Here is a 144,179-nt window from a genome sequence, read left to right on the forward strand (position 1 = left end):
CACAAAAAAAAACATTTGACTGAATTCAACATCCATTCATGGTAAAAAAAAAAAAAAAACTGTTGTCACAATTTGGGTACAGAGGGAACACATCTAAACATAATAAAGGCCATTTCTGACAAACTCGAAGCTAACATCACACTCAACAGTGAAAACCCGAAAGCCTTCCCTGTAAAGGCATGAGCACAAGGATGCCTCCTCTCACCACTTGACTTGAACACAGAGCTGAAAGTCCTGGCCATAGCCATCAATGAAAAGAAACAAAAGCAACCAAACTGGAAGGGAAGAGGAAAAACTCACTATTTGCAGATGACGTGACACTTTGTTCAGAAAACTAAAGCCTCCACCAAAAAACCATTAGAACTAATAAATGAATTCAGCAAAGTTGCAGGGTAAAAAGTTAATATACAGAAATCTGTTTCATTTCTATACACTAATAGTTTAAGGCCAGAAAGAGAAAAAAAGCAATCCTGTTTAAAATTGCATCCAATAGAATAAAATACCTATGAGTAAATTTAACCAAGAAAGTGAAAGACATCCCCTGTGACAACAGTAAATTAAAGCACTGAAGATAATTGATGGTGATATAAAGAAATGGTAACATATCCTATGCCCTTGAATTAGAAGAATTAATGTTGTTAAAATGACCATACTGCACAAAGCAATCTACAGATTTAATGCAATCCCTATAAATATACTGAGGACATTTTTCACGGAACTATAACTAATAATCCTAAAATGTATCTGGAAACAAAAAAGATCACAGAAATAAACCCATGCAACTGTATTCAATTAAGCTGTGATAAAGGAGACAAAAATATACAATGGAGAAAAGACAGTCTCTTCAGTAAGTGGTTCTGGGAAACTGGACAGCTATGTGTAAAATAATAAAACTAGAATATTACCTCACATCGTATACAAAAAGTAAACTTAAAATGGATTAAAGACCTAAATATAAGGCTGGAAACCATAGAACTCCTAGTAGAAAACATAGGCAGAACACTGACAGAAATTGTAGCAATATTTTTTTTCAGATCTGTCTCCTAAGGCAAGAGAAATAAAAGTAAAAATAAACAACAGGAACTTAATTAAATTTTAAATCTTTTGCACACCTGTGGAAACCAAAACTATCAACAAAACTGAAAGACAACCTACTGAATGTGAGAAAATATTTGCAAACAATATGATCTATAAGGGATTAATATCTAAAATATGTCCACAGCTCATACTAAATGTTGAAAAGCAATCAACCCTATCAAAAAGTGAGCAGAAGACCTGAATAGGCACTTTCCCGAAGAAGACATACAGATGGCTGAAAGGCATATGGGAAGATGGGCAACACTGCTCATTGTTAGAGAAATGCAAATTAAAACAACAAGTAGATATCACTGCACACCTGTCAGCATGGCTATCATCAAAAATCTACAAATAACATGTTAGTGGAGAACAGGGAACCCTGCACACTGGTGGGGGGAATGTCAATTTCCACTATGAAAACAATATGGAGCTGCCTCAAAAAACTAAAAATAGAATTACCATATGATCCAGCAAGTCCACCCTTGGGTATATATCTGGAAAAAAATAAAAACACTAATTGGAAAAGATACATGCACCCAGTGTTCTTAGCAGCCCTGTTTTCAATAGCCAAGTTGTGGAAGCAACACAAATGCTCATTAACAGGTGAACAGATAAAGAAATGGAAGATATAGATGTGTATATATACAATGAAATATTTGTTAGTCATTAAAAAGAATGAAATTCTGCCATTTGCAGCAATGTGGATGGGCCTAGAGGATATTATGCTTAGTGAATAAGTCAGAGAAAGACAAATACTGCATAATACCACTTACATGTGGAATCTAAAAAAAAAAAAAAATGAAGAAATGTATATGCAAAACAGGAACAGACTCACAGATACAGAAAACAAAGTTATGGTTACCAAAGAGGAGAGGGAAGGGAAGAGGGCTAATCAGTGGTATGGGACTAAGAGAGACACACTACTATGGATAAAATGAATAAGCAACAAGGATGTACTGTATAACACGTTACTATGTATAGCCATTTTCTTATAATAACTTTTATTGAAGTATAATCTGTATAAATACTGAATCAATATACTATCTACCTGGAATTAATATAATACTGTAAATCAACTCTCCTTCAATAAGAAAGAACATACGAATGAATACATGTGGAAATTAAATGAATGAGTGAATCAATGCAATGATAAATTTCATAGAATGATAGAGCTGATGAGACTTGAGAAAACTATTATAGCCAAAACAAATCCTCAGATCTTCTAAGACATTTAGCTCTTTGGTGGTAAAATGGATAAATCAAAACCATCCTATTCTTATTTGGGTAGAGCTGGTCACTTATCTGAATAATAATTTATTACAGCTTTGTAGGGCTGAATGGTCTGCAATGTAACCTACTAACTTAGACATCTTTGGAGTCTATAACAACTTCTGTGATGGTCGTTACCTGTATTGTAAAGATGAAGAAAGTGGAGCCAATTAGCTGTCTCCATGCTTGATTTTTTGAGCATTAACAAATGAATGAATAAAGCTCAGAGAAACTAAGTTACTTGCCCTACATTATAGAACTATTAAAAGGTATAAATTTGAATTCAGGTTTTCTGCCTCCAGCTTGTGTTTGTTTTGTAACACCATCAGCACAATTATTACATTCTCAGATTCTTTCAGGTGAACATTTTATGGCAGTGGTAAGGTTTCTGTTGAATATTTTCTCTTTAATCTCATCACTTTAATATAAGACCTAAATCTGACTTTACCTTCGGCAGCACTGAATAATTAATTAATAGTTTGAATTCAGCTAGAACTTTTTTGGTTAATTTCTTTTAATATGTGAATTTATTAGAAGATGAATAATGCTTCTCTGTACCAAGATAAGTAGCTAGCAGTAATTCTTTTGCCAGTAAGTTATGATATATTTTAATGATAAGGAACGTGAGGAGTATTTAACCCCCATTTTACAAATGAGGAAGCTGAGACTCCTGGCTTTGTTATGATGGCTAATAATTTGTACAAAAGTGCTTATCACATGATCAGGCACATGATGGAGCTTGGCTACTATTAGTAACATGTACTTTAAGTGGATGTTCTCATGATAGGATTCATGATAGAGCAGAAATTGTATCTATTTTAATCAACATTCTTAGGCTATTGTTCACCAAAGGCAAAGGCCAAAATTCTTAATTTTCATGTTTGAAACCTTGAAAATGTAGTTGGTTTATAAAAATCTATACTCAGATAATTAAATTCACTAATAAATATATGAAAGAGAAGTAGGAAAAAACAAAATGAGAACAGAGTAAGTTATACTAACCAATGCATTTTATTTTGTTTCAAACAGTCTGAAAAATGTGTTGTATAAAATTTTTAGAAAAATGAGAACAAATATTTTCAACAGCAACAAATTTGAAATTTTTGCAATTTGGAAATAATAATACAAAACTCTCCCCAAATCTACCATTTAAGCTAAGAAAGACTATAAAATAATTAAAAACTGAAAACAAGTAATGCCAAAAAAGAACATGTGTTCTACAATTTTTCATGAATTTCTACTTGAAATTCTCACATTACATGAGTCTTATGGGTAAGATTATTCATAAGATACATCATATGCTGCTTTGTAGACAGAATTTGGTTTTTAATTTTTGTAATAGGTGTCGACTGAAATAAACACACAGCCTAAAAGTTAAGAGTTACTTTTTATTTGGCGGGAGGACTCGAGCCGGGGTGACAGCCTCTCAGATTGCTCTGAGGAACTGCTCCAAAGAGGTGGGGGAGGAGCCAGGATATATAGGAGCTTTACAACAAAGACCAGGTAGTTGGAACAATAAAAGATTGCTTGTTATCTAAAGACAACCAGGCATCTCAAGTTAAAGAATTAAGTGATTTTCTATGTATGAGAGGAAGCAAACATTTGGGCTCACTGAACTCATTCCTTTGACAAGCACCTGAATATCTAGGGCCAGTATCCTGTACTTTCTTATTCTGAGTCTGCTCAGAGTGCACCATTGTGAGTGGCTGCAGGCCTGTCCTCACTGGGGGGTGGCAGCAGCCGCTGATGACTTGGTTTCAGCATTCTTTGTCTACTGATATGGTTGCAGTATCTTCATTCACATCATAGTATTTTCATTCACATAGGTAAGAAAAGTAAGACCTAGACTGTTCTCCATCCCCAGTTCCCCTCAGGGTGTACCAGAGGTGGAAGCTGCAATGGCTGATGGCTTGATGGAGGGAAACATTCTTTGTTTACTGGAAAGGCAGGTAACAGTTTTTGTCTGCAGAGATAAAACATATTTAGAATTTGGTCCTAGTGATGCAGGAAAAACAGATGTGGGGCATGAGAAGGGCTGTGTCCCAGGCTTTGGTTGAGCCCCTGGGATGTGCCCTGCCAAGTGTGGGTCCTTGGCTTCGCACAGGAAAGAATTCAAGTTGAGTAAAGGTATATTTATTCAGAGGTATACATTGAAAGGCAAGAGACAGGCCACGAGGTGTGGGGGTTGGGTGCTCAGATTAAAAGCAAGTACACACTCCATAGACAGAGTGCGGGCTGTCTCTGAACAGAAAGAGAGAGAGGCAGCAGATACAAGGCACCATGTTGCCATTTTTTTATGGGCTTTGGTAGCTTCATATGCTAATAATTGGAAGGACTGGTCTAAGTAGCCTGGGGAAGGGGCTGTGATTCCCAGGAAATTGGCCATTTCCCATTCTTTGACCTTTTGTGGCTAGCCTTGGGACTGCCATGGGCCTGTGGGCATGTTATTCACCATGTTAATATATTACAGTGAGCTGTATAATGAAGCTCAAGACCTGCTATAAGTCAAATCTCCCACCATCTTGAGCCTCAAGGCCTCCTGAGGGTTGAATCTTCACCATTTTGATGTTAATGGATGTACATTCCTTGAATGGCTGTGCCCTCCCCCTTCCTGTCTCACTGGTAGCTTGCAAGACATTCTATTCTTTTTTTTTCCCCCTCAGTCAGATAAATATAACCCAATTCACATCCTCAGAAACACATTACAGTTTATTCATTACCTTCTCTCAGTCTCTTCTGTGAATATTAGCAAAGTTCAGTTTCCAGTTACCTAATCACCATCGCCGTACCTGGTCCAAACAACAGATACTTTGCTAATGTGCTTTTCAAACAGCTTCTTGATAAGATGCAATTATAATTTACCATTTCATTTTTGTTACTTATCATGTGAAGTCTGAGGAAAATAAGTAAAAAGAAAGTCCATTTTTTTGAAAAACATTAACCTTGCAAACATTTGATGTGATAAAAAAGAGACTAAACAAAATGTATTTTCTTTCACTAATAGAAATGTGAAACATCACTATGTTTTTATATCATGATTGACCCAAACAGTGTTATTTTGATCAGAGACAAGGATTTGATCTTGGGTTTCTTATCTCATTTACAGTGTTATATTCAGACCCTAACAAAGTGTCTAAAATAAACTCTTTAGGGCCAAATGCCCAGCAAAACCTGCTACTTGATTACAGGGTTATTTCTGTTTATGTTATTTTCAAGGACTAGATAGGAGAGGACATAGATATATAGAATTTGACTCAAAATTTCACTGCCTTACAAACACAAACAGATGACCCCTTCTGAACTGAATTGCTTGAGCCTTAAGAATCAGAAGGCAATGAAGCCCCTTGTCCTGTAGGCTGTAACTCATCATTCACCCTTAAGACACTTAGGAACATGTTTAGTTTAATAGATTCTAAATATTTAATGCCCATCAATTGTGGTGCTCTTGGCAGCAAGGTTTATAAATTTTCCTCAAAAGTTTTAGAGTTAATATGCTTCATTAAGAAGCTAAATTGTTATCAAATAGGAAAATAATAGGGCCCACTAATTAGAAACTCATTTTGCTGCTAAACTATTCCTTTTAGAGATTACAATCTAATTTTCCCATTAAAGGCTCTTTGATATGCTTGAAAGAGGGTTTATTTGAAGTTTCCTTTCTGCTAAGGATGGAGAACTTTGCTCTTTGCAGTATTGTCTTTGTTATAGGGTTTTTGAAATGTAAAAGCAATTGCTTAAGCATTGATGGTTTGCATTGGTTGCATATGAATCACTGTACTTCAACTACTCCTATTTCAGGAGCAAAGAACCCTTTAACCACCAATGCTGTTGTCTTCTAACTTAGTAAAGAAAAATTTCAGAAGGTTGCAATCCAAGCAAGAAGTACTGCTCCAAATGGAGCATCAGAGTCCCAGTTAAGGAAAAAAAAAAAAAAAAAAAGAAAGAAAGAAAAGGAAAGAAAGACAGACAGACACATGCAGACAAGAACATTCTGAAGCCCCTTTTTTAAAATTTCTGGCCTATGTTGACAAAAAATTAATCAATCAAAGTAAGAAAGAAATGGAAAATTTTATTTGGGCCAAATGGACTATTGTTACCCAGAAACAGCATATCAGAAAACTCCAAGATCTGTTCTGCCAGTTAGAAGTCAAAGCATAGTTACATAGGTTGTTGAGACAGAGGGCTATACATTAAATGATGTGTTATTGACAGTTTACACAATCTGTCACAAAGCAGTGGGTCATGGATCACTGGGGTCCCTTACAAGATTAAGAAGGGATGTTATCTCTTAAGTAGATGTCTTATTGGTGATGGGAAAATGCTCCTCTTTATGTTTGAGCAGGTATTCTGCCCACGAGGAAGTTGTTCAGTGCGTCATGTAGGTACACAGTGCACAGCAGAGGGGAGGGAGGAGTCCAAGGTGCAGATAACATTTTTTATGTTTGAATTTTTCCTGTCTTGACATAAAATGTGATTGTATTTTATACCTGTTATGTAAAAATATTGAGGATGAATTATTGATTGAAAGAATAAGAAAAGTCAGGTCATATAGTCTCTAATTTTTGTAGGTCCATGAAACAATCCTGAAATAGAAGAATTGTTAGGGAAATTATAATGTTTAATCTAATCAGAGATGAACAGCATTTTACTTAAATGTTGAGGGACATGTAATGTCTGCTGGTTCATCCAGTTGTGTAATGAACTGGGAATTAATACCTGCTTTTGTGAACAAAGGTTGCAGGTTAAGATCTCAGAAGTGACTTCTGCCTGCCCTAGGTGATGCACTGACATACTGCAATATGCCACTTCCTTATGAAAGACACAAAGGTGAATAAGCTCCTGTGAGTAAAACTGGCCCAAATTTCACAAGCAGCTACAGAATGTTGAGAGTTGCAGTTGTTTACAGGCCAAAAGTCACATACCAAGAAGTCACATACCAAGAAAAGTCTCTTGTTTTATAGACATTACCAGTTGGATAGTAAATTTGGACAAATGCTAGAGACGTATTTTACTATCATTTATTATGCTAATGGTAGCTATCAATGAAAACTCAACTTATAATCAAATTAGCAGAGTATAATTAGAAGCTAATAGGTCATCTTTGGCTAGATCAAAGTTCTCGGTATACATTAGAAACACCTGGGGAGATTAAAAATACAAAATTTCCATTTCTGATAATTTTGAGTTAACCAGTGCTGAGCTAATCCTCTTGGCAAAAACAATTAGAAAGTCTAAATATAAAAACAAATGTCTGGAAGTACTTCCATGTGAGCAGAAGCAGGCCAAATGTGGAAGGGAGCCTAGGGAAGCATAACATTTAGGCTACCTTTCCCATTCTCAGTGTTCTGTTGTGTTCAGTGCTGCTAAAGTCTAGCCACACAGGGGGGAGCTGCTTTCGTAGTCACTACTGTTACTGAACCAAACTTGGATCCCCTCACCTACAGCATCGCAAAGCCAGTTTACTGAGATCAGGTTGTGGTGAAGGAAAAGTACAGCTTTTATTTGCAAGGTGCCCAGCAAGGAGTATGGGCAGCTCATGCTCAAGAGACCCAAACTCCCAGATGGCTTTCAGAGAGGTGCTTTTAAAGGTAGCATTTGGGGGTAGGAGCTGCAGGGTGCATGGCTTTCTTCTGATTGGTTGACGGTGAGGGAAGACAGTGATGTTTCAGGACTCTCAATCATTAATCTTCTGCTTCCAACCAGCCTAGGGTCTAGTGTTTGTGCTCAGCACATAATCACCATTCTCCACTGTGTGTGTATGCGTATGTTGGGGGTGGTGGTGTCTTTGTAGGGGGAGGATCTGAATTCCTGAAAAACAACTCAAAGACACCTGTCAGACTGTTCTGTGCATCCCTTGAGGAGGAACTAGGACTCTGTTTTATTGCTGAATTCTTGTTATTTTTTTTCTTGTTTGCTTTTCCTTTGTTGCTGCATTCCCTCACTTCCCTAATTAGTAACTGCCCAAGTCTGCTCTTTGGAACTCAGGAAAGTTCTAGAAGACTAAAGCCTTTTACTAGAAGAAAGAAATGGGGGGTGCATAGGAACTTTGGTACTTGGGAGGGCTCTGCAGGGTCCTGCTTATTGTCACACTGTCTACTATTTACCATAGTGGATGAGACAGCAGTTTATCCTGCTTGTCCCCTTAGCAAAAGCTTGTTGCATGAGATGAATTAAATACAAAGTTGTATATCTGCATCTATTTATCTATGTACATATATTATAGGTGGGTTTTAAACTGAAGTAGCTAAGAATTCTAAGGTTGAGTTAATTAAAAAACAAACAAACATGAATCTCTATTCTTCTTTGACACTCAGGTAAGACCTGCCTCCCACAGAAACAGTCTTCCTTGATAAAACTCAATCTTGAAGCATTGCCTAACATTAACATGACATATTTTAGATGCCAGTATAGTGCAGAGCAAGAAATGGAAGTAAACAGCACCTCAATTCACTTGAGTATTTCCTATTTCCTTGTTGACTTTAACTAATCAATCAATGGGAGAAAGGCTGCTATAAAATTAATTTAGGCACATAAATGCATTGTCTCATTATCCTACCCAGACTCCAGTAGGAGGCAGAGACATTTAACTCAGCCGGAGCAGTCTGCTGGAAGGAAAAGCCCACAAAGTGAACGTTTGATCCTAGATTCACGGTGTCTGGATCCAGAGCCCTTTGGCAGGCTGTTTTTGTGCAGCATCTCCTTCCTCTAGGGGGGGAGGCTTTTAATTTCATATTTAGAAACTACTAAAGAGAAGCCATTGAAGAGCATTTTCCTGCCCCTAATTAACACTCTGAGCATTCCCTCTGACTTCCTAGCAGTTTTCCAGCCTGGGAGAAAAAAAAAGTAACAGAGAGAGAAAAACCATGTCAGAGTGACATGCTGGGGTTCCGCTTGATTTTTGCCTCTCGGCAGGGAATCACACAGCTGCTCTGCCCTCACTCTCTTCACTCTCAGAGCTGTAGAAATGTGCAGTGTGATTGTCTTTTTGGTAACCTCTGCAGGTTTCCTGGACTCGGTAGTCAGGCATCATAATTTCTTCTCCATAAAACATAAATAATAAACCTCATTACATACAGGAAAAAAAACGTGGATTTAAAAATATACATAGTGCTTTTCTTCAAGTTTACTTATTGAAATAACAAATGTCTCAATTTTTTTTTGTAATTTCTATTATATCCTTAGTACATTTTTAAATACTTTTTTTTTCCTTGGAATCCTATATAATCCTCTTTATGTGGCCCACCTTAACATGATGTCTTGGTGTAGTATAATACAGGTTCATTTGTATGTGACAGTGATTCAAAATAATGCTAATTTCACAAGGAGAGAATATTTTTATGTCTTTTCTCTCAAAATCTACCCATGGGTCATTTGAAGAAAGAAAATGAATCTGGAAAGGTGTCTGGAAACTTTCCATTGGTACCTTTTGGTACAATGGTTCAAGTACCAGCATCAAAACTTGTAAAATGAGTGTCTGTGGCTTGGAGGAGCCTCCTGAGGATGGTGGTCAGGCATTCTTTTAAGAAAGGTCACCTCATTAATGTTCTTGATGGTACAGGTGGCAGGGCATAGGGAAGCTGAGTCAAGTGATTTCAAATAATCAGAGTGAATAAGTGGCAGTTTCAGAATATCTCGGCTAGCTTTGCATGTGTTTTTGTTGCCAAGAGTGATATATAATAACATTTTTATATAATCTAAAATATTTTAAATCAGTACAATTTTTAAAAAGTCAGATTAGGAAGTATTATAATTCAGTTGCCAGCATTTCTTATTTGTTAGTGCCACATAATGGCATCTTCCAATCAGTTTAGTCTTAGATTCAATAACATGTAGCACGTCTCCTGATCTTGGAGCTCATTTGAAATTGGGATACAATCTTTGCTCTCCCCATCCCCGATCTCAGTACACCAGCCCTCTCTGCCCTGCTGTCTACTCTGGAAGGCTCCTTTGCCCTCTGGCTTCCTGTTGTGTTTGACCAGTGGGACGCACACTCAGAAGGTCTTCGAGCGGGAGGTAAGGAGATCTGGAGACGGTTATTCCCGCATCTCCTTATAAACGTGGCTGCAGACCTGGCGAAGCGTGCATTTCTTTCTGGCCCTAAGGTTTATCTAGTGGTCCGTGGCCCTAGTTTTTACCAGACTCCGTTAAATTGGGATCCCACCTCCCTTGTCCCTTCAAGATTACATGTAATGTATTTCCTTGTATCTCTGTGAGATCACCTACCCCTTTGCCACTGTTGTTCATTCCCTAGGAGTTGCACTATCCGTATTAATCTCTTAACTCCGCTCAAACCTTTGTAAACAGTGCCTTCACTGAACTGTTTTCAATTAATCCATTTTAAGTGTATCCTCTCCTGGTACAACCCCTGCCGATACACAGCCCAGCTCTTTCAATTTTTTTTTTTTTTAATGTCAGCTGGAATGAATCCATTCATGTTAAATTTAGTTTGTGTGTGTGTGTGTGTGTGTGTGTGTGTGTGTGTATTTGTGTGTAAATACTCAGAGATAAGACTGGCTGGTAATTTTCATTTGGTACTTTGTGATGTTTAGGTTATGAGGGTTATGCTGCAGTTAAAAAGTTGAACATGCTCTTCCTTTTTCTGTGCTATGGAACAATTTAGTTATCATGTGATAACATTATTAGTATGTGTTGTGTTATGTTCAATTTCAAAAATAATGACTTGTGGAAACATGGGGCCCCGGAGTACTGACCAACTGGGCCTTAATATTCTGCTTAGTTTAACTAGACTTAGATAGGATCCTTCTGACTCTAGCCACCTGACCTCCCTTTTCTTAGACCACTTACTTTAGGAAGTTTGTAACTGCAAGTTCATACCCTGCTCCTTGAGCTATAACTCATTTAAAAGTCTGTTGCTGGTTTTAAAACCCAGGATTGTGATTCTTAAGGGCCGGGACCCATCCCAGTGAAACATCATCACCAAGGATGAAAGCAGCCTGTCTCGCAGTCCCTGTGGAAGTGTAAGGGCCTGATTCCAAGTTACAAAACTGCCTCCAATCACAAAGATTGGGGAATATTTACTTTTCCTGCCAAGACGCGGCTGACACACAGAGGCAGCCTAAAATCCTCTCCACTTCATCTCTTAACAGCAGAACTGAGTCTGGAACCCATTCTCTTCCTCATTTGAACAGCCTTGGACTAGGTCACTCTAGACGGTTCAACTATAGCCAGTGCAGTTTTCACATTGACAGAATCTTTTTCATATTTCTGTTTTTATACCACTGTTAGGTTATACTTTTTCAAGAATCTCTCCGTAGATGTATCAGAGTTCTCGTGTACTTTTATTTTTCATTGAAAAATTTCTATTTCTAATGAATTCTAATCTTTGTAACTTTTTAAATTTTTTTGTTCTGTATGTCATCAGATTGAATATCACCTTTATTATTTTCATTCTTTCCTTTTGTGAGTAATGATGAGTTTTAAGGTGGTTAATTTCCTCTCTGTACACTTGTCATATCTTGTAGATTTAATTATTTGGCAATTGAATTTTGATTACTTCTTTTATCAAGGTATTGCTTAGTTAATTGAGTAAACTGCCACATTGTTAGATTTTTTCATTTCTACCTTTGCAATTTCTTTATAGTTTTTAATGTGGTATAATTAGAGTGTAATTCTATACAATTTCTATATTTCAGTTTTACAATTTCTAAGACTTTCTATGAGGTACATACGAGTTCAGCGTTGGTTTTGATTTTGGGAGGACTCTTAATGAATAATGTTTGTTTTTCACCAATAAAAAAGCAAAGGGCAACCATCATTTGATAAGTTTGCCATGAAGCCAGTTTCTATCTGCCCGTTTGTATGGGTGCCAAAGCACAAAAAAATTAATTTTTGAAAGGATTTGATAAAGGACAATCTGGAATTACAATGGTGACTTTGAGGAACTTTTGACATAAACAAAATTTTTCACTTTGGAGACAATTTAGCACAAAAAGGAAGAGAGAGTCTAGATTCTTTGTCCGAAAGATAGAACATTTATGAAAGTTCACTTTATTTAAATGATTTATAAAAGCTCGTGTGCATGTGTCTCAGAAGACTTCTGCATCTAATATTTCTTTCCTTCATGCAGAAGGCCGATATATAGCTTTTGACAATAATAATTTCCCACATCGATGAAACTGGCTTCTTCAAATTCTCCTTTTTATTTTATTTTTTTCTCTTTTACTTTATCCCCTCTATTGGAAACTTTAGGAAATGAATTGATCAAGAAAATTATTATATGTTCACTATAAAAATATCTAGTCTAATACACAGCAATTGCCATCTATAAAAAGAAACTAAAGAAAAATTACTAAACTGAATTTATTTTGCTTAAGATATATGAGCTTATATATACAAAAAAGAAAAATAAAACCTGCAACTTGGGAAAGTAATTGAGTAATGGCCTTGCTCAACGTAAAAGGGAAAAGATGACCTTTAGTTCCACGAAATGAAGAAGAAAGCATAAATATGATTTAAGCAGTCTTTAAAATTCAGTTTTATAAACACATAAGCTTATAAATTGTGTTAAAATAAGAACACGTAGTAGTCCTATTAAGTATGTGAATAACACAAGTTAACAAATGCATATGTCTTCTTCCAAGTATTACTTTGTAAATTAATCCCAAGAAAATATTCTATGCAAGATTATTTCTAAGCATCTCATGATTTAAACTTTTAGAAATAAACATTGGTTTATGAGTCAAAGAAGCTATCACTGTTCCCACAAAAGTTTCAGATTTCAAATATATAAAATGGCACTTAAGTTAGTTTGTAATTATTAGGTTATCTCAAAATGTTAAAACCCATAAATTCTAATAATTCTAGGAATAATGAGGGATTAATATATTGACTTTAATTACAATTTCCAAGTTCCAAAGTAAATTTTAGACCTTAGACTAATATTAAAATGTGTTAATAAATAATCTTTGGTTTCCTGGGAATTTCAAAGCAAGCAAAAATAGAAGCTTTGATCATTAAACATAATTTTAATTTACCTTTTTTTTTTTCCATATAGAATGTGAAAATGCTTCTGTATGCTCTTATGTTTTGGTGCCTTTTTTTTGACAGTAGAATTTCTGAAGTTTATATGAAATATCTGCTCATAAAGATGAAGAGCTTATGGATCTGTGATTAGTTTTCACTGTGTCTGTGTTTGTAGGAAGCAAAAGTTAGTTACTTGGGTTAAGATGAAAGTTAACGTAAATGAGTGATGTTACATTATCTATAATAATAATAATATGAATGTGAACTTTGCTGGAATGACCCAGTTAACACAAATTGTATTCTATCTCCTTATAAAAAGAAAGATTAAAAATTGTTCATGTGAGGAATGAAGCTTGTATGAATTCTCCAAGTTGTAATCAACTCATAATTGTGAGAATTGTTTTCCAAACCTATACAGTTTCATTGTCGTTATTTATATGCATAAGTAGCCTTCTCATGTTAGGATTTATGCTGAAACCCAAAGACTAGGTACTATTTACCAATTAATTCTTGTTTGCAGATTTTAGTACACCTGCCAGTCCAGTATAATTCATGATATATCAATTTATAATACATGCCATATCATTTGATTGATTTATAGTATTAATCAAAAGCCTTGGAGATTTTTTACAATTCTCTTTGTGTATTTTTTCATTCAGGAATAATCATTTACATTCTTATAAATTAATTGAATGTCATTCCTAAAATGAGGATTCTACCTTCAGTTTCATAAAATTTGAAGATTCTTTTGATGGTGGGCACAACATAATGACACTCAAGATAGATGAAAGGCTGAGTGAGAGAAGGCCTTCACTGAGGGCCTTACAAAGGTCGACCTGGGGATAAGATAACAGCAAGTTGGAATTCAGGGGACAGCTTATATGTGCCAAGTAGGGTGACATTAGCTAGATTTCATGGGTTCCCTGGGGATTGGCTCATTAAATAATTTGGATGGCTCTTGGGCAAATTGACTATCATTCATTTTATGGTATTTAATCCAAGGAAAGTATACTGTGGCCTGAAGTATGAGAACCCAGTAAGGTGAATGGTTGGGGAATGTGAACTTAGTTAGAAAGGGAAACTGAGCCAGGACCTCAAAACTGGCCCATAGCAGTATTAAATAAACTCTCTTATACCTGCTTCCAGTGTGATCAAATCAGCCAACATAATTAATTGGCCCAAACTGTTCAGTTTTCCCCATAACAGAAATTTGGCTGCAATCTTAAATCAGTATTTGTTGGACAATTTTGCTCAAAATTCCTGAGGCTGTCTCTAGTACATGTCCTGTCTGCCAACCTCATAATTCTGGCAAATATCTATGAAAGTGGGACATAGGTGTTTGAACACCAGCAAATGGAATTTATGCATTTGTACCATTTAAATGAACAGGTACACATTCTTATTATTGTCTGTTTTTTGGATGGCTAGCAGCTTTGCTCAATGAAAAGATGATTATGTAAATGTAAACATAACTTAAAAGGTAAACTCACAACTTTAATACCGTGTGTCCAATTTGGGTTATCTAACTTAAATATCCAATACCAATGGGGAGTCCTAGCAGGACCTTGCAGGGCACCCTCCCAAACCTCTGCCTCTTGTTTGTAGAAAAGATGAAATTTCCCAGGCCTCTCTGAGTCATAAAAGAGCAGGCTCAAGCAGTTGATAATTAGGACAATAAAGTCACAGATTCATTATCAGATGCACATTCCTGAGATGTTTTACAGACACTATACTTGCTACCAGAGGAAAAAAGGTATACTGTGTGATGACCAGATCTCTTCCTTAGCCTCCCCTTCAGTAGTCTCTTGAATTTCTCTGTTAGAAATTCAAGGCTGTTGCCCCCAGGATCATACCTCTGTCCCTCCCTTGAATAGAAACCAATTACTCCTATCTAAGTCACAGGAGGAAGCTGCAAAGAGAAAAAACAAAAACTGGTGAGAACCAATTAGGCCCAAGATGGCAGAGGATTTGACTTCCAGTAGACTTTGAGCCTCATTGTAATTCATTAGCATACTAAATGACACACCCACCAGCACCAGGAGAGTTGCCAGTTGCCATGACAACAGCCAGAATATCCTGCATAAGGACTGGAAAAAGTGATTGACTCCAACACACCTGGAAGGAGGACATGAGGGCAGAAGTCTCCAGGAAAAGCCCCTGTGCCCCTACCTGGAGCTGTAGCTCTCATCCTGCCACCTGGGCTAACAGTTCCCCACTGGAGCACTTCTCTTCTCTTTTCCCCCACTCAAACACTTTCTTTCCCTTCTCTCTTTTGAGCAATAAAGGTGTCTTTGACTTTGTCTTTCTGCTTCTGCTGAGAATTCCTCCTCAACTGGTGGGCAATGACCCACACTTTTGGTGGGCTGTCTAATTTGGGAATCTCTCTATCTGCTAACAAAGGCATTCACTTTATGATTTTACATTTTATAAAAAGCTTTGCAAGACACTGGGAAAGTAGTCCTCCTTGGATTTTTCAGTGTTCCTGCAGGGTTCTGGCCTCCTGAACAATGGAAATTGACATGCTAAAAATAGACACTGTGTCCTTTTGTCCTCTGGAAGCATTTGCTCTTTCACGTTTTCAGTGCACTTTGCACAGAGGCGTGGGTTTGCCTTTCACAGCGGCTGGATCCCTGGGCTGTTCCTTTACATTCACATTCAAAATGGTTGTAAACTAGGGACCTCCTCCTTCTTGTCTCGGAGATTTGTTTTCATTAAGGAGGTACAGTTTCTCTCTCTCTCAAGTGGGAGAGGAGTGTAACTGTATATCAGTCACTTTGTAAACTCATAATTTCAGATTCCTCTCCTGTAGTATAAGAAAACCACTTTTTGTATGGGTGGCTAACCATCGGCCTCTCATTGCATCTTTCTGAGAGTGGGGTATGGAAAACTGATGTGGTCATTGCTGTAATTAATAATAGTCTGATTCTAATCTGGAACCCTTATGTTTGCTTTCAGAATAACATAAATAACTATAAGTGTCAATGCTTTATCCGATGCTGCTCACCATCTACAAACATCTTTGTCCTTATCATCCATCATCAGCAATGAAAACTGAGAGAACAAAGACACTTCAAAGCTTTCACAATCATCTAATGTATTATTATAAAGTCTTAAGTCACTGAAGCCAGATTTATTACTACCAAGTACAAAAAGTTTTTCTCAAGGATAAAGTATGGACTCCTTGTGTGACCTTTAGCTAAAAATTGGAAGTAACTGATTTAAGACTCCTTTTTTTTATCTTACTGGAAAGAGCCTCATCAGATCCTGTTAACACAAACTCTGCACTAAAAATCTGAGGAACTGACACTTAAGTTCATGTCTCTTGTTAAAAAGTATTGACTCCTGGGCCCATGAATCTTGGTTAAAAAGATATTATGTTTGTACTTCCAGAACTTCAGTGCTGGCAAGAGAACCTGATAACAAAGAATCTTGAATCAAGTAGCATAATGTTAAATATTCTAGGACCAGCACCATGCAAATGTCAGAAGCCAATGATTGCCACACCTTAAACAAACAAAAAACCCATTCTCTCTTTTTTTTTCCCATAATTCTGTTTTCCCTCTCTATTAATTTCAAATTCATTTTATCTTGAGTTGTTTACATGTTGCAACATTCAAACAGACAAAAGTGTATGACTTAATGGCCTTTTGTGAGTTTCACTCCTTCCATATTAGCAAATTCACCTTCAAACTAGAAAGTCTCTTCCATACTGTTTTTTGGGATCACATAAATATGTTAAGAAGTAACACTTTATTTTTTGTTTCTCCACATATTTCTAATATATTTTTTGCATGAGAACTTTAATTTCTATATTAGCTTCCTAAGAGCTACATATTAAATCTATCACAAGGGATTTCCATCCTCTCCATTTCTTTGGGCAGACAATATGTGTCTTGAACAGGAGATATGAAAAGAACAGAAAATTATGATTTTTAAAGAGTTTTGGTTATCTCAGTAACAGTGTATTAACTTGAAAACATGTGTAAGTTTAATCTTACTGCAGAGTGATTTAACAGGGGCATTATACTGATTAATATTTGCAGCAGAGAGTTTTATTTTTTTAATTTTTTTATTGTAGTATAGTCAGTTTACAGTGTTGTGTCAATTTCCAGTGTACAGCATAAAGCTTCAGTCATACATGAACATATATATTTTCATTTTCATATTTTTCAACATAAGTTACTATAATATATTGAATATCTTTCCCTGTGCTATACAGTAGGAACTTGTTGTTTATCTATTTTATGTGTATTAGTACCTGCAAATCTCAAACTCCCAATTTTTCCCTTCCCACCCCATTACCCCTCTGGTAACCATAAGTTTGTTTTCTATGTCTGTGAGTCTGTTTCTGTTTTGTGAATAAGTTTGTCTTTTTTTTTTTCTTTAAAGATCCCACGTGTAAGTGATATCATATGGTATTTTTCTTTCTCTTTCTGGCTTGTTTGTCTTAGAATGACAATCTCCAGGTCCATCCATGTTGCTGCAAATGGCATTATTTTATCATTTTTTATGGCTGAGTAGTATTCCATTGTATAAATATACCACAACTTCTTTATCCAGTCTTCTGATGAGGACATTTAGGTTGTTCGGAGATAGTTTTAAAAAATGCAATGTTCCCTGAAGACAGAAATTCTGTGCCAATGCATGAAACTCCAAAGAGATCTGTATATAAGCTGTGTTATAACACATTCCTTTATTTCATTTTCATCAATGGAAAATTAGAAAACATTGACAGAAAATGATTAATTCTTCCAGATTGTGCATTTGTTTGTTTGTTTTAGAGTTAGAATTTAAAGAAAATGCTGTTACTCTCAATCAATTTCTTAGTAGAGGATCAGAATTCATTAATAGTATAACTAATTAAGGTATCTAATTATTTTAACTGGTGGGTCCATGTTAATTTTGGAGCATAAAAATCATTATCAAAGTTCTATTGACATAAACTCTGACATTCTTTGTTAAATTTTGCCCTTATTTTAAATGGTAATTCCACATGGATGCAGATTTTTTAGACTGTGAATATATACAGCATTTATTCTACTCTTTTTAGAAAGTGTTATTTTTTATATCGTGAAAATCTGAAACAGTATGAACATGGTCAGTCTGATTTGATGATTCTTACATAAATAGGCCTCTACAATGTATATCAATTTTACTAAGAATAAATGTAAGCAGAATAATCAATAGTGTCTGTTAATTTATTATTCAAATAGCATTTATTAGATGCTTGTTATATATTAGATACAAAGAGTATTTTAAAATGAATAGCATTTGATTACTACCAATTATCTCATTCACAGAAGTGTCCAGTGAGGTTATAAAATAGGAAAATGGGTCAAGGATCAAATGATTAGTTTCTAAACTTTTACCTTTGGTTTATATTGATATATCTCAGCTATCTGTAACAAACCAGTTATGTATTGGATGTTTTCCTTAGAATCTGTGAGTAATATTGTTACTTTGGTTGAGAACTGACCTGTAAACTCCTCTATAGAGTTATAAATATTTTGTTATTTTGCAGGATGGACCTCCCCCCAACCCCAATCTGCATTCAGATGTTGAAGCTGATGACACATCACCCACCAAGAGAATCTGACAGAAGGTCCTCATACCAGGGACACCTGGGGAAATCAGTTTGTGCAAACAGGTAAGAGGTGGCTTGGGCAAAGCAGAGGGGATGGGTTTATAGCTATTAAAAGGTGTAACCAGGGGAATGTTCTGACACCCAGTCAGGAGGTGTGTGAGATTTAAATTTCCCACCTGCTCCAAAGGAGGTGTGTGCTGGCTCTTGCATCAGCTTGTCCAGAGTGGGGCCAAAGGGAAAAAAGACTAAGAGTTAAAAAGAAGTCAACAAACATCATAAATGTGGTCATCTGTAAAATGTATGTGATGAATCGTCTTTAGGCTAAATGATGTTTAGCCTATTTTTGGAAAGTACTATAGCATCTCAAAAAGAATGTAAGCTATAGGATAAAGCAGAACTAGGATTTGATTTCATTCTCTGCTTTAAAGTATCATGTGGTTTTCAATATCATTTTATACGTGTTGGATTCAGAATTTTGTTTTGTTTTGTTTTTCTTCTTTAAAGCTGAGTTAATTCTTAATCTGTATTGTGACTTTAACCCTCATGGTAAAGACAAGGTAGTACATGTCAAGCAGTTTGACAAATATTTTACTTTGTGTTTTATTTTCTTGAAATAATATGAGTAACTATGATTCTTGATACGTGTTTCCAAAGAAAACCCATTGTAGGAATTCAGTGAAGCTAAGTATTTCATGAGTTATACTATGTGGGTTTCCCGCTCTATACGTTAATGGGACTTCCTGAATGAAACCAATCTGTTTGGGTAGATGGTGCAGGAAGTTAACTTTGTCTTATTAGATATGTCTAGGTAGGGATAAAGAGAAAGGCTGGAAAATGCGAGGGCTGCAGAGGAAAATGTTAATACTGAATTCTTAGGCCCTAGAACTTCCACAAATAGGTTTTGAGAATAACCAGGAAATATTAGATTTTAGATGTTGCAAGATCAAACCTTTTTAATTATTAGTATAGGAATGTATCTTGAGTAAAGAGTTTTAATATATGAGTTTTTAATGAAATTTTTTTAAGGAGACATTTAATGTGCTTTTTGGTAAAAGTATATTACTTTCTCTTTATAAATTACAAAATGTTATTTAGCAGACACAATTGTCACTGTGAATATATTCAAGTAAAATGATAGAAAAATGAGGATTTTTCATTCCAAAATTTATTTAAATATTTTTCTCTTTTGTACGTTGTTCTAAAGGTTATTCCTAAAGTCATTTCAAAGACTTCTTTCTAATATCTGCCATGCACTAGGATATAAATAGTATTCAACAAAGCAGCACAGTTAAAACACAAATATTTAATATCAGGGAAACCAAAGTACAAAATACATGTTGTATTTCAGCACATATTCAGGGAACATCTTGTATTCAGATAATAAATTTCACATTTAAAATTATTTACTATGGAAATTAGAGGTATAGAGTAAATAGCTTTCTTCCCTTTAATTAATGGCTTAAGCATTTCTTGAAAATGTTATAGGCTTTTAAAAATTTAATGACTTTTTCCATTTTATATTAAAAAATAACTTCAATATTGCAAAGATGTTAGTGAGTCAAATATGCATGTAAATTATATAAAATTGGACAGCTAGTCTGTGTAAAGAAGTTAATGATTGCTAATATTTGAGCTATAAAGACTTCAAATGATCAGCACAGTTGCCGTATAATTAACTGAAATTACTTTAATAAAACCAGTAATTGATTTTGAAACTAGAGCAGTATATTTAAAAATCTACATGGTATTCAGTGTATGTACTATTATTTTATTAAAATCAAGACATTGTTGAAGAGGTCTTGATAGGGAAAAATCATGAAAAAAATATATGTATGTGACAAATAAAATACTCTTAATGGTCTACATATAAGGACAATTTGATATTCTCTCAGGATAGGAAACTCTTATTTTAAGATGTTGCCAATAGATGCAACTGGTGTTCCAGGTTCTTATCCCATCCCAGAAAGAATTCAGAGACAAGACTTAGAGGTTAAAAAAGGTAAAGTGAGGATTTATTAAAGGATGGATAGTACACTCTCAGGGGAGAGCGGGCAGGCTCAGGTGAGCGGCTGCCCCGAGTTTTTTAGCAAGTTACTTACATAGGGTGTAAAAATGAATGGGCGGAATATTCATAGGGGAGGAACGGGTTTGAGGGTAGTATTCCCTGATTATCATCCCAACTCCACCTTCCCATAGGGAGGAGGGATTTTTGTCCTTATTTAGTCTGGATTGAAAGTGTCATGGCAAGAGTGCATGATGGGTACTTCGGATCTGCAAGGCTAATTTTATTGAAATGAGGGCATAATGAGCAAAAGGTTACATTAGGACACTAGAAATTCTTTCCTTTTCTCACCTTTGTTCTTCTCCAGGCCACTTGTCATCCCAAAAGGCATGATCCCTTACCAGCCCCAAGGTTCCTGCTTTTCTTTCTCTGCCCAAGGACCCCTGCTGCTCACATGATGTGTGGTTTCCTGCATTTGGCCTGTGCCCCTCCTTTCTGCCCAATTCCTGCCATTTGGTCTGTGTCCCCCATTCTCTACTCATATCTAGCTATCTGCCTGCTCTAACAAAACTAATCATTGTGCACTTCCTTTCTGAGAAACTAAAATACCAAAGAGAAACGTAAATACTTTTTCTTGCAAGATTTAGTCAATGCAAGTGTCTTATTACCTATATTTACTCAGGCTTTGATTATGCAACACTCCTCACCTGTGTTCAGCTTAGGCCAGCATCTAAGCCTCTCTCTGTGCCAGCACTTTGTATCTGGCATCCCAGCTTGGGCTCAGGGAGGCAGGGAGGACACAGTAGCCAAGAGCATAGTTCTTACTGCAGGAAAGAGCAGACAGCTAAACTGATCACCCAAGGATCCTTCACCCCAATCCAGGCTCACACACTGTGTAAAACAAATTTCTGTATAAAATTATTTTAGGTGGGAAAAAAATATCTGGAAGAATTTTATTTCAAACTATTAAACTTAACTGTCTCGGGAAGTGAGGAGCTTGAAGGGGACTATTGATGAATTTTACTTTCTCCTTTATATAGGTTTTATGTTAAAAATTACAATGATTATAATATGTATTATTTTCATCCTTCAAAAACAAACAATAGAAACATAGTTTTGAAAGATCAGAATAATCCCAGTAGAATTGTATACAGGATGCCATCGTCTCTCACATAGAATTTCTGCACCATGTACATTACAGTTCCTGGGCTTTGATATGATGACAAGGCTGAGTACAAAGAAGTCTATGAAAGAGGCTGTTCTTGAAAAACTCACAGTATAAATTAGAGAATATACAAATATGATATTTTTCTTATACCTCCAAGTAATGAGATTGAGTATTCCAATTAAAACTCAAAGAAATATGAAGAGTAATTAAGATAGAAGAGGACAGAGTAAGAATGTGATAGAAGAATTATGACCCTGTGGATACAGACCACGTGAAGTGGCAGAATTACAGGGGGCTCGTAAAGTAGTTATTAGGTCAGAATGAACCAGAGGAGTAAAATGCATCTAGGAAAAAGTAGACTCAGAGAAAGCAATAACAATTCAGGTCTATTTTATTTAAAAGAAACAGAATTCAAGGTTTTCATAAATGTTGTCTTCTTTGGTTCTAAGAAAGAAATCGCATCTGTGGGTTTTGCATGTATATATTTGTACAGATTAAATATGTATCTATATCTCTTTCACTGTATCATGTTTATCATAATCAAATAGAATAGTGAATGTATAAATATATTAATGTGAAAACAACCAAGAGTTTTATATTTATAAACAGCATAAAGGTGTGTAATCCTGATTTATGGCCTCTCGTATTATGGTAAGGTCTTGAATTATGCAAGGATACTTTAGCACACTGATCTATGTAAGTATAATAAAAGAGTAAAATTTTAAAAGAAGCATGGATAAAGAAATCTGTCAGTTAATCATTTATAGAGAATACAAGTTGCTATGTCTCTATAAGTAACTCACTGTAAAAACTTCTAACCAGGCCAGTTTTGAGTTTAAGACATTGAGGAGAAAATTGAGCTGTTCAAAAAAGTTAAAATAATTTACTAAACTTTGTATGATAGACAAATGGAATCTGTGTCTTGGTTAAGTTTCAAATAGAAAGAACTCATACCGATCTTTCTCAAACTCTACCAACAGACTGAAGAAGAGGGAACTCTCCCAAACTCATTCTCTGAAGCCACCATTACTTGACACCAAAACCAAAGATACTGCCAAAAAAGAAAATTACAGGCCAACATAGTGATGAACATAGATGCAAAACTTCTCAACAAAATATTAGTAAACAAAATCCAACAACATGTGTAAAAGATCATACACGATGATTAAGTTGGATTCATCCCAGGGACACAAGGATGTTTCAACATATGCAAATCAATCAATGTGATACACCATATCCACCAAAGAAAGGGCAAAAGTCACATGATCAAATAAGTATGTATACTGGAAGCTGTCATTAAGATGAGAATATTGAAAAAATATTCCATTCGCTGTTAGCTAAAGATATGTTGATGTTCATATAGCCATTGTTAAAAATGTATAGCTTAGAAAATACACAGCATGTGGGTGCTCACTAAGCAGACATAAACTAGTTAGAAATTAAAATATGCACATTATTTAGCAAACACCATGTGTAGCGAGTAGTAAGCCTGATTTTCCGACTAAAACTTTAATATGGTTATTTTTAGGAATGCATCAGCTTTCGTAGTATCTGCATTCTGGTGGCAGTAGCAATTTATCCTGCTTGTGTCAGTTCTCTTGCTTTAGTAAAATGTACATTTACTGATTCTATTAATGTTTAATTATTACAAATGTTATGTTTTATCTCTTAATAACTAAATAGATCACTCAATCAACTATATTTATTTAGAACCTACCGTGCACAAATACTGTACACTTTACATAGCAGTGAATGAAATATAGATGGTACCTGCTCCTGCTGGCTTCCTATTTTAACTAAAATAGCTCCATTTAAAGTGGCATGCAATTGTATAATGTCAGGTTCATTGATTCTATGTTAGAATTTCACCATTTACACAAATTTGCAGCGTTGTAGAACATATAAAAATTGGAAGTGATGATAAAATTATTTAAAGTCTTAGATAATGATAACGTGGAGTGCCTCTGAGGTGTGCTGTATTACAACATACTGATCTCTGGGGTTCACAGATAAAGTTGTTCTATGGTCATATACGACTTCCAGGAAGCCAGCTTTAACTGATAAGATACCTTTTATATTTTTCCTAAACAGTAGGCAAAGGAGAGCAAGCATTTATTAATATCCTCTTTTTTCCTGGGTGAGATGATATAAAAGAATACTGAGTGCTTGCTAGGAGAGACAGCTGTGAGAAAGAGGAAGTATTTAAGTTGGGCAGAGTTTGATGAAAATAGTAATTTAAATTCATTGAGCATTACAGAGTGCCAAGAAACACTGTAAAAAACCTTTAATCTCTATCTGCATCTCTATGACTTGGGTATTATTAACATCTCTTTTTACAGATACGGACACTGAGGCACAGAGCAATTAACTTGTCCAAAATCACACAGACATCAATTCACAGCCAGGATTTAAACATCAGCAATATGGCCATCAAGTTTTCTTTTCATATAGTCTTATTATGGCCCTCAGATTGGAAACTGTTTCTTGGATCCCAGAAAGACGGCCAGAGAGAACATCCTTAGGGTATTTGCTTGCAGGCAAACAGTCAATAAATAGTAAATGATGCATCACATCATACAAGGACTAGATTTGCTGACCTCTAAAATTCCTTCCAATTGCAGCATTAGATGATTCCATAAAGGTTGAGTTCATGAATTTCACGTGACTGCTCAGCCCAGACCCAAGACACATTGAAAAGTTGCAATGTGGAAAGAGACCAGTAGTGCCTGCTCTACAGAGAACAAAACAGGTTTGAGGGAGTCCATTTCCAGCAGAAGAGTCCAAGGGCTGAGAAGCACACCCGCAGACACTTAGCTGTCAGTGGAACCCACGTAATAGATTACCTTCTACTGCTTGGTCTCTGTTCTCTGAATCCAGTTTTCCTGACCTGCTATCCTCATGAGTGGCCATGGCAACTTTTTTTTCATCTAATCAATTTAATATATTTTGCATGCTTTAGGTGACAAAGTCCCAGAGGAGCTGTTTGCATGATGTTGTGACCCACTGCTAAATCTAGGACAGGGATTAATTTGGTAACATTGTATTGGAAACCAATATTTAGGTAACAGGATGACATATAAATACTTCTAAGAGAATAGTTGTGTCATTGTGTATATATGCACACATATACATGTCTATAATATACACATATGTAAGTTATGTTTTCTTTAGTCGACATTTCTGAGGATTTATGCCTGGGCTGACAGCTTCTCAGAGCTTTCTGAGGGACTGCTCCAAAGTGGCAAGGGAGAAGCCAAGATATACGAGTTTTTGCAACAAAGACCAGGTAGTTGGAACATCGAAAGATGACTGTTAATTAACAAAAACCAGGTATCTCAAGTTAAGGAATTTAGTGCTTTTCTACGTACGGGAATGTGCAAAGCTCTGGGCTCACTGAAAGCATTCCTTTCATGTGCTCCTTAGCCATCTAGGGCCAGCATCCTGCTCTTTCCCATCCTGAGTTCCCTCGGGGGGGCACCGTTGCGGGTGGCGGCAGAGGCTGGGCTGCCCGCCTGTCTGCATCCTCAGTTCCTTCTGCTCACTGGGAGGGCGGGGGGAGGGCATGGAAGTAGCAGCTGATGACTTGATGGCCACAGCATTCTTTGTTTACTGATATGACTGGCAATATTTTTTGTTCACACTGGTGACTTCATCTTAGTATCACATTTCAGGACCTTCAAAAACATTTGCAACTATAAAAGGAATAGTATCAAAGCAGACAAATACCCACAAACCTTCCTGTTCAGCAGGCACTGATTAGCATCCAGTTGGGATGATTGGAAAAAAAAAAAAGCTAGCTTATATATGTTATCTCCAAAACTCACTGTGAACATGCCTCTCTTGCCTGCATCACATTACTCTACCCATCTCTGTTTTTAATCTGCTCATCTTGAACTGCTGTTGTGCAAATTTAAGCACCCTGCATCTTCCAGCAGGCTACCCTTGCAAAAACTGGCTGGATTTGGCCATAGGAGTTGCCTAGAAATACAGAGGTGAAGATGCCCCTGGGAGGCAGTCCTCAAACAATGGGTAACAGGGGCTTTGCATAAGAATTTCAGCGTCTCTAATTTTAAATGGACCATTCTGAGAGGTGTTCTGACTCTTCAAATGTCCAGAGGGAATTTAGAGTTAAAGCCTACAGCAATGAACTTGATAATGCACCCTTGTATGAGCTTTTACTCCTTCCTTCTTTTGCATGTCATGTTTTCTCACAACTGTACCTGAGTACTTGTTTCTGGGTCCATTTTAAGGGATTCCAAGCTAAGATACTCACTCTAGTTGTTCAATACAATAAAAACTAATCATTAAGTGGCAGTTTTAAGAATCAGTCCAGAGGCTATGTCTCAAAATCTTTGCAAATAAGTTCATCTCATCCCTGCTATGTATTTCACAATTTCATGAGCTCAACTTGCATGCGTACTGAAACAGAATTACAGCTGTTAGAAAAGGCCTGGCACTCCCTGCAAAATTAGGAACCAAACATTTAGATTCTTCAAAAAAAAAAAAATTGGTAGTATCACCTGCACCATGTGACTCTGTTTTCAATCAATTAATAAGGAATCTCTACTTCAGGTCATTAGCAAACATGTCAGTTTCAAAATTTTGTCGTAACTTAATCCTAAAAAATTTGACTAAGGCAATTGATGTAAGGAATATTAGTGCTGAAAGACATGTTAATCATTCGCAGTCCTACGTATCTGAATTTTATGTCAGATCCATTATTTATCCTGAATTCATTCTCCATTTACCTTGGGAATGGAAAACCAGAAAGTTCATGCCTCAGATACATTTTTGTAGAACTTAGAAATAGCTTCCATAAACCATGAGTTGACATGACTAACTTTATCTTTGTGATTCATACAAAAAATTAGAAAATAAATGTCTTCATCTTTTGTAAAATGGTTATGAAAGATTATCCTTCATATTATACAATAGTCCTTATAAAAACTTCTCCCAGATAAATTAGCTAAGAATTGAGTGTGAATAAAAATTTGAAGAACTGTCTTCATAAACTAATAAGCAACTTTTCATTCATGAATGAAATTTTAGTAGACTTTCTTTCTCTTTTTATATTTCCAGTTAGGCAGCCAGAAGTAAATTTTATTCTTAGTGGTAATTTTTTCAATATTAAGTGTTCAGTGTAAGTGCTTTCTACTCACAGTGCGGAAGTGTTTTCTTTACTTTAATGATGTATTTTTAATGTCACATTAAACAATTATTGGAATAATAGCTAGTTGGGATCAGAACAAAAATGTGTTCAGTTTTATTCCTCCATCACATCAGCAAAACAGAAGATTTGAAGAGTGTTTCTTTGCTTTCTTCCCCACATTTATATTTAGAAAACACAATTCTCCAAGGATATAATGAATTTGGACTTCCCCAGTTGAAATTTCATTTTTTATAAAAATCAACGAGTATGTTCCCTCCCTCCTCCCCATTTTGCACATTATTGTAATTTCACATCTAAATTTTAGATAGTCTCTTAAAAGCCCTTCGTTTAAATCCGTTGATAAAGTGATAGAGATTTACTGCTACCATTTTCTTTTTCTGCTACCCATTTAGTAATTTCTCCTATTCATCTTCTATTTTATTAGATTGTTAGGGAAAATATAAAATCTAAACAACATGGTCTGTCATACTTTCTTTTATCTACTGACCCTAGGTTCAGGTTCCTTGCATGCTTAGGGAATACAGAACGGCTGCCCATAGTGATAGAATCCATGATAACGATACTGAATGTTGCTTTTGATGTGCATTTGGGAGGAAGCTTGTAATTTTTAATGAAAATATCAATCCTACCTTGGCAAGACTGAAAAGCAAAAAACTCTAAGAAAGGAACAGTAATATCTTTGCTCATCTACAGAGTATGATCTCCAGGCAGGCAAATGCTATTCTTTTACTTTTATCCTGTTTTCACTCTTGGTGTTATAATGGATATAATATAGGAGTCAATTGACTTCCCTTTGTAGGAGAAAATTTTTATTACTGATTTAATCATGCCAAAATGCACTCATGTCATAAGCTCAGTTTTGTTTTTTTTTTTTTAAATGGGTGTTTGTTCTTTTGAAAGGAGATACACTGGAGGAGGAAAAAAACCTTTTTTAAATGTTTCTCACACTGCTTGAGTCAGGAAGTAAAACAAGACTACGATAATAGTTGGAAAAGCGTATTTTGGTTGTTTACCTTAGCTCTTCCGTAGAAATTCCATTTCTTCTCTGAATCATGGAGTCATTACAGAATTCCTCATCTACTGCAGATCATCTGATGGCTTTCTTATCTCCTTCTCTAACCTGCCAGAGGTGTATCTTTATCAGTTGTAGAGGCAAAAATTTAAAACCATGCTGTTGTCACAACTTACACCTGAGTACAATCGCTGCTCTTACCTGTACTGCTACTGAATGTCTTAGACCCATTTCTGAGACTACTGACACTGCCACCAAGTAGTCCCCAGGCATTACAGAGAAATAGCTTGTATTGTTCTTTCTAACTCTTATTTCATCCCTGTTTCTAAATACATCCCTAAGGATGAGGTCAGAGGTCTAAGGGAAATTGATAACCCTTTGCTCTGTCAGAATCATACTTCACTTCTAACACGTTGTTGAACCAAAATCTGTATGTGATTCCCCTTCCTCCATTAAATCTCCTTAAGATGCTTCTCTATTCATTGTGAAAATAAAATTACTTGTTAAATGTAGAAACTAAGTTCTCTGTGCTTGATCTTCTGATCATCTATCTAGATTAAAAATTTTGCATTGTTCAGTGAACAAAACTTTGGCTCAAAACGAGACTGCTTTCTCTTCTTTAATATCTTGTGACATGGAAGATTGAAATTTAAGCTCATAGTTCTTGACCTGAGGTGATCATAAAACTGAATCGAAGTTCCAGTAGAAAGAAGTCACTGAAGAGCTTTAAAGTCTTTGTTCTGCTCTCTCCGATTCTTACTCAGATTCCCCACAGGTGCTTTTCTACAGGGTTTTCTCTACAAAATTGTGAATTTAATGAGAATTTTCATGACAGATTCTTATTCACCACTGAATTTCCAAAAGCCTAGGACAGTGCTTGATCCATCTACATATGAAATAAATATGAGTTGAATAAATGTATAGCAGTGTTATAATGGGACCTCTGCTTTGTACTCATAATTATCAATAGCAAGATTTCTCAACCATGTCACAATTGTTTTGTGTTGTGAGGGGATGCTCTGTGATTTACAGAATATATAGTAGCCTTCCTGAACTCTACCTAATTGATAAACATCTCCCAGGATATAAAGTCACCCTAAGTTGAGAACCACTAATCTGTACATAGAGTTACATCAATGTCTCTATTTATCTACCATGTGCCTAGTCCATTTACACAGCCAAGAGTTTACAACTGTAATGACTATTACTGCTGTTAGTGTTATCTTTCTCTTGATAAAAGATTTATTGTCTTTCAGAAATTTTTGTTCGTTCTATTTGAAGACTTTTTGGAGATGATTGAAAACAAGTTGCATAGTGTTTCTTTGTAACAATCCATTTCATAAATTGCTGTATTTCAGAAACAACTCTCTTTGGAAAAAACAAAATTAGAATTATTCTCTTACTAAAAAAAACATTAACAGCAATTATAAAATAGTAATGTGAGCGAGAGCGAATATCATGTAGGGGATTAGTATACTCAATAATCAGATTATGTCCCTGTTAATCTTTAGACTAAATATTTAGTCTATATTGGACTCCCCCTCTGTCATTCTCTAAATAAAGACTGTTTATTTCAGTTAACAATACAAAAATCTTCCTTACAAACTTACAATTTTTAAGGGGCATGATTTTCTGTTTTGTGTAACTTCAAAGAATTGAGAACCAGATTATAGTTTTTGCTTCTTCACTGGTTTAAAATTTTGTCAATTGTTAAATTCCTAGGGCAGCCGATCTACTATCAGTGACATACAGTGATTAAATAATTTGCAGGCTACCTTTTATTTTGAACACTTAAATTACATGAGCTGTAGAGTTCCACTTCTGGAATTGGGCATGAAGATCTCTGTGGCCCACTCTCCAGCAAAACAAGTATAATGAGTGAGAAGTATTTTAAAAAGTAAAAAATTATTTGGAAATTGTCCCCAGGACATACAGCAAATGAAGAAGCGTTTACTCAGGAAAATCTACTACACCTCAGTATGAATTGCAAGAGACAGTAGCGTTTGAATTGCAAATTTCTCTCTCTCCCCCCAACTCTCCCCACCTTGCACACAGTGTGACAGAAAATCCAATCCAGACAGGAGCAGCCAAGAACACAGAGCTCCCTCTCCTCATAGTCAAGGGCTACAGTATCTCCCCAGGAGGGGCAGTCTGCCTGTACTTCTCATCTCTCCAGAGGAGGCTAAATTCCAGATGAGTATATCTGAGAGTTGGGGGACTCTGCTTGCAACCAGCCTCCAGTTACAGGACAGTTTTTATCTCAAGTGCATCATGCTGAGAATACTAGGGCCAATCACCCTTGCCACAGCTTGTTTATATGGAGGGAATTGGGTGTTGAGATCACATGGCAAAAACAGTTTTTTTCTCTAGTTTTTTTTTTTTTTAATTTTCTTCACCTTATTAAAAATGAGATTGGTCCTAAAACATTATTTTCAAATACTTCTCCTGCAAATCACTCCTTTAATTTCACTTTATTTTTTGAGTTGATCTCAAGCTCTTCACTTATACTTGTATTTGCATTCAGACAGACCATGCATGCTAACACAGAGATGGACAGCTGCATTCACAGTACCACAGCACAGTGCAGATCTGGTTGGTTTCTGCTAAAATAGCTTAATGTGTATAATCAATTCCACATATAGTTTCCTTTGCGATGACATCTGATTTAGATTCAAATGTAGATTTAAATGTGTTTTTTCTAATGTTATTTAAAAAACTGAAAGGTGACCATAAATAGATCATAAATTACAAATAACATTTTTTTGCAAGTAGGGAAAGCTGATGACTCCATGCCTGCAAAACAGTTGAGAAAGCAGGAAAATAATAAAGAATCTATTGATGGACTCTAAATTTTTCATGCAAGGAAACATCACTCTAGAGCACAATGAAAGAAAATTCAAAATTCTCTTATTTGAGTCCATAGGTCTTTTTTTTTTCTTTTTAAGTAAAAAGCAGAATGTATTCCTCAACAATTGAAAATTAGGAGATAGCTAAACAGATACATATTTAAGATGAAAGTCTATCACAATATTAGAACATGGAGATAAAATAGTTTTAATGAATCTGAAAAGCATTTTCAGTGTGAAAATTGTACAGCATCAGAAATTTGCTGAATATTAGGAAAGCAGTGTTTAGAAGGGATGGATTTCCAGTATAATCAACATTAAAGGAAACTAGCATTTTTAACCTATATCTGCCCCAATTTTGTTTTCTTTTTAATATAATTGCGTTTCTTGTCTCTCCCAGTTGCTTTTCACTTTCTTCCTCCACCTATTTTATTTCCATATGCACATTGAAGGGCCTGCATTTTTTTTTTCCTTCTTGGCTTAGTAATTTTAGCAACACATATAAAGGTTGTGTGATCATTTTGTGAATTTTACCTGTATAGAGTAGCTGCTTAATATATCTGGGGAGGCAGAGAGAAGGCCAAGTGAGGGAAAAGGGAGGGAAGGAGAAAGAGAGAGGTTTGTTTGACTAGAGCTCAGTGATTATATCATGGTGCTAAATCCTTATTTCAATACAGCTTTCTGTAATTGGAGTCAAAAATTCATCTGCTCTCAGCACCTTTACCACTAAGCATTTGTGGGTATTGTTTCTAGGATAACAGTGTTCTTTACAATGCTGGGTCCATATGAGGCAGAATTATGGGAGAATGTCTTCTGTGAAGGAGGCTTTCTGCACATATAAAGAGGAAGGCTTCAACTGGAGAGCACTTCCAAAAATACATGTCGTGGTTCAGCATCCTGTTTATTTTCTTTCCGACTAGCTTGCCCCCCTTCCCATGATCCACAAAACACGGACAAAATTCCTTTTGATATGGTGTTCCCTGGGAAGTTGTTTCTGCTGATTTTCATGAATGCTTGGGGACATGAACACTGAACATTTTTATTAAGTTCAGAAGTTTACTTGTCGTTATTATTGATACAGATATTTAAAATGTTTTTTTGAGAAGATCCAATTCAGCAAATGGTACAGAAACATATAAAATAGATTCCATGGGCCGATTAGCCTTTAATGAAGCCCAGCTAAGCCGAATAAGTTGTAACAACATTTCCCTGTAGCCATATTTTGAAGGGTGGGGAGAAGGAGCAGCGATCAACGCAAAACAACACAACAGATTCAGAGTCACAGTAACTGCCTTAGGAATATTTCTCCTGGGAAAAATACTCCTGGCCACTGCTAATTGCAACATTCCTTTTGATCTCTTTTCAATAGTGGTGTGATCAGGTTCACGAACTCTTGATTTTAAGTACAGTGTTGCACACCTCACTTGCAATTTATCATTCTCAGTATTTGCTATCATTTGTCTAATTTGGTCTCATCCAAATAATAATCCTGCTCATTCAGAGAATTCAAAGCAAATTATTCTCATTTGGATAAATTTCTCTTATTTAATTAAAAGATCATGTTTTTTTATTTTGAATTTTCACGTGGACTAAAAATTAAAATGAGCAGTAATGAAAACACTGACGTTATAAGCTCAATTCTGTACATAGTGAAAACACGGTCTGAGGTCACACAAGGTGTATAACAGGATGCAAAAAAGTGCAAGTATTAGGGTCAGACTTACCTGAAGATTAAATGTCCATTTTTATCTATATGGAGAACTGGAAAAAGTTACTTAACATCTTTCATATGTGAGTTTCTTAATTTAAATTGTGCTGAAGATATTTACACTACTGGCTTGTTGTGAGGATTTGTTTATTCAATACATATTTATTAAGAGTCTATTATATGCCTAGTACAGGTCTAGCTAGTGGGCATATAAAAGCAAATACACGTAAGTTCTCAAAGAGCTTACAGTCTAGAGCAGCGAGAAACACAAATGCAAACAAATCCATAGACTAACGTGAGAAGAGCAGCTGTGCTTGAAATACACACGGGGTTCAGTAGATTGATGAAGGAGGGTTCATTACGTCTAAAAGAGCTCTCAGAATAAATGACGTATCTTCCAGCAGACAAAGATTAAACGGGCCACAATTAGAAACATGCTGAATCTGAGTTGTACTTGAAAATGGCAGTTAGCGTTCATAGCGCACAACTTCAAAGCATGGCCAGGAGATGGAGTTGGGATAACTTACAGATTTTAGTGTCAGCAGTCAGCCCCCAGCATGGGATGGGGTGGCGCACGCAGCAAAGAGGACTTGACGCCAAGACTTGTGTGAGAACGATCAGGGACAAAGAAAACTTCAGAGACTTCCCATATCCCAAAGCAAAGGTGAGAAAGGAGGAGTATGCAAGTGAAGGGTTGATGATTAAGAACAAATACCAAGGTTCAGAGCATGGACCCCCACCCCCAACCCTGTGCCATGCACATGCCCTTGAAATACTACTAAAGTGGAAAGAGGGTAAGCATGTGGAGGGGCAGCAACCATGTACTTACGGAAAATTATTTCCACCATAAACCTCCCATAAGCAGGTGGCATCAGTCATGCCTCTGATAAAGATCCCAGATCCTTTTTTTTAATAAATGGAAACTTTGGACCGTCCTACAGTGAAATGTCATTATATTTCATATCATGCCCCTTTCAATTAAACAGGCCTTTTGGATTATCCCAGATCAGTTGGGAAGAGTGCAGAGAGACCGCCAGGACTTTTTTCATTTAGCATTTTTATGTATTATGCTAACAAGTCTGAATCATTTCCCCTGCTAAGAGAAGTAAACATCTCGTTTTTCAAATAACCTAGCAAAAGGATTTTTATGTAAATGAGTAATTATCTTTCCAAAGCCTGCGAGCAGAGTAAGAGAGGTCAATGAGAAAACCTGCTGTAATTTAGATTCCCACCTTGCTTTTCAGAAGCCACATGTGTAACTGATGATTCCTGTGGGAAAGGAGAGAAAGACCGAGTCCATAACTCAGCGTCCGGAGCCCAGACTTTGGAAATGACTGTTTAATTTGTTTCAGGCTTAAAAATAGTTTTGACATTTTGGATAAACTATCAAGCAAAAATTTTATAACATTTACCTTTTACTCTAATGTTAAACAAATAGATCTAAAGCAGTTTTAAGAAGTTTAAAGTCGCAGAATTACCTAGCAAATCTAAGTCATGTAAGTAGATTCTAATAAAAATAAGATTGAAGAGTTACAGATTAAACAAAGGGCAGATATAGGTATGCATGTATATATTTATATGTTACACATACACTTTTTTTTCACCCCGAAACAAGGCTGGGTTCACAGATATTCTGTGCTGGTGCAGGCAGTTCAGTCACCTCTTCACAGTGGACTGGTCGGTCATTGGCTCACATAAAACTGTAACACTTGAGCAAAAACTGGACATAGTTTTCCTCATTTAATCTCCAAATGTTTGTGTGTGTTGTCACTGCACTGGTGTGATATTAGCTCTTTTAGGTAGAAATGTAGGTGAGTTACACAGTGGCTGTTTCCCTTCAGATAATGTGATTTGGGGGGTATTTTTTTTTTCCTACTTTGATGGCTTATACATAGCATTTGGAATGAAGTGTTTTAGGAGCCATCTATCTGCGGTTTGATTTTCTTTTGTTTTTATTGTTAGGAGGTTTTAATGAAGCCCTCATACCTCATCCTTCCCCCACAAAACAACTTAGCTATAAATGGGATCTTTTGTTGATAACTCCATGCAGACCTTAGCTACATAATTCTTTTGTTGGATTACTTTGGACAAAATTAATGTTGTTATTTAACTTCATGCTGTAATTATGGTTATTTAAAAAATTTCTGCTTTTCTCTGACAGCACCAAAAGAGATGTAAAAATCATCAACCTGTGACTCCTTTATTGAGTTTTAGAAGCAATAAAGGCTTTAAATCTGGGAAGTAGTGGTAAAAGCTGCAATGATTCTGCTTTTATGAAGAAATTCTTCCCTTAGCCCTGCTAGTATAATAGAAAATAAATGACCTTCCTTCCTTCCTTTCTATTTTTTTTTCTTTTTTTTTTTTCTTTTTGTGAGTCTCTTCTCTTTAAAATCTTCTTTGAGGAATTCAGCCTCTATCATTAGTTTCTGGCTCTTAAATTACTTTGAGATACTCAAAAGATTTCCAGCATCAGCATCGACAAAACTGAAGTATTTTGAAGTTGGACCCTAGACATGACATGTGAAGGCTGAGAACTCTACTGAAGGGGAAAAGAATGAATGAAAATAAAGTTACTTTGTTTGCTTCATTTATATTTATATTTATATTTAAAATTAAACATTAGGGTCCCTTTTTCTTATACTTGGTGTAATGTTATATAGTTAAATTTGGCAATCAGTATAGGACTGCTAAAGACATGTGTCATCTGAAATCTCTGTCCTCTGAAAAGCTATGGTTTCTTTTCCAATAATGAAGCTTAGATTTTATCTATGTGAGAATAATCTTTTGATTTTAATGAATATTCTTTATGATAAAAGCATTCGATAAATAATAAATTAGCTAAAAAACTTAATGTAAGTTGTAATTTCAGTTGCTATCCTATTTTCATGCCAGTTTTATTCCCAATTAATTTGGACAGATAATTTTTTTCCCTTAAGAAATATAGAACATTAGGCTTCATGTTTCTTAGAAGACCCATGCTCCTTGGCCCAACAGCTTTGACTGCTCAGTGCTCTGTTCTTCCTATTTGACCTAAAACATCATCTTTAGCATAAATTATAATTATTGGTAGTTGAAGGTGGGTAGCCAGGGAAAAAAATTCTAGGTCCCAGGCCCACAATCAGCCCAGTCATAGTCACCAGGGATGGATGAGTGAGCAGAAATTCCTGCCCAAGGAGGCCAGTGCCTCTCTTCTTTCTGCTGGAACCTCCAGGTCTCAGAGCAAGGACGGTGGCTCTGTGGGACTGATAGTGCTGGAGCTATAAAAGGATATTTTCAGGCCTCCTTGGTTACAAAACACTCTTGAGCCTTGAATGAAATTATTTTTAGCTTGGCATAATCGTCCCAAAAGAACGTTGTGAATGTGGAGAGATGGTTTTGAAATGTCCTTAGTTTTGAGGACTCGTATACTTCTCAGCAAGTCTCACAGGATGCCCCAGTTATCTGAGGAACTCCATCGCTTTGCCCCATTGAAACCTCACTTCCTTTCAGAAGCGGTCATTTGGATTTGTTCCTCTCCCATGAGGACAGTCCTGACTGATGTCTAGCTGCATGGGACTCATGCTTGGTATTTCATATGGAGATTTCAGTGCAAAGAGATCAGGCTGGTAAGAGAAAATGAGAAGATATATTTGTTCAGTGAAACATTAGATGCCTTTCTTACTATTTGTGTTACTGTCTAGTGTGCCTCTTATTTCTGTCCATAGAATAAACCAAACACCATACTTGCACCAGTAAGAGTTGCACGCAATGAGAAAATAAGCCATCTTATGCCTCTATTGGTAATTGACTCCTCCACCATCCTCTTGTAGAACAACAAAAATTGCTGCTGCCAGCCTACCTTTTCACAGGTAGAGGGCTCCCTCCTGTGGGCAAGTAGCTGAAGCAGTATCCATGGCAACAGACAACTCCAAGCCCTGACATCAAACACTGGCTGAGAAACTCTCAAAATCGTGTTAGAAAAAAAATAGAAAATGGAAGAAAATCTAGGAATGAGAAAAGTGAACCTGGAAAAGAATGGTGATAAGGATTCAAAAAATCAATAGAATAACTGCTAGAAGCAAGGAGGAAACAGATAGGACCAGATACATGTATTGATGTACGTATATCATTTGTTGATCAATTAATAATTGATTTTATACATCAACTAGATAATGGAAAAGGAATGGAAGGGGAGGAGAAGAGAAGAGTGCGGTGACATGTTAGAATAATATATCATAAAATCTATAACCATGACACACTCAGTCATCCAAACACATGATGAAAAGGATTTTTAAAAAAGTGATGGTTAGTGCAGTGAATACATTAAATATTTAAATAACTGCCGGCATTTGTATAGTGCTCTCCGGGTTATGGACCACTGTCTCATGCTAACCACTCATATTCCTCACGTAAACTCAGAAATATTCTCACATTTAACAGTGGTGTTACAGTCATTGCACATATTTACTGACAAGACTGAGGCACTGAGAATAATTGCAGCTTCTATTTTAAAATGTCATAACAAGTGATAATTATTATGATCTTATCAGGAACTGTGTTCCAGATTTACTAGATTATCTATTTAAATCCTTTGGAAAAGTTAATAAATTATAGCAAATGGAAAGAGTCATAATGGAGGAGGATGTGCGGCATGTGTGATATCCAGCAAGGAGGTCTGTGACGAGGAGAGATTAGTTGTGTAGCGGGAAAATTAAGGTAGAGAAAAAACAAGGGCTTAAAACAAGGAGGGCATTATTGGCCATTGTAAATTCTTCCCTTCACTCTAAGCAACTGTAAAATCTTTGAAGGGTTATCTGAAGAGTAGTGACATGACATGACACACATGTGAAAAAGAATCTTTCCTCTGCTACATGAAACATAGATCATAGGTGTCAAGTCTAGACACCTGGGTACCACGTGGAAGGAAGGATACTGAAAAATCCCGGTGAATGGTAATGGCACCTCGGGCAGGAGCACCTGTGGTGTAGCAGAGAGGGGATCATTTTCTAGATGTGTTTTGAAGGTACAGACAGCAGGATTTGCTAATGGATTAGATGTAGAATATGAGAAGAAGAGAGAGGAAAAGGATTACTTAAAAATGGTGAGCTTGAAGCCCTTAAAACAGAGTTTCCATTTACTGAGACAGGGAAACAATGCAGGCAGTGGTTTTTAGGAAATCAATAGTTCCTCTTTTTCTTTTGGCATATTAAATAGTTCTTTATTACACATATGTCTTAGTGTGGGATACTCAAAAATCAGAGCCTGCAGCAGACTTTTGCCTGTGAACATGTTTTTAGGGGTATGATGATTGAGAAGCAAATATGAGGGGAAGAGAAAGACAGGAAGGAACAAGAGCAAGTATCAGGCGCACAGCTGAGTTGGCTGCTTACTGGATGGAGCACAAAAAATAGCTCAGTTGCACAGGATTTCCAACAGGTCATATAAAGTAAAGCACCAGAGACAGGAAGTCCAGGAGGAGGAAAGGAAAGGGGATTTATCAATCAGCTCCCCAGTTCTCATCAGATTCATCTTGAGGACAGTAACTGTTCCACATGTTCACATTTGGTGTTTATGCACACTGAGACCACGTTGGCTTATGCCTCAGTGGTAGTGTGGAGGTCCTTTAGATACACAAACTTGGGGAGACAGGGCTAGATATATAAATTCAAGTCAGAGTTCATAAATGAAAAAGCTGATAGATTTGACTACATACACCCAGTCATTTCTGTGGCTAACACAAAGGCAGAAAACCAAGAAAAGAGGTTGAGAAAAATATTTGCAGCACAAAATACCAAGTTTTAATTACCTTCATCTATAAAGAGTTCATGTGAATTAATTAAAAATTGAAAATGCCCCTCAATAGAAAAAAAGAAGAAAATAAAAAGTAAATACAAATTGAAAAATTAGTATATGAAAAAAGATTCTATTTGTACCCACCTGGGCATGTATCATGTCGTCAGCCTCAGCATTAGAACCAGATGTCATGGATTACTTAAATGTTAGATTTTGGATGAAGGAAATTATATGCTTTCATATTTTAAGTACTCGATAAAATATCACATAAAAATGAATTATGACAAATTACTGGGCATGTGGGAAGTTATTTTCTTAAAAATATCAAATAAAAAAACTTCATAGTTCTTTAATGTATTTTTAAATAACTGCATGTGTAGCCTTAATAATAGGGTATGTGTGTTTTGTTTTTCGTCACTGAATTCTCAGAAAGGCTTTTTAATTGTGACCTTCAGAGATTTGACTTTGAAAGACTGCTGGATAAGGCACTTTACATTGTGAATTCATTTTTCTCTTTGTTTCAAACTAAAATATATGTAACTTGGTCAAAACCCCATTTTAAAATTGTGAACGTAGTGCAATTAACTCAGTTTAGTTCAGTATTTATTGAGCACATGATGTTTTTGCTTTAAAATATTTTCGAAAGCATTGCTGCCAAGAATTCTGTTTTAACTTTGGCCTTTGCTACCAGCCCGGACACGAGCTAGTAAACCACTTCACTTTCTGTACTTCAGTTGCCTCACCCAAAAACTGGAAATAATAACACTACCTAACTCAGGACTTGGCATTTGGCACAGAATAAATACTATGAATTCTTATATCTTCAGAATATTTAATAATGTGCATACTCTAAGCCTAGCCCATAAAAGATGCTCATAAAAAGTAACTTACTCTGGTTTTCTGACTTGGAAATGGACCAAGTTGTAATTATAACTATTTCATTGGCACACAAAGTAGGGCTACCTGCAATTTCTGCCCTTGGACTAGTTTCAACATCTCAAATTTCTAAAACCCTGTATACATCCAGAAACAGAATTGATAAGGGTGATATCACACAGTGTCTGTGTTAAAACATACTCTAATATTTAACAGGCGTTTCTTATAGTGAAGTAAACTTCTTCCTTTCCTTCTCCCTCCAAGATGTATTCTTCTCATATTGGAAAGAATACTGTCTCTTATAATATATTTCCTAAAATTCGGCCATTGGCTTCAGGTAGACCAGTCCTGGCCCACTCATTTTATTTAGGCAGTGGGGAAGTAGAAAACAGTTGAGCACTTGATTCTGCAGAGCTGTGTACTCATTATAAATACTGACCCAGCAAGGGCTTGCCAGGACAAGTTCAGTGTATCGGATGATTCATCTTTGGACATTTTTCGTTTTTTGCTGCTTTGAGTTTCTTCAGGAGAAAGAGCTCTTCTTAAAGTAAAAGAGAGTCAAAGTGTCAGAAAATATGAGGGGATTAGTTTGAGTGCATCGTGGTATGTGATTTAAATATTCTCACTTTTCTCCTGATTTTCAGAGCCCAATTAAATAGAAATAATTTCAAAAATGGAGGGAGGATATCCTTGTACTGTGATATGCCAGTGGGAGGACATGGAAACCAAGAATTAGATGAGGATATAGGATTGTATGTGGGTTGCGTATGCAGGAAAAAGCCGACTATGTTCATATGGTCAGTATAAGGCACTGGAGATGATTTTAGATCTTGAACCATGCAGCCTGTTTTGCACTAATGAGAAATGTCAAAGCACCAATTTGAGAGAGTCTTCCATACTGGGAATAGGAAAAATAGCACAGAAGGGCACCTTGCAGGGATTTGTAAGGATTATTGTATAGAAATCTAGCAGAGAGATCGAGGTGGGAGGACTCCCCTTTCTATGACTTTCTAAAAGAGTCAAGATGGATTTCAGAGAAAATATTCTTTTTTTTTTTTTAACTGAAGTACAGTCAGTTACAAAGAGAGTGGGAAGGGATAAATTTGGGTGTTTTAGATTTGCAAATGTTAGACACTATATATAAAAATAGATTAAAAATCAAGTTTTTTCTATATAGCACAGGGAGCTATATTCAATATCTTAGTATAGCCTTTAATGAAAAATAATGTGAGAATGAATATGTTCTTATCACTTTGTGAGTAGGGCCAGTAAAGTACCATTTCTTACTGTTGCTACGTCTCTACTGAAATTGAAGTTTGGAGCTCCCCAGTAAGTGTGAATTACTTTAAAAAATTATGAATTCTCTCATCTTTAGGCATTTTACCTATTTTTATTTTTAAGTAGTAAGGTAGTATTCTTTCTGAACTATTAGACAGGAAAATAAAGCTGACTCTGGGGATGGAAAAAATGAGGGGTCTTCCTCTTATGGGTATATCAACCAAGAATCATTATTTTGGTCAAAAAAAAAAAAGTCACCAGACAAATTTTTAAATTTTGCTAAAAACGGTTCACCCTTTCCTTGGGTCGTAGAGGAGGGGAGAAAAACGTTGCATTGGAAATTCAAAGAGTTTAGAACTTAAATACCAGCTGGTTGTGGTCATCCTTTCCTCTTCAAAACATTCTCTTGTGAGTTAGAATGGTTAGCCAAGTGAATGGGTACCCAGGTTTGGGTTCCTGACCAACTGTAATGAGTCAAAAAGCAACGACCAGGTGCATAGACACATGCATACAACACAATGTCCAGTAACTCATTCTTCAAAGACATTTACTCAAAGGCTGCAGGGCCACTTTATCTCAGAAGAGCCCTTTAAGAAGTGCTCCTGCTTTCTCTTTCATGGTGAGAGAGAAGTTGTTTTCCAAACCACATGCATTTCAAAATACAATCGCTTTCTGAAATATTCATTGTTTAGTATCAGAAAGATCAGCTTTTATGAATGGTCACATTTAGAAGAGTATTTAATACATCATTATCCAATCCTGTTTCTACATTGGTGCCAAGAAGTGTATGATCTTGGGTTTCAGACAGATGCACAAAGTGACTTCAGTGGAAGGATGAATAGCATTTCTTTACATAGTACACTGAAAGGAGTTTTACATCTTAGGGACTTAAAGGGAAAGATAGATGTGTGAAATAGGAGGAATCCTGTGTGGCAGCCAGGGTTCTCTAGAGAAACAGAAGTGTGTGAGATAAATATAAAAATAAATATTAAGGAAATATTAAGGAGTTGGCTCATGTGATTATAAGGTCTAGTGGGTCCAAAATCTGCAGGGTAGGCTGACAGGCTGGAGACCCAGGAAGAAGCTGCAGTTTCAGTCCAGAGGCCATCTGCTGGCTGAATTCCCCCTTCCTCAGGGAGGTCAGTCTTTTTCTTAAGGTTCTTAAGGTCCACCCACATGATGGGAGGTTGACCTGATTTACTCAGAATCTGCTGATTTAAATGCTAATCTCATCTAAAACATATGTCCACAGCAGCATCCACACATGTTTGACCACGTGTCTGAGACTGTGGTGCAGCCAAGTTAGCACGTTAAATTAACTATCACCAGTGGCCTTTGTATGGAACATGAAGACTTCTGTTAATTAAGCTCACTCAGTGGACAGCAAGAAACATACTGACCATAGTTTTTTTTAATGGTATTTCTCTCCTGGGATGCAGAAATTTCAGAACAACTTCTTTTATGAAGATAATCCTGGAGGGTCAAGAATCATGACTCAGCAATATTTTTGGTCTAGCTGTGTCATCATTAAGTCAGAAGTGGATATTTGGCCAATCCTGACTTCATCAAATTTAATAAAATGCTGATTAGACACAAAAGTCAAAATATTGTGATTATAGCATTGGAGAAAACCACGTTGTAGTCTTTGGTGTTTATTTAAGCATTATAAACTATTTTAACATTCAGTTCCCCTACTAATTCTGTTGTTCCCTAGTCTTGGAGGTATATAGCAGGGTTCCTCACAGAGTATTCCATTTACCTCTACATTGAAAAGGTGTTAATAGGAATCAAGTGGAAAGAGGTTCTATAGTCAAATAATTTTGGGAAACACTGACTAAACACTATAACTCCTTTATTGCCTTATTCCTCTATGCAGTGTTAATGTGCATTGAGATTTTTCAAAGTTTTAATAAAAGGGAGTTACAGGAGCTGCTATCCCACGCTGGTTTGAGTGCTAAGCTTTATTGTGAAATAGATCAGTGAATTAGTGTAGCAAGAATATATTGTGAAAAATTCTTTCTACTTTAAAACTGCAGTCATCTTATTAAAAATTGCTTTGTGTATTCACAAGCTTTTGCATATTCAAATAGATTTTACAGTCATTTTTTGTTTCCTTCAGGAATGGCTGTTTATGTTTTGATTGAGATTACATGCAATTAATACAGAAATTCAACCTTTGAAGGCCAGAATTTGCACATTTTTGTGTCTAATTTATTTATTTATGTGTTAAAGTTTGTATCTATATATATATATTAATATGCATAGGTGTGTGTGTGTGCGTGTTTGTGTTTGTGTCTACATGGTAGCTAGAATCAAAAGGCCATCTCCTGCTAAGTTTCCTCTTACCCTGGCCTTCAAATGAATAGAAATAAATGAAATATATAATTTATACATGCTACCTGTAACTAGCTTTTTAATTTTTTCATTCTCCATTTGCTTGTGACCAGTATATAGAAGTACACTTGACTTTAGGTGTTGATTTTTTATCTTGCCACTTTGCTTAATTCCTTGGTAGTTTACTACCAGAATACTACTACTACTAATTAATACTACTAGAATTCAGATACTTTTTGTAGATCCCTTAGGATTTTATGCTAGACAATCAGATTGCCTTTGATTAGAAACAGTTTTACTTTCTCATTTTCTCCATACACACACACACACACACACAAGCACACACTAATACACACATGGGTAGATAGATGGCTAGATAGATAAATGGATGGATGGATAGATAGATTTATATGAATTATATAAATGATAGCCTTCTCCCCTGGCCTAGGTGAACCTTCCCTACTATTCGAGGACCTGAAGTGCTCAAATGGGTCTTTCTTGTTCAACCTGCTGAACCCTTATTTTCTGAGTGAGCACTTTATGAAGGCCTGAGGGAAAGTGATGATGGGTGAATGCAAACCCTTTTCAGCTTCAGATTCCTCTAGAATCTACACACTCATCTTAGTCTACTCTCAAATTTATATAATTGTGAAAACATTCAGCTGCTTTCTCCCAGTTCCTAAGGGTGGCAACTTCCTCCTTTCTACTCTTCTGCCAAGAAAAAAAGCAACCGTGGGTCTTTTTTCTAATACAAGAGGGTCATGCCTGGATTTTTAATTCATTTCAGTTTGCTTAGATTCTCAGAGCTCTTATAGATTTAAATAAGTCTATAATTTTAGGGGTTATCTGCCTGGTTCTTCTTACTAGGGTGTAAGAAAATTTCTTTTGCAACTTACTACATTCAAAGCAGAATTAAAAACATCCTTATTTGCAGGTAACAGTTTGGTCTGTCAAAGATATTTATAGGCAGGTTATGTTTGTACAATAAGTTCTTTGAGTCTCCTTAATATTTACCAGTGATTTTCTTTTTTGGTGCAATTATATATCATGATAAAATATATTTATATTATAAAGTAATAAATATTTCAGTGATAAGTGGGATGATATGTTTGATATTAAATTGTATTTGTTATTCCTCATTAATCTGTGATGTACTTCCAAAGTATCATCTTATTGATAAAAGAATTACTATATCAGCACAACTTAATAGAGGATTTAGAGATAGTGCCATCATCCACCAGAAATTAATACATTACAAAATTGTTCATTTAGGTTTTTAAGAAACTGTGTAGTGTTTAATTATTATGCTGCCCCCCAAAAAAGCCAAAACAAAAAACTGGAACCCTGAATGTGGGAGCCAAGCATAGAAGAAAAAGGACAAAGGAAGAGAAAACACTGTAAAAATTGACTAAATGGGGTAAGATGATAATTTTGTCTTTGCTTGAAATCTCATGAGTTTGTTCATATACTGAAATTATCCTAACTACATGAGAATAAGAGCTCTGGGACTGAAAATAAAGGTGTGAGGGTGACAGGGAGGGCAGACACCAGGGAAAGTCAATTTCACAGGCACCAAAATGGGATCTACATGTGTTAGAAAGCTTAGGAAACAGAACAAATATTTGGCAAATCCAGATTCTCGACAGGATTCTGTGGTCTCAGAATTTATTCTGTTTCCATCACCCTGTTCTGTTTGGCACTAATTGTGGAGTGGCTCCTGTAGATCTGTACCTGCCTGGGACAGTGACCGGGATCACCCGGAAGTTCTGAGGTGTGAAGATCACCTCTCATAAAGCTGCTTCTTTTCAGCTTCTTGGCGATCGCCTCCTTCTCCAAGAATTACATCCTCCCAGACTGAGGTCGTTAAGCTCTCATTTCTAAGTATACTTGGCTAGAGAAAAAGGAAGGGAATTTAATCACACTTCAATTCCTGCCATGTGGTAGCTCAAAAATTCAAAAAGGAGCATGTGTGTGTGTGTGTGTGTGTGTGTCTGTGTGTGATGGGAGGTGATAGTCTTTCCACAGTTAGGAATATTTAAAAAAAAAGAAAAGCTGTTTTTTCTTTGGCAGAACAAGGGGCCACAAAGGAATCTCTGTATAAATTCCCAGGGGGAACAGTCAAGGTTAAAAGAGAATGAGGCAGAAAGAGGGAGAGAAACTTTTAAAGAAATGAACAATTCTCATCTGTTCAGGTAAAGAGTACGTTAGAACAGGCTACTGTCGGGTGGGCAGAAGTGGATGTGTAGCGCTATTAATCACAAAGCAAGACAGCTCTGATCTGGAAACGTTTAACACTATTTAATCTGTGTCAAGCAGTTGCCTACTTGTATACTCTCCTCCAATAGAACATATTTTATTTCACCAAAAAATACTGTATTGCCGTAGATTTACTACTGATGAGAGGCGTGTGCGATTAGAAGCCTTCATTTGTGAAGTCCCAAGTCCGCTCCCCAAAACTCTAGGGCTTCCACTAAAGGTGAACTTAGCATGCACTTAATTTCATCTCCTTGTCGTTTCTGTTTGGTTTTATGTTGGTTGTCACTCACTCAGAAAAGAAGATGAAAAAGATCGCAGACGGAGGCTAGTGCTCATTCATCCTGACTTAAGATTCTGCTTCTCAGGACAGTTGAGGACAACTCAGTGTGCTTACATACGTTTGTGCTGAGTGTCCCAGAAATGTAAGCTACGCTTCGGCCATTGCACTTTCAATGCAATGCCTTCTTGACTTAAGTCAGTACTAAAAGACTCTAGTAGAAAAAATAGTTTCAATTAAAGTAACAAAAGAATTATTAAGACAGCATTTAGGTACTCATTGTGTTGATTTAAACCATATTATTTTGTTTTGAAATTTTAGCCCAAACAGGAGGCATTGTAATGAATAAATTTACATTTAGAATTCATACAAAATTTATAACTGGCAGCACTTGCCCACAGTGACACAATGTATGTGGAGACAAATCTTCCAGCAAAACAACTCTTTTGCAAGAGAAAGAAAACAATAGTCAAGCCAGGAAAACATTCAGAGTTAATGGTATAGAAACACAGTGAGCGTTTAAGGCAGCAGCAGTTTACAAGGTCGATGACTGGGCTTCGTTCATAAGCATGTAGCAGAATCAGGCTGAACAGATGGAGCCCCATCTGCAGGGTGTCTGTGTCTGTGTAGTGATATTCTATTATGTGCTGATACATAAAAATTATAAATAGAAAGTTCTGCAATTAAGTTCCCCTTTTACGCATTTTAACTAGTTGAAAATCTTAAAAACCTCAGCTAATTGGTAAAAGAAAAAGCGTGTCTATTCACTTCTATGGTCTTTTCTGAGAGCAATATCAACATTTTTACCATGATTTCTACCAAAGGTTAGTCTATGAAGTTAAGAAGAAAAAGAAAGGGAAGGGAAATGGAAAAAAAGTCAGATACTTCAAAGCACTTAGTGTCAACAAGGTCAGAGTGTCTTCTATTTGGAGGAAAAAATTCAGCTGCTATTTTTAGTTTATTTAGATGGCAAAATTATGTTGACTTTGGTTTTAAAAAATAAAATGTTTTCCACCAATTTATATCATTTGTATTAAAGTGGATTGAAATATCTATTTTCTCAGTGCATGAAGAATTTATCTTCGCACTGTAACAGAAATTCAATAATCAAAAATATTTTTTCTGTAAAAGATAGCTCCAATTTCATACAGAGGTAATCTTTAGTGATTGTAATTTTTTTTTCCCTACGGGAAGCAAAAGAAAATGGCTAAGACATTATAGAAAATTTTACAATGAAAAAGTTTTCTTTTATCTTCTGTAATTATAAATATTACTATGTGTATCTGCACACAGGCTGTGTGACCTTGAACAATTTACTTAAGCTCTCTGGGTCTCAGATTCCTCAAATGCAAAAAGGAGATTATGATTATACTTACTCTAATCTCATAGAATTTCTATGAGAATTACGTGAGTCCACATATGGAAAGTACTTAGAACTGCACCTAACATAGAGTAAGTGTTCAGTGAGTATCAGATATTACAATATATTCAGTATTCTTTGTTGCCTAGATGTTAGCCAAAATCTTCCCTGAATGGCACCCCAGGATGGAACTAGGCAGACATTCGTTACTCCCCCAAAAACCATTTATTCTATTTAAATATTTTTCTCTAAATATAATGTTCTTACTGTAAGACGAAATACCATGGGCACCTGAAGTTAAGAATTTGCAGAGCAGCTTTGACAGTGGTCTTAGAATCTACCCAGTTAGATTTATGCTATGATCTTGGCTTTCCTTATTACTTGGGTTAAGGGAATGAGGACCATTTATGGTGCTTCCTGGGGTTTTGGTCTTTTAAAAAAAAAAATACTATCTTCTCAAAATTAGGCTTTCTTTCCCCAGATCTTGACATCATCCAGTCTCTCATGAATTTGCTAATTTAACCAAATCTATTTCTTCTGTCTACTCTTGATGCCTTCCCCTTGCTCTTAGACAACAGATTCTTCCCATGATCAGTGCTTTCCATGTAGAAGGCACACTTATTCCTATTTAAGGATGAGAAAAATGTGACTTGGGAGAGGTCAAGCGTACTTGTAAGTTTGTTTCAACATTGCTAAGGCTGTCAGTATATGACTATGAAAGGCACTGCTATTCTAACTCCATTGTAAATGGAAAAGTAAAGGAACAGAGTTAGCTTTTTTTTCAGGCATGTTATGTCCCAAATCCCTCATTCCTTAAAGCCTTTATAGAGGATCCCACCCATTTTTACCTACACAGTGATACTGAAACTCACATTCATAAATATAACATTTTATCCTCTTTGTGTATGATGGGAAGGGTAACTGATTCAATTGTTCAGGGGATCAAGACTTGGAAATCAATTGGGGATGCATATATTCAAATGGTAGTTCATATTTTAATAAAATTGTAGAACTCTTTTAGGACAGCCAGCCATAATTTTCGGTTTGTCCTAGACAGATAAAGAGTATGTGGAAAGGAGAGAAATACTTTCTATCAATCATTACCCTTGAATAAAACAGAAAAATATACATCCTAATTTCTATATTCTGTAAGAAGTTACAGTAACCCTAAAAATTAAGAATTAGGAGGAAATCATACATCATAAGAATTGAACTGTTTCATCCTAGAAATAGTTACAAACACTTCTGAAAAGAAGGAACTCTGGTAATAAATAAGCATTTTCATAGAATCTCTTCTCAAACTGTATCATACATTGAATTTTTTCTTAGAGCTTTCTAAAATCACAAGTACTTTGACCATACTCCAACTCTACTAAATTAGAACTCTCATTTTCAAATAATTACTGTGTGCAAGCAGCCTTTTGAATAGCTGCTATGGACTATGACTTCCTGCTGTTTTTAGAAATACAAAAAAAATTTTTTGATGCATTTATTTTACAATTTGAAGAATAGGATTATAAAATAAATGAAAACAATTACCAAAGTTTTGTCATGATATATTATTACTATATTACAAAAAAGCGGTATATTTTTAAAGTAAATGTTGGGGAGGTTGGGATGAATGAAATCAAGTGAACCTCAAAACTTATGGACTGTGCTGCTTTAAGTATTTCATTCATAAATTTGAATAAATATCAAGGAATGAACAGTAATATATATCTGAGTCAAAAGTAATATTTGGATTTTTAAAAAATATTCCATATTATTTGGCAAAACATTGATTTGCTCTGATTTCAAATATCATAGATTTTTACATTATGCATTAATTGGGCAGTTTCAAGTTTGATTTCTATAACACTAGTTAATTTCCAGGACCCTGGCTTAAGTGACTAGGTCATAGTCTTATGACAAGAGAAAATTTTGCATTTCTAAAATCTCATTTGTTTGGACTTGACTCTAATGTTTCGTTTACATTTTGTATGAGGCTTGGCTAAAGCCTCACTGAACTTTGCTAGTAAATTTCTGATGCCATTATTGAATATTTCATGAAAAGAATATTGTGACACAAAATCTCCCTTAGATAGTAACCAGACTCACCAATTTTAGAAGCAAACATTTATGTGATAAACATGATACATTCATTGTCAATATTGATCAAAGCAAGTCAAAGGAAACTGGTAAATCTTGGTCAAAAGTTTTCATTCCTATGAAATTCTTCTGACTTTTTTTGTATAGTGAAATATAACCTACATATAGGAATGTTCATAAAACAAACAGCAAAATTGTTACACAAAACAAGCACTCAGGTAACTGCCACCTGGGACAAAAAGTGAAAAATTTGTTAGTATCTTATTTTGTACAATTGCCCCAGCCTAGTAATAACACTCCTCTTTAAAGGTAATCACTATTCTGTCATTAAGTAACCACCTCTTTGTTTATATATATATATATATTTTAATAATCTATAGATATTTTGATAAACAATATGGTTTACTTTTGGCTGATTGACCTAAAACAAATAGACTACTAGACATTTCTCCAGCAATTATGTAGTCTCATAGGTTACAAAAATACCTCTGAGTAATCTCTTTTTCAGCATTCTGAATGTTTGCAATAATAGCAGAAACTGGAAGGGTTCTGTTTTTGTTTAGGGGCCTTCATTTGCTGGAGTTGAAGATTAAAAATCGTGGTGGTCTTTGGAAGGAACTCATATGAAGTGTGACAGGTCTGGTTTGCCAGGTGAACTAAATCTGGAATGGACATAATTTCTCATGCCATCCTTGTCCATTTTACTAGAAGGGGAAGGTCTCAGGTTAGCCCATTAATAAATGTAGAGTTAAAAGCTACCCGAGTGAAATCAACATCTGGAGGAAAACCAAAATTTCCTTTAAAAATTATCTGAAATCATTTGTAACTGTCATGAGCAGGCTCATTTGGCTTTGTGTGCAAACCTAAATTTTGTTCCAATCAACAGGTTTTGGACAAGCCCTGGGAATTGCTTGATGAAGTTGCCTAGTGATTTTCCAATCCTGATTTTATGAAAAGTTACCAGGTTGATCTCCTGGTTGTAATTCTAGAGACCGTTCTGGATTTTCCCAGTTTGTGGTTTTCGTCTGATGATGAGCTTGACCTTCACCAGCAGGTGTGTGAACTACCTGATAAAAGTCAGAGAAGCCAGATTGATAAGTTTGAGTGGTTTTATTAAATTCCGCTTTAAGTCTGTGAGGATCTTCAGCTGCTCTGGGAAAATCTTTGACTATGGCTTACAATTCAGCTTTAGTCCAGAGAATATAAGAAATTAAAAGTTTAACCTTTGCATTGTCAGAAGACTTACTTGTAAGGAGATAGGCTCTGGTAAGTTGAGAGGAGAAGAGTGTGGGGAGACTTCCAGAGACAAAGGGAAGTTTGGCAAGAGAAATAGTATGAGGTGATTGAGGGCATAGAGAAGGCAGAGGCAGCCTAGAAGGGAAGGGGGATGTTGGTGCTGGAGGAGGATTCTGGCCATGAGGAAGAGAGACAGGGTGGAGCCAGAGCCAGAGCCTGAGATAAGCCAAGGAAGAAAGTCTAAGGCTTCAGAAGCCATTTTATCTTTCTTTAACCATTTGTTTCCCTCAGTTAATCTTAAATGATTATTTTGCATCGAGGCAATTTTAGACTCCTGATAATACTGGGAAACCTCAAAATATCAATCAAAATAAACATTGCACACTGTTCCATAAGTTTTTGAGTTATTGTAGTCCCATTCAATTTTAAAGAAACTAACCTTAGGGATTTAAAAATTTCCCCATAATAGCCATTGATATTCTAAATTGCCTTTGGTCACATCAGTCCATTTAGTTAAAAGTGCACATGAGGAAGGAACATAAAATCAGCTAAAATACCTGTAGGTGGGGCACCCTCAAAATAGTTCAATAACTGGGATCCCATTTCTTAGAGGTTTATCACTACAGAGTAAAAAAGAGTGCAAACAGCTCAGTTCAAACTGCTTGCAAGCTAGTAACAGCTAATTCTATGGAAATAGCTTGATCCTGGAGAAATTAAGCCAAAGGCTTTTCAGCCAAATTCAATAGAACAGCCCCTACTTCAAAGGAATGAGCCAATGACTGAAAAACTGGCACCGTTTCAGTGAAGTCGTCCCTGTTCCTGGAGGAATGGGCCAGCAGCTTCTAAGCCAGTTGCAGTTGAAACAGTCTAAACTTGAAATCAGACCAAAGTGCCTAAGGAGTACTTGCACACAGAACAAGGCTTTAACCAGAAAGGAACCTTAGGGTAGATTCTGAGTAAAGCCTAGAGATGTTCAGCTGCAAAGAGGGACGTGTTCAGATCCAGGAGAAACACATACCTTCAAACTCCAGCGTCCGTGGGAAAAGTGGAGGGTTTATTTTGCGGATACTGCACCTATTTGTTCACCAGCCCTGGAACATTTCAAGGTCGTTTATGATCCCCATATGGGCCACCAAAGCATTGTCCTAAAACAAATAGACTACCAGGTATTTCTCTAGTAAAGATGGGTTTATTTGGTGTCAGCTGAGGGGGGCTGATGTGGGGTTCTAGAAGGTGAGCAGCCCAAATGAAAAAATACACGAGGAGTTGCCATACCACTGGACAGACTGCAGCAGGAGACACCACGGGGTTAACAGAATTTTATTGCATTGCCACAGGGCGGTGCGCACACCTGTGATGCCCCTGTCCTGCTCGTTATCTGTTCTCTGCCAGCACGTGCGCAATGTGAATTCCTTTGTTCGTGAGGCTTACAGGATGTCTCTAGCAAATGAGTCCTTCTATGTTCTTTGTTCTGAATCTTATATAATTGATGCATGCATACAGTCATCATTTACTGAATACTACAAACATGCTCTGATCATGACCTTGGGTCCACGGCCTTAACTCATCTCAAGGCCAGCTCACATTTGGTATCAGCAAAGAGTTAGGATTTAGGCTCTACATCCATGACGAGGCATGTGCAAGTCCCCACATAGCAAGGGAAGGAGAATGCTTTTATAGAGGAGAAAAGGAAGTTGGGAGGGCTATGATAATGAGCCCATGGTTTTTCATTTGCTGAGTCCTGTGAGGAAGGAAGAGGAGCCTTTCTTCTTTCTGTTGTGCTCTGCTGTTGTCATGAGGTGTGAGCGCTCCCCTTTTTGGTCTCCTGACTCTGTTTATTTGAGATTTCTGTTTATTACTTTTCAGCAGACTGTATTTGTATTAGACATAAAGAGAATTGCAATATTGTGTGTATTACTTTGTTATAAGCTTCTGTCATTCAAAATTATGTTTTCAAGACTCAACCACATTTTTGCATGTAATTGTAGTTCATTAATTTTCATTGCCTGTATTCCTTTAATGAATATAAAGCATTTTACAGTTTGTCATGCCAATAAGCAGTGGGGTTTACACAGATTTTTACTTCACGAATAATGCTTCTAAGAATACATGTCTTCTGATTCATACACAGATGCATTTCTCTAGGGAATACACCTAGGCATATAACTGCTAGATCATGGTATATGCTTATTGTATGGCAATACAGTTTTGATTCTAACAACTGAAGTTAGTGCAAACCTTATTTGCTAAGGGCGTGGAACTCAATTAGAGTGTCAGCCACATGTTCAGGATTCCCAAGGCTTCCCACATTCCTGACCAACTGGCTACAAGTCCAGAAGAGTTTCCATAACCTCACTGAGGTTTGAATATTTGCTAAACAACTCACAGAACTCAGGGAAGTGCTATACTTAGAGTTGCAATTTGTAGTAATGGATACAAATCAGAATCAAATGAAAAGATATATAGGACAAGACATGGGGTTTCTCAAATACAGAGCTGCTGTGCCTTCTCCCCATAGAATCAGATTGCATCGCCCTCCCAGCACACAGATGGGTTCACCAAATAGCAAGTTCCACTAAACCTCAGTGTTCAGAGTTTTTGTCTTGGGCTTTATTACATGGACATCATTGATTAAATCATTGGCCACATGACTGAACTCATTCTCCTCCCCTCCTCCTCTTGCTGAAGGTTGGTCTGGCTCAAAACCTCAACCCTCTAAATATATAGTTGGTTTTTTTGGTCACTAGCCCCATCCTGAATTGTCTGATTATCATAAGCTCAGATATGGTCCAAGGGAGTTCATGAATAATAGAGTCACTCCTATCATTTGGAAAATTTCCAGGATTTTAGAAGCTATGCCAGGAACTCAGAACAAGGACTAATTTTTTTCATTATTTAACATCTATTTTGTAAATAATATCAAATTGTTATTGAAATTAATTAACCAAACCACCCTGTCATGAGGTTTTTAAGAGTCCCTATCCCTTCATATACCAAAACTTGCTGTTTTCTTTTCTTTAATTTTCTTAATATTGCACCTCTTTATTCCTAGAGATATCAATTGTGGTTTTATTTTGTTGTTATTGTTCTTGCCTTATTTATTGCACATAATTTTACTTCTGTTCACACAGCTGGAGACTCTATTTGCTTTTTAACTCTTGCATACATCTCACTGTGGGTCATACTGACCTTGAATTAAAACTTCTGGTTCTCATCAGAAATTTCCCTCCCTCTGTTTGTGCCAGTGACATTTTACACCAGGCTTAGGGAAGCTGAGTCTTTTCTCTCTTGATCTCCTATCTTTTCTTTACCTCCCTTGTGCTCTCTTCAGTGTTTATTTGTTTGTTCTCAATCCTCAGAATTTTACCTCTTTTTTACGCTGGTTGATTACATTATGTTCTTTTTCTTTTTTTCCTTAATTTGTTTCTTTATTGAAGTAGAGTTGATTTACAGTGTTGTGTTAGTTTCAGGTGTACAGCATAGTGATTCAGTATTTTTGCAGATTACATTCCATTATAGGTTAACACAAGATAGTGTGCATGGTTCCCTGTGCTATACAGCAAATCCTTGTTGCTTATCTATTTTATATATACTAGTTTCTTAATCCCACACACCAGTTTGTCCCTTCTTCCTTCCCTTTCACCGTTGGTAACCACAAGTGTGTTTTCTGTTTGTGAGTCTGCTTCTGTCTTGTATATAGGTTAATTTGTAATTTTTTTTTAGACTCTGCATATAAGTGATATATAGTATTTGTCTTTCTCTGACTTATTTCACTAAGCATAATATTCTCTAGGTCCATCTATGTTGTTCAAAAGGCAGTATTTCATTCTTTTTTATGGCTGAGTAACATTTCATCATGTGTGTGTGTGTGTGTGTGTGTGTGTGTGTATCTTCTTTATCCATTTGCCCCTTGATGGACATTTAGGTTGCTTCCATGTCTTAGCTATTGTAAATAGTGCTGCAATGAACATTGGGGTGCGTATATCTTTTCAGATTAGTGTTTTTTATTTTTCCAGATACATACCCAGGAATGAGATTGCTAGATCATACGGTTGTTCTATTTTTAGTTTTTTTAAGGCACCCCCATAGTGTTTTCTATAGTGGCTGCACCAATTAACATTCCTACCAACAGTTTACAAAGGGTTACCTTTTCTCCACATCCTCTGCAATATTTTTTAATTATAGACTTTTTGATGATAGCCATTTGAAGAGGTGTGAGGTGACACTTCACTGTGGTTTTAATTTGTATTTCTCTAATTATTAGCGGTGCTAAACATCTTTTCATATAGGTTTTAGCCATCTCTCTATCTTTTTGGAAAACTGTATATTCAAGTCTTCTGCCAATTTTTTGATTGGATTGTTTGTTTTTATGGTATTTAGTTATATGAGCTGTTTGTATATTTTGGATATTAATCCTGTGTTGATTACATCATTTGCAAATATATTCTCCCATTCTGTATGTTTTATTTGTTTTATAGATGGTTTCCTTTGCTGTGCCAAAAGCTTTTAAGTTTAATTAGGTTTGCTTATTTTTATTTTTTTTTTTAGTCTAGGGGACTGATCCAAGAAAATATGATTGCTACAATTTATGTGAAAGAGTGCTTTGCTTAAGTCCTCTTGTAGGAGTTATGATTTTATACCTTACATTTAGGTCTTTAAACCACTTTTAATTTATTTATATTTATGGTGTGAGGGAAGTTTCAAGTTTCATTGTTTGACATATGACTGTCCAGTTTTCCCAGCACCACTTGTTAACTGTATTTTCATCCTTGTATATTCTTGTGTCTTTTTGTTGTAGATTAATTGTAGATGCATGGGTTGATTTCTGGGCTCCCTATTCTGTTCCATTGATCTGTGTGTCTGTTTCTGTGCCAATACTATGATGTTTCAATTGCCGTGGTTTTGTAGTATAGTCTGAAGTCTGGGAGGGTTATAACCCCAGCTTTGTTCTTTTTTTGTTTTTACAAAATTGCTTTGAAAATGCAGGGTCTTTGGTGGTTCCATATAAATTTTAGCATAATTCCCTATAGTTTTGTGAAAAATGTCCTAGGTAATTTTTATAGGGATTGCATTAAATCTGTAGATTCCTTTGGGTAGTATGTCCATTTTAATAACATTAATTCTTTTAATTCAAGAGCATGGATTATCTTTCCATTGCTTTTAATCATCTTCAGTTTCCTTCATCAATATTTTATGGTTTTCAGCATATAGTTCTTTCACCCCCTTTGTTGAGTTTATTCCTAGGTATGTAAGTTTTTTGATCTAAATTTAAATGTGATTTTTTTCTTTCTGTTTCTGATATTTCACTCTTAGTGTATAAAACATAACAGATATGTATATATTATATTGTATCCTGCTGAATTCATTTATTCTGCTAGTTTGGGGGTAGATGCTTTGGGGTTCTCTATATAAAGAATCATGTTGTCTACAAATATTGACAGTTTTATACCTTCCCTTTGAATTTGGATTCTCTTTATTTCTTTTTCTTGTCGAATTCCTGTGGCTGGGATGTCCGATACTATGTTACATAGAAGTGTTGCAGGCCGTCATCCTTGTCTTGTTGCTGAGTTCAGCAGGAAGGCTTGCAGCTTCTCATTGCTGAGTGTTACATGGGTTGTGGGTTTGTGTTAAGTGACCTCTACATGTTGAGCTATGTTCTCTCTATACCCACTTTGATGAAATGTTTTTGTCATGAATAAATGTTAAATTTTGTCAAATACTTTTTTAGCTTCTACTGACATGATCATGTGATCATGTGGTTTTTGTCTTTCTTTTTATTAATGTGGTGTATCGCATTGATTTGTATATGTTGAACCCTTCTTGGGACCCTGGAATAAATCCAACTTGATCATGGTGTATGATCCTTTTTATGTATTGTTGGATTCAGTTTGCTAATGTTTTGTTGAGGATGTTTGTATCTATAGTCATCAGATACTAGTCTGTATTTTCTCTCTTCTTTTGTGCTGTCTTTGTTTGATTTTCCAATTGGGATAATGGTGGCCTTATAAAATGAATTTGGGAGTGTTCCCTCCTCTTCAATTTCTTGGAATAGTTTGAGAAAAATTGATGTAAGTTTTTTATACATTTGGTAGAATGCCCCATTGAAGCTGTCCAGCTCTGGCCTTCTGTCTGCAGAGGGTTTTTCTGTTACAGGTACTATTTGATTTATGATGGTTCACCTGTTCAGTTTGTTTGTTTCTTCTTGACTCAGTCCTGGCAGACTGTATTTTTCTAGAAATATGTCCATTTCTTCTACATTCTCCAATTTTTTGGCATAAAACTGTTAATAGTATTAAGATTTTTTATATCTCTTTCATATTGGTTGTTATTTCTCCTCTTTCATTTTTTATTTTATTTGCATCCTCTCTCTTTTATTCTTGGTGAGCCTGGCTAAATGTTTATCAGTTTTGTTTAAACTTTCCAAAAACACCAGCTATTGGTTTCATAGAGCTTTTCTATTTTTTTAATCTCTGTTTTATTTATATTCTCCCTGTTCTTCATTATCTCCTTCTGCTGACTTTAGGTTTTGTTTGTTCTTCTTTTTCTAATTCTTTCAGCTGTTTGCTTAGGTTGTTTACTTGAGATTTTTCTTATTTCTTGAGGAAGACTTCTCTAAACTTGCTGCTTAGAACTGCTTTTGCTGCTTCCCATAGATTTTTTAAGTCGCTGTTTTTATTTTCAGTTTGTCTTGAGATATTTTCTAATTTCTTTTTTGATTTCATCATTGACCCATTGTATTTTTAGTAGCGTGTTTAGTCTCCAAGTGTTTATTTTTTCCCATTTTTCATTTCTGTGGTTGATTTCTAGTTTCATACCATGATGGTCAGAAAAGATGCTTCAAATAGTTTCCATCCTCTTAGATTTGTTGAGGCTTGCTTTGTGACTTAGTATGTCACACTGATGGGGAGTGTGGTTGATGCTGGAGCTGCAGAAGTCTGCATGAGACACAGCTTCCCATCTGCTCCATGACTGTTGCTTCCCTGTCAGTGAGGGTCTACCCCCCAGTTATTGGAGTGTAATTCCTCTATGTTGGGCTTGAGTAGACTCTATTTCCTTTAAGTGTGTGTTTTTTCTTCTCCTCACACTTTGCCCCAAAGGAAGGCAGTGCTGAAGTAAGTGAGACTTGTGTGCTCACAGAAGTCTAGAGCCCCGCCTGTGAAGGCAGCTGTAGCTCCACTCAGACACAGCCCGTGTTCACATCCTTTCCCCTGCTGTGGTCATCCCAGATCCAGTGCAAGGTTGTGGCACGGAGTGAGCAGAGTCAGAGTGTTCACTCTGCTGGGAGTATGGTTCATGGCTTGTTGGTCATGGGAGCTCCATTGGCTGTGTTATCATCAGAGGTCCTTGCTGCCTTTGTGGTGTTTTTTGAGTTATTGCCAGCAATGGCCACTGTGACCCCACCAAAGCCATACCTCAGGCCCCTTAGCCACCCCTGCTTTCCTAGAGGGAGTCTTTTTCCAGGATCCAGCTGCCCTAGATTTTATACCAAACTCTGACATGGAATGAGTGGGGCCAAGGTGTTTCCCCAGCTTGAATTAAGGAATGTGGTGAGGCAGCTGCCTCTCATGCAGAATCTTCTCCATCCTGTCTGTTGGCTCGCCAGCACCCACGTACTTCTTGTGGATGGAGCCTAGGCTTCTTCAGCACTTCTATCTGTCCCAGTGATTCTCCCAGCAACCTAGGGGGTTTGTCTCCTCTGAGTAGGACCCCAGGACTGGGACACCCAGTCTGTCCCTTGACCTATTCATTCCCCAGGGTGAGTGTCTGCTCATGCAGTATTCTTTCTTAGACCCCTCACAGTGGCACAGATCCTGAATGAAAACCTGATGGGCTTTTTCTTTTGCTTTTTTTTCCATTCTACCCAGTTAGATGGGAATCTTTCCTACAGCTTTGATTGTATAGGAGTTCTGCTAGTTTCCAGTTAGTTTTCTGTGAGAATTGTTCGACATGTAAATGTATTTTTGATATGTTTGTTGGGGAGGTGAACTCTACATCATCTTACTCTGTCATCTTGATCTCCCTCTTGCTTTCCTTTTACTAATGAAATTGTATACCTTTACATATATTTAATGTCTCTTTGGTTATTTTCTTTCATCTTCTGTAGAACATTGCTCAAGTCTTTGGCCATAATTCTTCCAGGGTTCATATCTTTTTAAAAATTGATTCATAAGCTTTATCTATGGATTATATATTATATGATTTGTATATGCTGGCTATAAATTCTTTGTAAGTTTTATGTGTTCCAAATGTATTTGCCAATACTGAAGATGAATTTACCACTATCTTTAGTTGAACAGAAGTTCTAATTTCAATATAGTCAAATTTATTTATTTTTTATTTTGTGCTTTTTGTGGATTTTTTAAAGATAAATGTTCCTATACTTCATAAAGTTAATCTCTTATATTTTTATCTAGAAACTTTTTGTTTTACCTTTTATATTAGAATAGCAATTCGTATAGAAATAATTTATCTGTTATAGACATGGTCAAGATATTTTGGATGTGGAAAAAAAGTTACCAGTTCAATCATGAAAAGACTCTGCTCTTCATGTTTATGCAGTATCAAGCATTATGATATGTCAAGTAGCATGAGTGGATGACAAAGTGGATTTGTTTCTGGGAACTATTTTCTGTTCCACTGATTAATTTATTGACATTTTGGCCAATGTATTATGTCTTTTGTATTTTTTTTTTTTTTTTTTACATTTTGTACATTGTCTTTGGCTCTTTTGACTTCTTACATTTCAATATAAATTTTAGAATTAGCATATGTATATTTTCACATACAGCATTTTGAGATCTTAATTGAGGGGGGAAATTGACAACTTTACATTAAGTCTTCTGAATATGAAAATGGGGTATCTTTCTGTTCTTGAAATAATCTTCACTACCTCATTCCTCATTGAAAATTTGAGGTATTTAAAGGATTTAAATTTTTTCAAGCTTTTGTCAATGTTTTCAGCAGGAGGATTATGCTGAATTATCTAAACTTGTATTATATGTAACAAGAGTTACAATCTGGTGTTATAAAATTGTTCAGATTTTACATATACTTTATACATTTTCCACTCCATTTTTAAAATTTCATGTTGTTAAATAAAAACAAATCTGGACTTAGATGAGGAGAGAATTTGCTTAAGTGTAAGACTATTACAATAGGGAGAATGCTCTATCAGAAATATGCAAGTGTCTCAAAATCAAACCAGAAAGGCTATTTTTTTGAATAGGTATGAAGAGGTAGGCAGTACTTCAGCAGAAACTTTAAGGAGAGTTGTATAAGCAAGGGAAAATGATCAGCAGGACCTGAGAGGGTAAGTGTCTCCCTCTGGTTAGTCACCCAGATTAAGTTGATAAGGCGGCATATTCTGTTTTCAGTGCTTGCCCAGGGCTTGCAGGGAAAGCAGGGTTCACTGAACTGTTGTCCAGTGAAAAGGCCTGACTTAGGTTTAGTGAAGACAGAACAGAAGATAAGAAATAGGCCATTGTGAACACCTGATTGGTGTCTTTTTAACCCTTCTTAAAAACATTTTATAGCCATTCTGTTTTTATGGCATACTAACTTACTTCCTATTATGCATTTGTAAGAACGTTCTCACTAAGGCAGTTGAGAAAATATCCTGGGAGTAGTGGAAGGTAGGAGTAGACAGAGTCTTCTCTATTGCAAAGGGCTTTCTGTTTTGCTGGGAGAATATATCTGAATATATCCAGGGTGGAAAATGGGGAAAGAGTCTTAACCAGAAGTTCTATAAATGGCCCCAGAGAACACCTGCACAAGGTGTATTTATTATTACTTAGAAATAATTATGTCTTAGCTGCTCACATGTTTAAGCCATCATTCTATCAGTAGACTTGTAAGCAATAAAGTCATGAAGGAAGGAAAAACAATTGAGTTCAATGCTCTTTGGTAACAAAGAATTCCCATTAAGTGGAGTATCAACAAAAAATGGGCTTTCCATGTGTGATGAGAAGGTAATTTACACATTTCTTCCCATTGCTCTTTGCAAGTACTTTCTTAAATTTAATTCAATCCATATGTTATAAATTACCCTAGTTCCATATATGTTGGTTGTCTTATCTTCATCTTTCTATAACAAAATAATAGATTAGTCTTCAAATAAACATTATTTAAAATAGCTAAAGTGAAATAGATTTTAACATATTTTTATGAATTGGGATTCTGATGAATTGTGATATTAAAAAATAATTCTCTGGCAATATTAAATGACTATGTCTTCCTAGTTAATTACCAACTTGCTAGATGTAGAAATTTAGTGAAAAGAAACAACAAATAGGTCCATGTTTATGGATTGAGAAACTGTATGGTTGGCGGTGTTAACCAGCCAGGAGAGAACACTGATGAAACATTGTTTTGGAAAGGCTAATAGGATGTTGCAAGTATAGATTTAGAACTCAAAGGAGTATAAAGGAAGTTAAATAATGGATGAGATGAAGTTGGCCAGGGAGCATAAGTAGTAAAAAGTATACAAACATAAGAAGAAAAAGAGACTAAATCTCTGGGAAACACTCAAATGTCAGGACGCTGAAGATCTTGAAAGAAACTGAACCAAAGTCCAAGTCAGGGGGAAAACCAAGAATACTTTTTTGGTTATAATAGACCCAAAGAAGATGAGAGTATCAGTGATTTAAAAAAAAAAAAAAAGCAAAGACAAGTAAAATAAGGATCATTATTGTTAAGTTCCATAATGTCCAGATTCTAAAAGAAAGAAGGATTCTATTTTCCATTTGTGGCCATAATATTATAAAGATTATCTGTAATTTTAAAGTATTTTTCACTCACTTTTGTTAGCATCCTGATTGTATATGAGGAGATGAACATAAAAGTGCTTAAAGAAAATAAATCTAAAAACATATGAGTTATAATTTTTATTGAATGATTGCATATTAACCTAGTTTTAGGTCAGTTTGAGTATCTGAGTCAATCTAAAACATAAAAGTACTTTGACAATTGAGTAGGTCATTTAGTAATGTTTCATCGGTCTTGCATGAGATTGTATATATTCAAGGATTGTCCTGGATGGCATATATCTGTCTCTGTACCAAGTTGCATAAAATGTAGCAATACTAATACTTTTTCCGTGAATTTTGTGAATCACATATTTTTTCTTACTGAAGTAATGAAAGACAATAGCATTCAAATAAAATCCATTCTCCAATTAAAATGAGATAATAAATATGAACTTCACATCCTATTATGGGTGGTAAAATGGGGGGAAAATTTAAGGCTAGGTCTTCACTTTTTCAATTGTCAGTATTCTTTTGACTATAATTAATATATTTCTGATCAGAATCAGGAATGTGGGAAGGAAAGGGCTAAATAAAATAAGTTGTAGTTAAATAATGAGCTATGCCCATTGAGGTTATGTTTTTCAGAGTTGCTTTTCAAAGAGAAATCCATATTTTTCTTGGAGTTACTGGTAGCTAAGTGCACTGCCTTTGGATAAAGAGACACCCCGTGTGTATAGCACAGTCGTTAAGATTTCATCTCTAACTTCAGATGTCTGTAATACAGATCAAGGAAGCATCACATGTGAGGTCACAGGGTGTTATGACAACACTTAGCCCAAAATAGATCTTAGTCAGAAATCTTGTCATCAATTTCACGTGGTATTTCTAATGAAGACAGAGCACTTACTGATTCACTTGTGAGGCTTCTTAAACACTCCTTCTCTGATAGGAGGCTCTGGCAGACAGTGGGGCAGGATTGAAACCCCTTCATGTCTGCTACAATATATTATTCAAATGTGTCAATCTGTTTTGCTATTCCTAGGACCTAAATGACTCAGAATGAACTGCTTACATGTATATACAGAATCACTCCTGAATAATTTTTTTAAATGAGGCGCTGTGACACTGCCCATAAGGAAAGGAACTGTCTTCATGCACTGTTGTTTTTCTTCCCATCCTACCTTTTCTTGTTCATATTATCATAGATCTATGGGTGCGTATTTTCACTTCCATCCTGCAATTTGAAATAAAATGAAATGGCTTAATAAATAATGAAAATAGCATTAGCTGATTTTTTTTATCTCAAAAGAGATTTGTTCTCTTTTTCAATCAATGTAACAGTACAAACTCATAAGAGATTGTGCAGTTATTATTAAAAGGGAGAGAAATCTGCTATTGCTATGTTTGTTTGCCCTCAGGGTCCCCTCTGGTGATCCTGCTCACTTCTTGTAAGATGTTGGACCCTTGTGATATATAAGATTAACTCACTTGCTCTAAGAATATCCCAGAAGTATCCCTCAGCACCATCTTCATGAAGAGGATGTCAACTACATTCGTAACTGCTGTCTCCATTGTCTGCTTATTGTAATCATTTTATAAATACTACATTTCCCAGCTCAGATATTTTACAAAATCCCTGTAATAAATATCTAAGCCAACCTAAAACATGAAAGTCCTCTGATAGTTGATTAGATCATTTAGTAATGTTTCCTCTGTCTTCCATGAGGTTGTGTATATTTCAAAGATTGTCCTGGATTACATCCATCTGTTGGTGCACGAAACTGTAATAAAATGTAGCAATAATAAAGCTTTTACTAAGATTTTTATAAATCACTTTTATTTGTAATAAACAGAAGTCTAAGAATTTTTTGAAATGTGAGGCAAGTCTCACATGTTTCCTGAAGCTGTTATTACTTGAGTTTTCACGTGTAGGTCAGTGATTCATCTAAACAAAATATTTTTGTGTTGTAGGAGGTGCAGGTTGGGATTCAGCTTTTTTTTTTCCACTCAATTATCTAATTGCTTCTTTTCAGTTACTTGAAAGATAATTCTTTCCTTAAGTGATCTTGGTGGCCTTGTTAGAAAATTTATTGACCACGTACATTAGATCTACTTGCAAACTTTCTATTCTGTTCTAGATGTCTATCTCTGTATCACTACCATATTGCCTTAATTTGTGTTGCCTTATACTCTTGAAATCAGATAATTTAAGTCCTCTTAGTACATTCTTTTTAAAATACTGTGTTGGTCATTCTGTATGCATTCTAAAATTATCTTGTTTTCTGGGATTTTAATTGGCTTTGCCTTTATGCATTCTAAAATTACCTTGTTTTCTGGGATTTTAATTGGCTTTGCCTTTAATGAATAGATCAATAAAGCGGACAATTAACATCTTAATGTTGGGACTTCATATCCATGACAGTAGTATATATCTACACATATCTTGGTATCTTTCCAAATGTTTCCCTCTAATCCTTTGAAGTTTTTGGAACAAAATTCTTGCACATTTTTCTTTGAGTTTACCCTCAAATATTTTACAAAGCTATTGTGAAAGATACTCTTTAAATGTCATTTTCCAGTTTACACTTGATTGCAGTATAATAAACTTTTCTTTTACCACTTTGAGAAACTCAGTAAATGTAGTAGAGTTTTTATATAGATACTTAAGATTTTCTACATAAGCAGCCATTTCGTCTTCAAATAAGGCATTTGTTTCTACATGTCTAACATTTTACCATTTATTCTTTTATCATGCTTTATTGCACTGGCTAGGTCTGAAGATACAATACAAATCAAGTGTGAGCAAATAACCTATTCTGTGTGTATAATTATTTGTTAATCCATTATTTCCGATGCTTTAAAAAAAAACTGCATTAAAGCAACGTAGCTTCCCTGTTAATCCCACTTCACTCTTCCCTCTTTAATTATTTCACCTAATAGTCACTGACTGCCTGTTATGCCTTGAGTGTCTCCAGTGTGAACAGTGTTGCTAATTAACAGTGAAAAAATACCATATTGCTTACTCTAGATCTGTTCATTGTAGGTGTCTATGCCTGGGGTTTACCATGATGTGCTCTCTGCTTGTTGGCTTGTATGATTTTTCCCAAGTGTGTGCGAGTCCTTGAGCAGGTATTGTATATATCTGAGCATCATCCATGCTTTCACAAGAGAGCTTTTGGAAAATGTTGAATAAAGGTGGATTTTTAAAAAAAATTTAAAATCTTTTTCTTTTTGAAAAAAGAAAATCACAAAAATTGTAAATTCATAAAATTTCCAAGTCATGTGATAAAGGAATATCTATTTATCTCTTTGGAAATACTTTTATAACTGAGTCCAGTTGTTTGGCCTTTTTTTTTTGGTAATATAAGGATATGCGATTGATAGTTAAATGAAAGCTTTAAAATTCTTACTTTACTTCTCCTTATTTCAGTTGCTTTTGGTAAAGTCAAACTTTTTGGCTTTTTGTTTTTACAAAGCACTGAACTGTGTCCTTCTCTTTCACTGTTGCTCTGTAGTCCCTGTAACTCTTTAGTACTTGGAAGTGATCATGTTTATTCTCAGCCATTTGTCCCACCTTCTGTCGTCATTAATTTGAAAACAACTTCTTTTGATCTGAGAAAACTGAAATTCTCACCAGTATTTTGTAACATAGGTCCTTTTGTATTTTTCTTCTTGTAATTCACATATGCCAATCTCCAGTTTTATTTTTCACAGTTAATTGTATCTCAGCAGTTTTCAAGAGCTGGATCCAACTGAATCATATGTTATAATATTAATCATATGGAATTAGGATACTCTAAAATAATAGTGCACTATTAATCATTATAAATAACTGCCTCACATAATCTGTTCTCCAGTCTCAAAGCGAGTCTGTTTGCAGAGGGTCACTGTTTCAAAAATAAAATCAATAGATGAAGTCACAGTAAAACGTGTTACATATAGTCTGGAGCTGGCTTGTGAAGCAACTAATGGACTGTTTTTCACTCGGTGTCAGGATCAGTTTGAGAATTCACAAGTGATCTAATGATTCTGTATAGAAGTTGATGTTCATCTTTATTATCAAAAATATATATATTTAAAGAAAATTCTAGGCAAGTGGCAATATTATTACTTGTATTTTCCTCTGATTTATCTTTTTAGAACAGTAAGAGAATTTAGGAAACAGATCTGGAACCACTGCTATGCATTAGACTCCTCTAGGTTTTTCTTCTATCAAAATATACATGTCCAGGTCCTTTCTAGACCAAATGTAACAACAACAACAAATTGCTTGCTCAGTTTTATATATATACACACACACACATATTATTTATAATTCTATGTGAGATTTTAAATATTTATGCTCCCAGTATCATCAGATGTTGGTCTCTTTGTAATAGACTCAGTTAAACACATTTTCCTAAGTATTACTTATTTTAGTTTATTTGATTAAGAAATGATGCGGTCAAAACCCATCTTACAGTTATGGCATCTATATTAATTTAATTTCTGGCAATTAATTTACTTTTGTTAGTGACTCCTAACAATTTCTTAATATTCTGGGCCCAGAACATCTGACCTTGTTACTGTCTACCTCTTCTCATCTCTTAAGTCAATAAATTCACTAAATTGTGTCAATCATTGTGTCACAATGCCTCCTAAATACTTCTCAGTTCTTTCTTTCATATATTTATGCCAACTTGGGCTCTGATAACCACAGACAGTGTATCCTAATTCCTCATCTCTAAATTCTCCCCATGGTAATTTTCACCATATTCCCACAGAGATGAATCTTTAAAGTAAAATTTTATTTTCATGATGCTATTTACTCTCTAGATGTAAAAGCTTCAGTGTCTCCCAACTGTTCACTCATGACAGAGCACATTTCTTAATCTTCATGACCTAAGCTATACCTAATTTTCCAGTTTATTCTCTGCTTTTCTGCAGTCTTAACCTCCTAGTCCAGCTGCTTTAATCCACCTGCTTGCTCCTCCTTAATTTCCTTCATCATGTATTTCCTCCAGGCCTCTATTCATTTCTCTCTTTCAGTCTCCCACATTTCCTTAATTTCCTTATTCATTGCTGTCACAATTAACGATTATTGTGTGCAGTTCACAATTGCCCAAATTAAGAACTGTGATGTCTTTCTTGAAAATAAACATTTTTGAGAAATTTACATTTCTTTGTACTATTGTTTTGGAATTCAATAAATCTCTTCGCTTCTGTCAAAGCATGCTGGCTGGAAATTCAATTTCAGTCCTTAAAGGGGTGATGGGGGGTGCTGTAAAGTTTCAATCTCCATAGTGTCTGACAAAATGCTATTTATACTGCTTCCCCAAAATAGGAAAAGATATTCTGTAGCCATCCCTTCATAGCATCCATTGATATCTTCTTGACTGAATGCACATGTCCCTTGAACTCTATAATGCCGAACTTGAGTGCCATTCCCAGGGGGTGAAAATTAAAAGGGAGGCCAGATGCAAATTACAAGGCTAAGGACCCATCATAGTCTAATATTCCACCCCCAAAATTCTAGCCATCTTGGCCTCCAGAAATTCTAACTTTTAGTTTTCAACTCAGTGAGATCCTTGGTTTCTCACTGGGTTTCCCCTCCTTCTGCTGTGGTCTGAAAACTGTCTTCAACCAGTAAGCTCTGGCAATCACAGGATTTACCATCTCCCAACTGTATTTTGGTTTTGTTGTGATTGCTATGAAAATTCAGAGATCACAGTCCTCTTGATGCCTCTTTTGTAATATCTAAAAAGCATTCATTCACATGTATGTTTTATATATTAGTTAGGGACACTTTTCGATAGAATGTAGTAAACTATCTACCAATGGCTTATTTAAATAAAGCAGAAGCCAGGCAGATCTGTTCTGTATGCAAGTTTCTCTCATTTCAAAGAAGAAATTCTTACTATGTCTTTTAAGACTTCCTGTTTTAAAGTAAAGAAATATTTCATTGTAAGACTTCCTATTATGTTTTAATTATCAAATCTGGGACACATGACCTTTCCTGGAGTTTGGGAGGAGGGTGCTAGAAATTTACCTTTCCTAAGCTTAAACAAATACAATAAACACAGTTTATTTTAGCCAAGATAAAATGAGAAAATGGCAACTATAGCACTTAATGATTAAGCTACTTTGTCCAGAATTCTTAATTGTGTGAGTAGAATGTATTTTCTTATTGACTCTTCTTTTACAAACTAAATACATATATTATTTTTCCAAAAAGGTAAAAATAAGTGAGGGTTAATTGTAGCTCTGTTTGAAAACACAGTCCTGAGAACCTTGTTAAACCCCACAGCATAGAGCTGATTAGAGTGTAAAATGGAAATATATGCAATAAGTTACTACATAAGCCTTTCAAAACATGAAAGGAATGTTCTTTGACTTCTGAGCTAATATTTCTAACTTGTCCGTAACTACCACAAAATTCTCAAGTCTTTATTTAAATTTCTGAGTTATCTATGTAGTTATTTTATATACAGTTTGTCATAAAAACTATATATTTGCAATGAATAAATGAATGGTTAGGTTTGGTCCTCTAGTTTTCAACATCTCTTTGACTTGCTAACACAAAATCAAAATATTTGTCACTATAATAGTTTACATTGGTCAACAATTCTGTGCTAAGGTAAATATAGATTCTTTAAGAAACATGGAAACAAAAATATTTTAGGAGTAAAATTTGCTTACTTTAAGCAGACTAACCATGGATTTCTCCTATTTGACTTGAAATCTAAACATATTAAAAAATACACTTACACGGAAACTATATACAACATAATTTTTTGTAAATTTGATATAGAAGATCTCAGAAATGAAAAAGAATTAAAGTATTGTTGGTGATTGTTTTTCACATTGGTTTTATGAGTTGTTTACTGCTTCAAGGAGATAATAATGTTTTATTTCATATCCCCAGAATAGTAAATAAGGTAATGATATATGCCACAAAATGATTTTAGTGAATGAAACTTGATTTAAATTAGGGAGTACAGGAAATGTAAGATTCAACATGAAAGCAAAAACAGAAAAACAGATAGGATTTATGACTAGCTGTTCTGTATATAAGAATAAATTGATCTGTTCAAACTGTACAGGATATTTTTCATATAAATGATATCAGTGTGAATAAGTAATGGTTTTCTTAGTAACTTATGCTTTGTATTGCAAATAGCCTGTATTTATAGTGATTGTGTATCAAGGGGAATGAAACAGTACATGCACTGTTGGCAAATGTGTGCAATTTATTAGTTTGGGCATGAATTCAATTTATTTGTCATATTGACTCACCAGAATATGCTTGGTTTATGCAAAGGCTTTATTATTCTGGAGGAGAAGCAGAGTAGCTACATTCTTCAGAATTTAAGTTTAGAATTAAAACCTTCTTCTGTTTTGATCATTTGTATCCAATAATGAAATATAAAACTTTCATTCTTTTTGAATTGTTTTAACTTATTCTTTATTTTTTATTTTTTTTTTACTGGAGGCACTGGGGAATGAATCCAGGACCTCATGAATGCTCAGCACGTGCTTTGCCACTGAGCTATGACCCACCCCCCAAAAAACTTTTATTCTTATATCAAGTTTCCCTCACCATGAAAACCAGAAATAACCTAATATAAAATAATCAGAATTTATTTTGTGAGGGATGATGGTAGACTCATATGTGTAACTTACATAACATTTGTTAATCAATAAAAATTTCTTTTAAAATGTGCTTCTTTTCCTCTTTTCTTTATTCTAGTATATGTAGTTTTATTCACTATTATTTTTAAGTAATTTTAAAATGTAATCCCTTGTAAGAATGGGCCATATCAAGAGGTGCCTCAGAAGAATTCAAATCCCACTCCTATTCAATTGAAAGAATACTTTGAAGCCTTTTAAATATTTTATACAGAGTAGATTACAAATGAAGCAGATCATAAATCACTTAAATTACAACTCTGAACATTATCTTTTAATTAATGTTCTAGAAATTAGTTTATAAAGAATATTTTGTTTGAAAAATAATCTCTTAAAGTCTATCAGTAGAGTGTGGGAGGATTGGAATATGAAGACTAATATATTCCATATAATTAAAAATAAGTTTTTAATTCAATTATAGATATTAATTGTAGATAACAAACCTTCATCTGAATTTCAAATATTATCTGAAAATTTTGCTTCTGGTTTCACTGAGTAGCTCCTATCAGAACAACCTTTCCAAAGATAGCAACTGAAAATTTGGTGACGGGGGACCTCCTTGAAAGCATCAAGAGAGTCAAAAGAGAAAAAAGAAAAAAACTAGAAGGGAGTTAACTTCTGAAAGAAGAGAATGGCACTGGGTACTGGGAAAACTTATTTTTCATTTTTTTATGCCTGTTACCTGGGAGCAGGCCCAAGTCTGCACCATTCGGGGCACTCTGGTGGCCAGTCCATAGTCACACTGGCATGAAGAACCAGGGGAGGGAGTTTTAGAGCAACTACAGTGATAAGAAAATTAAGGGAAAATCTCAGAAACATGAATGCCAGAGAGCGAGAGCAACACGTCCTGTTCACAGTCGCTGCCCGGATGTCCGACTTAGCACTGGACCACGTGTAAGTGAAACTAACATCACAGCCCAGAAAAACAGAACTCAGTTGAAACTGGAGCTGCCACCCATCACAGAGGAGAAGAGCTTTGTAGTCTGAAATCAGCCTGCTTTAAAAATGAATATTCTTGGAAAGACTGTGATATAGTCTAAATTGTCTCCAGTGTATCATTTCTAATATCCAAGCTACTATTCAAAACTACTCAAAATATAGGGGAAAAAATTCTGGGACCATGGCCCATTCTCAAGAGAAAAGACAGTAGAGACCAACTTTTCAGTCACCTAGACGTCAGAATAAGTTGACAAGGATTTTCAAGCAGCTGCTATAACTGTGCTCAGTGTTGTAAAGGGAAATATGCTTGTAACATGAAAATATAGGAAATCTCACCAGAGCAACAAAAAACTATTAAAAATAGAAATTCTAGAACTGAAAAATACAGTATCTGAGATATCAGTTAAGTCAGAAAACACAAAAATCCCATTAGAGCACATGAGGCATATTTTTCCTTTTAGTAACTTTACAGTTGTTTATATGGTCCCAGTTAGAGCTTATTAACTTGATGAGCTTATTCTAAAGCTGCTTTATGGAAATAATAATGCAACTGGCATAAAAAAATGAAATTAAATCTGTACCCAATCCCCCTTCCCCATTTAGGACAATGAAGAAAGACAAACTTCTTTCATATATCTGCTTATCAATTATCTGTTCAAGTTACATTCATGTGGCAAAATGCATAGTCAATTTATTAAGTCATCTTTGCAGTAGGAAAGAAATTGGAGCAGATTCCCTCGCCAAGTATTTCTCCCTCTTGGTATATGTAGGCAGCTGATTAGCTGTGTTTCTGCTCCAGGGCATGGTGGGGCTCCCCACGTCTTCTCATCGTAGGACATAGCCTAAACAAAATTCCAAAAAATGTTTAAAATTTCAAGTAAAATAAAATGTGAGACTGTATGATTGAGGGAGAATATAGCAGATATTTGAACTGAAAGAGAAGAGTAGAGAGAACTCCCAGGATTTGGAGAGGAAAGTGCACCACCAAATACATGAACAAAGATCATCAGCTCAGTGATGATATGAATATCCATACACTTAGGGAAACAGGAAACTTGCAGTTATCCTCTAGGTCAGTAGGTTACATATATTTGGTAGCACATTGAAATGGGTTGCTGATTACCATAACTGCTTATGAGCTTCAAGTTTATTGTGGTGGTGAGATTGACTTTGTAAAATGGAAGGTTTGCTATGTTCTTATTTCTTTGTGCTGGACTTGAAAACCTGTGTCACAATGCAAATGGAACACTCAGCTAGGCAAACTGGCCTTTGTCTTCAAAATATCTCCAACAACTGCCAAACAAAAGCTAGGGCTGTGTTGGGTAGTATGTTGCTTGGAAAGGTCGCAGAAACCTCCCAGATAAGAAGTTTATAAGCCTTGGCTGCATCACAGAAGAGGTGTCTCTTTTAAAGAACATCTCCCCTAGATCACAAGCTAATGCAGGGCTTCCCCAGATGAAAGGAGAGAAACATGATGTATGGAGGTCTAGGAAATTTCTTCTGCACATTTCAGATGTGTTTCCCCAGGGCTATTAAGCCCTTCTCACATATTTGACCACAACATCCTTTCTCTCCACTGAGAAATGATTACCTATATCACCTGCTTATACCTTCTGTGTATTTCTTTAATTATTTTTACAGTCCCTTTCACAAAACTAGTGTAGAAGCAACTCAAGGGAATAGAATCTTTAATGATTTTCATACCCAGTTAGTTGTAAACATATTTTGTTCAAAGCAGGTTAATAATGTTACGTATATTTTTATGAAGTTTAATATATAAAATTAAATATATAATTGTATAAAATATATAAAATCTAATTATATAAATAATTAGGTTACATTATATTTTACAAATAAATGTATTTATATAAATATATAACAATATAATAATGTGGTATATCTTGAACTTTCCACCATGCTTTGTATATAACATTTGTTTTCACTTTATGTACCACCTGGGCTTACTAATTTGCACGTGAGGCAATGTGAGGTTAAGTCACTTATGCAAAGTCTCAGAGCTTCTCTAGTACAGGAGCGAATGGGTAATACATGTAAAGGGATTAACACTGTGCTTGATACATAGCAGTTACAAACTACAACGTAGTTCATTACTATGACTTATCATCGTGATGATGGTGATGATGGTGGTGGTGATTTAAACTGAAGCATTTGCAGTGGGACTGAAGTGCGAATTGTACATCAGGCTGCAACTTAGAGGGTTTTGTTGAAAAACTTTGAAAAGCCTGGCACTCTCTTAAATTTTTGAAATAACAGAGGATGTACCTTCACTGTTTGCAGTACTTTGTAAGAAAATCTGGAAATGCCTTGCCCCTCCCTTGAAATGCTAAAATAAGCAGATGGGAGACAGTTGGATCATGTGTTCTGTTCTGGGCTTTGCTTTTATCTTGGGAAAATCCCAGAACTTTGTTGGCTCTGGGTTTCTTCATCTGTAGAATGAGAGAACTAGGTCTCTAGATAATGTCCTGTCTCTTTGGCTTTTAATTTTTTTTTAATTTCCAAGATTGTTTTGAATACCAGTATTCCTGGGATAGAAAGAACACTAAGCCACCTCTTGCCCATGGCTGGAGGAATGTCAGAAAATATCAGACCTTTGGGAACCTAGGCCATGGATGACCTGGAAGGGAAGCATTGACAGGAGGAGGAAGTGCAGTGGGGGAAAGACAATCCCCAAGAAGCACTTGCTTCAGAGACTTTCCAATGCTGTGATGCTTCAGGGATCCTGGGTATAGAGCAGAATTGCTCCAGCCTGGGAGACCATGTTAGTGAATTGTACAGGGGAATGTTTGCATGAAACTGTGTGACTACACAGGTCACGTGCCCGTGAAGTCAGCCTTTCTGGAAGAGAGCACAGGACATTGCCATCTAACCTTCTCACTTTGCTGATGAAATAGTGAGATCCAAAGAGAACTGCTTTACTAATGATGATGCTGATAGCACAGCTCACGGAAAGATCTAGAACCCAGAAATATAGGGGCCTTTATATAACTTGACTTCAAGTTATGTAATTTTTAGGCAGTGGATCGTAAAGCTATGGCTTGGGAGAAAGGCCAGGAACACTGTAAAACATCCCACAAGGCATCCCAAATCAAAATGGAACCTTAGGTGAGCCAAGAGCAGTGACTTGCTCTGCAAACTTGTCGTCTTGACAAATGTCCTATTCCACTCATTTCCAAATGTATTATGCCTCTATGACATGATTTCATGGAAGAGGGTCAGTGGATTTTTTTTCTCTCTCTCTATGGGGTCAAATAGGAAATATTTTCAGCTCTGGGAGCCATGTGTTCTTTGTTGCAAATACTCAGCTCTGCTGTTGTAGCATGAAAGCAGCAGTAAACAATTTGTACATGAACGGGAATGGCTGTGTTCCAATAAAACTTTACTGAAATAGGCAGCAGAGCAGATTTGGCCCACAGGCAGTAGTTTGTCATTACAAATAGATTTTCTAAAAGTTACATAAAATCAATAACAATATAACTCATAAACTCATAATCAGCTTATAGAAGTACAGGCATAACCAATTTGATTGCAGTTAGCAGATACTGTGTTTTGTTACAAATTGAAAGTTTGTTGCTATCCTGCATTGAGCAAGTTTTCCCAACAGTATTATCTCACTTTATTATGTTTTAGTCATTCTCACAATATTTTAAACTTTCTCACTATTATAATTGTTATAGTGATCACTGACTTTTTTTAAACTTTTTTTATTGAGTTATTGTCATTTTAGAATCTTGTGTCAAATTCCAGTGTACAGCACATTTTTTCAGTTGTACATGAACATACGTATATTCATTGTCACATTTTTTTCGCTGTGAGCTAGCACAAGTTCTTTTATATATTTCCCTGTGCTATACAGTATAATCTTGTTTATCTATTCTACATATGCCTGTCAGTATCTATAAATTTTGAAATCCCAGTCTGTCCCTTCCCACACCCTGCCCTTGACAACCACAAGTTTGTATTCTATGTCTATGAGTCTGTTTCTGTTTTGTATTTACATTCTTTTTTTTTTTTTTTTAGATTCCACATATGAACAATCTCATATGGTATTTTTCTTTCTCTTTCTGGCTTACTTCACTTAGAATGACATTGTCCAGGAACATCCATGTTGCTACAAATGGCATTATGTTGTTGGTTTTTATGGCTGAATAGTATTCCATTGTATAAATATACCACCTCTTCTTTATCCAGTCACCTGTTGATGGACATTTAGGCTGTTTCCATGTCTTGGCTATTGTAAATAGTGCTGCTATGAACATTGGGGTGCAGGTGTCATTTTGAAGTAGGGTTCCTTCTGGATAGATGCCCAGGAGTGGGATTCCTGGGTCATGCAATAAGTCTTTTCCTAGTCTTTTGAGGAATCTCCATACTGTTTTCCACAGTGGCTGCACCAAACTGCATTCCCACCAGCAGTGTAGGAGGTTTCCCCTTTCTCCACAGCCTCTCCAGAATTTGTCATTTGTGGACTTTTGAATGATGGTGATCAGTGACTTTTGATGTTACTATTGTAGCTGTTTTAGGGCACCACTAACTGCACCCTATAAGATAATGAACATAATTGATAAATTTTGTGTGTGTACTGACTGATCCACCGATGGTAGTTCCCTTGTTTCCCCCCCTCTCTTTGGGCCTCCCTATCCCCTGGAACAAAACAGTAGTTACATTAGACCTATTGACAACTCCACAATGGCTACTAAGTATTCAAGTGAAAGAAAGAGTCACGTATCTCTCACTTCAAATCAAAAGCAAGAAAAGATTAAGATTACTGAGAAAGGCATGTCAAAAACCAGCATAGGATGAAAGCTAAGCCTCTTGCCCCAAACAGCCAAATTGTGAATGCAAAAGAAAAGTTCTTGAAAGAAATTAAAAGTGCCACTCTGATGAACACAGGAATGATAAGAAAGTGAAACAGTCTTATTGATGATATGGAGAAAATTTTAGTGGTCTGGATAGAAGTTCAAAATAGCTACAATGTTCTCTTAAACCAAAGCCTAATCTAGAGCCAGACCCTCACTCCCTTCAATTCTCTGAAGGCTCAGAGAGGTAAGGAAGATGTGGAAGAAAAGTTTGAAGCTAACAGAGGTTTGGTTCATGAGGTTTAAGGAAAGAAACCATCTCCATGACATAAAAAGGCAAGATTAAACAGCAATTCTGATGTAGAAGCTGCAGCAAGGTATCCAGAAGTTCTGGCTCAGATCATTAATGAAGGTGGCTCCGCTTAACAGCAGATTTTCACTGTAGGCAAAATAGATTGGAAGAAGATGTGATCTAGGACTCTCAGAGCTAAAGAGGAGAAGCCAACCGCTGGCTTTAATGTTCAAAGGAACAGGCTGACTCTCCTTGTTAGGGGCTAATGCAGTGACTTGAAGTTGAAGCCAGTGCTCATTTACCATCCTGAAAACACCAGGGCTCTTAAGGATTATGCTAATTCTACTCTGCCTGTGCTCTACAAATGGAACAATAAAGCCTGGAAGACAGTACATCTGTTTACAACATGATTTTTTGGATATTTTAAGTCCACTGTTGAGAGCTATTGCTCAGGGGGAAAAAAAAATAATTCCTTTCGAAGTATTACTGCTCATTGACAGTGCACTTGGTCACCCAGGGGCTCTGATGGAGATGGACAGTGAGATGCATGTTCTCATATCTGCTAACACAAAGTCCATTCTGCAGCCTGTGGATTAAAGAGTGATTTTTGACTTTCTAGTCTTATTATCTAAGAAACACATTTTGTAATGCTGTAACTGCCATAAATAGTGATTCCTCTGATGGACCTGGACTGAGGCAGTTGAAAAGTCTCTGGAAAGAATTCACCATTTTAGATGTCATTAAGAACATCTGTGAGTCATGGACGAGGTCAAATTATCAATGTTAACAAGAGTTAAGAAGAAGTCAATCCTAGCCCACCTGGATGGCCTTGAGGGATCTAAGACTTCAGTGGAGGAAGTCACTGCAGATGTGGATGAAATAGCCAGAGAACTAGAATTAGAAGTAGAGTCTGAAGATGGGACTGAATTGCTGCAGTCTCATGATAAAACTTTTAACAAAGGAGGAGTTGCTTCTTATGGATGAGCCAGGAAGGTGATTTCTTGAGTTGGAAACTACTCCTGGTGAAGATGTTGTGCAAATTGTTGAAACAACAAGAAAGGATTTAGAACATCACAGAAGCTTGGTTGATAGAGAAGTAGCAGAGTTTGAGAGGACTGACTCCAAGTTTAAAATAATTTCTGTTGTGGGAAAAATGCTAGCAAACTGCATTGCAGGCTACATTGAAATCCTCATGGAAGGAAGAGTCAAGTCAGTGAAGCAAACTTCATTGTTGTCTATTTTAAGAAATGGCCGGTCACCCCAGCTGTCAGTAACCACCACCCTGATCAGTCAGAAGCCATCAACATTAAGGCAAGACCCTCTACTCGCTGAAGGATCAGATGGTGCTTAGCATTGGTTAGCAATACAGTACTTTTAATTAAGGTATGTACATTGTTTTTTAGACATAATGCTATTGCACACTTAGCAGACTACAGTATGGTGTAAACATACTTTATATATGCACTGGGAAAGCAAAAATTTTGTGACTTTGCGATATTCACTTTCTCATTGTGATCTGGAACTGAATGCACCATATCTCTGTGGTGTGCCTGTAATCTTGAAGAAGTGTCACCTACTTAGTGTATTTTACTACTCATTCATTTATATACACATACAAACATATACCAAATATATTTTCTTTAACAGCTCTCATGTTACACATGGGAAATATTTTTTAAAATCATACAACCTATTGTTTCAATGTGTTTAACATCAAATGGCTATGTTGTTTGTATAAACAAACCGGGAAATAATGCAATGCAGTGTGTTCTAGTGGAAGGGAATGCCTACCTGATATCACGTGAAAGATTGGATAAGGCTTAGCAGTTGAGCTAGAGTCTGACGGTCGAATAGGAATTTCTCCTAATAACTAAGCATGAAGGTGTTTTTCAGGGATAGATATCATCATCTGTAAATGAAGAAACCTTTGTTACCATAAATCATGTCATTCTCCAAGCTGATTTGTCAAACCAAGTTGTGTCATTTTCCTTGGCCCTACTGGTTAAATTTCATCTTTCTTCTCAGTTTTTGCCAAACTTGAGTCTCATCTTAAGTTTCCCATGACATTCATCTATTCATCATTTCAGAATTAATTGGAACCAAGTGTAGTAGGAAATCCCCTCTTAATGGCAATCTAAGTTTAGAAATACTCTTGGACTAAGCCTTTTGGGTGAGATAAGAATCATTGATACTGATGCCAGGGCCAGAAAGCTCTTTTCTGCTTCTACCTTACCTACTTACAATGTATGTAAACATCAGTCTGCGTAGCACTGGGTAGCTGAACCTGCTCTTCCCGCATGATCCCAGAAATCTTCATTGCACTGTACTTTGTCTTATTTCCTATGTTTCATCTTAGGTGATTTCTTTGGATGGGTAAGAGAAAATAGGTTTCATATCATATGTTACACCTGACTGGTAGCAGCCATATGGTTTACTGCCTTAAAATTCCTCTAAGCTTTAGGCTCAGAGATAAAGGATGATTTGTTAGTAACATTTACAGCAGATCCAGGAAGGAAGAAGTGGCAGCAGAGGTGTCACACATTGGCAAGCTGTCGTTTCCATGCAGCCTGGTTCTGCATGGGTTGTATTTTCTATTTTATATTTTTACCCTCTCTTTGATAACAAGCAACCAACCATGGCACAGAAATTCTATGTTTTCATGTGGCTGCATAATTTGGGTGCTCAAAAAATAAGATACTTGCTGATAACACACAGTTCTACAAATTCAAACATAGAGTTCCAGGATATTTGTGTTTATGTTAATTATGTATTGGCTTATATGCTAATCTATTTAAAGTCATAGTAAGTGAATACTTCTATATTTGTTACTCTTCATAAAATCTCTAGCAAATTAGTTTTGGAATATTGTTTAAAAAGAAGGTTCCAAATCAGGGAGAGAAAAAAAAAATTGCATTTGGAGTCAATATCTTGACACCTGCCAAAGGAACGCCGGTAGGCAGCCGCTCTCTCCGAGGTGGTAAGTGGAGATAACCTATGCCATGTGGGTGTCCCAACGGGAAGATTGAATGGAGGCAGAGACTGTCCCTCTCCTTTAGGTAGGGATGCTTTCTTAGGTTAAATTTTTTATGTTCTATTTTATTAGACCTTTGAATGTCCCCAGCAGTTCATTTTGAATTTATCTGGCTGCCCCAAGATTTATAGTGTAGAATGAAGCAAAGTCAGCAAATTCATCTAAGTAAATCATGTTCAATCTTATTTCAGCTGCTAAAAGAGGAAAATGAGGATCTATGAAAACTTACCCCATAGTCATAAATCATTCAATGAGGAAGATTTTAGCTTTCAATAAAGGGCTCGTTTTAAGTGTGGGCATTCAAGAGAAAGGCAAAAATGCATAGAGCAAGAAAATACGAGAAACAAATTGGAATTTTTTCAGGGTTTACCATAATGCTGAAGTGTTTCAAGGACAGTGAGAATGAGTCGTCATTAATCTTCATTATACTAACACGTAAATAAGTTAAACCTGTGATGTTTTTCTGTATGTCTGCCCTAAGTTCTCAGGGTAGAGTCTCATATATCTTTTATCATTTTTAAGCCTATATGATAATGCTAGTGTTTTTTCCTTTCAAGGCATAATTATAACATTTTAGAATCTTAGAGAAATAATTTTAGACATTTTATAGTCTCTCTAAATACGTGCACAATGTTAAATATATTTTATCATCATGAATATAATGAGCTTATTTTGGGACACATAGTTTAAGTCCTTAAAACTGCTCTAGGGTGGCATTATTTTCTGTTATTGGGTCACAGTATTTGAGGAACATCTATAGAAAAGACAGTTTTCTTTTTTGTTTTGATATGAGCAGTGTTAGTATAGAACTTTCTTACTGATCTATCAAGTAACTTAAGCAATCAAAAACTCTGTTTAAGGCAGATTTAAGGCAGAAATTTATGGCAAAAACAGGTGGTTTTTTTTTGTTTGTTTTGGTTTTTTTTTTTTTTTTTTTTTTTTTGGTGGTGGTGGTGTTTAACGCATTAACACAGAACACAGTATGTGGTTGCCTGACATAAAACATATACCAATAGAGTTTTTTGAAAATGCATCCCATATAAACACTTACCTCTTATTTTAAAGATAAAGGATTTCAGGCCCAGAGAAATTAAGTTACCCTAAGTAACCCTACACAACGATTCTGAATTAGTTTGAAGAAAAAAAATTAAGATTTGTTTTACTGATTCTTACCTCTATAGTATATTTGACTTAGAAAAATAAATTATTTGAATTAAATATTTCTAGTTAATATATCTTTATAGGACATTTTGGCTTTTTTTTCCCCTTCTAATAGACATAAGCTGTATACCAGATATTATGGCTGTGATCATGAGATAATGTTATTTTCTAAATCTCATAACATTTTTCAGTAATCGACCTGTAACTGGGAAAACTGATTAACTGTGTAGACTTGCCTGAAGAAAGATATTTGAGATATTCTATTGATACATACAAATATAACAGAGCCTTAATCTAAAAAATGCAATTTTCCCAGGAGTTTAAGTCTATGATTCAGTGTATGACAAGCTGTGCATGTCCTTTTGATTCCCCTCTATTATCTATCTGTTAATGATACTGCCTAAGATGTCCTTTTGTAAAAACACCTATTTTCCTCTTAAGTGAGCTAATCTTGAGCAAATCTGTTAGGTATATTTTCAGTGATTTTTCTTTCTTACTGGTGATTTTGCTGCTAAATTAACCCACTCAATAGATTGCACTATTCCATTCAAATTATTATTCATAGCTTTTAAAATTTGTCCCTTGGCCTCTACAGTTTTTCATTTTCCTTTCCCACATGGGGTAGGTACTGGTCTATAATTGCATTAGCAACCTGGGTGCTCAAGTAATTCTATTAACTGATAATAGTTTAGGAATTTCTGTGATTTTTAAAGCATTTATTTCTATATACTGAAAAGCACTCATATTTAAAAACATTAAAAGACCTGTCTCATCTTCACTTTATAAGAGCAAGACTAAAAATACAAGTGTGGCTGCTATGAATATTTGGTCCTACTGACAGAAAATTTGAGTACTAAATGATTTGTTATATGGCAGGTCATTCATTTTAGTGGAGTGAAGACATTGTATGTTATCAGAGAATTGTCAAATGATTAATATTACAGATTTGACATTGCATCACCGCAACTCTGAGAAAGAGAGTTAGATTGACTACCTGGGAGGGAATTTGCATATGTAATTTCTCTAGAGATAGTGTGATGGGAAGAGCTAAAAGGGAGTATATTAAATACTATGTTTGTTGTTCATCACATACGTTCACCTTGACCAAAGGAGTCCTCCATGGCTCAGCCAGAGAGATAAAGCATGGCTTTAGAGTAATGATGACCTAGATTGAAAACTGGGTTCATCAACAGGTTGAATAAATAACTGTGGACACCTGTTTTATTTCATGAGACTCAGTTTAATTGTATGTTAGATTGGGATAAATTTTCCAGTTTATAGAATTGTTGCCAGAATTGAGATACTCCACATATATAGGATTTAATTTCTGACAAGTGACTTTACTTTTTGTTTTTAACCTGGAGAAGTTTCACATAAAGGACAACTGAACTCTGATAAAGGAGTGACTGTAAGACACAAAGGTAGTCTATATGTTAGCCTAGTACTTAGGGAGAGTACCAGAGAAAGGAAGGACAAACTCCAAAGGATCCCGTCTCAAGACGAGGGTTCCAGTCTCCCTGCAGAAGGTATAACTCACCCCCTTGGATAGCACGGACATTTGCTGGTTTGCCCCAGTTAGAGCTGGCTTGCTGTCACAAGTAAGCAGAAAGCAGCCATCTGAAAGTCACATAGGATACAAGAACTGGTGGCTTGGGTGTTCAGAGAGTGAAGGCTCAGAAGGAACCATCCACATGGGCCGGCAGAGAAAGGACTTTAGGATGCTGGTCTCCAAGTCAAGAGAGCTATGGGAAGGTGACTGTGAGGCCAGGCAGAGGTCTAGGCATGAAACAGGGGTCAGTGTTCCATTAGATGCCTCACACCACCCCACGGACCCAGTGTCCAGCAGGAGCACTTCCTCCTGCAATGTCCCTGCAGTGTGCCATCTTGAGAAAGCTGACCACCATGCTCACTGTGAAACAGAGATGCTTAAAGGACTGCAGTCCATTAAGGCAGAGCATATATGGAAGGTGAGCCTGGAGCTAAGAGGCAGGACACTGATAACCCCGACCCTAGGAAGTTAGTGCTCATGTTGTCCCTTTGGATAGAGGAGTGCTTTTAGAATGGATTATTCAACCCTGTACCACTGAAATTGTATCAGCTTTAAAGTCAAATCATAATTTGTATCCGTGGTTTCAATATCTCCTAAGTGTTTAAGATTCTTGAGGGTACTAATTGTCCCCTTTCTACTGCTTCTCCCCACTTAGTCTCTCCTCCTTCCTCAGAGTCATCCTCTTTTACCTTCTCTTTAGAGTACTTTCTAAGCTGTTTAAGATGCCAGAGGCATTTACACTTTCAGGTGATTTTCTTAGAAATTCCCCCAAGATAATGAAAGCTGAACTGTGCCCCTTGAGGCTTCTAAGAGTGTGTATACAAATTTACATGCACAGGCTGAGAGAATATTGTAGAACTTGAGGAAAGTATCCCATTTAGTAAATTAAAATAAATGAGCATTGAAAATAGCTACTATAACTCAATAAAAATAAAATTAAAGACAAAAATAAAAATAGCTACTAAAGGAACAAATAGTTTATTTCTTATGCAGCAAATAAAAATGTAATTATTTAGAAGTGTGTTTGCGTAGTTTCTGGTGATACTCATTTTCTGCTGATCATCTCGTTCTGGTAACTCAGCTGTAACTCTGGCTATCACACGCAGCGGGAGACAAGGAGACAAAAACACATTCAGAGGACATTGACCAGAATGATGAGTGGGTCATGAAACTATTCAGAAATTTACTTTTTGGAAATACATGCCAAAATATTGACTGATACAATGATATTATGTCTGGAATTTGCTTCATAAAAAAATCAAAGTTGTTTGGAGTTGGTGGCCATGATATTGATGAAACAACTTAGTTCATGCTTTATTAATTCTTGAAGCTAGCTGCTTGGGCGTCAATCCATTATTCTCTTTTCTTTTCCATGTGTTTGAATAGTACTGTAATTAATAAAATTGAGAAGATAAAAGATATAATTCAAGAAGAGAATAAAGAATTGGGAAGATCAGCATAGAAAAGAGGTGATTCTCAGCTAATGTTGACAGATCTACAGAGGGATATCATTAAATTATTTGGATAGTTGTCATGGACCAAATATTAAATAAAACAAATTAAAATAAATAATTAGATTAGACTTTGAAGGTCACAAGGTAATGTCTAAGATAAATGAAACTAAGTTGTAAGGAAGTAGATTTCAGTTTAATATTGGCTGTATCTTTACACTTATTTGTTAGTCAGTTATTGGGTTGGAAGAGTTTTACTCTGAGAAAAATAGTGTCAGATTTATTTGTGAATCAGAGGTGATAGAAAATGTATTCATAATAAAGTTAGGATTTGACAACATTTTTGAAAAACAGGTAAATATTCATGATACCAACAAGTTTAGGTTTTATTTCCTTTGCAGTGTGATCTCAAGAGGTTTAAGTCAGGGAGAGATGGGATCAGAATCACATTTTATTTCCTTCTGTTTAGACGTTAAAGAGAAGTTTGGGGGAGCTATGAGGCTGGAGAGCAATCAACTTTTTAAGATACTATTTCACTTGACCAAGTCAAATGTGATGTGTCCCTAACTGCAGCGGGAAAAGATAGGCTGGGGACAGGGTATAAATACGAACATGCTGACAAAGCCACAAACTAGGCACTTAGTTACTGAATGAATTGAAAAAGTAAAGTCATCGGAATTTCTGTTTTGAATGATTGCATAGATGTTGTCATGATTTACCAAGACAGGAACCAAAGAATGAAAACAGATTTTTAAAAAGAATAAAAGGTTACTTTGGGATATACTCACTTTAAGACACCTTTGAGACTACCTGAACAAAAACAGACAGACACTTAAGCCTTAGAAGGAGATTTCCTGGAGTCACGGTATAGTGCTTAGGACAGAAAGGGTAAGTTAGCTTTTAATCTTCATTCTTTCATCCATTCATTCATTTTTCCTTCCAGAAACATGACTCCATGTTTGAGTATCCACTGGGGCCATATGCATGCAGAGATGCAGAAATATACAGGTTACAGTAGTTAAACCAAGGAAGTGCATTGCTAATCCCCATCAGAAGGGGACTCCCCAAAGTCCTGCCTGGTCTTGGTCTGGAATTTGCCCCATCTAGAATCTGCTTCTGGTGTAGAAATTTAGCAAGGACAGTCACAATTGGGACTTCTGTGACCTCTTGTAAACCCATCCCTTCAGGTTTTAAAAACCCTAACAAGCTTGGAGTCTGTACTGTTTTGTAAAGTTGGAGATAAAGGTTACATCTCACAGTATTTTACACCTGAGATGTGTGGTCTGGCCCCTGTCAATGCTGCATTTGTGGAAGGATCAAAGCAGTGAGGATGGGCCCTGAAGCTAGAGGTAGAAAAAGACTTACAGTGCTCAGGCTAAATGTGACACTTGCCCACTGTTGAAATGCTGATGATAACACCTTTTTTTGTTTGTTTGTTTGTTTTGCTACATCCACCTCAGCAGTTATAAACCTAGAAATCTTAGGGAGAATAAAAGAAAATACTGTATTAGCCCTAGATGCTAGAAGAACATGTGGCACTTTATATTTTCCTCAACTATCTCATTGAAAGAGAAATTAATAATACATTTTGGGGCACTTTGAATGTTTCTGCCTCGGGGGAGGATTTAACAGATGGGAGAGCTCCATGTACCTGAAATCCAGAAGCAAGGCGGTCTGCAAAAAGATAGACTTCAGTGGGTGGGCCAGTGGCCTCAATCTTTATTTAAAGAAGATGGGGCAGAAAGGAGGCACCTACATAAATCAAGAAACCATTCTAAGCTACAAAAGTTTTGTTCAAATATGAAATATTTATTTTCTTTACAATTTACCCATGTTGTTAAATGATCCCTGGGATGCTAGACTTTCTATTAAGAATTTCACATATTCTTGTTGAAAACTTTAAGTAGCTGCCAAGTAGCGACATACGTAATATATGATAGTTGAGAAAATATGTTCTTAATAGTGTAATTGAAAGAATCTCTGTATCATATTACTTTTCTTTCAAGTCATAAAAAAGCATTTTAAAATTCAAATGGAAGGAACTTAGGCTTTAATTCAAAGTTATATTACAAAGGTTTCTGCTAAAAAATAAAATAACATTTCCACCCATAATCCCATAGCAATGTCCCTTTAAATTTGATCATTTGTTTGTCACATCAAGCTTCCTGATTTATGGGAAAGTTGGAAAAGGAAAGAAAGTGGAGGGCAGGAGGGTGGGAGGCAGATAACAAAGATTTCAATCCTGGGGTGTTTTTTCTTTTCCTGGTTTAAGGATTTGACAGGGCAGTGGGATAGAAAGGATCATTTCACTTGGTTCCCTGTATCTGCACGTGCACCATTTATACGCCTTATATTACCTAGTAATGGACTGGAAAAATGAGACGTGAAAGCAGAAGAAAAAAATGTTCTCTTTTAATCAGACTTTACCTTTAGAGGCAGGAAGACAGAGTTTGTTTTTTCTTTCACTTTCTCTTGAAGAGACTCCTTATTTGGAATCTTGTTATCATTGGATGAAATATGCTGAAATGAAAACATGATGACAAAGCAGATGAGCAGATTATGTGAATGGGAGACCAGGTGGGCACTGAAATGCTTTTAAATTTCCTTGGCTGTATCAAAATTTTTTTTGAGATTTAAATATACTACAGGTTGACAGGATCATAAGACTCTAAGGAGAACCCAGTAAATGAAGTAGCAAACTTGAAACAATTAAGATTCTGTCTTTCTTGCCAATGAAGCATGTGATATATCAATATATTTTGTCTTCAACTAACTGTTGTTACTCCAGTTATCTCATGTAATCGAAAAGACACCTCCTAATTTATAACCACTATAGGGGTGAAAAATGCCAGCTTTCCCTATCTCTTCTCACCTAAGAGCAGGTACGTGGCCTAGTTGTGGCCAATGAAATATAAAGAGAAATAAATCACTTGGGGTTGGGAAAGACAGATCTTCGGCTACTGTCTCCAACTTCCTCTTTGTTCCTGATTTGTTCCATCACCTTGGTGACATAATAGGATATTTACAGAGATATTGCTATCAAACTGAATGTGATTTAGCAAAAGGATCAGAGAATATTGGGCCCATCCTGGTCTTCTCAAGCCATTGAACAAAACTTTGGACCACCTGCCTGCCAGTGTTCTGAGTCATAAAAGTCCTTACGGTTTGATTCAATTTTAGTATGATTTTTGATTACTAGCTACTGAAAAGCACCCAATATGACTCAAGTGGTAAATGAATTACTCAGAGAACCTATCATGTATCTTCTTGTTGTAGCTAATCTTGTACTTAGGAGTCTGAGGTTGGAATCCTAATGTAATCATCTTAGTCCTTTTGGTGAATTAGACCTCATCTGTTTTCAAACTCAGGTTTTTAATATTTCATTCTTTTTTCAGAAAGATAGCCTTTTAAAAATTATTTTGTCAGAAAATTCAACATGCATGTGGAAACAGCCTTGTCATGGGTACATGAAAAGATTTTTTTTTAATCTGAATACCTTTTCTTTATGCGCTTCATCTCTATTGTGCTGACTTTTAAAAGCAAAGTGTATTTCCTTAACTCCTATTGGTCCTCTGGTTCTTTTCCTTGGGAAAAAAGAAATGAGACCAATTGTTAATCTGCATTACAAAAAAATGCTGGAGGGTAGACAGTAAATTCTGCTTATGCTTTAAAGATCTGAGTCAGTACCCATGTATGCATCTGTTCACAGTGTAATGTGAGAGAAGCTACTTCAGAAGAAAGAAAAATAAATTACTCAAAAATCTCCTGCACCACTGAGAATTGCTGAGCATATTAGCTGCTCCTTTTCACCCCTAGTTACTTGTGAAGTCATAAGAAACTTAAAAAGAGATTTGATTTTTCTCATATTAACAAGTCCTCATGCTGTTTCATGGGTTAAATAGATCTGGACTATAGGGTAACATGTGTTAGAATGATGGTCTGAAACACACACCTAGTTTTATATATATATATGCACATATATATTTATATATATATTCACATATAAACACAAATTAATGGATAATTTTTTAATAATTTTAATCAAGTTTTAAACATAATTTGGAGTAGATCCTATGTGCTGCATTAGCTTATTTAATCCTTGTATCTACCATGTGTAGTATTATAATTACCACTTTAGAGATGAAGGGACTGAAGTTTAGAGAGAAATTCTCCTGAGCTAGCAAGTAGTGGGAACACAGTTTGATTCCATTGAGTCTGACTTGCTAACTCACCCTCTTAATTATTGCATTTATAGAGGTGGAATACTTTTCCCTTTTTCTTTTCTAGGTTCTTTGGCTGGTCCTATAATTACATTGACATAAGATAGATTAAAGGGAGAAAAACAAATTTTGTACATTCGAGAGGCCCAAAGACATGAGACCCAAAGACTTTCAGGCAGGTGAGGCTGACAGTCCATCCTGAGCTGAGCAGAAGTGGGTAGGGATTTGGGGCTTCACCAGGGAAGAAGATAACTTACAGGAGAAAGAGAAGAACAGATGTTTGGTAAACAAATATTTGTCATGCCATGCAGATAAGTCTTTCTGACAGAAAGAATTATCTTTGGAATTAGCTCTCTTCCTGGTCCAGGCCCTCTGTCGAAATTCTTTAGGCAGTTAAGAGGAAGGCAGACAGCCTTCTTGAGTTCATTGCACTTTGATTATCTTCAGCTCATAATAAATCACCTGCGAAAGTTGCATGTTTGGGGGCGGCACAGTCTACTCCCCCACATTATACACACTGACATGTATATACATCGTGGGGTGTTTATAATGGGTTATGACATTGAAATGCCGGAAATGGCATTGCGGTTCCTATTAACATTCCATAACTGGAAAATAACTACCCCAAGGTAATCAGCGGTGTGGCAGCTAATTAAGTGTCTCCCTTTGATCACCTGGAACCATGTGTTCAACAAGCACAAGGCTTTGGGTGACTAACTACTGTCACAGTACAGCCCAGAAAGGTCAAATAATTCTGCAAGCACAGGGAAGGATAGTTGCTTCTGACATTATTTGCTATTTTAAAAGCAAAAGAATGACAAGCTCAAATCTTCAGATTCTTGCTCCAAGGCATGGGCTGAATTCGGGGCCTTTTTGTGACTGCACTGAAAAAAATCACTTCTCTCTTCTGCCACAGAGCTGAGATCACCAAAATAATCTTAGACATTAATTCTGTAATTTGCTCTATTATAAATCTGTTGAATACACAACCTTTTCTGTTTTCTTTTGTAAGTTCAAGCACTGCTCTAGAACTAATATATCCCCAATAATCGGGAACAATTAGAGGATAGTATATGGGAGAATAAGACTAGCTGGAGAACCTAGATCCCTCAAATCCTTGTAAAACATCCTTTTATGGAAAGAATCCATGTTTCTCATGCAAGAGAAAACAGTCCCTGTATTGTTGAGAGACTACTGGCCATAATCATGAATATATACAGAGATTGAAACGCTGAATTAGAATAGTGAAGCTAAAAGTTAGTCCCAGGAGGATTTATAGGAATTTGCTAATATGCATAGTCAAAGCCTATAAACTTTGTAAGATTGGATTTTGAGAACACTTAGCCAAGGAGAGGGCTGGGGAACATAAGTTTGGATCAGGCTGGACTCATCAAAATAGTTACTCTCAACAGAGATCCTACGTTACTGAGCTAGCCTAAGTAGACAGCTGCTGCCTGGTTTAGTCAGAGCAAACCTGAATCCAATTTGCTTGCTGACATTGAAAGACTAAAAGCCCCTGTCCATATCTAGAAGAAATACTGTCACAGACTTTGAGATATTGGAAAGCAGGACTGGATCTTTTATGTGCATCCGTTCACTCGTTGTGATTATAACACTGAGCACAGTGGATTGAAAGGTAACTAGAACACGTGGCAAGTCATGGTCTGTGTGTACATCAGACAGGAAGCCAGGGGGCTCCTAGGAATGAACCCAGTTGCTGTGGGGTCTCAAAGAGGAACCTATGTACATGTTGTACAACCACAGATAGATACTATCTTTCATAGCTCTCTACAAAGAGATCTGGATTAATATTCACAACAACTTTATACTGGATGATAAGAAAGAAGTGAAAATTTTGGAAAGCATTGGGTATAAAATGTTGATTACTACTGTAACCTGCTGGAAAGAGTGGGGGCTCGTAGGGTTCATGGGATAGAAGAGGCCTGATTTTGACCTCAAACCCATCCTGTTATTTTGTTTTGTTTTTATTTTCACATATACTGAGAGTAAGAATCTGAATAGATAATTCTTGGAAAATGAAAGCATCCTCCACTGACTATATTGTAAGGGTCATTGCTGAAGGAATGGTCAAGAGAAAGCTGTTGGAGGCTCTTCTTCCTCCAAAAGTAATGATATCCTTGAGAAACCCAAAGATAACTAGTCACCATCAAAGACCTAAAAATTAGAAACAGTTAAAAACCAGGGTGGGAATTTCCATGCCATTCTCCTTCAAATGTTTCATTTGGCCTGTGAAATTTCCTGATAATTCTCAGAAATTTATGAGATTATTGAAGCTTAATTTAAAAAAAAAAACAAAAAAAATCAACAACAAAAAAACTCCAACGGTGTACGCTGTCCTCAATGTTGAAGCCTTACTGGGATAAAGTAATGCATCTCTTGGCTCATGTTATCAGCTATTGAAGTAGTTTTCTTTTTTTTTCCCAGTAAAATCAGTAGTACCTTTTTACTATTTGTATTAGTTCTCTACTGCTGTAATGGATTGCTGCAAAGTTAGTGGCTTAAAACATCAAAAATATATTTTCTTCTAGTCCTTTAGTACCTGAAAGCAACAAAAATATGTTATCTGAAGTCTACAATGTGTAAGCAGGACTGTGTTCCTTTCTGGGGATAATCTGTTTCCTTGCCTTTGCACCTTCCAGAGATGGCTTGAATTCCTTGGCTAATGCCACGAATTTGCTCCACCTCTGTTTCTCTCATCACACTTCCCTGTCTGAGATTGACTTTCCTGTGTCTTTCTTATAGGGACCCTTGTGATTCCATTGGGCCCAACTGGATAATTTCCCATCTAAAATTCATTGATTTAATCACCCCTGCAAAGACTTTTGGCCATGTACAGAAATACATTCCCAGGTGCTGGGGACTGGGATGTGGACATACTAGGGGCCATTACTCAGCCTACCACACTCTTGTATTCTTGCTTTGTGTCACAATTTAACTCATGCTAATAGTTAACTCACTGTCACAGTGACTGTTGTATGACAAGGAGAATATTGTGATGTTAATGTCTGGAGAGTAAGTTTGTGCTGTTTATAGATGTTTAAACAATCGTATCATAGAATGTTAGTACAATAAAATAGATTTTATCTATACTTCAGGAAAGCTTCTGGGATTTGTATAGCCTGGAGGCCTATCAGGATATTACCTCTAAAGTAAATTAAATACGGCTCATTTTTGTCCTGCTACCATTAGGAAGGACAAACAACATTTGGATGGCTATCCTACAAAGAACTTTGGAAATATTTAGGTGTCTTTCTGTGGCCCATTTATCAGGTGAAATAAATTGTGAAATTTGTGTGAATCCCAGAGCAAGAGAGAGCAATACCAGCCTATATTGCTGGTGGGTCTTTCAACTAATTTGAAGATGCAGTACTTCCCAAGGTGCCTATTACAGATGGATGGAGCCTTTGACAAGCATTATGTTCATAATTGTAGAGTATGATCCTGAGGTGGGGGAGAAAAATCATGATCCTTTTGGTAGTCAGCTTCAGAGAAGCAACTCTTGGCATGCTACCAGGCTCTGATAAAATGTAGTAAATGACCATGTAACAAGACACTGCCAATACCATTTGCTTAAGAGTGCTGTCACAGAGGATGTGCTATAGTCTGTAAACCACTTGTCTATATAGTGCTGTTTCTCTTAGAGCTACAATACCTAAGCCCAGGAATCAAGAAGCAAATATGGGAGTGGTGACTCAATAAAGTATATTATTTGATCATCTCGAAAATAAATCTCATTTTTGCCATTCTAGGTTCATCTTCTATCAGGGCATACAAAAATGGTTACGTAGCTTTGGAAGTTGATAAGGTCTTACTAACTTTCAGGCATTTTATGCCACTATCTCTATAGACAAAAAATAATTCAGATCATTGGCAAGTAGGTTTTCTGTTAGACAAAGGAAGTGAAGAATGTAAGATCTTTGATGGGGGGCATTATTTAAATGAATATAGCAATTGTAAATTTTAAAAGAAGACTATTAAAGTGTTCCCTAGGAAGGATCACCAGAAAATCAGATTTGTTAAAATTAAGATTTTGACCAAGTATTCCAATTAGCTATGTTGGTTAAGTGAAAAAAACTGGAAAATAGGAGCAGAAACACCATAAATGTAAGTTACAGATTTAGACAATTACAGAAGCAAATATTACGAAGTTTGCTTATTAGGTTACACTAAAAAAATCATATTTTCCTCTTCTTTATTCATACTATTTAAAGGGTGCGCTGATTATGATCATACTTGGCATACATTATAAGATACCTAGAAAGAAAAAAAGCCAGGATGAAGAGAAAATACAAGTCATTCAGAGATCATGAAGCTGCTGCAGTTAATGGGTTAGAATTGCCTCTCTTTTGAGGAGACAGATGTTATATAGTAAACATATATTATGCATTTATTATATGTCTGATATATATGATAGTAAAGAATACTGTGTGAATATATTGAACTTTTAGTATGAAATAAAATGATGTGTTTCTAATGAGAAACCAAGGAATGCAATGGATGAGTAAGTGTTGTTTTTGAAAGCACACATTTTATCCCATGCCCCTTCCATCAAAATGCCTCTTAGTAAACTGCCCTCCCCGTTCTATGTGGGGCTCCTCATCACTCTTCCAGGCCCCATGACTCAAGTTAATCAAATTAGACTCTTTCTCTTGCAAAAGTTTATCTTTATGAGAAATACACAATGCTATAAAATATTTGAAAGCCATTCCAAAGACTAGCTAAGGAGACAGAATGAAGAAAGTAGTTGTGAATACTTTTACAAAAATCATCAGTCTCCTCAGTTTTCTGCCTCTTCTAAGATTATAATTATAATTTACTCAGCTACTTACCTGCCTTCAAATAAATTTATGTTGAATTTAGCCAGAAATATTTTTCTGTTGTTGAAAAGAAAAATAACTCTAGCTTATACATGCATTACAACTTCCCAGATTATAAAAATAAATGACTTATTCATGAAATAAAGTTTATAAAACATCTCAATTTGGATGAATTTGAGATTTTTTCCTTTTGGACAAAGCAATTCTAACTAAATTGAGCTATGAGTGTAGTCGTTTTCTTTTCCTTTCTGACTAATTAAACATAACATGGAACCAAGCATTTTTTTAAGCATTTTTATAATTTATGTATTTTTTTTCTGTAGCTTTCCTTCTTCCAATAAAGTTCCAAATGGCCATTCATCATTTAAGGCCAAACTGCCTTCTCTTTTTTCTAAGCAGAATTCATTATTCCCTTGCTTGTATTCTTATATGCAGAATATGCATGTAAGATTTTATTAGAATTGTATATGTGCAAATTTGTCTTGCTCACTGGACTTAGAGTCCTCGAGGACTTTATGATCATATATATATATAAATTTTTAAATTTCTAGTTCTTAACATATGTGTCACACAGAGGAAATTGTCAATAACTGTGTATTTAGCCAAATATTGAGAATTGACCTATTTCTCATCAAAATGGGAAGCCAGAATTATTTTCTAAATATGTAGTTGTAGAGAGGTTTATAAAAATTGCATAGCAACCAAAGAAGGCAGAAAAGGAGGAAAAAGAATGATTTAACCTCTATTCATCAATATTTTTCATCTCCTAGCAAGAAAGAAAAATGGAGAAAAAAGATAAATTTGCCTATGTAATTTATTCATAGTAGATAAGAAAGAGCTAAAGATGAATTACTTTTCATCTCCAATTGCTAGATTTCAAAGCAAGTTGGTGTATTTTAATGTATGTTCATTTTTCTCTTGCTGTATACCGTAGGGGGAGCATTTTCAAAATCAGAGACGAGAAAGCTACATGGAGACAAAATTTCTTTTATTGTTCTTTGATTTGCTGTTTGCAGGAAGCTAGATTTTTTTTCCAACCAGTTAAGTTTGTGAAGGCAGAAGGATTAGCACAATCAGAATAGAAGAAAGATGCAGACATTGGAGTCATGACCTTGTGACAAGGAGGTCAAGAGGGCCATTTCAGAGCAGTGGTCTCCAGCATTAGGAATCAGTACATTCTAGGGGCTTTGGGAGGTCATCCATTGAAATGAAGAAAGAATATACAGTGGTAATTTCTGTATACTATATCTATAAGTATTAAAGAAGTTAAGTTCCATTTATAATTAATGGAAGAGTTGACTCTGTGGCTTTGTCGGGTGGCCCTGTGTCAAATATGTCAACACATGGGAAGCAGTCTGAGTAAAGAAAGAGAAATCAACAACTCAGGGCTCAGAGGTTCATAGTCTTTAGTTCTTTCAGTTTATCAGGACACTGCAATTTATATATCCTACATTAAGAAGACTTACAGTTAATGTTAACTAATTTCAACTATATTTACCCTCACAAAAATGGTTTCAAATTATTCATTGAAAGACCTATAGAATAGATAGAAAACTAAACTAATACAGATATAAACAAATAATAATACAAGAGCAGAATTGACAAGTTTACTTCTGTCTCCAACTATGCTATCACGAGTATAATGAAATAAAATGTTTGTCAATTATGATCCAATCCGATATGAGAAGTTGGGCTAAAAAAGAATTAACAAAAATTAGTGGAGTGTTACACACATATACACATGCACAGATGATACTCATATATGCAGTTATTTTACTGATAGAAAAGTACTTTCCAAAAACTGTGGAAATCATTGGCTTGGAGGACTGAGGAGACTGAGACCAGTTATGGAGGAAGAAGTGGCCAAAGAAGATAGACTGGTGCAGACAGATGTAGCTTTTAGAGAAAAAATTAGACCAAGAGGAAGAAATGAAACATGATAAGAGAGAGAAGTGGAAAACAGAGTTAATGGTGCCCCGAGATCAGAAGAAACCACGGAATCAAGAATTGGAGCTGAGCAATGTGTTTTGTATTTAATGTCACAGATAGCAGACCTTGCAATAGGACTGTACATTGTAGAGTGTGTCTGTTATCTCCTGAAAAACATATAAGAAAACCAAAGTTATGCAAAATTTGAAAACACTGAGGTCCAACATTAGGCCTAAGATTTTTATTTATTTATTCATAGCTAATGTATTTTTAACAGAAGCCTGGTGAGAAAAGATTCAGGGTATGTAATCAGAATCAAATCAGTCCTTTTATCCGTGTTCTTATCGGAAGAGTGTGCTTTACTTATTTAGTAGATATGCATGTACGACCATCCAATAATACGATTTGATTGATTTCAGGTGTATTATTTGATCAGTTTCAATGTATCAGATCTGAATTTCTAATGAAAAGAACCCTATTTTGAGGAAGACTAATTGAATCATTTGCATGTAGGAGACTGAGTGGAACGTTGTGAACTACAGTAAATGGCATCTTATGTGGTGCCCCACAACAAAGACTATCTTTTCTCATTTCTTTATTTTGAGCAAGAAATATTGAATGATTACCAGGAATTCCATTACTTAGTTGGTTCCAGAATAAGTGTATGTCTTAGAAGTGTTTAGAGGAATGGAATGGCCCTGTTAGAGCCTGTTACATTCTTTAACTGTAAGTGACATTGTTTTTCACGTTTTAATGTCTAAAATCAAGCTGCATCTTACTATTTGGCATACTGTAGTCACTGTTGGTCTGGTGACACTGGGATGCAGTTGTGCTCTGTGCGTGCATAAGCCTAGATGCTGTTCCTCATCATTCAAGCAGACAAATGCAACCACTCCATATTTCAGTCCAAAAAGAAAAAAAAAGTTGTGGAAGCTATGGGAGTTTTGCTTGCTCTTTGATAACCTATTGGCATCTCTTAGTGAAGAAAACAAAGCAACATCAACATATAAATAATTTCCAGCACCTTAGGAGAAAATAACAAAGACAAGAGTCAGCCTTCTTTGAAAAAGCTGCATTACCAATTCTCTTGATGTCCCAGGAGACAATACTATGAAGAAAATATAGATATTTTTTACATCAAGTCACGGAATAGTTCAGAAAACTTGGATTGGGAATAAGTTTTAGGAATCATCTGATCAATTATTTTTTCTTTTATTCTTACATATACCTCACCAAGATGTATATTTCATAAATACCTTTATTAGACTATGTATAAAAAGTTTTTCTAATAATTATAAAATGAAATTTCCAAGTGGTAAGAATGTGTTGAGTCAGTCAGTTTGGTGATGATGACTCTTACAATTGATGGCATCTTAGATAAGATGATACACAAAATTCTACTTCTTTGCATTAGGTGTGATGCAGACACATCTCTTGTAAGTACATCAGCTGTTTTATAACATAGCAGTATCTAAATGACATCTCAAGAATCTTCCTTGAATTCTCATTCACACTGCATTGCTCAACAGGATTTTCAATCTCCATCCTCTTGTGTGCTTGACTCCTGGCCCAACTGCTTTACATTCCTCCTTTTCATTGTAGTTTTCTCTGTTTTGATGCAGGAGCTCTCAGTATAAATGTGAGGTACCATATAAACATGATTGGGCAAGTGCATCAGAAAGGTTGAATTCAGTAGAAAGAAGAATCACATGCATTCAAGTAGTAAATTTTAAATACAAGATCTTAAAAAATTAAATTTTCCAGAAAAATATGTGTGGAGCTACTAAAAATATATATTAAAAGTGTCTAACAACATGAGCAATAACTTCTACAGGTGGTATCTTCCAACATACCTTTCATTAGGGGTTGGTATTATAATTTATTTAATTTCTCTCCATTGTCTAAGAACCTATATTGTCTACCAATAGGATACACTAAGCTTTAGCACATCTTACCAAAATTTCCATTTCAGTATGCCCTATGGTAATATAATTCTTATAAAATTGGAAAGAATTTATGCTCAATGTACCCAAAGCCATTTCACAACATCATCTGAAATTAAAATATGAGCAGAATATCTCAGGCTTCTGTTCTCTCTTGAGGATAACACCTCTAGTAATTTCCATATGTCACCTAGTTAATATGACAACAAAGAAAGTTGAGGATCTCAGGCACAATAAGAGAAGTGAAAGATTTTGATTGACTGGTACATTATAACTCTTATTACATACTGTGGACCCAGGATGTTATAATAATTAGCCTGTCAAGTCAATTGTTACTATTCATTAAAAAGGAATATATGAGAGCAATTAATCTCACAACTTTAGCTTCATTAGAACATTTTATTTTTGCAGCTGGGTGAAGTTCAGTGTCTCCCTCTGAAGGATGTATTAGTTTTTAATAGAAGGTTTCACCTTCATTGTTTTGATTGCATATTTGAATAGCAAAATGTAAGCTTATGTAATAACTGGGTGAAATTCTGAGTTATTTTTAATTTGCCTTTTGAAATTCATGACAGATACAAGAGATTTGCCCTGCTTCCTTTTCTTCACCTTTGCATTATGAGGCTGTGGACTCAGAAATTCACACTTCTTGAAAGTGAATCTATCCTCTGTGAATCATGTCTCTGAAAGTGCTGACCCCCACAAAAATAGACAAGGCTCAAGGACTTTGCTACAAGAACAAAACACATTAGGAAAAAAATGTGAAATCAGAGTAGAGTTTTTCTTACATAGTAAAGGTTAGATGAACGATAATACAAAATTGCCTGTTGGTAATCAGTTTTCAACTTAGACTCTGGACTGATTGCTCATAGTGATTGAAAACTGGCAGTTGAAAGTTTACAGCACAGATCACAAGGAAGGTGCTGGTTCTGCCCTCTGCATTCTAATGAAATAAAGACAAGAAATAATAAAAGTTGAAAATCAGCATCTCACTTTATTCACCAACAAGTAACCCCATAGGCTGGAAAATGTAAGGCCGAAATCTGTATGACAACAGACATTAGAGGGGAACATTGAACCATACACGAGCAATATAGGAATGAACTCTGAACGGTGGGCTGCTTCGTCAGTCCTTTCATCCTTACTCAAAATCCACATGCACAACTCTGTATTTGAAATGTCATGATCTCCCTTGAGAATATTTTAAAAATCTCACTGTTAGCAGAGTCTTACTTATAATAACGTGATGATATTACTGCTGCTGCTATGGGAGCCAACATGGCGTAATGCAAAAAAAATTTACTTAGATTAACCTATCTATGTTTGGTTCATATTCTCACTTCTTTTTGCATTGGTAGACCTTGGGCAAACTACATGCCCTCTGAGCTTTATTTACCATAGGTATTGGTTTGTTAGGACTTCGTAAGCAATCTGGCTTGAACAATCCTTTTTTCCACTGTAGGGACTGGAGGTCCAAGATTAAGGTGTTACCAGGTTTGGTTTCTTCTGAGGCCTCTCTCCTTGGCTTGCAGATAGCCGTCTTCTTATTCTGTATTCTTCTCTCTTCATGTGCATCCTGATGTTCAAGTTTCCTCTGATTATAAAGACAACAGTCAGATTGGATTAGGGCTCCTCCTAATAGCCTCATTTTAAGTTAATCACTTCTTTAAAGGCCCCATCTTTAAGTATACTTACATTCAGAAGTATTGTGGGCTAGAGCTTCAACATAGGTGTTTTAGGGGGCACATTTCCACCCATAATAACCATATCTACATAATTGCAATAATAATATTCAAACTCAGAGTTTTCCTGTGCATTAAATAAACTAAAACATATAATATATCAACTAAAATGTCTCTTACACATGGTAGATATTCAACAAAACTTACTGTATGCCCTTCCTCTTAAGCTATAGATCATCTAAGTCTTGAATATCTCAGGTTAAGTCTTGTTCTTTAGTAAGAATGTGGTCCAAAAATCAGAATCTAGCAATTGAAGGTGGTGGTTAAAAAATGCAATTGAGCTAGTTCCCTAGGGATATACGGTGTACCCTAAAATTTGTGAACCTCTGGAGCAGATCCAGCAGGAAAAAAAAGGGGGCATTTGGGGAGGCAGAAGATGAAAGGAATCAGAAGAATTTATTAGGTCAGAGGAAGACATATTAGACCTTCAAAGAAGTTCATCAAGGGATAAAGGGCAACTGCATCGGATAAGGTAGACGTAGTTGCTGGGACAACCCAGGAACACCATAACCAGCGTGCTGGACCAGCAGGTTGTCAGGGACAGTCAGTCACAAGAGTTAGGACAATCCGGGATTCAAGAACAGAATTCCTGGTACTTAGAGATGCTTATTCAGGTAAAATGACTCAGATAAAATATAAGTGCACAGAAGTGATGGTTGTAATGGGGTAAATAAATTTATAAGCGAGTTAATGAATTAAAAAAGGCAATCACCACTGTGCTGATCTTTTCAGATGCATCTGCTCACTCATTGACAGCACAATTTTAGGTGTGGACTACAAGTTCCACCTTACAGATGAGAAAACATTAGTTTAGAATCCCAAGCTTCATGATGCCAGAATCCATAACTAGCTTGCTCATTAAGTCTGTTCCAGAACCCAGCAAAAGGCCTGACACATGGTGGCTCCTTGGTGAATAATTATTCATTGACTGAATCAACAGACTGTCAATGAACTTATACTTGAATGACTAAACTAGAAATTTAACCAAAGTCATGGTTTAAGTCAACACAGCAGAAACAAAGTAAAATAAAGGAGAATGGCTAATTAGACGTGTATGAGAAATAAAAATAAAAACACCAATAGCAATATTAAGCATGCCGTCTCCCACATTTTCAGTTCTGTTATTGGAAAAACACAGCAATGTATGCAGAGAGCCAGAGAGTTTATCTTGAGCCATCTCTTATTAATTGATATCACTTGATTAATCCTCTCTGAGAATTGATTGTTCATCCAACTGTCAATCAATTTATTTCACCATCCAGTCCGTATTTTTCCCTTTTTGCTCTAACAGATGTTTTTATGTCTGTCATACAGCCTGCTGAGGTCAAAGTCTAATAATAGTAGGCAGCACAACAAAGTGGAGTGATACTGAGCATTGGAGTCCGTGTTTTAGTACCTGCCAGCTCTGTTACCTTGGGCAAATGATTTAATGGCTCTGAGCTTCAGTTTGCTTTCTCCACGCAAAGGGACTTTGTGTAACTTGAAGTGAAGATGCAACTAGACAACTCATGTAACGTGCCACCACCACAAAGTAGGTGGCTGGCTAATGCGGTAACCCAACAAGCAAGTGCAATGAGTCTCTTGCCAGAATTAATTTTTATATGGTGTTGTTGCTGGAAGATGGGCCCCCATCCCTGATGAGCCAAAGAATTCAGAGACTGGGTCTTGGAGGTTAGAAGAAGAGAGGCAGCTTTATTCCTTTGCTGGGCAAAGGGGACTGCTGGCAGACTAGTGCCTTCACAACTGGGAACCCGTCTTAGGGTTGGGGCTTAGTGATTATATAGTGAACAAACTGGAGAGTAAAAGGGGATATCGATCAACAAGAGTCTCTGGTGAAGCTTCCTCCTGAATCTTGGCGGGTCTGTCCGGCATCATGGGACCATCCAGTGGTCTGGAGGATCATCAGCCCGTGACCTTCTTTATCTGATCAGACTCGTTAGGTGCCAGGAGGGACTTCGGTGGGTCTGGTCATTCTCCTGAGGTTGTCGTCCGGTGACTCCATTCCTAGGGGAATGACTCAGAATCCAAACATGATTGTAAATGTCAATTGCCAGAGTAAGGTGAAACGGACAGAGACATTACTAGCTCTGACTCTAACCCTAATTGTAACAGTGGGCCTGGGGCTGGGAGCAGTGTCTGGTCAGTCAGATGTGCTGACCATTGTAAAAGCAAATGGCAAGTATAAGGCCAGGAATTAGTTAGCCTAAGTGCAGCCATTTTGTTATTTCTCTTTTAGTATTGTCATTTTCTCCCATGAAGTGCATCCCTTAACATCAACTTTACAGAATTAAATTTAAAATAGTTGTTTCTTCAATTGTCCTACTGCATTTGACACTGTGGTTCACCCTTCATTTCTGAAAACCCATTGTCCCTGGGCTTTCACATGGGATTCTTACAGTTTTTTGATGTATCAAGTGTTTATTTTTCCTTTACCAAGGATATGCACATATGTATCCATAGTATCATGAACTTTAGTTGAGTTTTCTGGCTGTTTAAAAAAAATACATTCCATGTTTTGGTACATTTCTTACAGTATGAATTATGTATCCCTAAGGAAAGAGGCAGAAAACTTAGTCTTGGCTTTCCTTGAAGCTAAAAGGGGGTAGGCTTGGAAATTGGACTCTGCCAATCAAGTGCATCAGTGTGAGACTTTAACTAGGAAGGATGAGGATACAGATGGGAGCATCTAGCTCCCAAGCACAAGACGAGGGTCTCCTCATCCACGGCAGGTGCCAGTAATGCCAGTTGCAGTATCAGGTTTTTTCTGGTTCATTCCCATGATGTAGTCAGGAACCTTTCGGCTGCATAGTCTCTCAGCTTGAGTCTCTAAAAAATCTTCATTTTCTTTGAGCTACCTCTTGCCTTTAATTTCTTTTCTGCTTAAGCTATCTACAGTGCTTTCTATTAGCAACAAACATTAGTGACTGACACAGAGTCCATCAAAGGTTACCCAAGAGCTATGCTTTTTCTTCTATGCTCCAGTCCTAAGTCAAACCTTTTCACAATTTCAGCTGAAACCTGGAAGTTAATAACCACCATTTATTTCTGTCTTTGACATCAGACATTTGAGTGCCACATTTTTTTCACTCATTTACTAAACATCTCCACATGGTTATGTACCAAACATACTCAAACTAAATATATTCAAAACTGTACTATGCAACACCCAAAGTCAGATGTATTTTATTGACCAAGTCAGCAAGTTTTTTGTTCTATTGGTTCTTGTATGAGCTTCTAGATGTGACTGAGTTTACTATGAATCTTCTATAACCGTCCTGTCTAGTAGAAAGTTTTGCAATGATGGAAATGTTCTAGGTCTTTGCTACCTAAAACGGTAACCACTAACCACGTGTAGCTACTGAGCATTAGAAATACAGCTGGTGCAACTGAGGAACTGAATTTTAATTGTGTTAAATTTTATTAATTTTAAATTTAAGTTTAAATAGCCATACGTGGCCAGTATCTGCCATATTAACAATGTGGTGATCTGTGTTATATCCTTCAGTGTTGGATTAATTTGCAGATAGCACAAATTGTATTTTTATCTAGATCCACTGAGAAATTTTTAAATAGGCTTGAGGCTTCTTCTTTTGAAATAACTCTTATTAAATTCTTCAGGCCATCATTTTACACTGAAAATTCTCTGGGTTTTAACCATTAACCAGTTATAGAACCACCTAAGTGTAGTGTGTGGAATGATTATCCCGACCTACTGATGTGCAGTACATAAAATGGAATCAGCCAATATAGGTAACTATACGGTCATTAAAATGTAAAGCCTGATGTACTAGTAAACAATGTATAGTCTCTGTCTAATCATTGTAAGCCTATGTATTTGCATTTCTAATTTATAGGTATTTGCTGTTAATGTCTTCTGTTCTCAGGACCATTATTCTCTCGTTTTATAGTTTTCAGAGCTAATTCATTTTAAAATCATGTTGCGGTTATTCTGTGAGTCTCATGTATCCCAATGGCTCTAAAATGTTGGTGCCTTTCCTAGTTTTCTCAGGAGGTTTGGAGATTCAGTTGGTGGGGTCTAATTCTTTGGGAAGATTTTCTTGTGCACTGTTCCCCTCCATCTTTGTACTGAATCTTCTCCTCTCTGTAGGTTTTGTGAGCATTCTCAGCGGGCTCCTAGTCCAAACTCAGGTGTCCTCTCAGTGGCTCATAGTCTGGCTCACAGTCTTATTGTTGCTACTCTAGGTCTAGTTATTGGACCAGAGACCAGAGGCTGACTTGACTCAAGCTCCTTCTGCAGCGACTTCTCCTGCAACCACAAGAACACTGATCGCTATCAGCTCCAGCCCTGGGCAGCACATTCTGCACTTATTTTCAGCCTCCTTGGGTCAAGCAGTCTGGAGTCACACGTCTTCCACTCTTAAGTTTTTCAACCACTGCTACCCAAGTGCCCCGCCGCTCCATCTTTAGTTTACTTCTGTGCATTTATAGTCCATAGGAAACTTTATTTTTGTTGGGGCTGTGTTTTACTTTATAGTATCACACTTTATCTGAATATTTTTTACTTGAATTATCATCATTTCATTGTATGGAGGGAGAATTTCCTTGTATTAAATTCACATTCCTCACCTTGATGCAAAGCCCTTAATGAGTTTTCCAAAACTTTTCAGACTCGAGGGCACAGTTTTTCTTTTTGAGCTGCATCCTTTTTCAGATCGGCAGAAGTTAGTTCTCCTGAGTAGCTTGACTGTGGTTTCTCAGCAAAAGTTGGAGCCTTCTGGTCTACACGGCAGACGTGATGACTTGAACTGTTCTTGTATCAATATCTGTCATAAGCACCATGAACTTGGCATACATTGTTGGCGAGTTCTCTTCTGTCAAGTCACATTGGGCATGAAGAAGATACGAATCTACCCTGCCTTTTTAAATCAATTTTAAAATAATTATAGACCTACGGGTTGTATAGAAATGAATGGAGTTGTCTGCCTTCTTTGTAAACATAATACAGAACTAGAATTTCTTGGTTTTTTTTTTTTTTTTTGCTGCTATCTTCCACATTCTCTTCTAAATATTTGACATACATTTGTACACAAATATAGCTGGGTTCTTAACATACTTGCTTTTAACTTCAAACTGACTCCTTGGAAGTTTCCTCTAAGGGATCAAATTGGATTTTTTTGGTGATGCAAAACTAAAATTAGCAGGAGTTCTGAAACAGTTACCATATAATGATGTTGTTGCTATACTTAGATAAGCGAAATTAAACTTTATTTTCATACACACACCTAAGCACACACATACATACACATACCCACAAATTCTTTGGAATTTTCATAGGCCAAAAGTATATTACAGCAGAGAGTTTCTCAAAATAGGAATTACAATTGACCCTTGACCCACTGTGCAGGACCACTTACACATGGGTTTTTTTCAGTAGTAAATACTGCAGCATTGCATGATTCGTGTTTGGATGAGTCTGTGGTTCGTTGAATATCAGGATATGGAGCCGCCATACATGGAGGGCTGAATATAAATTGTATGTAAATTTTTGACTATGCGATGTGTCAGTGCCCCTATCCTCCTATTGTTCAAAGGCTGACTGTACTGTCTTACAGAGGATTTGAGCAATGAGAACACCACCTCCCTTCTGTGAGCTATTGAATATATATAAAAAAACAAACCCAAGATCCTTTGCATTCTTTTTATCCTGGACATGGCTCACTCCCTTAATATTGTTTGTCCTGTTTCTATAATTTTTCTCTGTCATTACTGTCTCTAACCTCTTTCCCAGTATTCATTGTCAAGTCAATTACTCTGCTTTTCTCTCTTCATAGTATAATTCCCCTCTTCCCCAACATTTGCATGCTGCATACCTAAAATATCATTTATTTATTCAGTTCATTAGAGAATACAGCATCAGTCCTATCAATTAATAAGTACTGTGAGTGTCAGTAAGTCCCATATTAGTCCAGGGAAAAATCATTGGGGATATGACCTGGGTATCAGCAGTAGCTCTCATGCGCAAACTTCAAAAAGAGAATAAAAAAAAATCTTCCTATTCAAGAATTTTAACATCCAAAATAATGAAATCTGTCTCCTCTCAGAATGTATATGCCTTCTAAATTCCTTTTGAGTTGAGAGGTTTTGCTTAATTATCAACTTTAGCCAGTTATGGAAAGTTTGTTTGGTAGTTGTTATGGCCAATTTTGTTTCAAAGGGTGTTTGTCTCTTCCTTCACTACATTTTCTGCCAATCTTGTGTAATAAAAAAATGGAAAAGAAGCTAAAAAGAAAGATAAACTTACACTGTAATTTGAGACAGCATTGTAAAATGATTATAAATGAATTTAAAAAGTGTTAAGAAAAGAAGAAAGATAAACTAGAAGGAAAGGCAGTTGATTATTTTTAAAATGAAGAAAGGTTAGAATAACTGGCTTTACTCACAATTCTACTCCTCGGCATAAAAATCTAATTAAATGCTTTGTTTCTAAATTGTGGCTAATAATAGGTGCTGTTTTACATTGTTCTTAGACTTACAAACTTTTAGAAGCTGTTTTAAAATTATAGCAAAACCTTAAAGTGGTACACAGTTACTCAAAAATATATTTGAAAATGTGCTTCAAAAGTTGCTTTACAAAAATCCTCTTAAAGATAAATATGAAGCATCTCCTAAACTTCTAATGCACATAAAATATTTCCCTTTTTCTTTTTCTTTTTTGTTCCTGCAATCTTTATTTTCTATGGTATCAGCAAAGAAAATATTTGCAATAAGGCCTTGTCCCTGTAAAGAAAGAAACTGCCAATGTTTATTACAATTAATAAACACTGCTCTTCTTGTATGTAATGCTTAAGTTACCACATGATGTTAATGCACAGAGAAAACACAACTGTGGTTGTATTTATTTGTTTAATTGTTTATTTATTTATTTCTCTTCTGATCAGCTGCTTCTCTTTCTTCTGAACTCGTGTGAATTTTTGGTCTCAGAACTGCGCAAAGGAAATCTTCCTGCTGTAAGTGTATTTATAAGGAAAGGGTTTTTTTTTTTTAATTTTTAAAAATAATACTGCCTTGGAAAAAATATGTAGGTGTACTTACAGATTTTTGCAGTGGCCTTGGAGTTTATATAACACAGACACACACATACATGATTAAAAACCTCGTAAGATTGACCCAGTTCTCTGGGAACATGAAAAGATGTGTAAGATAGTCTAGATGCATTTTAGTAGGACATAGTTGTTGCAACAGTGAACATCTCAGCGACGTCCTCTGCTGAGATGGAAAACACCAGAGGCCAGCATACCTCATGTCAATATCCACTGATAACATTTTGTACTTTAAAACACCCTAAAAAGAACACAAGGAGGTGGAAAATAGGCCCTTGGGTCAATGTTCTTATACCTGTGCTTTCATCTGCACCCCAAACTAGCCACAGTCTGCAGTGCGTGGACACTCTAGCCAGTATTTAATTACCTATTCTCTTTGACTTGTATCCTAAGCCAAAATGGATAGCTGAATGATGAAGGACCCAGTTTTTCTGAGACTCTTTGAACATTTGCTATTTATAAGCACAGCCCTGTCAGCTGCCTTCAGCTGATCGCTGTGGTAAAAGGGGTGTGTTACCTAATGACCACATGTAAGGAATGAAAAAGGGCAGGGAATGTTGTTCAGAAAGTATATAAGATGTATCTTCCCTCTCCAAGGCCTGTGCTTCCCACCTGCTGTGAGCTAATAAGTTTTTTTTTTTTTTTGAAATATCTTTACCGCAGTATTAATTCTCCTCTCTGCAACTGGGGTAACTCAGAGCTTCAGGGGTTTTAAAACCTTTTTCTTCCTCTTCTTTCTTCTCTCCTCTTCCTGCATCTCCTTCTCTTTCTCCTTCTTCTTTTAAATTGCTATGCATTGATCCAGGAAGTCATTCTAGAATTCCAAGCCTGATCAACTGTAATGGACTTTAAAAAATTACTTTATACAATGCCATACTACCCATTTTTTTAAAAAAAGAAATCTTATATACAAGTGTTCCAAATTTGTTCTCAAGAAATTAATTAAAAGTCAAAGAATGTCTTTCATTTCAAAGAGCAGAATGATTAATGTGCTCCCAAATGTGAGGGGAAAGAAAATAGGCAGAAAGCATGCATGAAACATAGAAGAGAACATGAACATTATATCAGTTCATATAATCTTGGGAAGTGTCAGGGGATTCGGCTTTTTATTTGTGGTAAGTTATGTCCAGCAATAGGACAAGCTGGAGACCTGCTGTTATCCAAGGAATGCATTTAAACCTGACTGACCCGAGTTTCAGCTGGACACAGGCAACATCCCTCCCATTGTGGGTGAGATGAGTGTAGATTGCCCAACATCCAAAAAGCAACAGCTGAAATTTAGAGTGATCCCTGGAGCCCAGGTGTAACTGAGATTCAGGAGCAATATTCTGAAACTTTAGGAGGTAAAATAGGTCAGGTGACAGGAAGGATATTGTGGCAGTGGGTAAACCACTCAAATAGTAGCTCAGAAAGGGATCGCCAGAGAGGTTTAGTCCTGACTACAGATTTGGACACTGTGGAAATTGGGGCTCAAAGTTCACAGTATATTAGCACCACACTTTCCAGAGAATCTGCATGATTGAGGACTCATCAGTAAAAGAGAAATTCACTTGGGACTGATGGTTGAAATCCAATGCTAAGTACTAGGTGTAAGGATGCAGCCAAGGGTAAGGAATAAAAAAAGGAATTTTGAATCTGGGGACCAGAGTAAAACCCAGCAGATCCCTGCACCATTACACCACTCCCACCCCAAGTCAGCATAGTTTAATGTTCCTCTCAACTTTTGAGGAGGCTGACGTTGCCTTCATTTTTTGCTTTTGTGAATCCTGTTTGGCCTGGGAATCAGTGATACTGAGTCTGCAGGATAGGAGTTCAGTAGGATTGAATGTGAGGAACTGGGAATGGCAGAGTCAGGTGCTGAGAGGGTTTCTTCAATGGGAGGACGTTCCCGGGGCTCCTTCGGCCTCTATGGGGCTCTTCCTGCTGACCATGCACGTACATAACTCGTGCACTTGTTGTACGGGTACAAATTACAAGTTCCGTTAAATGGCAATTAGTTTTTTTGGTGCAATATTACACGAATATTTTAGTTGTGTATTTTTTGAACTTTTGCACTTTTACTGTCTTTATTTTGCTATTTTGTAATTGACACTCTCTTCTGTTTTCAGCTATTTTATGGTGATTTTATAGGCCCTTGAAATCTCAGGGGAGTCAACACTGTGCTGATGATGTCTAATGATGAAATAACCCAGAGTAAATGATTGAGAATCCACAGCACATTATCCTTGTGCACATTATATCTCCCCCTCCCCCTTTTCTACACCCATCCTGTGACAGGAAGCCCATGTGTGTTCAGCTGCATTTTCTGTAGGTGATAAAATTTCTCACAGGTTATGGAAATAAATGGCCTACTTATCTAATTTTTTAAAAAATGTTTGCTTTGTGTTCTCACATTTTTTGTGCCTGCACAAATATTTTAAGGGGAAGTTGGTAGGGGATTACCATGAGTTGCTGACCCAGTGCTTTATTAAAAATAATTTTTTTCACTCATTCATCATTGCTACAAAGGCAGTCCAATAAGCCTAATAGTGCTTGAGAAGCTCCCAGTCTATAGGTTTTTTCCGATTTGTATAGCACAGATTTTTTTATTCCTTCCTGCCTTAGTTGCAAAAATCTTAGTAACAGATCTCAGGTACAGATTTGAGAGAGCTAGAGAAATTATATATATGAATAAATGCTAAAACCTGTGGTTAATAGCATAGTGTTAAACTTTCCTATCATTGGGTGATAAAACAATTACAAATCTAGTGACTCAGTTAGTAGTTTAAATCAACGCTGTGTGCATGATCAATCACGATATCTTGTTTTACTTTGAAAAGACTGAAAGACAGGAGTCAAGTATATAATTGTCAGAGCCTTTGTTGTCTGTTCACCAAAGCTCATCTCCCAATGTGATTAGATTTAAATTTACAGTTATAACAAACCGTGCTGAGTAGTCTGAAAGCAAAACAAGCGGGTTTATTTGATTTTTTTCTGTTATTTTTCTAAATTTTATTTATTTATTTGGCATAATTTATCTATTAAAATAATTTATCGTATTTAACAGATTTCCTTTGTTGCCTGAACTTGCCTGCTGTTAATGGCACTGATCCAGAAAGATGAAAAATGCAGACAGATCTCTAAAACTCTGAAACTACAAGCTTGTATGTATTGTTTTGGGGTCTAGCAAAAAAAAAAAAAAAAAGAGAGAGAGAGACTAGAATCCTTGCCTTCTCACCATCGATAGAAAACTGAAACCACAGGCATGGAGAAGAAAATCCCAAAGTCAACAGACTTCTAAACGTGTCTTATTTATAACAATACATCCACATTAGGCAAAGCCTACCCAATTTTTTGTGACTTAATTGCTTCTCTCTTTGCATTTATAGCACCAATCTACTTTCTGTCTTTCCACATGCACTTTCAAGGAAAGGAAATAGAAAATTAAGCACATCATTCAGTAGGATTTCATTGTGCACTGAGAGTAAAAAAGCAGACATATATAAATGGAAACGCATTTGAAAACCTTCCCAACTGAAATCTGGCAGGAGGTAAAGCACTTCATTAGGATTTGTAACCTCGGTGGCGGACTGCTTCACACGAAGGGCTACATTTGCGAATAAGGCACAAAATTGACTGTCAAGGAGATGTAAGACCAGCGCAGATTGCAATCCATTTTACACAAAGTACTCTATGGGAATACTGTACCTCTGTGACTGCAGGATTTAGGTTTCATAAACCGTGGGTAGAGAATCACCACTGAATCTTCATTTGGTTCTGAAATGAAGCCTCTTTGTGATGACACTAAAGGGCACAGCTACATCTGAGAAGTCAGTGGGCATTTTATTGATATGCTCAGAGAATAACACACAAAAATTCATCCATCTTCCCTAAATTTTAAATAGGGACAGTGACATACCTAATGGTATAATGATCATAATTATATGTCAATTGGCAAAATGTGTGGTCAAAGTTGCTTTTTAGGATTCAGGGTCAGACACAAGGGGAAGCCTTTGATCTTCTGCTCGTATCAACTTCCATTATTGACAAGCTCATTAGCAGGTAATAAGCATGTCAACTTGCTGAGCTACACAAGCTTGTAAGCATCTTTAAAACAGATCCCGCTCTTCAGTAGTTAACTGTCTCTTTACCATCCCCTCCCTCCCAGCCACTGTTCATCCTCCCCGCGAGATTTTTTTCCTGGGTAAATGTCAAAACCATCAGGACGACCCTGTTTTATATTTATAAACACTACATATGCCATTTAATATTCTCAATATAAAAAAAAAACTATGAATTTAATTCCTTGCAGTGCCCAGGGTGAAATAAAGATCAGCTCCATAGGACCTTAGTTTCCCCCTCCTTCTATGAACTGTATATGACGTGGTTTTTTTTTTTTTTGGTTTTCGGGGGAGGTTTTTTTGCCTTAAATTTAAGAAACCAAGATACAGTTACCATGCTGACACGTATTTTGGATCATATACCATGGCATGAGATTCTTAGTACTTCTAATTTTCCTTTTTTTGATGGATTTTGTCTCAATTTTCACCTTTTAGTTATGTTAATTTAGTTTAGTTAAGACTTAAAATGTCTTTTTTTTTTTTTAAGAGAAAGCTATATTTTTTTGTTGTGTGGAATTAAAGAGCTTCAAAGTTCAAACGGCTTGGATGTTACTTGAGATGATGATACAGCACCATTGTTATTTCTAGATAGTTTCAGCTTGGGCCTAGTTTTGAGTTGTCCTGTGATTTCAAAACTTCCTTGCCGGTAAGAATCACCTTAGATACTTGCCAGAGATACAGATCCTACAATATCAGAATATGTAGCAGAGAAGTTTGCTAATCTTAGATCTAACCCATAGGGGCAACTGTTGAATGGTGCTTAAAAAGAAACAATGAGATGTGCTAGGAAAGAAGAAACTGATGTGAAAGTATCAGGAATTGAGGAAGAAATGAAAGTTACCAAAGAAGCAGCTGGAAGCTGCTGCTTTGAGCAGAGTCAATGGTCTGTATTCCTGGGAGTTTTCATTAGAAGAAGAAGCTGCCAGACTTTCAAATCCTCCACTGACCAGGGTACCACTAGAAGCAGATGCAGTGCCAATCTGGGAAAACAGTATCATTTAAAAGTCCTTTTTTCTTTCTGTGTCATTGTAAACCACTCCTAAAATTTAATGTGAGAATGACTGAAAGGACAGGGCTTTGAAGAAAACAGCCATAACCTGACCAGCACATCGGGAATGTCACAGGCCAAATATTTAGCAAGTACATAACTCAATCTGGGAGCTTCAACCAACATAACGGTCTTAAAAAACACCTAAGAGGTATGACTATCAGTGACACTCATCGAATCCAATTTGCTTTTTCCCTTTTATGGTTTCATAAACTATACACTCCCTCTTTTATTTTATCACATCTGTCTACTCAATGTTTCTCCATCTCTCACATGTTAAAACATTCTCTTTAACTATTTTTGTCTTTCTCCTGAGTCTTTAAAATTGATAACAGGATAGTCTTTCTTTTCACATTGTCCCATTTCTGAGTCAATAAACCACTGTTGTTATAGCTGATACACGTTGGAGGACTTCATCCTTTTTATAATATTCACTGGTGCCTGTGAATGGATGAAGTTGTACTTGGTAAGGTTCTCAGGGGAGAGGGAGAGAATAGAGAAGAGTGCTGAGCCCAGGAGAGGCAGGGGCGAGCAAGGGGCATTTCCTGTTTTGCTTAGTGTCTTGTAGGTTAGGCAGAGAAATAAACAAGCAATTACTATAGTATCTGAATAGTACTATTGATGGGATAATATAGGGAGTTACAGAGCTGTAAAAGAGACCAAAAAAAAAAAAAAAAAACCTCATTTATGGAAAGTGCTTTGTTGGTTATATATTGCTACATAGCAAAATATCCCAAATCATAGTAGATGAAACAACAGAGCTTCCAAAATGTACACAGTGTGTAGCTGGATCCTCTGAGTCAGAATTTCTCCCATGGTTGTACGAGGTGTAAGCAAAGGTTATAATCTTCCCAAGGTTCAGCTGGGGGAGGATTCACATCCAAGCTCAATCACAGGGTCATTGGCAGGAATCCACTCTTTGCAGGCTGTTGGTCTGAGAGCCTCAGGCCCTTGTGGCTGATGGCTGGAGGCTTGCCTGAGTCCCTTCCCACCTGGGTCTGTCTCCACAGGTCAAGTTGTAACATGTCGACTGCATTCCATCAAAGTCAACAAGTAAGAGAGCAGGAGAGGACCAGTGAGACGGAAGCCAGAGTCTTTTGTAACCTAATCTTGGAAGTGACATCCATTCTCTCTTGCCCTATTCTAATGTTTAGAAAGTGAGTCACACTCTCTTCTAAACTCACACAGAAGGGGAGGGACTATGCAAGGTCATACATACCAGAAAGCAGGAGACAAAAGGGGCCATTTTTGAGGCTGCCTACCACAGTTGAGGATGATAGATTTCTAAGAACAACAAAACAATAAAAGCTGTAAGTTTTGATGCAGAATCAGGTCTAATGATACCTGCTAAATATCAGTTGTAATGATAGGAGCTGGGGGGGTACTCATGATACAGTAGCAACACGAGCAATAACAGAGACAGCGGGTCCCACGGTGATGATAGTAGTAATCAAAGAGAAAGGGAAAAAATACTATTTCAATAGTATAATATCTACTGTTTCCATATTCTAGATACAGCAACTGGGCTCATGTCAGAGGTAGATGACTTTGATATTTTGGAAGAAAATGATTGATATTTTTTGTTGTGAGAGGTGAAGGCTTGGGGGAGCATGATCTGAAAGTTGTTTTACACACTGAACGCCAAAACTCATTAGTATATTATGAAATCAATTAAGTGGATTGAGACTAGGATTTGGAAGAGAGGCTGAAAAAGTTATTTGTTTAGCATTAAAAAAAAAAAAAAAAAGGATGTGAAATCTTACCTAGAAAAGGAAAATCATAAGGGAGAAATCTTGCAAGGAAAATTGACCTAAGGCAGGGAAGAAGCTTAGAATTTGGTTCTGATATTTTTTTCACTATTTAAAATTTCTCCAAATTCCCCATGTATTTCATCCAACTATTCTGTACGCAGTGGCTTGTGTGAGTGGTACATAGAGAACATGAAGGAAGATGTGTGTGGGATGAGTAATACAGAGAGACATCAGCATCATGGAAGCCAAGAGCAAAGAATAAGAAGTGGGCAGGAAAGCAGGCTGCTGGGGGAACAGCTCAGATTTAGACGTGAGACCCAGTCAGGCTGCCTTCAGCATCCAAAGGATGAGACAGAAATTCACATCCAGTGTTATCTTGGTGCCTTCCATCACTTTACTCAGTGCCATGCTGCTTGGGTTGGGAGTAGGAGACTAGATCCTGTGATTGAAAATGGGACTTAAAACACAGGATGAAAGTTAAAGTTAGTGTAATTGGACACAAAAGCTTAGTACATGGAGGGGAGGATGAGACAGCTCTCATGTGGCTGGCTTTGGAAGCAAGGCCGCCAGTACTGGCAGCGCTCACCACCATCCTCCTTTGACGTGGAAGAATTATGCCCCTTAGTAACATCTCCTTAGGGCTTCATCACAGTCTTACATATATGTGTCAGAAAGTGCTTGGAGCTCTTTGCCTTCTGCTCACTATCCATGCCACTTTAAAAACAAATAAAAAACATCCCAAAACCCTACAAAACTGCAGGTTTTACCAACCTTGTTGATTACAATTCCCAGCTCTGTCCCCTCTACTTTTATGGAGATATTGTCAATCTTAAACGCTTTCAGTCATTACTTTTTTTTTTTTTCTTACCATAACTACTTCAGTATCCATTAATAATGTTTAAGGAAATTCAAACTACATGTTCTCTTGAAAATCATGTACAATTCTTTTTAAAATGCCCTTTATATACTTAAATTATTCTATGGATATTTTTAGGAATAGCTTTACTTAAATTTTCAGAAGAGGTGGTTTATAACTACAGTATAGATTATTCTTCTTTACATATTCATTTTTTGTGATTCATTGTATAATACGTGTTCTTTTATACATTTGAATTTTGAGATGTTTGGTATAAAAATGATTCCTAAAAAGAATAGGAACTTGAGGGATATTAGCTCCCACATCTTGGCTGAAGCAATAATTGGTGAAATGAACCCAGGCACAGTTAGTGATTTCAAGATGCTGATGAAAACTAATAGAGGACAGTGTATAATGATATCAGAATTGGCTGTGTTTCTGGGTCTTTTTTCCTGCTGAGGGAAGGTTTTAGTCGCTCTGTACAACAGGGACATAAAATAGTCTCATATACAAATGAAAGTTCTAATAATGTGTTTTTGGATTAACAGTTAAGCAAGCATAAACATTTATCAAACTGAAGAAAAGGAGACCAACAAACAATGAAAAATAATACTAATTTCAATGCAAGGTTAGAAACAATGAATAGACAATGAATATGGAAAGACTTGCACTTTCCTATAAAGGAAAGAATAAGAGAAACAATGTACTTAATTTACTAGTGAGGGAATTATGCAAATATGCACTCAATTGTCTTTGTAAGACTTACAATTAGATACAGATTATAAAATACCATCAACAATCCCACTAGGCTGGCATCTGGGAACTGAGACCCATAGTTATAAAACAGTTGTATTAGTTTTCTATTGCCATGTAACAAATTATCACATCTGTAAGTGTTTCATACAACTTCCATTTATTATCTCACAGTTGCAGCAGGTCAGAAGTTCAGGTCCTGGTGAGCTAAAGCTTTTGCTCAGATTTCACTAGGCTGAAGTCAAGGTGGTAGCTCAGGTTCCGTTCCTTTTTGGAGGTTAGGCTTCTCTTCCAAACTCACGCGGTTATTGGTAGAATTCAGTTCCTTGCACCTTTAGGTCTGATGTTCCCTTTTTCTTTGAAGCTGTCAGCTAGATAACAGTCCAGCTCATAGAGCCATCCATCCCTCAGAACCCAGCCACACAGTCCTCTCCATAGGCAGTTCACAACATTGTTATTTCCTTTTAGACCAGTAAAAGAGTTCTTCTTTTAAAAACTCATCTGATTAGGTCAACTCCACAAGGACCACCACCTTCAAAGTCAACTAATTACAGACCTTAATTCCATGTGAAAATCCCTTTACTTTGCCAAGTAACCTAATCATGAGAGCAGTAGTTCAGCAGGTCCACAGATTCTGTCTACACTCAGGAAGGGGGTAATACTATATATATAGTGTGTATCTATCTGTCTATCTGTCTATCTATCTCAGGTGACAGGAATCTTGAGAGCTATGTAGAATTTTGTCTACCACAGTCTGCTCCCCTGGCCCTCAAGGATTCACTTACTTCCCAAATGCAAAATATGTCCACTGTCTATCAAAATTCCTGACTCTCATTCTATCGTGCCATTGGCTTAAAATCCAAAATCTTGTCATCTAAATCTAATTCTCATAATTTCAACTCAAAGTCCAAAATCTAACCTAAATGTCACGAAAGTCCAATCTCATCACCATCTAAATCTAAATCAGAAGGAGTTGTAGCTCCTGGGTGTAATCTTTCAGTGTGCTAGCTCCTTGGGCACAATTTTTCTCCATCTGTTTTCTTCAACCTGGTCCCATTCATAAGCCTCTTAAAAAATGGAGATTTGCTTCATCTCCCATCTTTTCCCCCCAGCTTTACTGAGGTGAAATTGGAAATAAATTGTATGTATTTAAAGTGTACACTATGTTGATTTAATATACATGTATGTTGTGAAACAATTACCACAATCAAGTTAACACATCTGTCACCTCACATAGTTACTTGTGTGTGTGTGTGTGTGTGTGTGTGTGTGTGTGTGTTTGAGTGATGAGAAGACTGAAGATGTACTCTCTTAGCAAATTTCAAGTGTATAATACAGTATTATTAACTGTGGTATCCATGCTATACATTAGATCCCTAGAACGTATTTATTTTATAACTGACTGGTTGTACCCTTGACCAGTATCTTCCCTTTCCACCCCCACAACCCCCAGATTCCATTAACCACTATTCTACTCTCTATTTCAATGAGTTTGACCTTTTTATTTTTTTTTCAGACTCCACATATGAGTAGGATCAAACAGTATTTATCTTTCCCTTTTTGGCTTATTTCACTTAGCATAATATCTTCCCATTTTATCCATGTTTTCACAAATGGCAGGATTTCCCTCTTTTTTATGGCTGGATAATATTCCAGTGTGTGTGTGTGTGTGTATGTGTGTATGTATATATAGTGATTTCAAAATACTGAGGAAAACTAATAGAGTACAATTGTATAATAAAATCAGAAATGGCTGTTTCTAGATCTTTTTCCTGCTGAGGGAATGTAGTTAGCTGCTCTATACAACAAGGAAGATATATATAGATAGATAGATATCTCATATTTACTTTCTCCATTCATTGCTTCAAGGCCAGCATAAGAGCACTTCTCTGAAATCTCCCTGTTAAAGGGCACTCCTGAGTAGGTCAGGCCTGCCTAGGATAATATCACTTTTATTAAATTAGAGTCACCTAGTTAGGGATCTTAACTACATCTAAAGAATTTATTTATCCATGTAACGTAATCATGCGAGTGATAATTCTTTTTATTCACAGGTTGAGCTCACACTTAAAGGGATGGAATGATATATGTATGTGTGTATCAGGAGATGGAAATCTTAGAGGTCATTTTAGAATTTTGTCTCCTACAATAGGCTATAACATTTAAGTCCATTTACCTATAGTTATGTTAAACTTGAAGTCTGTAGGCAGGGAACAAAATGACATGTCTTATTTTAGGTGGTTCAAATGTAATTCCAAATATTGTCAATAATGACTCACTCCCAAGGGCAGGTTTCCAGAGCCCGTGTCTGCCTTGTGTGGGCCTTCCCGTGTGGTGGAGAACATGTGTTTGAGGGCAACAGGATTATCTTCCCCAGCATTTTAAACTTTGAACAAAGAGAGACCAAAAGTCCTGGAGCATTCTAGGCAGCCTTCTAGAGCAAAAGTGGATGGAGTAAGGTTCACAGGTCAACCCAGCCTGCTGCTGGTTTTTTTTGTGATCAGCAGGCAAGGATGGTTTTTGCATGTGTTTTTAAACTGTTGTGGGGAAAAGTCAAAAGAAGAATGCTATTTCCTGGCATGTGAAAATTCTATGACATTCACATTCCAGAGTATATAAATAAAGTTTTATTTGAGCACACCATGCTCATTCATCTCTGCACTGCATACAGCTGCTTTCACACTGCAGTGGTAGTTCTGAGTCATGTAACAGGGGCTGAGTAGCCCAGAAAGCTGAATTGTTTTCTATCTGGCTCTTTGTGGAAAAAAAAGGAAAAAAAAATGTTTACCTAGAGGTGAGAACCATGATTATTTAAATCTATCCTGTTTCAATCCCTTTTTAAGTCTTGTTGGCCCAAATGTTCCTTTGATGACATAAACTATTTCAATGTCTTGCCATTAAGCTTCCTCTTTTGTTCAAGCTAAGAGAATCAGCTTTCATCACTTGCAACCAAAAGAACATTAACTAATATAATCATCTAATGATTTAGTCCAAGAAACCCACTAGCTTTGCATAATTATAGAGCTGGCTTGATCATTTCAAGTAAGTTTACTGGTGAATTAGTGAAAACAAACAAGCGAAATACTCATTTAAAGAATAGCCAACACAGTGACAAAATTTTTGCTTCAATTTGTCTTAAAAGGGCAGCTCAAATTGTTAACGGAATTTCCATATAATGAATGGGTTGCTGTGAGGTCTGAAATTATTGTTGCTATTCTGAAAAAAAATCAGTGACTTCTGGGGGATCGGGATTGGAATGGAAATCCTATGGCTCCGATGTGAATTCTGTCAGGGGGATAGGTGGATACAATATGTGATGTCCATGCTTCTCTTTAAACTGTGCTAGAGGGGAAAGCTACTTTATCAGCCTTGCTTGATTTGGGGCAAGAACCTTAGTGCCTCTTCAGGCCACCCTACTGAAATTCTTCTTTTTTACCTTTTTTTCCCCCTATGTGATTTTTCCACAACCAACCAATGGCCAATAGGCTCTTCTCAGCCTATACATAACTGCTTTCTTGGGTCCCAACCTCTTTTCCCTCCCTGCCTACCTTATGTTCTCAAAAGGAGACCATGGTGTTTCTCACTTAATTTCTAACAAGTCACATCAGTGGTGCATTTGCTAGCTCCAGGGATGGGCTCCCTCATTCTCACAACTGGTTTTCCAATTCCCTGCCCAGGGTCAATCATGTCTTCTACTTCTTCACTTTGGCTGCTTCTAAAGGCAGAATAAAGGACAAACAAAACATGAAGTTCCCAAAGGTACCAGTGGATACAGAGTGCAAAAGCACAACTCAATCCTTCATGGGATCCTAAATGTGATTAAATTTAAAAAAAAAAAAAAAAAAAAAGGAAGAATTACCGTAAGTCTCAGAGAATGTCATATGTGTTTTTGGATGGATTTCTCTCATTATCTTATGATGGACCTGAGACCCCCCAGAATATAAACTGAATTGTTTTCATAGATAGTGAAGGTGTTTAATGTAGGCTGTTGCTTCCACTTCTCCCCACAAGTGGATCCAACCCTCCTACACTGTGGCAAAACAGAGAAAATGATGAAAAGTAGCAAGTTGTCTTTTTCCAAGAATCCTTCCAAGGTCAAGAATGCCATTGTCAGGCCTTTTCCAGTTTATGATGCTGGGTTTCCTTTTAAGAAGTGATGATAAACAAATTAATAGATGAAATGTTGCTGTGTGAACACAAAACTAAATACTTTGTTAACCTGACCATGAGAAGTGATAGATTGCAATATATAAGAATTCTGACATATAATAATTTGGATTTACATTTATAGAGAGAAATTACATTCTACCTTTGTAAATTTTTTTTTATTTGTCTTACCCAGTCTAAGTCCACAGCTAGACTTCCCCTTGGGATGGTTTAAGCTTGTTTAAGTGATATTAGGTCTTTCTTCCTTCCTAATATTCCTTAACTTCTTTTCATATAAAAGCTAAGTCTTTCCTTCTCATTTTCTCTCGTTAGTGGCAGTTGGCATTAAAGTTTTTGTTTGGGTACAGACATAATTGAATTAGATTAATTTGTACATGTCAATTTGTCTAAAAAATTATGAGGTCAATTTTTAAATTTTTCAATGTTACTCTCAGTCTCGGGGCTTTTATTTTATTGAGTGGGGTATGAATTGTGCAGGTTGCAAATGGAGGGTCCCACAGAGGCCTCCTTCTCAACTCCTTCCCCAAAAGGACTGCACCCCTTCTGAAGGGAATTCTGACCAGAGCCCTATGAAACATTATTAGAAATCTTGATATACCAGAAGAATCAGATTAATTACCAGCCTTTCCCAGCTTCATGTGGAGAGCTGGCCTGGTCCTCAGGTTACCACCTTGTTTATTACTTCACTAAAATAACTAATAATGATTTCTGTTTCCTAATCACCCTGCCCCTACCCCCAAATTTTGTCTTCACTTCTCCAACCTCTATTCTATATGTAAGGAAGATATCCCCCTCCTTTTATCCAAAGGCAAAATGTTTACTTTGTCTTTGTCTCTATCCAATCTCATTTTCTAGTAGCTTATTCCATTTGTTAAAATCACCTACTATTGGCCTCAAATCCAGCCTCTTTACTAACTCCATTGCATCAGTCCAAGAATTGCAATATATCTTTAACCTGGATCCTAGAACATCTTATTTTTCCAACATATATGCTGCTTTTCAAGTTCAAAACACTTTTAGTCAATACATGTTACCATATAGTCAACTGAATCAAAAGCATCATTGATGATAAGGGACACCAATATGTGTGTTCCACTATGAAGTTAAAAAACATAATTATAAATTATGACATGCCAATGATTGTTAAGGCACATTCTCATTTTAGAGATGTTAAATTATTTAAAATGTGCATTTTAAAATTGATGAATTATACATATGCACAACACGGAGGTGTACCCAAGATACAGAAATGACTAGCATGATGTGAGAGCTCCTGGAAAACTCATGGGCCTCTACCTGACAGGCTAAAGGCTTGCTCACCAAATGAAGAAAATTGAGAAATGATGTTGCAGTCAGTTTCTGATTGTGTGTTTGCCTTATATATGAGTTTTACTGAGCAGTTTTGATCAGTTGCTCCAGAGTATACAGAACAATTTGATCTGTACTTATTATTTATAATAATCATGAGCCACATTTGTACAGCATTCTATTCTGTGCAGAGAATGATCCTTTTTTATATGTAAGCAAATTCTGATATTCACTTAACCAAAAATAATGAGTAAAGTAAATATGTTACAAATAATTTTAAAAAGCATTCCAGTTGCATGCATAAATAACAGAAAAGACTTTGACTTATATTTATTACACAAAGATAATAAAGGGACAGATGTGTTGGAGTTGGCTGATTCTAAGGTTTGAGACTATAGAGCTGATGACTTAGATTTTGGTTTGGGAAAGATGGGATTTATTCCACATGCTGGAATTTGTCAGCTTATACTGTGCCCTGTGCTGACACTGACTCTAGCTTCAGTTGGAGAGAAAATATTCATGTAGATGTAATGATTAATTGCACTTCATGAGTTAAAAAAAGATTAGAAATTCCTATTGCTTTTGCCTTTCTCCCCACCATCATGGACACGTGCACAAAAATCAACTGCATCTTTATATTGCTCAATTCCATTGAAATTGGATTGGTCACAGGCCAGTTGTGCTTCTATTAATCCCTTTTCTGATACCGATAAGTACATGAATCCTTTTTGATTACTGCTATTTGTGACAATCCTAGGCTAAAGCAGAAAATTTACCGAGAAGGAAGGAATGGATACCCATGAGTAAAGTCTGGAAATCAGAGGAGGAGATTAGCAATGGCTGAGATAACCCCTTGTAGAGCCTCCTTCATTTTCTTGGCCCCAAAGTGAAACTAAGAAGAGTTTTGGAAATGGTTTAGAGCAAGAAATTATTATGGAACAGGAACAAGCCGATTATTATTGGGTTTTGTTACATTTGAGCAAGTCAGGAAAAGCATGGACCAATTTAAAATTTAAATTTGAATATAGAGTATCTCAAACTAAATGTAACATTTCTTCTATACTTACTTTTCATAGTGTGTATATTTCTCACTGATACCAATGGCAGGTGCATGTATTCAAGAGGAGGATCTGTTTTTCTATATTTCCATATAAGTGTATGGTTGAACAAGGTTCAGTTTTAATTCCACTGAGAACAATCAATCAGATATTAGCAAAAGTGAATGTCTATGATGAAACTACTGCTGTAATTGATTAGCTTGAAGACTGGTTACTAGAGAAATTCATGAAGTCAGAATAACTTATCAAATCATGACTTGTAAAACTGAAGGACCTTTTAAAATAGCACGTGGCTTTTTCCCACAACACAGAATGTTGCATTTACTATGACTTAACTTTTAAAATATAGAATGGCTTTTACATAATATTATTATTAAAATACAAATCTACTTTAACTTTCTGGCACTAGACAAGTTGATAGATATCATCTCTGACCTTTTATGATAAATTCTATTTGCTGCTTTTACTTTTTCTTGCTACCGATATATTTAGGGCAGCATCTGTGGGCCTCTTCTTGAGACTGCACTAACTCAGAGAAAACACAAAGAATTATCAGCTAGAAATCTATTCTCAGGGCTGAATTAAAGAGCAACCAACAGTCCTTTAGGAAACATGATATATATCAACTCTTCTTTCTTTTCTTGCTCAGCTGAGTTTTCTTGTAAGGGGATAGCAGGTATCTACAAATAACCACAGGAAACTTATTTGCTCTTAATGTAAATATTTTCACTTTGATGTAAAGGTGATGAGCATTTTCAAGTCCCCAAATGAAGCTACCTAAACAGAAAAATTATGTTGATGCAAAAAACTACCTATCTTGCTTCTGGGTGATGGCGTCTGCTGGGCATTTCTAAGACCTGAACTGTACACATACCCTAAAGGAAACCACTTCTATTGCAGATGCTCAGGTCTAGAAGGAAATCCATTGTTCTTTCCCTGATACTTCTGTTCGCTTTACTGAAATCATCCCTTAAAAATTTGTAGTTCTCTGTTTATAGTCAGTTGCACAGTATTTTTATAATTAGCCACCTGAATACTCTTTTTAAAAAGAACGTTTCAATAACAAAATGAAATGTTGTCCCTTAACCCAGGACTTTTAAAATCTTTCTATTGATGTACCTCTGTAAGCAAAGGAAGTGCCTACTCTGACCATTTAAAGGTGTAGTTTAAAGCTTCTGCTTCAAGTAAAGAAGAACTTTGAACACTGTTTTATTTTAGAAAATGCAAATGAATTTTGCATCTTACTTCATGCCATATTAGATATCATTAAGATGAACTGTTTCAGTTATTTTATCTTCTCAAGGAGAATGGAACAGTGTACACGTTTATTGTTTTGGTATCCAGTCCTCCTAGGATGCCACAAAGAACACATGATAGGACTACAATCTGAGACTCACTGTCTTAGGCACTGTGGGCAGAAAGAAAAAAAATAATTGTGTTGAAAATGACTAGACCCAAAATAGGCTTCAAGTCTCATGATTTTGCTTACTGTTTTGCAAGTGATAGTTTGATAGGCAGAAATGAATGGAGTCACGTATGGTATATTTTTAATAATAATATGGCATTTTAAAAAATGGGGAAACATCTGGAAACACACTGCATTCCTGCCTACATTACATGATGAAGACAGAAGGTGATGTAAACAGTATTTACAACCTTTACAATAATTTGTTTGACATATCACCAAATTTATTTTGCTTCTTACTGGAAAAGCAGTTCAAGTATTTTTCCCTTAACCATGAGTCATAAGTATTATTATTGTACATGAGACATGCACAGTGTGGAACACTGCACAGCTGATGGCCTAGCAAAAAATACTGAGATGAGAGCATCACTCACTCTCTGTCCAAAGAGATCTGACTCATCAAGCATCCATTTTAGCTCCTGTTGGTGTGTTAGGAAAGTTCACTAATTCTTTCATGTCTCTATACTGTCTATCATTTTCTGGAGGGTAGAAGTGGGCAGATATAGAAAATATTGAAAGGAATTCACATCAATTCAAAAATTAATGTATTAAACTTCAATGTGGGGCAGTATAGTAGGCTAGACATTTTGAATAGTCTTTCTAGTGCAAAACACCCAGGTGTTAGGTAAATGAAAACAACCTTTTAAATGCATTGCTGAAATGTAGTCTCAGTAATTTTTCCCTCTTCTTTATCATTTCCATTTGAAGTCAAATTATTCATCTATTTGACTTGACTATACCACAAGTCATTGAGTCTCTTTGTATTTTTTTAACCTTCTTACTCTCTGTTCTTCAGACTGGAGGACTTTATACTGGTATGTCTTCAAGTTCACTAAAAGTTTATTTTGCCATCTTCATTGCTGTTAGGTCTAGTAAATGAAATTTTCAGTTCAGTTCTACATTTTTGTTTTGTTTCATTTTAATTTCTCCACTTGAATTCCACTTTGCTTACTAATTATGATCAACTTTTCTCCTACATTTCTGAAGACATTTATCAGGTGATTCAAATTCAGTGCCTCCTAATTTACAGATCTGAGGAAACTCTTCGTCTTTTCTATAAACTGCTACTATACGGTATCCATTGCAATGTGCCTGGATTAAGTCTTCTTGCTTTGAGGTGTGTCAAGATGTATTCTCGCTGGTCATTAAATTGCCAGGAGATCCTTTTGCTCCTCTCAGATGGATCTGATTCTTTGTTAGAGCAAGTGCGCCGTGATTTGAGGCTTAGTCCTAGGAAGTGATCCTCACTCTAGGGGGTACTCCGCACGATTAGGCATGCCTTGATTTGAGGGCTTAATCTGAATGTCTTGGGTGATCAGCGAGGATTCCACTTCTACAGGGCCAGAATTCCAATTCCATTCCTCAGTGATGCATAACCTCTGGCATCATCAGTAAGTTCTCAGTCCAGAAGTGAGTGATTTCTGTGGGTCTCCTGGAGTCTTTGCTGGCATTTGAGAAACACAGCCTTCACTGAGGTAATTGTGGTAAATTCCCATGCAAATCCTGTCCACTGCTACCACGCACTGTTTTACCTTTCCCTGGAATCCTATCATATTAGTAGGATGGGGCTCTAATTTCTGTCTACTTAGCTCAGTCAGTTTACTCCTTAACTCATCTCAGAAAAGCAGCTCATACAGGAGGTTAACAGGATGCATGTGAGGCTCACCTCTTGTGTTCTTCCTTTTGCAAGAACCATAGTCCTGTGCTGCCTGCTGTTCATTGCCTAAAGGCAGTTGCCTCAAATATGTTGTCTAGTATTATAGTTGTTTGTTTGGTTTTTTGGAAAAACAAACCTGGTACCAGTTACTATGTCATAACTGAAGGAGAAGACTTCTGGAGATTTTTCTAGCTAAAATTACATAGTGATGGTAGAGAATAACACCTTGTATGCCTTTGCTCTATAAAACTGTCTTGGCATCAGAATTCTCCAGCAAATAACCTCCATCCATAATAGCTTACATTTTTTGACTAAACTGGCTAGACATTACTCCTGTTTTTCTATATTGTTTCAACAATATATTATTTAAATGTTTATGAAAAGAATAGAAGCTAAAGAATAGGATCACAGTTTAAATGTTTATATTTGGAGACATAATGTCTCAATTTGATTCATTATAAAAATAGAATAAAATTTTTTCTATAAGAAAAAATAAAATGTTTTTTGCTGCTTTTAGTCACAGTCCATCAAGACGTCTTTACTGCTTCATGCAGTGGAAAATGTTAATAGTTGGAAGAGGTCGTTTCATTTTCTTTGAAATGACCCATGAAACCAAATTGGATCTAAATGATTCCTCACTTGAAAATAATCAATCCAAGGTGATCTTTAGAAGATCATTTTTAAGGGGCCTCTAGATTACTTATTTTGAAGAGTTGCTTTGATTTTTTTGTGTGACTAGTTACATCAGTTTAGATAAAATAAATCCATGTAAGATACAAATACAGACACTTTGCCAACATTTACCAACATTCATAGGTTTTTTTAACGACTGCTTTTCATGATAAAACAAAACTACTTGAAGCTGGTTATATCACTTTGTATTTAATATTAACTCTGACTTGGCAATTATTACAAGTAGGCTATTTTATGTCTTCAAAACTGAAGTGCTCTAAGTCAAATTCAGGTAAGATGCTGGTTATTGGGAACATATGACACCTCTTTAAACTGATTTTATGCTAGTTTATGAAAACAAACGTGTATAATCAAGATGTAGGTGTATCAGAGTTCAGAGAGGTGGCCAATAGAAGGTAACATAAGTTATTGCAAGAAATTGGCTTGTGAATTTGTGAGGGCTGGCTAGGTAAGCCTGAAATCCATAGGGGCAGATCCCAGGACTGGCAGGCTAGATCTTTCGATTGTGGGCTGAAACTATATTCCACAGGTGGAATTTATTCTTTGGGGGGAAGCATCAGCTCTGCTTTTAAGGTCTTTCAGCTGATGGGATGACCATCAAGATTAACTAGGATAATCTTCCTTATTTAAGTCAGCTGATTATGGACTTGAATTTCATCTATAAAATACCTCTATAGCAATAGCTAGAAAAAAATTCGATTGAGTAACTGGGGGCTGCATGTCATGGTCTGAATGTATTTCCCTAAAATGCATATATTGAAGGAGTGTTAGCCCCCAAGGCAAGGGTGGTATTAGGAGGTGGGGGGCCTTTAGGAGATGATTACATCATGAGGGTGGAACCCTGACCAGTGGGATTACTGTGCCTGTGAGAGAAGCCTGGTAAACCTCCCTGGCCTGCTTCCACCATATGAGCGTAAAAAAAGAAGTCTGCATCCCAGAAGATGACTTTTACCTGACCATGTGTATCCTGATCTCAGCCTCCAGAACTGTGAGAAATAAATTTTTGTTGTTTATCAGCTACCCATTCTGAGGCATTTTGTTGTAGCAGCCCAAACAGCCTAAGGCAGTAGCCTCGATCGTCCCTGGGAGTCCATCCTGCCCTTGATGGCAGCCTGCCCTATGAATTTCAGCCTTGCCACGGCATCCCCACAGTTGTGTGTGCCAATATTTATGGGAAATATTTTAACATGTATCACCATTGGTTCTGTTTCTCTAGTTGAGTCCTGACTGATCAGATTTCAGTACCTGGAGATGAATGCTGCTATAACAAATGCCTGAAAATGTGTAAGTGGTTTTGCAATGGAGCAATTGGCAGAGGCTGAAGGATTTTTGAGAAGTGTAGTAGAAAAAGCCTAGGTTGCCTTAAGCAAACTGTTAAACACAAATGATAAAGATTCTGCTGGATTCAGAAGGAAATGAGGAACATGTTACTGAAGCTGGAGGAAAGGGTATCCTTGCTGTATAGTGATAGATGGCTTAGTTGAACTGTGTTTTGTAGTTGTGTGGGGATCAAAACTTGAAAGCAATAAACTTGGTTATTTAGCTCAGGAGATTTCTGAGTAAAGTGTTCAAAGTGTGGCCTCGAGTGGTCTTGCTTCTTACAGTAAAATGCAAGAGGAAAGAGAAAAATCAAGGGAAGGAATGTTAAGCCGAAAGGAACCAGAACTTGATAATTAGGGAAGCTTTCAGTCTATGTAGGTTGCAAAAGATAATGTAATTAGGAGATTTGCTGACAGAAAATACTGTCTTAAAAGAAAGCCACAGGTGTAGTTTTTATTAGTGCTTTGGAAGAATCAAATAATCAGGGACACAGGAGCTTTTTGAAGAGACTGAGCATAACTGTTGGGTCCCCTCCAGCATCTCAGCAAAGCCCAGGGTTACGGATGGGATTACCCATAAAAGGTCTGTAGAGAGTCTCTTGTTAAGTGAACTGAATCCCAGGATATCCGCAGACAATGTTCTTGAGAATGTAATACCAGAAGAAACTAAAGGAGGAAGAGAGATGGCAGCATGGTAATGAAGGCAGGGAAGAGAACATGATGTGAATAGAGAGGTCACATTGAAGTGGGATCACAGAGAATGTGGGAAGTCTCTAGAATATGAAAAAGACAAGGAAACAAATTCTTCTTTAGAGCATCTTGAAGGAGCCAGTTGACACCTCCATTTTAGCCCTTTAGTCATGTTGGATTCATGTTCTCCAGAGCTCTTAGATAATGTGTTGCAAGTCACCAAGTTTATTGTAATTTATTATAGCAGCAACAGGAAACTGACATATCAGAAATCTTTCATTAGTCATTTTCTTTGAGGTTTTTCCCCGCTGTGTCTATCGAGAGGATCATATAATTTGTTCTATTGACACGCTATGTTACATTAATTTTTCAGATGTTAAACCAACCTGTATTCCAAGAATAAATAATATTTGTATAATTATTTTATATAAGTTGCTAGATTCACTTTGCTAGTACTTTGTTAAGGATTTGTGACCATATTCATAAGATAATGGTTTGTAGTTTTCATTTCTCGTGATACATTTGTATGGTTTTGCTATCAGGGTAACACCTAAAGATTGAGTTGGGAATTGTTGCCTCCTCTTCTATTTTTTGGAAGAATTTGTTAATAATTGGTATAAATTATTCTTTCATGTTTGGTAGATTACAGCAGTGAAGCCTTCTGCATTTGGGCTTTTCTTTGTGGGTAGTTTTATTAGTAGTAGTAATAATAATAATAATAATAATAATAATAATAATAATAATAATAATAATAATAATAATAATAATAATAATAATAATAATTAAATATCTTCACTTGTTATATGCTTTTTTAGTTTATGGCTTTTGGAAAAATTTCTGGTGGTTGGTGTCTTTGTTAAAAACATGATCCACTCCATGTAAATTACCTGATTTATTGGTATACAATTGTTTATATTATCTCCTCCTAATCTTTTATTTCTATATGTTCAGAGGTAATGTTCTCTCTTTCATTACTAATTATAGTCGTTTGAGTCTTCTCTTTTCTTCTTGATCAATCTACCTGAAAGGTTTTTAATTTTTTTTAATCTTTTCAAAAAATAAGATTTTGGTCTCTGATTTTTCTTTATTGTTCTTCTATTCTCTTCTTGATACTTTTGCCCATCTTCATTATTTCCTTCCTTATGCTTTACATTTAGGTTTCTTATTTTCCCAATGTCCTTAACTGGAAGATTAGATTATTAATTAAATTTTTTAAATTCAATAACATAAAAAGAATTTGATTAAGAAATGAGCAGAGGAGATACACAAATGAGCAGCTACGTGAAATGGTGATCAAACCAGTGATCATTAGGGGGAAGCAAATCAATACTAACTAAAAGATACCTGCATCCTAATGTTTATTGAAATATTTGTTTCCATGTTTAATTGGGTTGCTTATTTTTTATGTGTATGTCTATTTTTTATACTTGTAGATAGGTGAAATGTACCCCTCGACTTGTACTTTCAATGTTAAAAATTCTAGACACTTAAATTTTGTTATTTTTCTGAAATGTAAAAATTTTGGGTATACTACAGTTATATGCCTAATTTTCCAAAACAAAATATTCTTATGAGTTTTGATATTGATTATAGCCACATATACAGTTAAAAAATGCCTTCAAATAATCTTTTCATGGTGGTTAATTACAAGGTTAAGTATGAGAGACATGGGTCCCATGGGTTGTTTATTTTTTGATACTGAGTTTTATGAGCTGTTTATATATTTGTATATTACCCTCGTATAGGTCATATTGTTTGTAAACATTTTCTCCTATACAGTAGGTTGTCTTCTTTTTGAGGATGGTTTCCTTTGCTAGGAAGAGCTTTTAATTATATCCCATTTGTTTATTTTTGCTTTTGTTTCTTTCACCTTAGAACACACCCCAAAAGTTATTGCTACAACTTATGTCAAAGAATATTTTAAGTTTTTCTTGGAGATTTAAGTTTTCCAGGCTTATATTTAGGTCTCTCATCCATTTTAAGTTTATTTTTGTAAACAGTGTGAGAAAATATTCTAATTTAATTTTTTTAATTTAATTGTTTTTCCAGCATCACATTACTGTCTTTTCCTTTGTATATTCTTGCCTCCTTTGTCATAGATTAATTGACCATAATTGTCTTACTGACTCCTAATTTCATGCCATTGTGATCTGAGATCATACTTTGTTTTTAATGTTATTGACATTTGTTTTATGACCAAGGATGTGGTCAATCCTGGAGAATGCTCTCTGTGCACTTGAGAAGAATATACATTTTGTAGTTGTTCACTACACTGTTCTATAGTTAGATGCCTGTCAGGTCTGTTTGGTTTATAGTGTTGCTTAAATCTTATATTTCATATGTTGATATTTTTGCCTAGTTGTTCTATTCATCTTTGACTGTAGAACACTGAAGTATGCAACTATTATTTTTGAGTTTTCAATTTCTCCCTTGATTTCTATCAATTTTATTCATGAAAATTGATGCTGCATTGTATTATAGGGTAATCATATATATGTATATGTATATGTATATAGAGAGAGAGACAGAGACAGAGACAATTATTACCTTTTTTTGGTGGATTTCCTCTATTTACCCTTTTATCATTATAAAATGCCTCTTTTAATCTCTAGTATCATACTTTGTTTTAACATCTATTTGCATCACATTTGTGTAGCCACTTCACATTTCTTGTGATTGCTATTTTTACAATATATCTTTATCCATTCTTTTATTTTCAATAGAAAGCATACAGTAGGATTTTTTTATTTTATCTGATCTTGTGATCCCTGTCTTTTGACTAGATTTTCATCCATTTATAGTTAGTAACATTGATACCACTAATTTTATATATTCTATTTTACTTTTTATTTTCTATGTGTCACATTTTTGTTTTGTTCCTCTATCCTTCTTTTACTGCTTTATTTACACTGTGAATATATTTCCATAAAATATTTTACCTTAATAATAATAATTTTTTCACCATTTTTAGTCATTTTTAGTGGCTGATTTAGGGCTTACCATATATATATAATTTCATAACTATCTTTGGTATCAGATTTATATTAGCTTAATTTCAGTGCAATAAAAAATGTAATTCTATTATTTTATCCTTCTTTTATGGTATTTTGTTATATATATTATGTCTGTTAATATTACAAGCCCAACAATACATTCTCATAATTATTACCATACCATTTGTAGTCATTTCTTTAACTTTGCTCCCATCTATATCCTTTGTGGTGTCATTGGTAAATATATTAAAATACATTACAGTTCTGTATGTTACAGGTCCAATGATACATGATATACATATTTTTACACAGTTGATTTTTAACTTACGTAAAGAGTTTGCATTTATGCTGTACTTTATAATTATGTAATTAATTTCACTAGTGCTCTTCATATATTTGTGTGGATTCAAATTAATGTCTTGAGTTACTTGCTCTTAGCCTGAAGGACTTTTTTTATATTGCTTGTAAATTAGATATACTAGCCAATTCTCTGTTTTTGTTTACCTGGATATATGTTAATTTGGCCTTCACCTTTCAAAAGATGTTTTTGCTAGCTGACAGTTTTTTCTTTGACCTTTTTGAATAGGTTATCCTATTTGTTTCTGAGAAATGAGCTGTTATTTTTATTTACAGTTCCCCTTGTTAGTGATAAGCCTTTCATCACTAGCTGCTTTCAAGAATTTCTCCTTGTCTTTGACTTTCAGTGTATTTATTATGAGATGTCTGTGGATCTCTGCATTTATCCTACTTAGAGTTCATTAAGCTTTTTGGATGTGTAGATTGTTCAATGTATTTTGAAAAGTTTTCAGCTTTATTTATTCAAATATTTTTTGTGCTCCCATCTTTCTCTACTGTCCTCTGGTACTCCTACTGTGTATATGTTGGTGCATTTAATAGTGCCCTATATTTCTCTAAATCTGTGTTGATTTTTCTTCATTATGCTTTCTCTCTGTTCTTCAAATTGCATAACACCTATGGATCTATCTTCAAGTTCATTAAGTCATTCTTCCACAAGGTGTTAGGTGTTTCATCTGACCCCATGAAGGCTCTTCCCAAGTGCCTTCTGGCAGTTCTTTCTTGGAAATTACTCAGCCCAGATTTTATCCAGTAACCTCAGCAAGTCTAAGAATCTCCTCCCAGTTGCCTTTCACCTCAACCTCCAGTGTTTTCTGCGTATCCTTACTCTTGAACTTCTCCAGGTCCTGTTGGCTATTAAGTTGGTTGCTTTGGGGAAGAGATTAGTATCTGTTTTATATCCTGTTTCTCACCCCAGGTGAAATCTCAGAGCCAAAGCCAGGGATCTGGAAACAATGGTGCACTTTTCTCTGAGTAATAATGCCTCTTTAAATTTTAATCTTTCAGTGGGGAGAGGAGTCTGGACAATAGCTTAAGGTCTTCTTGGTGCTTTTGTATGTTTTTGTTTGTTAATTTTGGAGGGGGGTTGTTTGTTTTTTGCTATGGAACCAGCCTTATAATCCAGGGCAAAGCTACTTAGGGGTCCAGCTTTCTCATGGTGCTATGAGTAAGGTAGAGTTTCTATTTTGTAAGTGGAAGCTTGACAGAAGGAGAGAGCTCCATCTTTCAACTACACAAAACTAGAACTGACCTCACCAATAGGTAACAGAGCAGAATGAGAAATTTTGATGTCTGAGTCTTCCCAGGAATAAAGTGCTTCATTGGGAGCTGGCAGGGGAGGAAGCCCTGTGTTCCTGGATATACTGGTCTGGAGTCTGGAGCTTTCATTTCATCTTGCTGAGCTGGGAGGTGGCAGGAGGGAGCAGTCTTGGTTTAAATACTATAGATTCTTAAATTTTTTGCTGAATTTTTATAAACTTTCTTGAATAGATGTTTCTTCATTTTTCTCTTTTCTTTAGAATCATTTCTAGAGACTTTGAGTCACTTTCCTTAAAAAATATTGTCACTTCACTGGGAAGCTGGTGTACAGCTGGTGTACTATCGTGTTGTAAATTGATCTAGGTATAAATATTTGAACCTCATTTCTGAGATCATAGCACTCTAAAAACACAGGACAAGCATGCATACATGAGTATCTGCATCTGTTCATGAAAAGGCTTGAAACTTCATATTATTATTGGAGGGGAAACATTGCACATTTTTTGACCCAGGGATCATTTTCCAGCCAGGAGACACATTTCTCCATTATTTTTTTGTCTGTGGTTTTATTTCCTTATTGACATTTACATTTCTATTAAGCACTTACTAAGACAAATACTTGTATTAAAAGAAAATGAGAGAGTATGGAAATGACTCTAATCAAATTGATGGAGGTTTTCCTCTTTCCAATTATAAACCACTTCAACTTTGTACCATTTTTTAAAATAAAGTAGGAAATAAGTCATTCCATTTACCCTCCTTAATTTTTTGAGAAATAATTCCATAATGAAAAAGAAATTTAATGTATCAGGTTCACTAGGTCAAGAATGAGTCCAGTGTATATTTTAAAGATGTGGAAGAGGTCTGTATTACAGATAGGCTGAAAACATCAGAATTCATGTAAACTACTTTTTTCCCCCTTCCTCTGAGCTCCAGCTCCAATGTACCCACTAACAAAATCATAATCTTCAGGGAAAAATATATTTTATAATGACAGCCAGTTTTCAGTTTGAATACTAAATGCAAGACAACTCAAAATTGGTCTCACTTTCCAAGACTTCCAAATGCAAAATGTTTTAAAATAACAAACACGAAGTAAATATTGTAATAGTCCAGAGTAATTGTCTTTGTTTTGTTTTTTGTTTTTTTTTTTTTGCTTTTAAAAAAATCACGTTATACAATTCCAAATACTTTTTCCGAAACAGCAAGTATTTTATACTTCCTCCAATAAAGACTTAATCTGAGTCTTTGGTTGAAAACAAGTTTAATCAATATGTTTGAGAAAAGCCATTGGACTGAGCCACCAAAATAGAGAAATTGCAAACGCTTTGCTTTTTCATACAATAATTGAGAAGCATGGAGCTTTTCTTTTTCTTTTACTTGCTTTTGTACTTAAAACTGTCAGTCGATAGGTGTAAAATGGTCAAAACATCATGCAACTTTGGATAAAAAGGAACAGAGTCACAAAAGTGGGAGAAGTAAAAGCAGCATTTTTTCTTCATCAAATTGTGGATAATGCCGTATCATGATTATGCTTTTGTTTTTGAAAGAATTCTAAACTTAGAGAAATTTTGTCAGAATAATAACTCCCAGATACCCTTTATCCAGGTTTATCAGCTTTTAATATTTTGCTTGATTCTCTCCCCGTTCCCCACCCTCCAATCCCCACCACCTCGTGTTTGATTGTACATCGTATGTGTTACGTCTTTTTCACACACAATGCATGAGAATGGCAATCCCAGGAATCAGGATATTCTCCTCTGCAGCCTCACTACAACTACTGAATTCAACAAGTTAACATTGATAAGATTCTCTCAACTATCGTTCATATTCCAATTTAGTCAATTGTTCCAATAATGTCCTTTATTCTTCCTCCATTCCAGAATTATTTAGCCTTTCTTTTCCTCTCATGATATTGTTGTATTGCCACATTATTTTTTTAAGGTTTGGTTATGAGAAGTCCAATCTAAGCATTTGAAGATTTAGTAATTACCAAGTCTGAATAAATAGATTCTAATTAACATCACTTAGCCAAGCATATGTTGACTAAACTATCCTTGGTCATGCCTTGCCTTAACTGAATGTGTTTTTTTTCCATCACAAACCCTGGAGATACTAAGGAAATTTAGACAACAAAAAAATGAAAGCCTCTACTAAAATTAGGTTTATCCCTATTATGTAAATTTTGGAATGAATACAATTCATACTGTATAAAGTTACTGAAGCTACAATGAGAGAATATACAAAAAGATCATAAAGACAAAACTTTTCTACAAGCAATATTACCATTACTTACATAAGCTAATTTTACCCCCAAACACTTTTTTGCGTTAGCAGAATCAAAATTTCTCTGTGGGTTTCTCCTAGAAGAAATAAAAGCAAGAATAAACAAATGGGACCTAATGAAACTTACAAGCTTCTGCACAGCAAAGGAAACCAGAAGTAAAACAAGAAGAAAACCTACAGAATGGGAGAAAATTTTTGCAAGTGAAACTGACAAAGGCTTGATCTCCAGAATATATAAGCAGCTCTTATGACTCAATAAGAAAAAAATAAACAACCCAATCCAAAAATGGGCAGAAGACCTAAACAAGCAATTCTCCAAGGAAGACATACAAATGATCAAAAGGCACATGAAAAAATGCTAAATATCACTAATTATCAGAGAAATGCAAATCAAAACTACAATGAGGTATCACCTCACACCAGTCAGAATGGCCGTCATTCAAAAGTCCACAAATGACAAATGCTGGAGAGGCTGTGGAGAAAGGGGAACCCTCCTACACTGCTGGTGGGAATGCAGTTTGGTGCAGCCACTATGGAAAACAGTGTGGAGATTCCTCAAAAGATGAGGAATAAACTTACCGTATGACCCAGGAATCCCACTCCTGGGCTTGTATCCAGAAGGAACCCTACTTCAGGATGACACCTGCACCCCAATGTTCATAGCAGCACTATTTACAATAGCCAAAACATGGAAACAGCCTAAATGCCCATCAACAGGTGACTGGATAAAGAAGAAATTGTATATTTATACAATGGAATACTACTCAGCCATAAAAACTGACAACATAATGCCATTTGCAGCAACATGGATGCTCCTGGAGAATGTCATTCTAAGTGAAGTAAGCCAGAAAAAGAAAGAAAAGTACCATATGAGATTGCTCATATGTGGAATCTAAAAAACAAAAACAAAAACAAACAAACAAAAACAAAGCATAAATACAGGACAGAAATAGACTCACAGACAGAGAATACAGACTTCTGGTTACAAGTGGGGTGGAGGGTGGGAAGGGATAGACTGGGATTTCAAAATTGTAGAATAGATAAACAAGATTACACTGTATATCGCAGGGAAAGATACACAAAATGTTATGACAACTCACAGAAAAAAAAATGTGACAGTGTTTATATGTCCATGAATGACTGAAAAATTGTGCTGAACACTGGAATTTGACACAACATTGTAAAATGATTATAAATCAATAAAAAATGTTAAAAAAAAAGGACAATGTACTTAAGGAAAAATTAAATTAAAATTTAAAAATTAAAAATTAAAAAAAAAAATTTCTCTGTGGGAGAAATTCATTTCCAACTTCCCAAGACCAGATTCTGAGGCAACAGTCTTTTGCAGAGGAAAAAGGCTTTACTGAAGGGCAGACAAGCCAAGGAACAGGAGGCAAAGCTCCTATCTGCTGTTGAGTAGGATATTAATCGTGGAAGCAAGGAGTTAAGCAAGGGAATGGCAGGGGGCGGTGCTCAGCAATGATCAGAAATGTGTAAGTTTTGAGAGTTCCCTGCTCAGGCGCCTTTGGTCTTCATGTCTCTTCAAGGGTCCTGTGCAAATTGGGAGCAGGGGTCCATATGTAACAAGGTGTGGAAATTCAGACTGTGATATCAAAGGGTCGCCCATTGGACAAGCAAATTTATTCCATGCAGACTCAAATCAGATATATTGATTCCAACCTGTTTCAGTCAAATTTGTCATGTAACAAGCAGAGATTTCAAAAAGCTGCTTTCTTACCTGACATTCTGTAAGACAAGCTCAAGAGTTTGTGTTAGTTACCACTTCCTTTAACCCCAGGGGGGCACAGTTTCAATGCACCATTGTAAAGCAAGTAGATGTTTTTTAACATGGATTTTATTTTATATATGAAAGGTAGACACCTGCTTTTATAAACAACCTATATGAGATTAAAAAACATTGTTGATTAAAAATATTGTTTAGTACTTAGTATCACATTGTATTTCATCTCTCTAGTGTGTAATTCACTGTTTTATACTTTGACTTATCCCTAATAGGTTTAATTTTAATTAGCCTAAGTTGATTTTACTTTTTATTCCTTTTTCTCCAGTGTTCCCCTTATGACTATCCTTATTTTGTTTCTTCAACATGCTCTGCTTAATCTAATATCTACAGTTTATCACAAGCCACTCTTATCTATCCCACCCTTCCACTCATCTTGGGAAGTGGAAAATTGTTTCTAAGTTTAAATTTAGACATTCCTTCTAGAAAGCATATCCCAATATATCCAGTTGGGCATAATCTTTCCCCCAATTCTTTTACAATAACTGCATTTGTAAGGTAGCTTTGATCTACCTTGCAGTAAATTTGTTGCTATCAACATAGTTCTGAAATTGCACATATTTAAGAATATATGAATGATTTGTGAGTTTGTTTTTCCCCTTTGGGTTTGTTTCTTAAGAGGAGGGACTTTATCTTCCATGATATGGCTCAAAATGTTATACACAGTAGGCACTAAATAAATATATATTTGTTGAATTTTATTCCATGGGGTTTTACAAGCACAGGAAGAGGAGACTGCAATGTTTGCCTCCCTGGAGAGTTTCGGCTTTACTTATGGACATATTAGGCAGTGATGTGTTTTTAGGAATATTGAAATGGGCGTTTTTGTTTGCTAGTCTGCCGTGCAAGACTTTTGTCCTCAGCTTTTAGTTGGCTGCCTTCTCCTTGTTCTTCACATTGTCTTCTTACAAGTGTCAGTTGAAAAAAGAAAATTTCACAATGTGAGAGTTGTGAGTTAAGGTGGGGCAAGGTGAGGACTGTACTCCAGGAGACAGCATCTCACCCAAGAGGCAGGAGGGAAGATCAGTATTACGTATGGTTTTAATGAAGTGGGAGATGGACAGTCAAGCACACATTTTGGCAGAGGGTTGCTGCTAGTCACGAGAAGGTTGCTGCTACTCACGAGGAGCAGATGCCTCCATTAATGATTTTAGTGTTTTTCTGTATATGAGGAGATGCAAGAATTGGGGCTCATAAAATTTTCTCCTGAAAATACCTGAGGGCCAATTCTGTGAGTTTTCCCACAGCACAGGGTGCCTCATTCAAGATCTTCACCCTGAACTCCCTTCAGGATGTGTTGAATGTCAGCGACCACAGTGGCAAGTGACTTAATCCTTATAGAGGCAGATGGCAAGAGCCAGTTTTTAGCTGATACAGGTCACCAGTGATAGTAGATTTGGGCCCACCCTAATGATCTCATGTAAAGATCATAACCAAATATAATCATAGTGAGGTACAGGGGGTTGGAACTTAAACATACACATTTAAGAGGTGAGGGAAAGAGTTTAGCCCGTAATAGTGCTGGTACAAAAAAAATCTGTTATGTGCACATGCATGACTGTAGATATTTTTATGAAGATGGATATTTATATTACAGTTGGTGGTTAAAAGCCGCTGGAACGATCAGTACACTGACTTTATACATACATGACTGTTAAGAGATGCTACTATATTTGATAATATGTACAAGGAAAAGGGAAAAGTAGATGTAAGAAAAAAACAAAACAAGGACTCTAAATTCCTGGAAGAAAAGTGTTTGATGCAATGTGCAAAATATCAAAGAACATAAAAATCAGAGATAAGAGCACTTAAAATAACTTAATGCTCACATTTTCATAGCGATGACCCAGGCTCAGTTGTTACACCCTCCCATGTTCTTATATATTCTAATTGTTATAAAGCAAAAATAGACTTGCCCAAAATTATGACACATTTTGCAATATGTTAATAGGAAACTGAGTCTTGAAACTCCCTGGGCGAAACACTAGCATTGTTTCTGCCAGGATGAAACCTGTTTTCTCTTGAGGGGTAATGTCAATGATGGCCAAGCTCAAAAAAATTTCTAAAAAATAAGACTCAGGCCACTTAATCCTATGTATGTATAATTCCAAGTGAAGCACAAAATTCTGGATTTTACATTGGAATAAACAGCATCTTTTATTTAGGAACAGATTACTCTGTTGATAAATATTTCAAGCCAGTCTGACCCCAGCTTCCTCCCTCCCGAGGCTTGTCTTTAGCACCAATTTGTTGCTCATTAGCACCTCTGTCAAAGGGTAAATACAGGAAAAAAAAGAAGATGAAACAATCAATTCAGTCCTTGTTATGGACTCATAAAAATATTTAATGAAAGACAATGATGAATTTTACAGGATGGATAAAAGTAAATGGTGGTTTTCCAAAAATCACTACCTTTAAAATTGTAATGAGTGGCTTATTTTTTTTTAAGTATTATAAGAAAAAGTTATGAGGGGAAAAAAAGGTTAGATCCCACTATGTTCATCACACAAGCAATAGTGTTAATGACACTTTTGAAGATACATAAAGTCATATATTATTATTGAGATTACTACTTATAAAATGCAGTGGCAATTACAAATTAATTAATGGGACCTCTTTCTAAAGTGATAGAAATAATATAAAGCTGTCTGTTACCTTATTTTCAAAATTTTAAGGAATTTTGGCCGTGTCAAAACTCACAGAAGTATCCCTCTATAAATTGTGTCCACCAATACAAATATTTTATTAGCCAAGGACCTTTCTTTGGAGAATTGCATACTTCTGAAATGAATTACTATGTGAATTTCTACGATAGCAATCAGTTGTTTTTACAAACTTGCCTTCTCTGAAAGTATTTTTGTCATTTTTTTCCTCAAGATGACAAATTGACTTACAAAACAGACTCATGGAGACTCCTATCCACAGTGAATTGAAGAGAAATCAAATTCTGTTGTAAAGTCCTTTTGAAATAAAGAGTAAACTTTAAAACATACATTTGAAAGTTGAAATGAAGCACTGCTCAGTGTATTTTGACAAGTATTTTGGAAGCTAAGGCACATTACTAAAAGAAAAAAAGAAAAGAATAGCTTATTATAAATTGATGAAGGCTACTTTGAAGATAAAACTTTGTCGATACTACTGAGATGATGATCCAACTTTTAATGGTTCTTTGCTCTCCTTGCACCCATAGGCAGTTAACCCTACCACTAACCTCTACTGCTAAAAGCAGTTTTGTTTGAATAGTAGTAGTAACTGTGAAGAGTTCTATAGTGCTGTCATGTTCTAGAAATTGTTCTAAGGGTGGTACTTGTATAAACTTGTCACTCTTCTCAACAAGGAGGGTGCCATTATTTTAAACATGAGGAGAAAAAGGCAGAGAGCTAAGTAACATGCCTAATAGTGCCATGAGAGAGACTGAAGGTCCCCACCCTTGTTTTGTGGTAAGATACACAAAACAAAAACTTCACCATCTTAACCATTTTAAAGTATGCAGTTCAGTAGTATTAGGTACATTCTCATTGTTGACATCCAATCTTCAGAAGTCTTGCCATCTTAAAAAAACTAAAGCTCTATTCCCATTAAATAACTCCTTGTTCCTTCCTCCCCACAGTCCCTGGCAATAATGATTCCACTTGCTGTCTCTATGAATTTGACTGCTCTGGGTACATAAGTAGAATTTGTCTTCTTGTGACTGGTTAATCCAATTAGCATTAAGTCTTCCAGGTTCATCCATATCATAATGCACATCAGAATTTATGTCCTTTCTAAGGCTGAATGATGTTCCGTTGTATTTGTATGCCACTTTTTACTTATCTTCTCATCCATAAGTGAATATTTGGTTTGCCGCCACCTTTGGGCACTCGTGAATAATGCTGCTGTGATCATAGGTGTAGGGGGCTCTTCAAGACTCAGCTTTCAATTCGTTTAGGTATATAGGTGATGCAGGGAAATGGGGCTTGTGGGGATGGCCACATCCCAGGTGCCAGGCGAGACTGTCTCAGGAGGACAGAGAGGCCAGGAGGCACGGGGTTGGTTAAGGTAAAAGTAGATACACACTCCAGAGCCAGAGTGCTGGTTGTCTCAGAAGGCAGGAGAGAGCAACCATGAGATGCAGGGTGGTTAGTTTTTATGGGTTTAGTAATTCCATATGCAGACAAGTGGGGGGATTATTCCAATTACTTTGGGGAAGGAACAAGGAGTCCCAGGAATTGGGCCACTGCCCACTGTTTGACTTTTATGATCAGAGCCTCATAACTGTCATGGCACTTGTGGGAGTGCCATTTACCATGCTAATGTATTACAGTGACTATATAATGAAGTGCAAGGTCTACTGGAAGTTAAGTCTCTTGCCATCTTGGGCCTCAAGGTCTACTGCAAGTTGAATCTACTGCCATCTTGGTACCACTTGTTGTGTTGTTTTTTAAATGGTTCTGCCCTGCCCCCTTCCCTCCTGTCTCATATGTACCCAGATGTGGAATTGCTTAATCATATGGGAATGCTATCACTAATTTTTTGAGTAACCACCATACTGCTTTCCACAGCAGCCATATCATTTTACATCGCCATCAACAGTGCATAGGAGTTCTAATTTCTCCATATCCTCACCAATACTTCATATTTTCTACTGGTGGAATCTGTCTGCAGTTGTGACTTGCATTTTCCTGACAAGTGATGTTGAGCATTTTATGTGCTTGTTGGCCATTTGTATATGTTTTTGGAGAAATGTCTATTGAAGCACTTTGCCTAATTTTTTATCAGGCTGTTTGGTTATTGTTGAGTTGTTGCAATTCTTTATATATTCTGGATATTAGTCCCTTATCAGACATGTGAACTGCAAATATTTTCTCTCATTCTGTATTTTGCCTTTTCACTCTGTTACTTATGTCCTTTGTTATACAGGAGTTTTCAAGTTTGATATAGTCCATTGTATTTTTCTTTTGTGGCCTGTGTCTCCCCACTCATTCATGTGTATCTTTGGCCACTAAATCACCTTCTATTTATTACTGATAAAATTTTAAATACCCAAATACTGTGCATCGTGTAACTGCATTATGCATCAACCGTATCTCCCCAGTCGGCAGAAAACCTGCTCAACCATAAAGAGCAACATCCTCCTAGCATCAACAAGGCAAGTCCTTAAAAGATAACATTCCTTCTTGATCTTGTAAAGGGCCATTATGTTATTTAAATCTGGTTTGTGTAAACTGTTAATAATACATCTTTTAATGTATAGTCTTCTGTCTCAAAAAACATACATAACTGAGCCTTGACTTCTAACAGGCAGCAGTTCTCAGAGCTTTCTGAGATGGTCTCTCTGGGTTAGAATACTCAAATTTGGCTTGAATGAAAATCTCCACATCTTTCTTAGATCAAATGATTAAGTTTTTGTGGGCACACTACCCACTGCAGCTTCATCTGTAATCAGCATTGAAAAAAATTATTGAATGTATTACCTGCAAAACCTAATACTTACAAAAAGTATATAAAGATGCAACTAGATTCTTTAATTTCTATCTATAGCAAATATTAAGTTAAAACAATCATTTAATTCAAAAAAGAATTTTCATTAAAAAATATTATTTTATTTTATATTATTTTTATTACAAGATACTGAATATAATTCCCTGTGCCATACAGAAGACATTTTTTTAATCTATTTTATATACAGTAGTTAATATTTGCAAATCTCAAACTCCTGAACTTACTTCTTCCCTCCCCATTTACCCCTGGTAACCATTACACTGTTTACTATGTCTGTGAGTCTGTTTTGTGGATGAGTTCTTTAATGTCTTTCTTTTTTCTTTTTTTAGTTTCCACATATAAGTGATATCATACAGTATTTTTCTTTCTCTTTCTGGCTTATTTCACTTACAGTGACAACCTCCAGATCTATCCATGTTGCTGCAAATTGCATCATTTTATTATTTTTAATGGCTGAGTAGTATTCCATTGTATAAAAAACACAGCATCGTTATACCTTACGTTCCTTAACTCATGTCCCCTCTCTCCAATGTTGAAAGCCAGCAGTATAGCTTCTTGCTTCAATAGTTGTACTGTCTTCTGTACCAGCTCTCCTTCTGCCTGCCTGTTTTTAGGACTGTAGAGGTACAAAATTTGCCACCTCAGAATGTCTCTTCTGCACTCAGATTATTTTGAGCAGAAAATAATAAAGGCTTAAAAGACTCAGAAAACGCCTGCAACGTTTCCCCCTGCTGCCTAAAAGATTTTAGATAGAGGGCCTGTTCCTGGATAAAGCTACCACCCAAGATACCTACAAAGAAGATGGGGCAGACTTGGCAGAACCTGGGGAGAAACTCGACAGAACTAGGGAGTCCATTCTGTGTCCCATTATCTCTACAAGGCCCAGCAAACCTTTGTTTGCCAAACATTTGCTTTTCCACCTCCACATTAATTGCCTTCCTCCCCTTCAAAATCTCAAACCTCCAACATCCTCTTTTATCTTTAGCTAATGATGATATTTAAGGTGAGGGTTTCAGTCATTTTGACAAGTTACTCAGTTTTTCTGGGTTTATCTCATATAGTTTTATTATTAAATTGCTTGATTTTTCCCTGTTAATCTGTCTTACATCAATTTAATTCTTTTCAGTTTAATTTAGACCTAGCAAGAATAACTTAGAGGGGTAGAAGAAAATTTTTCTCCTCCCTAAGAGAACCCTTGTGATTTTTTTGAACTCACATGGCTAATACAGGAAAGTCTCCCCATTTCAAGATCCTTAGTCACAACTTCAAAATATATTCTGCCAAATAATGTAATATTCACTGGTTCTGATGATTAGGACATAGGTATCTTGTGAGGGGGGTATTGTTGAGCCTACCACATTCTGAGTCCATCACACTGTGCTGTAAATACCTGTCAATCTTCCCCGTTGTTTTTCATTAATGTATTTCCTGCAGTTAGCATACTATCAAATACTTAAGAAGTACTTGAAGTGCTTTGACATTTTGAAGCTATGTGTGTATTCCTTCTGTTGTAAGGCATTTTCTCATATCCTTGGCACAATCCAAATTGCTAAAGACAAAAAAAGCAATGAAAATATCACTTTCATAATAATACTTCTACTCTAAATATTCAAGCCTCAATGACTTCTATAAGAATTTGCTTCATTTGCTTATTTGTTAAGAAGTATATAAAGTAAAATCAATGTGTTAGAGTCAAATCAGTAATAAAATAACAGGATCAACATCAATGTTGTATCTCAATCCCATTGTTGGTTTTTCAAATGCTAGTTTTCCAACATTTTAACTGCCTGATCACAATAAACTTGAAAGATATAAAAATGTTTCAAAGTTGAAGAAATTGAGAGAGAAGATTACTCATTTATTATGGAGATTCTACAACTAGAGTTAAATTTTTATCTATATTGATGGCCAGTGAAGGGCACTCTTTAAATCTGTCACAGTGACAACATAATGAAGAAGACACATTCCCACTGGGATTAGCTGTGATGTATTCCATAATTCATTCTAAAAGAAGTGACTAAAATTCTCTTCGAAGATGGTTACTTCTCTTACATAATTTTTAATCTTATGAATTTGGGTCTGAAAACATCATTTATGAATTCCTTTATTGCTAGTGTCAGAAATGGTACAATAACAGCACAATAATAATATTGAAATAGTATAATATCACAATAATAATGGAACCATTTAATCTGGGGAGAATTTACACTGTTTAGAACATCTGTATTCACCTTCATTGAAGTCTTATGTGGTAAATTCTATTATAATTCTCATTTGATTGAGGAGAATATAAAGGCTAATAAGTTACTTATCTAAATTACCATCAACTATCTTGTTAGAGGTGAAGATTTATTTTAAACACAGGCAGTACTACAAAGCCAAATACTTAAACTGTACACAATATTGCCTGAAATTATTTTACTTTTTCTAGGTTATGAAAATGTTTTGTTTTTTATTTATCAGACCATATTTTTGTCTGTATATTAAGTAAAGGCAATATTTATAGACAGTATGTCAATTTAATTCACAGGCATTCAGTGATAAAATTTTATTCCCTGGAAAATTATTTTTGCCCATTGAATACATAAAATTTACTTAGCATGTATATGATATAATTAGATATCATTTAATTCAATTTATAAGAAAATCTAATATCCTTTCAACTAGGAAATCCTTCTAACAGTTGCCTTCAAACAGGTGCCATGGTGCTAATATAAAAACAGTAATGCTTTAATAGTTTTTTTTGACTCATAAATATTATATCAGTAAACTCTAACATGATGAGCTAACATGAAGTAATTTTTAATAGTCTTGATAATCCTCACAGTAGTCTGAGTTTACAGAGTAAAATGGTCCTAGTGAGTGATCTTGAGACTCTTTTGGTTCCAGAGGCCAGTAAGTACATAATTCTATTCTGTTATTATGGAATACTCTACAAATGTACCACATGCTAGGCCATAAAGCAAATATTCATAAATTTAATAGTAGTAAAAACATAGAATACCTGTTCTTTGACAGAAAAAGAGTTAGTAGAAATCAACAGAACTACACTTGAGAAATGCACAAATGCTTGAAAACAAAAATATTATAAACAAAATTTATTGTTTAGAAATTTAAACAAGTCCAAAGCCATGAGTCAAAAATGTACAAGGGAAATTAGAAAATAAGATTTGGAAGATAATAAAACTGTAACAGATTTTATGTGATGCAGCTTAACTGATGCTTAGAGGGAATTTATAGGTTGGAAAGCCTTTGTGAGAAAAGAAGTAAAATCTCATATATAAGAATTTACATTTAGGATCTAGAAGAATAGGGGCCATCAAATTGAAGGAAGAAGAAAGAAGGGAATGATAAATATTTGAGTGGGAATTTCTGTAACAGAAAATAGAAAAATGGTAGAAAAAATCAATGAGACTGACCACTCAGTTCTAAGTATTATAAGTAATACACATATGATAAGAAAACAATAAGCAAAATATTTTGCCAAAAGTTTCAGTAACTTAGATGAAATGGCCAAATCCCAAGATGTTTCATATTATCAAAACTAACTAGCCCAACCAATTAAGCAAGAAAAATTAGTTTATCAAATTGTATAGAAAGAAGTAAACTTGTCAGAATGAACAGATAACAAAATATTATATAGAGAAAATTCTAATGAATACACACATACACATACCTAAACAAACAAGTATTAGAATAAATAAACAGGAGAACAAGGTCACAGGATTTAAGATCAATATACAAAATTGTTTCTATATATGAGCAGTGACAATCCCAAACTGAAATCAAGGATACAATTCTATTTAAAAATGATAAATTTGTTTTTAAATAATTTTATTTTCTAATGAAAACACCTGAACTCTGAAAATGATAAAACTTTGCTAAAAGAAATTGAAATTCTAAGTCGTTGTCATCTCATTGAGGTTTTTTGTTTGATTTTTGTTGTTTTTTAAGTTTTATTGACATATAATTGACAAACTGTAGAATATTAAAATATACATCAATATTTTGATATACATTATGAAAGGCTTTTTCTATCTAGTTAATCCAACCATCACATATATACATAAGTGTGTGTGTGTGTATATATATTTTGTGTTTGTGTATATATAAAATTTGGGGGAGTGAGAACATGTAAGCTCTACTCTCCTAGCAAATTTTAATTATAAAATACAGTGTTATCTACCATAGTCACCATGTTATACATTAGATCCTCAGTTCTTAATTCATCTTATAGCTGAAAGTTTGTGCCCTTTAGGTGACTCTCCCTATTTTCCCCACCTCCAACCCCTGACAACAACTTTTCTACAGTTTATATGAATTACATTATTTTTTTTCAGATTCCATGTATAAGTCATATCATATAGTATTTACCTTTCACTGTCTGACTTATTTCACTTAGCATAATACCCTCAGGCTCCATCCGTGCTGTTGCAGATGGTAAGATTTCCTTTTTCTGTTGGCTGCATAACATTCCTGTGTGTGTGTGCATGTGTGTATGTGTGTGTATAAAATATATACCATGTCATCTTTATCCTTGTATTCATTCTCATTTAGGTTATACACATACCTTGGCTATTGTAAATAGAGCCACAGTAAACATGGGAGTGCAGATATCTTTTTTGAAGTTTGCATGAAGATTGACATACATTTTATCATACACAATATTTACACTTTTAAGTGGATTGTACAAATGTAAGGTTTTAATTACAACAGAAAAAAATCACATAGGAATCTCTTTTAAAAATACTGTCTACTAGTCAGGTAGTACCTATAGTTTATCACAAAACCCAACCCAGCAAAGCTGGGTTACAGTGTGGGGTTTAAAAGAAAGATAGACTGCAGACAGAAAGATGAGCACAGTAAACAGGATGTGAAACAGTAAGGTATGGTGGTGACAGTGGGAAGTAAAAGTCATAGAGAATATGAGAATAATTGGGAAGGAAGAAAGGCAGATATCTTTCTGATACCCTGTTTTTATTTCCTTTGGCTATATATCCAGAAATGTGATTTCTGGATCATATGATAGTAACTTTTTGAAGAATCTCATTATATAGGGGCTGAACCAGTTTACATTTCCACCAGCAGTGCACAGAGGTTTCCTTTTTTCCACATCTTTGCCAACACTTGTTATCTCTTGTCTTCTTGATGATAGGTATTCTACTGGGTATGTAGTGATATCTCATTGAAATTTTGATTTGCATTTCTCTGATGATTAGTGATATTGGGCATCTTTTCATATACTTCTTGGCCATTTGTATGTCTTCTTGGTAAAAATGTATATTCAGGTTCTCTGCCTTAAAATTAGATTATTTTTGTTGAGTTATAGTTTTAATTGGGATATGAATCTTTTAAACAGTATAAAGTTGGCAAATATTTTACTTCCATTCTGTAGGTTGCCTATGTGTTTGTTTCATTTAATGAAAGCTTTTAAGTTTGATCTAATGTCACTTGTAGATCTTT

This window comes from Camelus dromedarius, chromosome 10, assembly GCF_036321535.1.
Source record: "Camelus dromedarius isolate mCamDro1 chromosome 10, mCamDro1.pat, whole genome shotgun sequence".
In the NCBI taxonomy this organism is placed as follows: Eukaryota; Metazoa; Chordata; class Mammalia; order Artiodactyla; family Camelidae; genus Camelus; species Camelus dromedarius.